At 41.2% G+C, this 143,692-nt stretch overlaps 2 protein-coding genes and 1 long non-coding RNA gene across 3 annotated transcripts; 2 read left to right on the top strand and 1 right to left on the bottom strand.

Annotated features, from left to right (window-relative positions):
* The first annotated feature begins 7,318 nt into the window (after nucleotides 1–7,318).
* Nucleotides 7,319–13,938, top strand: cited4a (Cbp/p300-interacting transactivator, with Glu/Asp-rich carboxy-terminal domain, 4a). Its single transcript, XM_008421293.3, is given in 3 exon segments — nucleotides 7,319–7,509; nucleotides 7,512–7,530; nucleotides 10,206–13,938. Coding segments are annotated over 3 exon segments (870 nt in total). The 5' UTR covers nucleotides 7,319–7,367; the 3' UTR covers nucleotides 10,915–13,938.
* A 48,776-nt stretch (nucleotides 13,939–62,714) lies between these two features.
* LOC103471968 (uncharacterized) lies at nucleotides 62,715–74,647 on the top strand. Its single transcript, XR_534773.2, has 2 exons — nucleotides 62,715–65,699; nucleotides 73,716–74,647. It is a non-coding gene; the product is annotated as an uncharacterized LOC103471968 (long non-coding RNA).
* An 8,249-nt stretch (nucleotides 74,648–82,896) lies between these two features.
* On the bottom strand, nucleotides 82,897–128,749 carry foxo6b (forkhead box O6 b). Its single transcript, XM_008421292.3, has 2 exons — nucleotides 127,545–128,749; nucleotides 82,897–87,192 (listed from the first exon to the last, which is right to left on the bottom strand). Exons 1-2 carry the CDS (start codon nucleotides 128,046–128,048, stop codon nucleotides 85,465–85,467), a joined length of 2,232 nt encoding a protein of 743 aa, XP_008419514.2. The 5' UTR covers nucleotides 128,049–128,749; the 3' UTR covers nucleotides 82,897–85,464.
* Between the last annotated feature and the right edge of the window lie 14,943 nt (nucleotides 128,750–143,692).

Here is a 143,692-nt window from a genome sequence, read left to right as displayed (position 1 = left end):
CAGCGGACGTCATCTGAAAGAGTGAACTCTGTTCCATCAGCTTCCTGTTGCAGCTCTGTTTGCTTGCACAGTGTTAGTCAGTTGTGTGAATCACCTATAGGTTCTTTGTGTTTGTCTGCTGCTACAGAGGCAGGATCTAATAAAAGAACAGAGATCAGGCCTGATCCTAGCTGAGGCAGGTCTTAAAGAAGGTCTAGAGACCGCAGAGTGTCGGCCAAATGGAGCTACTGAAGCAAAACACAGCACACACCCAGACACCCAGGAATCTCTGCGTATCGCCCCCTTCCCCCCTGTACAAACACAAATGCCAGCGGAGATGCAGCACTTTAAGAACATGAGCGTGAACAGATGTGGTTGCACCAATTCAGGCGCAGTCTCATAAAACGACATATGCTCTTGTTTCTCCTACCTGGAGCAGCAGGTGGTGTGGTGGTTTCCCCTCCCCGCTCACAGAGCCAAGGAAAGCAGAGACCCCTTCTGTTGTCAGACACACGGGAAGATGAACGGTGTGGTCAGAAAGATATTTAGCTCTAATGCGTCCAGGCCATAAGTGATATAAGGTGAATGATATTATCTAAAAAGAAAAGCTGTTTTTTCCCCCTAGGTGTCACTTTGGAGAGAGAGTAGAAACAACAGCACAGATGCAGGAGTCAAATATGTCCTTTAGTGGTGTCTAGTACTGACTGACTGAAGGGTGTTTCACATTGTTTGAAATGTTTTCACTACTAAAGCCTTATTCACACATAACTGGGCCTTTATCAATGCAAATATCTCCACCAAATCATTCAAAATAAATATTTTACATGGATTCTGTTTCAGAAAAGGTTTCATCCATATGAACCCGCCACTGAGAGTTCTTTTACACATGCCAGTCCCATAGGGGGCAGTGCAGCGCAGAGCTAAAACCTATGTCAGATGGCTTCAAAGCAGCGACTTCCTGGTGGGAATTAAACGTTTAAATCAGGAGATTCATTTAAACTTGGAAATAAATCTTTTCTCTTTTCTGGTCCGTCTTCTTGGAACCAGTTGCAGGAATACGGGAAGCAGAAGCTGCTGCTACTACTAGATGTTTCTAAGGCTGTTCCTACTGATTCTGGGGGAAAAAAATCATCTGTAAACGTTTTAATTGAGCAATCTTTTAAATAATTTATTTATGACGGTGTTTGCGTTTTCTTTTTTTGCTGTGAATGTTCTGTAATCTGTGTGTGCTGCTGCCAGTCTTGGCCAGCATTCTTTTGCAAAAGAGAATTTTAATCTCAATGGAATTTTCCTGGTGAAATAAAAGTTAAATAAATAAAATAAAATATTTGCGTGGAGAGACTATGTCGGTCTAATTCCTACAGCGTATTAGAATATAAAGTTAATAAAACACCAGTCGATTGGGAATCGGGTCGCAGCAAGTATGTAGATATATTGGCACATTATTTGTCACAAACTGCAGTGGATGAAACCCTGAAACTCAGTTTTCCCATGTACACACACAAACACAAGTAGTTTAATTAAATCTCCAGTTTTGTCTGAGTTTTTTAAACTTAAAAAGTTTTCCTCACCGAAACCCGGCTGCAGGACAGCCATAGTCAACTTTACATGTTCATGGTTATTTATTTTATGCAACAAGATTGTAAAAACATGTGTTTCTGTGCTCTGATCATATAAACAGACCATCTTAGTCATCATAAATTTTCAAAGCATATTTGTAATAACTGTGGCACATCTATGGTTCAGTGGCTCCGGTGGCAGTTTTCTATGCTCAGTGTAACACTGAAGCACAAGTTTTATTGTATCTGAGAGGCAATTCATTCACATGACCTTTCTACAAATTGGGTTGATGGGGCTCCCTGTTCATGTTTTCTCCCGGAAGAGAACGAGTCAGGGGTCGCTCTGATAGTAGTCAGTTTGAAAATGTATAATTATGCTATTTAATTAAGCAGAGTGAAAACACACACAAAGGAAAGATTGAATCATAAGACACATTGGACGGTGTGTGTGTTGGACAGTAAGCAGAGCTGTGCTGCTGCTGTAATGTTTGGAGAACTGAATCAAGGAATCAATGAAAGTCTATGAGTATTAATTCATTACAAAACCGATTTACTTTCAACACTGTGCAGTCTGAAGGTAATGTCCGGTAATGACATCATTTGATTCAGGGAAAGAATTAAAACCTACAGCTTGAGAACTGACTGTGGAACAGCATTTATATTTTCTTTAAATGGTGACGGAAAAATCTGAAGGCCATCCGTCATTTTTGATGGACGACAATTTACACCCCTGATCACTTCCAACTTTATGAACAGAGTACAAAAAATGCTGAAATAAGAAGTACTGAATCTGGAAGAGATGTTGGAGTGCAGAAATAGGCCACATTCCTGTGCAGTAGTGCAGGTGTGTGCATGTCAACAGGAATACATGCCAGACCTCCTGCAGAGGGCTGGAGGATTGGGGGGAATAGCTTTCTCAGAAAGGGGAGGTGGGCTAAAAAAACAAACAAAAAAAAAAAACAGAAAAAAAACAGTGGTTGGTGTGAAATGGTTCTGAAAAAGAGAGGAGATGAAGATAATTGTAACCCCAGCTGGTAGTTTTGGTAGGAAGAAGAACAGAATCAGGAAGCCAGGTTCCTGACTGTTAGGGAGCATTTCTCTGTTCATCCAGTCTGAGTAACTCAACGCAGAGCAAGGTCATCAAAGTTAACTACAACTAACGACATGATGAAATTGAGAAGACATTTCTAACAGAAATAAATAAAACTGATAATTAATGGGGAAAAACTATGGCTAAGAACATGTTCCATTGGTTCAGAACTCCTTATGTGGAACCAACAACTCCAGCACTGTTTTATGACTTGGGCAATCTGAGGAGCATCAGCTGTGAAATGAAAGATCATTTCAGGTAAACCTAATGTTATTATGAAGGCCTTCTGCAGGAAGCAATGATAGAAAGGTTTTTCAGTGAGTGTGAGAGATGACAGAATTCCAAGAGTGAATTTTATTCCTAATTCAGCCAGAGAGAGAACGGTTCAATTTCATCTCCAGATTTCATTCAAAAAACATAGAATTGTGTGACCAGGGAATCCATGTCCCTGAGATTTCTGTTGCTGATGAATCAGGTTGTAATGTTGGTATTGAGCCTCAGGTTTGTGCCGGACATTAGGCCAAAACACTGTCCTTCAGTTCCATCTACCACCAGCTTTTCACAGAGGAACATTTTCTGTTTTGAGCAAAATATAAGTTACCATTAAACTTTGTGCAATGGATTTCTTTTTCACCTTGGCTCTTTCTGCTCCTTCTGAAATATTCACAGAGTGTTTAAGAAATGACCTCAAAATACACCCACAGCTGTGCCTCCATTTAACATAGATATTTAAAACCAGATTTCAGAAGCTCACAAAGCAATTGTGTCAGTATGTGGGTTTTCCCAGTTTGCTGAAGGGATATTACATCTGTGTTTATTGTGATTCCATCTTTCATATTTAAGCTTAAACCAAGCAAAAGTGTCCAGTCCAAGAACTCTCTAAACGTAGACTTAAAATAAAAAATTCAAAAGGTTTCTTCCAAAAAAGGCAGAATGTAAAACATTCAGAAAAAAGTAAAACTAGCATTAAAATTTCATTGAATTCTTTGTTTTTATTTGTGGTGTTGCAGCAATAATGTCAGTATAGTTTGCATTTTTTTATTGTGGGTGACAAATAGAGAGAGCTATGAAGAAATATTGATGTACAGGTATTTACTCTGTACTGATTGATGCAGCATAATATTTTAGTCCAATGTGTAAATGGAGCTGTTCAGAATGTGCTCTGAGATCTTCACAGAGCATGTTACAGTTTGTCGCCACAAGAAAAATGTCAGCTGTGCAGCAGGAATCATAATTACCAAGCAGAACTGTACAGAGAGGCTGCAGCGCTGACACAATGTCATCAAGGCTGACGAGGAACGGAGTTTAGATTGGATTTTTTAAAAATCTGATCCAACAATAACTAAAACCTGGATAACAACTGTCCAAAGCCCCCCGATTTATTTACATGTAACAAGCACCATGAAAACGATCCTGTCAGTCAGGAAACAAACGGCCAGGTAAGTGAAATGTCACGAGTCGGAGATAAGTTACTGTCACACAATTTCTTTGTTATGCTTCTAGATCTCAAAAACCGATCTAGTAAAACCAATTCCAGATATAAACAAAACGTTGACTTTTGAAATAAATACCAAATTTTGTATTTACGCTCAGTATAAAAATAAATGGTTTCAATTGTATCTGGGAAAGATTAGATATTAATCGGTCATAACCTCTTGACAGAATTTTCCTTGAAACAATCTTCAGATGTAAATCTCTCTGTGTAAGAGCTTTTTAAATCAGACAGATGAGAAAACGTTTGTCCCATTTTCAGAGGGAAGCGCTGCAATCTCTTGGTGAATCGGTTCCTGTGGTGAAAGTGGAAGTGAACAGTTTGGGCTTTGTAAATGGTGCAAAAAAACCCCCCAAAAAACATACAAGGCAAATAATGAATACCTCCAGAAGATTTAGATTTAAAATGCAATAATCAGTGAAAACACCTTCATTGCCATCCCAGCAACCCTTTCCTTTTGCTTAGCAGCTTCTCCATGTGTCCTCTGGTATGATTCATCTCTGAGCTCAAAGCCATTGAGGCTGGAAGGCCTCTTTACCATTACCCTAATCTTTAGCTCCCTCCATAGATTCGTTATTAGATTCGACTCATATTCAAACATTAATATCCAGTCATTAGTATCCTTTTCCAGTCAGATGTTGGTCAGTTCAAAGTTTTAGTGGAAACCCAAACTTGTCAAATATATAGAAAAATGACTATCATAACCGAACATGTATATATGTTAGCTATGACATCGTTTTTAATCAGTTAGATTTAAAACATATACAGTCAGTCAATAGCCATAAACACATCATTGATATGCTTTAGACCTACATTAAGCCTACAAACCAGCCTGGTGATGTCCAGAAAACCAAAAACTACCTTTCCTTCTACATGTACAATCTAACCTGATGTGAAACAATATGAGCAGATAAGTGTTGTATTCTAACAGCTAGAGTATCTCTGCTGTGATAAATCTTCTGTTTGCAGCTCAATGATAAACCGTCATTCTGCCTCCATGTAATGCCACAAGGTCAAGTTCGCTGTACTTGTGTGCTTGAAGAGGAAACATAAAAATGTCCACAGCGCTCCGATGTAAAGATACAAACAAATGTTTATTCCACAGTTTTTAAAGATGTCTTTACAAGAGCAATAAAGTTCTTGGCTACCTCCACAAAACAAACTACGGTTTGTTTTGTGGCTCTGTCTCCCTTTTGCAGCGCCTTTTCCTCAGCTATCTCCCTAGTTCTTACACGGCCCACCTCATTTGCATAAACTTACCACGTGACCAATTAAACTACAAAACATACTTCTAATACCAATTATTCACAGTAAAACATGAAATTAGTTACATGCAATATTAATAATTCTACCTAAAATTTCAACAAAAACACTTATTAAATTTCTAATTAAACAAATAAGTTTTAACAGTAACTGGATGCCTTCTACACAAACTTGGCCTCCACACTCCAGAAGCTCTGTGCTCCACCGACGGACGCTGTGTGGTTAGCGCTCTGCTATGTACGTCCAGAGAGGAGCACAGAAAGAGACGGAGCATTCCAAACACACTAGAGGTGATATGATAAAAGCATATCTCCATCATGTAAACGCTGCTCCACCTCACTACAGCCTGTGGGCTTTATCTCAAGGGAATTGCAATCTAATTATTTGTATTCTATTGTTTAATTCAAGCGTTTCTTTATCTTCTCTTTGAAGCTGAATTATGGAACTTTTATAAAAACTATGTTTTTTACATGCTTTTTAATATATACCATTAGTTGTAATGGTATAATACAGTCTGCCATCTGTAAAAATGCACCAGTCCTGGTCAGAAACAACCAATCAGAGCCAGGAGGAGAGACTTAGCGCTGTCTATTATGCTGGTGTATGCAGTGTTCTATGTGCTAATGGTGGAGAAATATCTTACCATTTCAGGTAATGATGGCGGCTTAACAGCCATGCTAACTAGAGTTAAACTAGCAGAGAGCAAGAGGGAGAGTACCAGCAGAGGATACACAAGGATGATTGACGGTGCTAACACCCTCCTGGATCTGAATGTTTTTTTCTGACCAAGTGGTGTATTTCTGCTGAAGGCAGTAGGACCATAGAGAGGACACAAAAGAGCTCTTTTTTTTTTTTTTTTTTTTACAGATTATCTGTTTCACATTATTCTGTCACAACATGGTGACAGTTTCAAAGGGGCATTATTATGTATTTTCCAGCCACGTAGAATCATTTTATGGCAGAAACAACTATGTTACCTTCAGTTGTTATTAAAACGCTATATCAAACATGACTTAGACAAAATTTGACTTAATCATTTAACACCTTGACATTGGGCCTCTGTCTCTTTAAAAACTCCTGCTCTTTCTAAAACTCCGCCTTCAGAAAGTCATCACAACTTCCCTCCTCCGTTAACCCTTTAACAGTTTTTACCAGTGTTGTATTGAGAAGTAGCTCAGATACAGAAAGATGTTTCACAGTTTTCATGGTTTTTAGAGGCAATCAAGTTCCCACAGCGCAAATGTATCACCCCAGGTTCATCTAATGACTCCACAATCCCAAAAATGTACCTTTAGATTGAAAGCAGCTCTTATGATTGATTTTGTATGAATGAGAACTTGCATGTGTAAAATATATCTGTCTTCAGGTGAATATAGTGAAAAATCACAACTTGCAATTAGGTGTTTGCTAATTGCTGCTGGCTAGTCTGAAGGAGCTGAGTGGAGGAACGGAAGAGGGGGCTGCTCTGTGAGGTGGAAGCTTGAAAACTGCAGCAATGAGGAGGAGCTGCATCTCAAAGGCGGGGCTATGTCCACCCGGCTGAAGAGTTGCCATGGAGATTTCTCAAACATTCATGAAAGAATCAAGGCAACACTCTGTGTGTTTTTGAGGGAAGAAGATTACAACATAACGTAAAGCTCAAAACAGTCGATTTTACATAATACTGCCCCTTTAACAAATATGTAAAAACATGTCTAAGAGTTACAAACTGCAGCTTTATACATCAGAGTCCTGTCATTGTGTTAAACTAGTCCTCATGCAGAAGCAGAAAGCCTTGAGTCAGCAGTGAGGATCATCTGTAATCACACTGCTTCAGCCTGCTGCAGGCTGGACGCTGCGGACGTGCAGCTCTGAGCTGCTCCTGGATCAGCGGAGGTGAAGGTTTCTTTGCACAGTGATTAAGGGGGAGGACCAATGGCAACAAAGGAGACGGAGAGGACGGTGGCTCCTCCTCTCTCTCTCTCTCTCTCTCTGAGCTTTCTGCATGTATATAATCCCTGAGTTGACCCAGAAAACAAACTCTTCTTTAGATCGAGAAGCCGCACAGTTTGAATCCGCCGCAGGGCTGCATGTATCCGGAGCATCAGCTGAAGGGACGAGCCGGGACTTAACGAACTTCTCCGAACGATTTCACTTTACGCCATCGGGTAGGTGATCGCTTCTGTTCGTCCTTATCAAAAAGAAAAAAGGGCAGAGTCAGGCAGCATTTTCTCTTTGTCCGGACACACATAGTGAGTCTCTGCGTTATAGAAAGCAGCCGGATCGTTAGCAGGTAGATCTGCTGTGACACGAGAGGTGACAGAGTGCGGAGGGATCGCTGGTTGTTGGAAACAGCAGCGTTGATCAGGATCGTCATCTGATGCCGCTGCTGCTGCTGCTGTTAAAGTGGCTTCATGGATGCCGAGCAGAGCAGTGTGTGCGTGTGTGTGACTCCAGGATTCACAGTCTCTAAACGACAATAAACACACACTGGGGATCATTCACAGCACATCGGCCATGTGAGGAAATGTGGGGCTGCGTGTGTTTGTGTGTATGAACAGGATGTGTTGTTGTTGCTGTGGTAATCGAACTTCAAGCAAGAACATCAGAGATGACAGTGAAGGCAGAGGCAGTGTGTTGTGTTTTGTAATGAAGAGAGAAAGTGTGTGTGTGTGTGTGTGTGTGTGTGTGTGTGTGTGTGTGTGTGTGTGTGTGTGTGTGTGTGTGTGTGTGTGTGTGTGTGTATTTCAGTCCTCCAACCTGCAGTGTTTCTTCCCCCCACCCGTCATGTCCAACAGTGGCAGTGGTAATTCTTGAATGGTGTAATTTTTGAGGTTTTGTAATGCTCCCTGTGTTTCTGGTGAAGTTCCTCTGCCATATTTCACCCACAAGCTTCACTGTAACTGTAACAGAGCAGGATGTAAAAGTTTATACTTGTGAAGTGGAACAAAAATTATGCATATTTTCTTTTTCTGTTTTGTGTACAGTAAAACTTCTGTACACAAGTTTTACTTGTGTACAGAAGTTTACTTGTGTACTATTTTACTTGTTTACTTGTGTACTATTCTGTTTACTTGTGTACTATTCTGCCCCTCCTGAGTCCGCACTGTGCAGCACCACCTTTTGGCCGCAGATACAACTGCAAGTCTTTCGTGTTTCTAAGTTGGTTTTCCGTTTTGCATACAAAAAAAAGTGCGTATAAATATTACAACGGAATGAAAATCCAAATAACACTGGGAGCAATGTAGTTTACATGCCAGGCCTGCAGGAGGCAGTGAACATTTTGAGCTTTCTAATTTAGCGGAGTATTTTCATGACCTTTTGCTTTTCACTAATGCCGTAAATGTTTCACAATGAGCAGATTTTGCTTCAACACACTAAATGAAATGAAGAGGTGCAGCAGAACAGAGGAAACACAGATTTTCTCAGTTCTGCTGCACCTCATTATTGTTGTTGTGCCAAATCAAAACTAGATGTGCAATAAACTGACATGACTTGCATCATCCAAATGTTTTTGGTTTTCATTTAGGTGGATATGAATAACATTAAGGCCCCGCACACACAGAAACTAGCATGGCATATTGTAAACGACTGAGGAAAAAAATCTGCATTCACATAAAATGTAGCTCTGCTGGACCAATTGCTGTAACACTGCAAGAGAACAACACAAAATACAACAGTCAAAGCCATGTTTGTTATTTGTGAGTGTAAGGAAGACACGGCTGCCATGGAAACATGAAACCAGCATTTATCCAATCTGGAACCCAGCTTCAAAAATGATCATTTGTGGGATCCCAGGGAGCTAAGTCCATGTAGATGCACAGACACAAAACGTTAGCAGATACACCAAAAATCGTCTCCAGGCCCGAGTTCAAAAAGTTTTACTCTGGAGTCCGTTGTTAAACCTTTGTGTTTTTGTTCAGTCAAAAATGTTCTTACCAAGTAAACGAGAGACCAAAACGTTGTTGCTATGTAAACAGAAGGCCTGAATGCTGTTACCATGTAAACGAGAGGCCAAAACACATGAAAACATTGGCATTTTACTGTCCTGGTGTTGTCCCGTAAGAGGCCTGAAACCTCAATTAGATTGGATTCTAACATCAGCTGTGGACTCTTAACGTAGAGCCCTGATAAGATTAGCTCTGTACTTTGACTGGGCCATTGTCACCCACAGGTATGGATGATGGTTCTAACTGTGGTAGGAGATCATACCACAATTGGTTCAATCCTCGCTCCATCCGTCTCTGTTGTTGTGTCCTTTAGCAAGACACTTGGGGGTCAGAGGGTCCAGTGGCATCGGGGCAAGGCAGTCCCGGTGCCACTGGGCTGCCCTGGGCTGCTGTCCGGTAGCTTGCCACCATCAGTGTGTGAATGTGTGTTTGAATGGGTGAATCACTGAATGTAGTTTGAAGCGCTACATTGGGGTCCTCTGGACTTGATCAACTCTGACCACCTTCACCATCCACACACCAATGTGTGGATGGTGTGTTCAGAGTGCAGTGGTAGCTTTCACCACACAACATTTTGCATGCTGACCAAAGAATACCAGTATCTGGCCTCAAGTGACCAGGCCACCTTCTTCTACTGCTCTCTTTCATGGGTGGTGACAAACTACAAACAGAACTTCTTCCATAAAAACCAGGAGACATGAATTCTTTATCAATAAGTTGCATAAGTTGTTTACCGATCAATAATAAATCTGTAGAAGCGCTGTATTCCAACACAGGTTGTTTTCTTACTCAAAAATGATCTTTTTAAGTCGTTTTTTGCCATACTTTATATAATCTTGCTGACATCATTGGAGGAATAATTATGGCTATGTGTTTCCACGTCATTTTTTCAGGGAAGACTTAGCAACCATGGCTGAACACATGATGATGCCCATGTCTCACGGTTTCCGGATGGGCATGAATGGACCAGCGCAGCACAACGGCCAGCCGAGCCTGCGTGGGCTGCCCAACGGCCAGGTGTTGCACTACGGCAGGAACCCCCAGAATACCACAGAGGGGGTCATGAGACAGAGACCGAATATTATGGGACCGGGAGGCATGGGCGGCCCTGTGAATGGAGCTCCAATGACCAACCATCACCATCAGATGATGCATGGGAACATGATGTATAACGGCCAGGGCCAGCAGCAGCACCACCACCACCACATGCACCCCCAGCAGCAGCAGCAGGGTGGACACCCGCCGCAGTATCTCCCTGGCAACCTCACGTCACAGCAGCTCATGGCGAGCATGCACCTACAGAAACTCAACACTCAGTATCACGGACACCCCCTGGGGTCAGCCAATGGTCACCACCTGCCCAACGGGGCGCAGTACCGGATGGGGCCCACCCAGTTGTCCGGCATGCAGCACATCAGCGCGCCTTTCGGGGTGAACGGAACGGACATGGACCTGATCGATGAGGAAGTTCTGACCTCGCTGGTGTTGGAGTTGGGCTTGGATCGCATTCAGGAGCTGCCTGAGCTCTTCTTGGGACAGAACGAGTTTGACTTCCTATCAGACTTTGTGTGCAAACAGCAGTCGAGCACAGTGAGCTGTTAAGGAGAGGAGAGTGGTTTGTTCCACCTGGACACCCAAAGAGCGACTGAGTTGCCACAGTAGCACAGCAAAAGCAGACAATCTCCCTGTTCTGTTTGGGTGTTTCTATGCTTATGTACATGACAGCGATGAGTGCGCCTTCAAACTGACCTGCCTGCTAAGCGAATGGAGAATTGTAATGAGTAAAAAACAGGGAAAGTGCCAGGTTTCTGTTTCCTTTAGGTACAAGCCAGGAAGATCTGTCGCTTTTGGATAAATTGAGGCATCCAGATGTTGCAGGTTCTGCCTGTAACATCTGGCCTTCAGCACATGTGCCTACAGTACCAAAGCTTTGGGTTAGATTTCACAAACGCAGTAGGGAACGATGACCTGATGATTCTGATTCTGTGGCATTTGTAAATGTGTCTTAGCTCTGATTACACCATCGACTGGATCAAACATCTTACAGTTTATCACAAGCTAAAAGTCTTCTGGGATCATTTATGCAGGAATGAAGGGAGTTTGGAATGTTTTTATGTGGATTTTGAAGGCTGGTTCTTCAAAAAGTAAAAAAATAAATAAATCTACGCATATAAAGTAAAGTGAGTAAGGTGAGGTTTGCCAAATTTCTAAGTGGTTATTATGGGGTTATGTTGAATTGTTTGAGTAATCATCTTTAATCTGTTGGGAGTAATGTATAGGTTGAATGATTCTTCGGCCATGACCTTTCACCCCAGCCAGTCAGAAACTCCCAAAAATCACATTTTTATTCTGATCAATTAATGCAACATGTTTCTGCTGCCAGGCTTATCTCTGAACACTGTTCCACGTTGGAGTTGTTACTGACAACATGTTGAAAATGTCTGAGGTTCTTTCAGGCTGTAAAACCTCCAACAGATAACAGGAAGGCTGAATTTAGTAACCAAAGGTTTCTGTCTTTTATTCTTATAACTTTCAACATGGAACACACTGGATTAGGAAATGTTTGTAGCCTTTAGCTTTCTCTGAAACTGCGGTTGTAGTATCGCTAGCCGCGCTAATTTAGTCATTCTTTTTAAGCACTAAAGCTAATTTCAAATGTCAACTTGTAATCATTTTGTAAATTAAAATAGTAAAAGACTGTTTTACACTGACTGAATGCTCTCTCATACACACACACAGTGTGACATCATCGCTGCCATTCCAACAAATAATGTTTGTGGCACCGGAAAGGCTAGAAGGAAATATTTAGGATGATGTTCGTTTGACATTTTATATTGTTGTTCTTGAAGAGAAATGGGAATTGATTAAAATGAATATTAGCAGAATACAGCAGAGATGGGAAATTGGTTGCAAAAATGTGATCGGTGCATTTTCAGATTAAAGGTGTTTTCTCACCTGATGGTCCAGTAGACTCGGTTTGATTGGGGAGCGGCAAAATTTGTTCCATATTCAGCTTTCACACTGCACTGTGTGAAACGAACCAAACACTTTGAAAAACCTGTTGCCCTCCTCACCTGTGGTGGCTCTGCATCAAGAGTCACTGAAGGAAACGACACAAAAACCTCTGAAGAAGACATGACTTCCTTGTTCATGAAATGTAAACAGTAATGGAGAAGCGTGGATTTTTATTTTTTATTTTTTGGCTACAGGGACGAGTCATTTCTCCTGCTAGAATTAGACTAGCATGTTTATTTTGGTTGAATTTACCCAGAATACCCTGTGCTGTGGTCCACTTCCTGCTTTTGTAGGGATCTCATGCACATTCAAACTGAATCAGAGTTCACTTCCACTGAACCCAGACCTAAGTTTGTAGGTGGACCAGTAATCGCTTTTTTGGTCCTAATCAAAGTTCAATTAGCATTCACACCTCCCCAAACAAACCAGATTTTCTAGACAAACGGACTGGAGTTGGATGAAAGTGGACTGAACAGGACTTGTGGGAATGAAGCCTAGATGTATCAAATTTACTTCAATTATTGTCTAGAAATGTCACTGCTACAAGTCAAATGCATTTGGCCCAGTACGTATGTAAGAATAAATGTATAAAAACCAACAAAAACAGAAATTCATATTGTATTTCTATACAGATTTGCAAAACAGAAAAACGATTGATCACAGACTGTGCGTCTGTGTATTTTTAGAGCTTAGTTGTTTTTTTCCCTGTGTCTGTGTGTACATCAGTGCATTTAAATCCCATCAAACGACGTCCACATCCACACACCCATCGCCTGTACCATCAGGCTCGCTCGCAGCACTTAGCTTAATCATTGTTAAAAGCTGCCTCTACCTGTAGAGCCGACGTGCTGGAGCTCTAGTCATGTCTTATAGCTTCGCTTCCTCAGCTGCTGTTCCTGCTGATCGGAGTTAAACTACACGTTTGTCACGCTTGTCTTAATTGAGCTGGTTGTGGATGTTCTCTGATGACTCAGTCATTGGAAAACCAACACACTCTGTGGTGCTTTTTTTTCTTTACTTTTCTCGACATGTGAAAACCTCCCGCTTTTGCAGGATCAGTGTCAGAGGTCAACTTGCGGGTGACGCTGATGTGGAGACGGGCACGAAGTATGCAGTCTGCAGCAGAACCACCTCACTGTCACAATGATTCTGGCCTAAACCCAACGGTGGCCTGATTACTGTATTGTATCTTTGTACTGTAGGCTAGAGGTAAAGCTGATCTGAACACATTTAAGGTACTTTGGCAGAAAACTCTAAATCAGTGGCTGATATTTGATGTGCTGACAAGAGATTATACCTTTTGTTTTCTTACAGTGTGTAGATACAGTAGAGCGGTGGTTTAGGGGGCGTGGTCTAAAGCTTTCACATGTACTGCATGTCTTACGGATGCTATCACCTTTCAATCGAGCTACTGAGAATGTACAGACCGCCGCTTTGTGGGAACCTGTCTAAAGATGGTAGATTAACGTGAGATTGTACTTCCTGTTCCTACCCAACACCCCTCTCTCCTCCGTTTCTCACCCCTCCCCACTTCCCTGACCTTTTTAATGTTATTGATTCTATTTTAAGAAAATGTATTTATTTTCAAATAAAATATTTATTTAAAAACCATTTCTTCCGTTGTTTCTTTGTCATGTACGTTGCTGCTGACGGCCCAGAAGATCGAGGATGGAAGAACAAAACGCATCAAGATAAGACACACGTTTTAGGAAACGCATGCGGAGGTTTCACCTCTGTCTGAGTTGTTTGCTTTTAAATAAGCCCCGCCCTAAATGCCGTAAGTAAACATGGGAGTAAAGTTCAAACCTCACAACGTGAGCCAGCACTGGAAACAGAGGAGTGTTTTCTTTTAGTTTCACATCAGCTGACGTCCCAAACACTGGAGCCCAGTGAAAGTTAAGAAGTGTTTTGGAAAAAGATTTCTCAAGCGCTAACTGATCATATCACCTGACTGGGTCATTTAAAATGATAACAGCAGAAAAACAAAAACATTATGTGCACATATATTCATATATATACAGTAAAATTAACAACATAGTCATACAAATAAATAACAGTTAGAAAATACCAAATTCAGGCAGTAGTAACACTTCCTGGAGATATTTTTTTTTCAATATAAAACTTATGAAAACTAATATTTACATTATTAACGTACAGTTCCTGTATAAAATATTCACCCCTGGATGTTTTACTCTTTTAAATGCTTTTGCAAATCAATCATGATCAATAAAAACATGTATAAAAAACCAAATCTGTGATGTCAAAGTGAAGCTGTCAGGTTTTGTGGGTGGGGGATATCAGCCGTGAACAGGTCTGGGCTTTGACTGGGCCAATCCAGAACCTCCCTCTTGTTTTCAGACCGTCTCTGTGTATCTTTAGCTGGAAGCTTCAGTTTGTCGTCCTGCTGGATGATAAATGTTCTCTGAAGCTGAAGCTCTCTGGAAGATGGAAACTAAATGTCCTCCAGGATTTCCTGATTTTCTCATCTCCACTCTGCCGTGACGTTTTGACCGGTGAACAGATCTAAAGACACATCACTGGTACTTATGAGGTCATACTTTGTGGAAATTCAGGGCAAATATTGCAGAAGAAATTTGTTAAAAACCTGAATTTAACATTATATCTGTATTTAAAAACATGAATTAGTTTGTTTCAACTTTTATCCTGATATTAAGATCCATTGTGGAAAGTCCAAAGAGCCACTTGTGTCTCTGGAGCCGCAGGTTGCAGACCCCAGACCCAGCTGTTCACATGAGAGGAAGCTGAAGAATTTGGTCAGAGTCCTTCTTTGTGGTCAAAACTCTCCCTCAGTATGATACCGAAGGATCATTCAAACGAATGATCCTTCGTTTGAATGAAGGACCGTAAATTAATATAACGTTTATGCTCAAGCTGAGTGTAAGTAAGCTTCTCACTGACAGTGTATTCACATATGTGGGAACTACAAAGTTAATTATGTTTAAAGATACATTTAAGGGTATTAAAAAAAAACAAAGTTTACCAATGCAGTCTTAAGTTAAGATCCTAATGATCGACCTTCTGTTTCAGTGAATATCTTCAGTGTGCCTGGTGGTCTGCTCTTGGAATGACTGTTGTTGCCTGAGAGCATCCATGTAATAAAACTTTAAGTGAGCAGACCGTCTGTAAGGACACATTAAACCAGATTATCATGTCTAACAATCAAACCCAGTTCAGTTTCATGACAGATCGTTTAACACAGAGCCAGTCAGAAAAGTTATTACTTTAAATCAGAATACACAACCTTGCTGTATAAATAATGATACAAATAATGAGAATAATAAAACAAGAGATAATCATCTAAAGGATGGTGATTAAAGATGGGCAGACCATGATCCACCCTGTTTCCAAAACCCTGGTATCACAGGAGCCGTTGTCCCTCCTCTCACCCTGCAGCAGAGTGACGCATGCCAACGTTCACTCTGCTAATGTCTCATTTTTACTCCAATTCTTCAACTACGTCTCGCCTTGTGCCAAAGCAAGTCTCGTCACTTTTAGCTCTTATTCACTACATGACTCACCTCAGTAATGCTCTTCACATTTGAAAGCATAATAAAACCAAAGATGCTCAGTGATCTGAGGTATTTAGACACAGGTACTGACTGCAGATGTGAAATCATGGGGAAACGCCCCAGTTTTGAATCAAATGAACTATTTGTTGGGACTTTTTGATGGAACTGAACAATGTCTGAGCAGAGGCACACTAGTATTGTTTGAAAAGTGTGTGTTCAGGTGAGTCAGATGAAGTCATAATTACAGGTTTGGATGTGTGTGAAACCTGCCTTCTTCTAAATGGGCCTGAAGCAAACAGAAAAACAGCTGAAAGTGGAACTTTCACAGCTGCTGTGAACCCACAAAAAGAGTAACCGTAAGAAATGAACTGGATGGACGTGATCTGACACACAGATTCAATTTACAAGAAAGCTGGAAAATGGACAGCAGGGCATTTTACTGGGTTACGTTCTTATCAAAGTGCCCTGTGTTCAATGCGCAGACTGAGCGTGAAATACGTTTCAGCAGGATTTCCAGATATAAAAGGATCTTCCACACGTTAAACCACAATTTCTAATCAGAAATCTTGAAGCTGTGTGTTTTCTTTGAAATGTTTAGAGCAAATTGTGTTTTTGTAATGGTAAAAAATTGAATGTTTCAAGTGAAATACTTTGAAAAGGAATACAGGAACACCCCAAGTCTCAGTTGTTGACCCGCTTATTTCTTAGTATACAGAAATAATTAAAGATATATTTGTTCTATTGGATGTTTTCTGGTTTATGCTAAATGATGGATTATGCTACATAGAGGGTGTTGTTTAAAATTAATTAATACCTTACAGATGTCCAAAGTTTTCTTGTTACTAAATTTAAATGTTTCAGCTCATAAATAAATTTTAATATCACATGTGGTGATATTAACATGTATTAAAATGTATTTTAATACATTTTAATATGTATTAAAATACATATTAAAATATATTTTAATGTGTATTAATATGTGGCTGTTTTGAGAGAAAACAGCCACATTAACAACTTGTTAATGTTTACAATAACTTCTGATGAATCTGTTAAGTTGCAGTGGGGGTATTCTGATCTGAACAACTTTTTTTGCACAACTATTTCAAATTCAGGATGGAGGAATGTGTGATTGTGAACATGAACATGAAGTCTGTTTAAGGTCACACCATCAGCATCTCAACCAGATTTAAATTTGTATCATAAAAGGAAAAACCAAACATCTTCCACTGCAACCACTGAACCTCAGAGGAACAGATGTCTGTGAGGAGCTGAGTGTGTTGGTGTTCATTAGAACCATAAACCGGACTGCTCTCATAACACAAAGCACTCTGCAAACAAAGGCAGCGCAGGCTGCAGCTGCTCAGGAGGCCAAGGCGACTCCTGCTGCTGACTGATGACCACCAATGCAGGACATGAAACATGAAGCAAGGACACTGTGATCTACAACTACCTATTGAAGACAGATGTCTGATTTAAAACCACAAAGAATGTTGATTTTCCAAAGTCCACTTAGAAGCAAATCATTAGAAAAAATAAACTGAGTAAGAGCTGTCTCTGTCCGGTGGCATGATTTGAAACCAGACTGATGTTTTCAATGAATTCCTCTTTAGTCCATCTGGTTTCCATCTTGTGTCTGAGGTAACACTTGTCCCGAATAAAGGCAAATGCTACTGTTGGGTTATTTATCCCAACAATATAGATTCGTATTCTTTAGTGGACGATTCAATGCGTCCATGTTTAATGTCAGCTGGTAATTGCTGGCCTCGTTGTCCTGCAGAGCAGAAGCTCAGTTTGTTCAGTCAATCTTGAACTTCGGAGCCACTTTCACACACACTCAGAGTTTAACATGTCAATATTTGATGTGGTGTGGCTTCTGCAGCCCGACCTTTGAGATGAGAGCTGAGAGAAGATGGAATGATTATTGTTACAGATCATGTTCAGGCTAAATTATTTTTCATTTCACTAAACCTATTCTGATAAATATAGAAACCTGAAGCCCCATCTTGAGGATTTTTTCTTTAAATAATTTTCTTTAAATAATCCCAGAGTGTTCTGTCAGTTTGTGTGGGAGGTGATGTGATGTCATCGTTCAACTTAAACATTTTCACAATCAAAACAAGTTTAATGTAAACAGTTCCTAGCAATGACACATTGTTAAAGAGCTGTTGAACAAAGATTGAACCTTTGTCTCTCAAAATCTTCTGGATGTATTAGAAATGTAATCCAGTTTGGTCGTATTTAAGTGTTTATATTTGTGGTTTGTATTACATGTACTTATCACAGCAAGTCATTAAAGACTTTTAATGATAAATTTAGAAAACTCTTGTAAACAGCTGGTATGATGGTGAGCAGCAGGTGGTGGCAGCATGATGCTGCTGGTCGGTTTTATTTTCACTCTTGCAAAAGTTTGTCAAAATAATAATGTTTCAACTTCACTTCAAATCAACTCTTTCATTCTGACCAAGACAATTTATTTAACTGAATATAAATAGGTGCATATTTTAGACATGCTGTACTGTTAGACCAGGGGTGGATAATCCTGGTCCTCCAGGGCCGGTGTCCTGCAACTCTTAAATGTCTCTCTGGTCCAAAACACTTGAATTCAACAGCTGAATCACCTCCTAAGTGCAGTCAGGTTCTCCAGAGTCCTGCTGATGACCTCATTATTTGACTCAGGTGTGTTGAAGTTGAGACACGTCTAAAAGTTGCAGGAGGCCGGCCCTCCAGGCCTGGAGTTGCCCACCCCTGTGTTAGATCCTATTGTTTATCAAAGATCACCTCCAATGCAGACAGTTTTCATTTGAATAAACCTCTGATGTTACTTGCTGTATTTATTCAACCTTTGAAAAAAAATGTTTTGACATAAATCATTAAAAGCCCCAAATTATTTGGAAAGTCCATCTTGTTCTGACTGTGTCTAAACATTTCACCAGAACTCTGCATTACTCTACATTACTCATCACTAACATTAAGATTTCCCAACAGTGATAACGACACATTAGCAAGTTGTCTCTAAATATTTCTTTATGGCCATGACCAAATACATTTCAAACATCTTATATGGTCGTTACAGCAAACAGGTCAAATATAACCATTCTATAAGAGCGTTATATATGACCGTTAAGCAGGTATTAAACACCCTATTCATTTTCTATTTTTAAAAATATATTTTTTATTGGTCTGATGTAATATCCTATTTTTAAATATCTTGTTTTATAACTGTAATAGAAAATCATAATTAATAGACAAAGGCTTTTATTCCATCTACAATTAATCTGTACAATGTGTTTCATTTCATGACAAAGTTCCTGAATTAAATTGAATGAGTCCACATGTGCAAATATCAGCATCCTGTACAGAAAAATGCACTTTGTTTTTTTAAAAAGTCTTTATTCTTTATGTTAAAACCTAAAAATAGGGAAAATTTTGTTTTTTGTCAATAATTCCAGATTTTCAATAGATATTTAGTAAAAAATAAGAGGGTGTCATTTCTTTCAAAAGGCTCTAAACCTGTTTGTTATTCACCTGGACTGAGGGCAAAAGCTTCTCTTTGAATTGTAAAAATTGCAGAGCTCTGGTCCAGATCCCATGTTATCAACATGCTTTCAGAACAATGTGTAAGTTGTACATTTAACTGCAGAAACACATTTTTAACTCCACAATCAAAACCCCACAATTCTCCAGTCATGAAGCTGAACTTCAGTTTAGTGGGCAACTATCTTCCAACTACAGGTGAGCTCTGCTAAACAAGCAAAGACAACAGAAGCTCTGGGCTGACCGTCCTGTGTGCTTCATTTTATCTGCTCAGCTCACTGAGCAGACTTTGGACCAGGCCATCCTCTTGGTTTCGTTGTTTCGTTGCTGTCCAGACGTCAGCAGCTTCCCCTCTCTCTCCTCACCCCTCCACCCGTTCCTAAGTGCGTCAGCGCTCCTTCCTCTCACCCCCACCCGTCTCTTCTCTTTATCCCAGCCTTCTCCCTGTAACACCTCAGCCCGGCTCCCGCAGCTCGCCGTGTCCTTGAGGACTCTAACTACAGGCTCCCCTCCCCCACATGCTCTCTCTCTCTCTCTCTCTCTCTCTCTCTCTCTCTCTCTCTCTCTCTCTCTCTCTCTCTCTTCACTCTCCTCTGTTTTTACATCTTAGCTACTAACAGCTGCTGGTTACCTTCTTACATAAAACACCTAAATAGCAGAGCTTCCGGTGGAAAATTTGAATACAATTTCTCACATTGTAGGTCATTATCTTTTCTTACAACAGAGATCAGTAACTTCATTTGTAAATTTATTAAACATGATTCTTGTACTTAAATTGTTTTATTATTTATTTATTTATTTATTTATTTATTTATTTATTTATTTATTTATTTATTTATTTATTTTTATTTATTTTTTATTTATTTGTTAGATTTTAAGGTACACTGACCAGACCACAGAGTTCCAGCAAAATGGAACTATTCTTCCAGCAATTAGTCTGTGTTTTCTAAACCGTAACACAACGTCACACTGTGGATCGAAATACCGATCCAGGTACTCTGATCAGTCCCTTTCTGTCTTTTGAGCGTAATGAGATTTTAAAGATCATCTGAAGGTCAGTGGACAACAGATTCAGCCTTTCAGCTCCTTATTGACCGCTTTGTTCAGGACTGTGTCAATTCCACCCTGTGTTTTTACTGACATGGACACATTAGGGACAATGAACAAGGTGATGTTATGTGTTTTCCAGGCACATTTTATAGAACTATGTTACCTTTAGATGCCATAAAAATGCTGAACATAAAATGCTTGACTGAAGAGAATCTTTGCAATTTGATGTCCATCATTTGGATTCTGTCAGCTTGTAATGTGATGAAGCAGAGAGGTGGGCTAAGACCCTTCCCCTGGCCCTGATTGGTTGTTTCTGACTGAGTTTTGTATTTCTCAATTTTAGAATATGGTTAAAATTTTTATTTTTTTAATAAAAGTTACATAGTGCAGCTTTAAGATCAGACTATGGAAATAAAGAGGTTCTGCTTTTTGTTTATTTGAAGCTTTGGAAAGCTTTTTAGCATTTTTTTCCCCTTTGTAGAACGGAAAAAAAATCTTCATTCAACAACCTGGAGAGCAAAAGTTCCTCAAACACCCCAGAGTCTTGATTTCACTAAATGATTCAGGTTCTCTTCCCAGAGTTCTTTGTGCAAAGAACGACTCTTCTACTGACATGTTTAAAAAGATTAAAAAAAACAACAACAAAAAAAAAACAAGTGATGTGAAGCAGTCACTTCCTGTTCCCTCAGACAAGATTGCCTGATTGTCTCCTGAGCTCTGCTTTGTAAACAGACGATGTGCTGCAGAGCAGGGGGAAAATCAGAATTAAAGGGGGGAAAAACGGCTGGGAAAAAAAGAGCTTCCCTGGGAGAATGACAGGCTAAAAATACATCCTGTGTGCCTCTCTGAGGTCACTCTGTCATTTTGATTTGATTGGAACACGGCCGTCACAGCCATCTTCCTCCTGAGCCTCGCTAACAAGCCTGGCCTCGCTCTGGCAGAGACTGCTCCAGCATCGTCCATATCTCAAGCACTTATTATCCTCTTAGCTCCATCCTGCTTCCCTCACTTAGACAATCTACATGTCATTTGGAAACCAGAGAACAACTCAACAAGAGGAGGGGTTTTTGTCAGAATTGAACACTTTATTTTGCCATTTTAAAAAAAATGGGAAAAAAAATCTTTTTTCCTCAGTTTGCTCTCAGCAACGAGGAGCAAAACTGAAACTTTCAAACTTCCCCTCTGCCGGTGACTGTTTGGCCTCTGATGCTGATCAGCTGGAGGTCAGAGTCCCTCCACAGCTTTATGGAAACCATCATCTTGTAAATATGTGACAAGTTTGCTTAGCTGAGTCATTATTACTGGAGGACGTCCCTAACAAGCTGAGTAAACATTAACCTCCAAATCTTCAGAGAGAAAAGGAACAAAAAGCAAACTGTTTAGAATGTTTAAATGGATGACATCGGCCAGTGGCTCATGAGCAACATGGTGGGGGACATCAGTGGGACCCATATGGTCACTACGTTGCACTGCAGCCCTGTGAGTCAGACACACATGGAACATGGAACGTTTACACTACCAGTCTACAGAACCGAGTACAGATTTTATTTATTTATTACTTTTAAATCATTTTCCCGGGTAAAACGTCCTGCAGAAAGTGTTCACATCATTTGAAATTTTATGTCAACAAGGTTGTTACTTTGGAGGGAAATACAGATGAGAAGGACAGCATGGAAACAAAAGAGAATAGAGCCACAGATATGACTATGATGTTAAATAGAGAAAAATATTACAAGGAATGGAAATTAATGTTTTCTACTAGAATAAGAATGTGACAACATCTGCAGTTAATCTCATATTAATTATGTTAAGTACTGTTGCTTCCTTATTACGTGCTCAATAGTTTCTCTCTCTCTCTGTGCACTCATAATAGTCCCACGAAACCTGACATGTGAGTTGGTAAAACTTGCAGAAACCCTGGTGTAAAGCACAATGGTGGTGGAGTCATGCTGTGCTTTTCCTTAGCAGAGAGTGAGAGGAACTAAATGTTGAGCCAGTTAAACAGATCTTTTAAAAGTTAAAAGGTGCAGAACCTGAGACTGGGCTGAGCAGGACAACTCTGAATAACACAACACTTTATAAGAAAGAATATCTTATGCTCTACTTTGTGTTCAGTCTATCACATCAAATCTGAATCAAAACATTTAAGTTTGAGGACGTTCAGTTTCTAAGTTAGTCATTAAATCCAAGGGAAAATGAACTGTAACCGTCCTCTTTATTTTCAGCACAGAAACTTACAGACGGTCTCTTCTGTTATAAAAGACTCTTTCAGCAAGTCTGTCATTAATTAACCTTGTACAGGTAGCAACTGTGAGGAAGATCTTTTACAGTCAGTGTTATTTATCATCAATCTTTCAGCATTTAACATTAACACTGTCTTGTATGAACAAGGACAAAAATATGTTTCACACTTTCTGCCATTGAATGACTTGGTGAAGCTAATAAACCCCACTTTAATAAATGTTGACTGACACACACACACGCACACACACACACACACATCACACACGCATACGCATACGCACACATATTTGTGACGACTCCTCTCTGACGACACCGGCATGAGAACAACAAAACACAACGTGACTGTGTGTGTGTGGGCAAGAGGGGAGGGAGGCGAAGTTTCTGCATGGTAAGAAAAATTAGTCAGCCTCCCCCGTCAGCCCGGCAGGCTGACTGACACCAAGTCACAGCTGCTGCTGCACACGGCTGGGCTTCAGCTCAGCCAGCCACACTACGGAGCACCAGGCAACATAAAGAGCAGAAACAATAATAACCCCTCACAGATGTTTGTCACATGGCTGGATAGCTGCTAAAATGACACCAAGCTCACCAACCTCTGAGGTTATTTAATATATAATCCAAACAGGCTCATTAGCTGCATTTCCATGACAAATGTGCACAAATCCTTGTCTATATTCTGCTCATCTGTCGTGTTTCCTTTAAATAAGGAGAAATTAAAATCACACGTGTATAAGCTTGTTCATGTCATAAGTCCTTAAAAGTCATAACAGCAATTAATGTAAACAGTTACATGAGATATATTTATAATTCATCACGCTCATCAACTATCAGCCAATCAGACGAGACTTTGGCTTTTTGTTCAGGTGCAACAACCATCTGATACTGGGGAGCAGCAACGTATGCAGCGTTTTGGGGAAATTATTGTTTTTGATTTTACAGAGTTATAGATTCAACATGTTGGAATGACACAAAACTTTTTATGATCTGTGTTTCTGTGAGAGCTCTGCTGGAGCCAGCTGGACAGTGTCTGAAAAAAACTAACAAATCATCATTCTCCTACCACTTCTTGTTGTCTTCTACATTGTTTCCCCCAGTAGTAACATCCAGGTGTTGATCACTTGACTCGTGTCTTGCATTTTTGCAAAATACATCTATTTCAACGCCTCTGAAAAACCACCTCACTATCGTGCAAAAACTTTTTATTGAAAGTTTCCGAAATTGAAGTGTTTACATAAAGCAAATGAATTTACATAATTTTACTTTGAGCAATTTTATAGTTAATGAAAAAGCAGTTTGTAATGCGTGATAACCACACAGTCTCCCGTATCATCTTCTCCAACATAAAAGTTGACCTTTTGTCCACTAACGCTACGGCTTGTTTAGGATTCCCCTGGACTGAACATATTTTCCTAAATAAACAAATAAGTAAAATGTTACATGACTTTTTTAGGACTTCTTTACAATGGTTGTTTTGTATGAATGTGGGATTTATTAGTACTTATTGTGTTTTGTTACCATGTGTGTGTCTTTAACATGGAGTCTGTCTGTCTGTCTGTCTGTCTGTCTGTCTGTCTATCTATCTATCTATCTATCTATCTATCTATCTATCTATCTATCTATCTATCTATCTATCTATCTATCTATCTATCTATCTATCTATCTATCTATCTATCTATCTATCTATCTATCTATCTATCTATCTATCTATCTATCTATCTATCTATCTATAATGCATTAAGGTTTGGATGTATCTGAAGGATTTGACCCCTGCCCTACATCTGGAGCCTTCCTGTGTGTTGTAGATAAACTGACCCTGGAAGCTGAGTCCGGAGCACATTCATGGTCAGACAGCAGAAATCTGTCAGCCTCCTGGCAACGTGAGAGGACACCTGAAGGTAAAGCAAGCAGCCCTCCCCAACCCGACCCGTCTAACCCCTTCCCCTCTTTATCACCCCCCTACCCCCTCCCTCTGCCTCAGAACGGAGCTTTAATAAACCAATGAGTCGGCCCAGCTTACACCTAGAGGCTAGACACTGTGCTGAAACGCTGTTGCCCCCTGCTGACTGTGGTGTGGCACAGCAACCAGCGCCATCTACAGTTGAAACCAGAAATTTACATACGCCCAACAAAAAGAGTTTTTTTTTCTCCCTGTCTGAAGTTATCCATCCATCCATTTTCTTGCACCCTTTTTCCCTCAGTGGGGTCAGGAGGGGTGCTGGTGCCCATCTCCAGCTAACGTTCCGGGCAGGAGGCGGGGTACACCCTGGACAGGTCGCCAGTCTGTCGCAGGGCAACACAGAAACACACAGGACACACAACCATGAACACACACACTCACACCTAGGGGCAATTTGGAGAGGCCAATTAACCTGACAGTCATGTTTTTGGACTGTGGGAGGAAACCGGAGTACCCGGAGAAAACCCACGCACACACAGGGAGAACATGCAAACTCCATGCAGAAAGACCCCAGGCCGGGAATCGAACCCAGAACCTTCTTGCTGCAAGGCAACAGCTCTACCAACTGCGCCACTGTGCAGCTCTGTCTGAAGTTAAATCAAACATTAATTTGCTAAATACCATAATAATGAAAGAAAAAATATGTCAGTTATTTATTAATGTGTGAGCAAAGAATGATTACTGTCTCTTTAAACAATGAGGAAAAGTCCAGATGATGACATGTTGGAAACTTCTGGTAGTTTAACCAAGACCACCCGTGGATGTATTTATATATTTATTAGGAGCTTGTTGCTCCAACACCTGAATGAGATGCTGATATCTCCTCTGATTGGCTGATAGATGATGAGTGCTAGACCTATAACTGAATTATGAATATATCTGATATAACTCTTCAGATCCTTACCTGCCATGAATTTTATGATTTATAAAGTTAACGAGCTTATTCATGTGTGATTTTCATTTAATTTCTTATTTAATGGAAATACAGCAATACAGAAATTATGTTTTTTTTTTTTACATTAGTAGAATATCGACAAAGATTTATGCACATTTGTAATGGAAAGTCAGCTAGTGTTCATTCAGCCCACCCGGTCTGATCGCCCCCTGCTCCACCTGTACTCTCCTCGTCTTTGGCTCCACTCCACCTTCTCACCAGATTAGATTTGCCTGTAGAGTTTCAGCATTTCTCTCCTGCTTTTATTGTTTTACCTACTTGTGTTTTTGGATTTACTCTTTATTGACTTCCCTACTCACTGCTCAGCTGATCTCCAGACATCGACCCATGCCTGGATCTCTTGGTACTGGTGAGTGATGTCCAAATGAAGCGTCCAACCACTGTTTCGTCCAAAGGTTCATTCCTCCATGCTTCACATTTTGCTCACTAGTGACATTTGCTGTGACAGCGTTGTCACTCAAATAAACTATTAGAACACAGCAGTCATTGTATGCAATATTGTCCTGATAAAGTTTTTGTCCAGTAACAGTAGGGTCTATTAAACCCTATTTAACTGTGTCGTTCCTTCAGTTGTGGTTCTGCTTTTTCTCTATATAGAAGCTTATATATATATATATATATAGATAGATAGATAGATAGATAGATAGATAGATAGATAGATAGATAGATAGATAGATAGATAGATAGATAGATAGATAGATAGATAGATAGATAGATAGATAGATAGATAGATAGATAGATAGATAGATAGATAGATAGATAGATAGATAGATAGATAGATAGATAGATAGATAAAAAAAAATAGATAGATAGATAGATAGATAGATAGATAGATAGATAGATAGATAGATAGATAGATAGATAGATAGATAGATAGATAGATAGATAGATAGATAGATAGATAGATAGATAGATAGATAGATAGATAGATAGATAGATAGATAGATAGATAGATAGATAGATAGATAGATAGATAGATAGATAGATAGATAGATAGATAGATAGATAGATATATGGACCAATGTAGAATAAACATGATTTTGGAGTTGGGGTGTTTTCATTAAATAAAATCAGGCAATAAGTCATTAAAAACATGTTGAGCCATCATCATCCAACTACTTTCTGTCATCTTCATCTTTTCCAGCAGTAGTAACAACCAATTGTTGAACATGTGACTTGTGTGAGGGGAAAAAACTATTTCCATTGCAGTTTTGTGAAATACACTAATAACCACCTCATCCTAGCCCAATTTTTAATCATAAACATGTTTTTTTGTTTGTTTGTTTGTTTTAATTACTGTGTTTCCATTCAGCAATTTTATATTTCTAAGTTCAATTTGCAGAATTATGTAACCAGTGGTGGTGCAGCTACTGGCCTTCCAGGTTCCAGCTGATTTCAGCTGATATCTGATTATCAGGGTTTTGCTGAAACTTGTTCTGACTGAAGGGGAGTTTTCCTCTCCACTGTCCAACAAAATGACACAACATGTGTTGGTACTACAGAAATAAACTGATCTGAATTATGTGCTCCGACGGCTTACTTTAAACTGTGATAATATAACAATTTAGCAGCAGCAATAATAATGATTGTTGCATTTTAAAGGCATATGATGTCTTTTTGTACCAGAGTCACGTTACTATGTTACCTCCAGTTGTTAAAAAAATTATGCACATATCAAATATGACTTAAAAGAAATTGGGAGGCGCTTTGTGAGAACAAGCGTTTAGCCATCCCGACTGGTTGCCATGGGAGACTTAAGGATTTCTCAAACATGCATGAAAGACTCAAGGCAAAACTCCATAAACAAGGGAATGTCAAGAAAGATTTATATCTTTTTTGTTTAGCTGTGAATCTAAAAATATATTTATTTTACATAACACTGACCCTTTAAATAAAACCAGCTAGATTAAAAAAAGTATATATATATATATATATATATATATATATATATATATATATATATATATATATATATATATATATATATATATATATATTTCTGTTACTGTAACATCATTGTTTAATTTCTCTTTTGGCTTAGAGATGTTCTGATCAATATTTGGTTGAGGGAGAAAAGCAAACCCAGCCATCATGAAAACCTCTTGACGTGTTTGTGTCGGTAAGCCAAGTGGAAAGGTTGTAAAATATTGTAATAATAATAATAATAATTTTGTGAACAAATGTTGTTTGTTCACAAAAGCAGTTCAGCTTAATTCACTGACAGTCATTTCTTTCTCTGCCATTTCCTGACTGAATTACTGAATGAACTCAAACAGTTTCTCACAAACAGACCAGATGTGTGCAAAGAGCCTCCAGCTTCAACATTCTAATCAATATGTTGCCTCAATTAGCAATGGAATGCGTCATAAAAAGGTATGAGCACTCATAAAAATGTGTGACTAACATCATCAGGCCGTTGCAGACAGAATGTCAGTGCTGGAGAAGGTGTGATATGACCACTTGGGGTCGCTGTTGTCCTGATTAAGAAGTTGCGTGCTCTCGGCGATGTCCTCAGTGTGAGGTCAACACAGCCAGCCCTTTCGCTGACCTCTTCAGAGACAGCCCATATGTTGCTTAGCAAAGCGTGACTCCCATTGACAACACTGAAGACATGATGCATCTGTAAAGCACAGCATGGATATATGACACGATAAGATCAGAGAGTTTGTCCAGTTAACAGCAATATTTCTTACAAGTCATCTCAAAAAGTGAAAAGATCATTTGATATATTCATTACACACAGAATGAAATATTTCATTTCATTTTATTTAATTTTTTTTGCCATTTTAATGATTATGGTTTACATGTAAAGAAAACCCCAAAATTCAGTGTCTCATATTAGAATATCACATTAGACCAAATCAAAAACAGATGTTTTAGGCACAAATGTCGGGCTTCTGAAAAGTATGTACAAATCTATGCACTCAATGCTTTTCAGCAATTACTGCATCAGTGCAGTGTGGCATGGAGGAGGTTCCGATAAGATTCTGATGAGATTCTGGAAGCCCAGATTCTTCTGACTGCTGCCTTCAGGTCATCTGCCTTGGTGGGTCTGATGTCTCTCATGTTCCTCTTGACATAGATGTTCTATGGGAGTAAAGGTCAGGGGAGTCTGCTGGCCAATCAGGAACAGGAACTGGTCACTGAAGCAGCTGTTGGTACCTTTGGCAGTGTGGGCCGGTACCAGGTTCTGCTGGGGAATCAAACCAGCATCGGCATCCAGTTTGTTAACAGAGGGAAGAAGGAAGAACTCTAGAACTTCCTGGTAGACTGGACTTCAAAAAACCTAGTGGACCAGAACCAGCAGATGACATGGAGACCTAATCCATCACTGATGGAATCGTCACTCTGAACTCCAAGCGACGTGAATTCTGGTTCTCTCCACTCTTCCTCCTCCAGATCTTCAGAACTTTCATTTTCATGAAATGTAGAATTTACTTTCATCTGAAAACAGGAATATTTAGCTCTGAGTAACAGTCCAGTTGCGTTTCTCCTTATCCCAGATGTGGCATCTCTGATGACGTCTCTGGTTCAGCAGTGACCTGACAGAGAACGCAGCATTTGTAGTCCATGTCAGATATTTATTTATATGTCTGGAATCGATTTTGCTTGACAATCCTCTCAAGGCTCTGGTCCTCTCTCTTACTGGTGCAGCTTTTTCTACCACCGTTCTTTCTTCCACTCAGTTTTCTGTTGATATGCTTGGATACACAACTCTGTGACCAAGGAGGTTCTTCAGTAATGACCTTTAGAGGCTCACACTCCTTGTATAACCGGCGTACAAATACACATGCGATCCAAGGAGGATTGCATTCGATCCTCCTTGGATCTTCCAGAAGACATGTTGTCCAGAAGACATGTCGTCCAAAAGACATGTCGTCCAAAAGACATGTCTGTCTGACGGAGATGGAGCTTCAAGAGTTAATGGAAACCTTTGCAGGTGTTTGGAGTAAATGAGCTGATTAGGGAATGGCACTGGAAGATTTTCTAGATGACCTTTTTCACAGTTTTCTAATTTTCTGAGACTGAATTTTGAGACAACTTACCCGTTAAAAGGGAAAACCTAAATATAAGAGATTGAGATTTGAAACATATTTTCTATAAGTAAAATCAAAGCTGACCTCTCCAAATTCCAAGTATTCTTTGTTGCAAAAATGAGCTTTGTTCAAATTTCTTGGCAATCAAGCAATTTGATTTAATTCTGATTGTTAGGGTCAAGATTTGATTCAAGCGATTTCATTTCAGAAATAATTTTTTTTATTTCAGTGGTCCAGAGATGCTGATTAAATTATGTGACTAAACAGAGAAAACAAATAGAACATTTATATAAAATAATTATATAAAAGGTCCGATGTTTCAAATTCCATCAGTTTTTATTTAAATAAGTTTGTGCATAAAGTTCTGTTACTTAAATGAAAGATTTGCTGCCTGACTTCTTAAATAAAAAAATAGCAAACTATATGCAATGGGGCAGACAGTCTTCTATGATGGCTGAGTGGATGTTTTATGCGATACATGTTGCAATACTTGCAAATATGAAAGGCAAACTTCTGCCCTCAGGGAGGCGTTTCAGGGCAGTGAAGTCAAAAACAAACAGGTTAAAAAAAAACCAAGAGCTGTTGTTACCCTGAACAGTTAATTCATCTAAAACCTGATCATCATTTATTTATTTATCCTTAACATCCTTGTTGTTCTGTGTTTCTACTACATTTTTATACTTATTAAGATATACTTATTATTTTTTTTACTCAATTGTTTGAGTTGCTATTATTTTAAATTCTGTTGTGCTTTCTTCATGCTCAGTGACAATACAAGGAATTCTGATTCAAAGATGTTCAACTTAAACTTTTTTTTAACATTTAATTTTTGGGCATTTTGAATCAATTCGGAATTCCCAGAACTAGAAATTATGATTCTTTATAGAATCAATTTTTTCCTGCACCTCAAAGACTTTTTCTCCAGGTCTTTGGACAAGAGGCGAGCTCTAACTTTGACAGGTCAGCGGTCCATCACCGGGCAACAGAGACACACAGGGCACACAACCATACACACATTCATACATAAGGGCAATTCACCGTAACCATCAGTTATTGGACCATGCAGGGTCATGTTCTTAGACTTTGGGAGGAACCCATGGAGAACATACAAATACAGAAAGACCCCAGATTTATACCCTGGACCTTGTTGCTGCAAGGCCACAGAGCTACCAGCCATAGCACCAAGCAGCCCAGATGGAAGGAAGCACTGTTCAAAAAATGACATCCCACTCTCTCCTCTTGTCTTCTGAAGCCTTTAGATTGGTGAGTTAGCTGACTTAGCCCACCATGAGGAAGATGAGTATCCGAGTCTCTCCAGCATCCCTGGATGCTTTTGAAAGTCATAGATGGTTTATATAAATGTTTGTGCCAGGAGAGTTTGTGTGAACAGTGGTGCATTCGATCAAAGCCAAGTTACAAAAATTCAGAGGTGGACGACCAGGCGCTATGGCAGCCCAGTTCAACATGTCAACTATGAACCCATCTTAAAGTTTCTCCCATCATTTCATTTTTCTTTTAAGTTTCTACAAATATTACTCCCACTCCCGTTTTTAATCATCTCACTCCATCTCCTGCCTCATGCTTCCATCGCATTCTGCTGAAAAACCTGGAGGACTGCCAACAGTCTTACTGTGGCACTGTGTGAATGTGGCAAGTGCATTTTAGTCATGCGTGAGAAAGTGTGTATGTGCAGGTGCCAAATGAGTCGCGCTGGTGTGTGTTTAGTGATTCTGAAGGCACGCCGGTTTCATTCTGCCGTTTCTTTGCAAACGTAAATTTAATTGACGACCGAAGGTTGAAATCACAGAGAACAGCGTGTGTGTGTGTGTGTGTGTGTGTGTGTGTGTGTGTGTGCGTGTGTGTGTGTGTGTGTGTGTGTGTGTGTGTGTGTGTGTGTGTGTGTGTGTGTGTGTGTGTGCGTGTGTGCGTGCGTGCGTGCGTGCGTGTGTGTGTGTGGCCTTGTTTATGAGGCATAGCAAGGATCATTTTCCTAACACATATTACACTGTAGGGACCAACTGCTCCTTGTGAGGACTCAAGCTTGCTGGGGAAATGCTGTATAGAAAGTCCCTATAAAGACAGAGAAGCAAATGTGTGTATGTATTTGTATGTACAGCATTGAGAGGACGACTTTCCCCACTTTTACCCACAAAAGTGAAAACTTTATCAATATGAGAACTGTTCCCTGGTTCTCACATTTTGCAATTCTACTGCTCTACTAGTTAAACGTTTTAGAGTTATGTTGTGAATAAAGTTGTGGTTAAGGTTAAGGTTAGGAATAGACTAGTAATGTTTAAGGTTGGGAAAAATGTCTAGGTTAAGCATAAATGCAGTTATTAAACTCAATGGAAGTCAATTCAATGTCCTCAGTAGGATAGAAGTACCAGGATGTGTGTGTGGGTGTCTGTGTGCGTGTCTGGACAAATGGATGAATGGGCGCCCAGGTTCTCTGCTTTATAGGGGTGTTGTCAGTCTGTGTGTGAATAAGTGAGAGTAAATGTGTTGAAAAGAGAAAGAATATGAGGAATAGAAGCAGTGGAGGGTGTTGTCTTACAAGCGACAACAGCACATAGCAGAAAAAGGCATTTTCAACCAATTTATTAATCCTTTAAGGCAATGTTCCCTTTTCAGAAATGCAAATTGAATCAATCTGAGTCTGACTTTTAAGACTTTCAAGTGGGATTTAATTAGAAGCTGAGGCGCACAGTTTTAATGAGAGAGGGGGTGGAGAGAAGGAGAGGCAGAGAAGGAGAGAAAGGGGAAGAATGGAGGGAGGGATGGGAGAACGTGTTTTAATGCGATTCCTACAAGAAGGGTGAAGGACACACACATCCAGCGCTGACGGGTTTTCTTCACAGAAGATGTTCCGTCCTTCCATCTGTCCATCTGTCCTTGGTGTCCTTCACCTTTCACTCAGCTGTTTATGCCCAGGGAAGGTTGGAGCGGAGGGTCTGCTTTGAGACTCTAAACAACACCCAGTGCACACACACACACACGCACAAACACACACACACCGCCAAAAGCCGTACAATCATCACACTTCCACTTCCGGAATACTGATGCTATCTCCCCGTCTGAATCCTTTGTCTTTTGGTGTTGCTGTTATTTGCTCTGATATCTTTCTCTCTTTTTTTTTTCCTCCTCTCTCACTGAGATTTCTTACCCTCCCTATCATCTTCCCATCATTTTCCAGGCCTTAAGCTGACTGAGCCTCCCAAAGCCGTCAGGTCTGATTGTCTGATCCTGAAGCGTCGGGTCCACAGGCTCAAAGGAAAAATCTGAATTCCCCTCAGCCTCCCGTTTGATTCTCTTTCATTCAGCTCTCCTCTGCCTCCCACTTTTTCTCTCTTCCCACCTCTATTGTCACACTGTATCTCGCCTTCTCCAAACACAGTCACACGTACTCCTGTAGTGATATTAGTGGCCTTCCCTGCACCTGCCAATCTCACTCCATTCCTGGTTTTTAGGTTTTTAAACATGTCATGACGCATACTTGTGTGTTTGGTTCATCAGATCAGTTCATTCTGTTGAGTTAAGGTTCTTCTTTCTCATTTTTAGTGTTTTTTCCCTTGGTTTATAAATCATTTAGCTGTTTGGTTCCTCTGTGTTTTTATCTCTTTAAAAGTCACCTTCACTCAGGTCTCTACTCAGTATTCTCCCTCGCTTCTGTTCTGCATTCCCTGGTTTCCATGTCACTAAGCAATCCTTCACCAGAGAAAGGTTTAGAGCCTCCAGAGCCACTTGGCTCCTTGGTTTTGTCGTCCAGTGCTCTTGTCCTCCTCGTCTGGGTCTCTTCAGGTCTCCTTCATAGAGTCTTCCTGTGTTTTGAATTATTAAATTCCACCCTGCTCCTCCTCATGTCTGTCCTGTGTTTAGGTTTACCTCAACCCCACATTTTGACAATATGAAGTGTTAGCTTCAAATGTACATGTTTTATGCTCATTAGTTGTGTGGAAGCCCTGGTGTGTAGGTTTTGGTAAGATGTACGTCTGGAAGGTCTGAGGCTAATTCAAAAAACAACATCCGGCCCAATTATTCCTTTCTGCTTCTATCCAGTTATAGTGCTTCTCTTATCAAAGATTAGGTCATAGGGTCATTGAAGATTTCATAATTTCACTGTAGAATTTTAGAGATAGATCCAGAGTAGCTCATAATGCCAACCTAGGATATGCTTCTGTTTAATTTTCAAGAATTTATATTCCCCAACTCATGCGAGGTAACAAACCCTCGTTAGATGATTAGATGATATTTCATAATTTTACTGTGCAGTTTTGTAGACAGACCCAGGTATCACAACTATTATTCTAGATTGTGCCAATAACCATCTGTAGCATGGTCATCAACACATCCAGGCCTACAGGCTAATGACTCTCAATTTTTCTTCATTTCATTTTGTTGGCTTTTTTGTTCCTACCGTACTGCTCCTTTACCATAATGCACTACGTTAGCACTAATGTTGCTGCCTTGCTCGGGTATTTCCAGAAGTGCTACTTTTGTAGTAAAGAAAACAAGTGTGTTGTAGGCAAATTATGTCATTATTAGCTATCCTTTTTAACTTTTGTTTGCTTTCAGATGCGAACAGATTCAACTTATTTTGATGGCAGACGACAACAGGGTGTGTTGCCTGGTGAGGGGAAGGTTTTGGATGCCTTTGAGCTGCGGGACTCAACAATGACTCAACTTCAGCCTCGACTGTATGTATATATAGTTGTTTTATATATATATATATATATATATATATATATATATATATATATATATATATATATATATATATATATATATAGGGTGAATAAATTATATATATAATTTATTCACCCTAAAGAATGTGTTTGTAACAGAGGTAAATTGATGGGCCTTCAAGACACAAAGTCCATCAGTGTTACGTTTCCTATGTTTGAGTCATCAGTGGCCAGTGTTAAAGCCAGAGTGGTTGATGCTCTTGGACAGAATGAGTCGCTCCTCGTAGACCGTCACCACAATCAAATTGTAGACTTTGAAGAAACAAGTGGTAACAACACTGTATTTTTCAAAAGTTTAATGCTGCAAACTGATTTGACCTTAATTCTCCATAAAACAACATAGATTCTCCTTCTAGGACAACGCATAATGGTTTCAGTCGATAAGGGCTCACTGGACCACCGAGTGTATTGGACCATGTAGAGGGGGTTGTTCTTACACCAAATGTAATGTTTGTTCAGTTGTTGATTTTATGTTATTTTCTTTATAACTTTGTGATTTTAAGTTTTTATTATGTAAAGCTCCTTGAACCGCCTTGCTGCTGCAATGTGCTATACAAATAAACTTTATTGATTGATTAATCGATCGATCAAGAAAAGTTAAAACTTCTGCTAAAGCAGCTGCATCCACTGATAAATACATTTTAACACATAAGCTCAGTTTTGGACATTTCAGAGATCATAATGCTGCTAATGAAGGCAGCATGTCTTCTATGTCTTTATGAAGGTCAGAGGTCAGGAAATACAGAAGTCAGAGAGTTTACAACTTTTGTCATAAGAGAAGGTGAAGTTTCAGAAAGACCAGGAGTTTTTAAAGAGACAGTGGCCCAATTTCAAGGTGTTACATTTCTTTTAAGTCATATTTAATATATTCAGCCTTATAGCAACTGAAGGTAACATGTTTGCTATAAAATGGCTCCATTTTATGGAAAATACATAATATTGCTATCCTAGTAGAACTGTAAACATGGAACTGTATGTTATTGATAATTTTAGAATTATATTTGCTTGATACATGCACCAAAAATGTGATCCCATCAAAGATTTTAATCTAAAAAAAAAAAAAAAAGCTTTAGAAGGCATTGCTCCAGGACCAAGATGTTTATTAGGTGGTTGGTGGGGATTTGTGCTTGGCTCAGGGGGTGGAGTGTGAGGTGTCAGTGTGGTAGATGAGCTGGTAATGTGTGAGCCACAGGGTGATGGAATGTGTGAGGTACAACCCATCCCCGTCATTAATAACCCAGACAGTCCTGCTAGCACCTCAGAGGCCCCGCTCTCACACAGAGCCCTTAGAGGAACCACCAGGGGCCCCGAACTGGACTGGGACCTGGCCACATGCATAGCCACACTTTGGCAAAAATACTGATCAATCAGTCAATCAAGTTTGTTTGTATCGCACATTTCAGCAACAGATTAGTTCAAAGTGCTTTACATCATAAAAACATGATGTCACAAAACATCATACAGTCACCAATCACAGAACAGACTTGACATTTTGCTAAATTTCATCACCAAAAATCATCAATACACATCAAATATGTTGGTCAATATTCCACTCTGTACAGGTGGGTTCTCAGCCTTCATTCAGAGGAACTCAGTGTTCCAACTGTTTTGCAGTTTTCTGGAAGTTTGTTTCAGATTAAAGGAACATAAAAACTGAATGCTGCATCTCTTCTGTATGTATATGTACTACATATGTATACACTCTAGATAACATATTTAATAGATGTATCAGCATCAACAGCAACTAAATCAAATCTTTGGTTCAAGTTGTATTGTAAATCAAATGTTAAATCTGTTTTTGTTTGTTTGTTTGTTTTCCTGTTGATTCTCCTGCCCTGGTTCGGTCTGATGGACCTGTGTGTTCTGGTTGATGGGCAGCCTGCCTGCCACTGTTTGGGCCTCGGCCATGCTGAACATGTCATCTGGACAACAACATTTGCCCTCTTGGTCCCCTGCAGCGTCTGGGAGCTCTGCAGGGTCTTAAGCCCGAGTCTCGTTTGCATGCGTGGCGTTGGCTCGATCTCGCCATCACCCAAGGTCACCAGAGACTGAAGGTGGTCCGAGTGGGGCCGCTGCGAGCCACCAGAGGAGGGCCCGTGGTATCGGACGAGCTGGCCCGCTTCTATTAGCATTCACAGCCTCCCTGTGTATCGCTAAATTTTTCAGTAACCTCCAGCTGCTTGATGTTGGAGCAAATCACCAGAGGTTTGCCGTGTGCCAATCCCCCCTTCCAGACCCCCGCCCTCCTTCTCCTCCCCCTCTGGAGTGCCGTCTTATCCAGGCCTCTTCACTTATTCATGTGTTTATTTATTATTTCATCGGCCGCGTCTGAGCCGAAGAGAGGAGGCATCTAGTTGTGAGAACAGTCATTAATTCATTAAAGCCTCTCTGCCTATTTTCCTCTCTCCCCTCCAATCCATCTCTCGCTTTATCTCCCCCTCTCCGTCTGAGAGGAGGCACAAACCACCGGCTTTCATTCCTCTGCTGCCCTCCTCTCTCTCTCTTTCTCTCTATCTCTCTCTCCCAACCTTCACACCCGTCTCCTTCTTCCTTCCTTTTGTGTTTGCCATCAACCCGTTTCTTCCACTGTTTTCATTCACCCTTCACCTTTTGATACGTGTGAAGAATTAGCAATGTTCAGACGATAACTCTGGAGAAGAAGGAGCTGTCGAACCACATTTTTAAAAAGTCGGGCTTTGGTCCAATTGTTGATCTGTGGGAGCGAGAAATCCTCCTTCCCCTTTTCCCTGGGATTTATTTGTTTTTCTTTGCAATCTCTTACCTTTTCTTTCTAAACAAAGAATCTCACATCCCAGATGCCTAAATCATGGAAGTTTGATCAGAGCTGAATGTTTTCAGGATTTTGGGTCCATAGAGAATTTGGTTCAGTAAAAATTTAACCGTTAAGAATTTGAACAAATTGTATATGTGAAAATATCTGATCGATAAAAAAAAGAGTTTTTTTTCTACCAGGTTTGCAGATTTTATTTTTGTTTTGGGTCAGGACATGCAAATTAGAAAATTTGACTACATATTGATGATTCAAACTGTATTTACTGCTAAATATATTTAATTTCAATAACTTTTGCAATGCAGAAAGTTGCAGAGTTCTATGGAAGTGTAGAAATAAAGTTTCAAAGTTTAGTTACTTTGTTAGAAGAGTACAAAAAAAAAAAGGTGTGAAGTGATGTGGCATAACTGTCCTCAGTCCATCTGTCCAGAACAGATGTAGATCAGATTTATGTGTTGCTGAACAGAATGAACAGAACGTGCAGCTGCAGCGGACAGACACTGGATGTGCTCACAATCATTTGAATGGGATTATAGATTTATAGAAATAAAAGGTTAAAGATGCCTGAGAAAGTGAAGACAGGACACACGTAAGAGTGTTTAAAACCTCTGTTACATGTAACAGCTGCAACTGTAAACTGAACAAATTAAAAATGGTGTTTGCTGAAAGTAAAACTTAAAATGATACCGTTTGATAAGCATCACGAGTCACATGATCAGCAACCAGATGTTGCTGCTGGTGCAAACCACGAAGAAGACGACAGGTTGGAGGCTGATGGTGCAACATGTTTTTAAGTCATTGGTGCATCATGGTGGCTGTTTCTCATCCCATCCAAACATTTCTAGACATTAATCAGCTGATTTCAATTCTCAGCTGTTTTATGACATTAGCTGCATTTTCATGGACCTTATAATTGTGTAATTTGACATTTTGAAAATAAATTTACCTTAAAAAAAATAAATAAATAAACTCATTTTTCAATAAAGTTTTGGTGTTAGGTTTATTTGGGGACGTATTAAAATTGGTTTGTTTTGCAAAACTGCAATGGAAACACTTTTTCCGCATCACGAGTCACATGATCAACAAGCAGATGTTGCTGCTGGTGCAAACCATGAAGAAGACGACAGGTTGGAGGCTGATGGTGCAACATGTTTTTAAGTGACGCATTGTATGAACAAACTCATTCACGTGTGATTTTAATTACATTTCTTATTCAATGGAAACACTGAAATCGTAAAATTGTGTTTTTTTGACATTAGTGAAATACTGACAACATTCTGTGGACATTTGTAACAGAAACACACCTGGTGACAAGCACTGGTGCACTGAGTGCTGCTTTTATTTTCCATATGGAACAGCTCACACACTTAGTTGCGAGTTGTGTTGTTTGAAGGTAATGTTTGCTTCAGTTTGATATTTTAAATGTGTTGTCACGGTTACAGACTAATAAAAACAAAACGTCCCTTTGAGCTACAGGGCCACTATTCAGGCCTGTGTGATAACCATTTTAAAAATGAAGAGTTTGAGTTGAAAGCTCAATAAAGACTGAATTAAAAGAGAAATCTACATGAGCCACAGGAAAGACGCAGTCTGCTGGTTTTGCTCAGGCACAAACTTGATGTGTTGTTAGATAACTGGATATTAACTCTGAAGCCGTTTGTACAATTGGAATGAATTGACTTTATATTTTTATACATAGTTTCCTTTTTGCAAAGGGCCTTGAGGCAACATTTCTTGTGAACTGGAGGCATATGAATAAACTCAAGTGAAACTGAATTAAGTCCTCGGTCATCTTTGATCCCGATCTCAGCCCCGGCTCCCTCGGGCCCTCGGGCATGGATGGCCCCTGGTTCCCAGTCTTCCAGCCGCGATGCTGACAGACGGGATGGAAGGCTCGGGGCGCCACCGAGGACCAGACACGTCCATGATTTACGGGCAGTGCTGCCGGGGTTGCCGGGCGACGTCTCGCTGCGGTCCCCGGCCACTATAATCGCAGCTCCATGTTCGGCTCCAAGCAGTCTGCTCCATCTCAGATCAAATCCTTCCCTCCCCTCCCCTGCCGACCTCAGCTGTGCGGCGCTCTCTCCTCCTCCAGCCGCTCACCACTGAGACATTGTGCAATGGGGATCGTAACAATAGAAGCTGTGTGATGACGGCTACTTGTTTGAGGTAAAGACATGTAGATGCACATGCAAGCACATAGAGAAGCATACATTCATGCTTCCATGTGCACAGACACCCAGACATGCATGGAAAAGACGGAACAAAGACCAACAACAGCACAATGATGTTGTGTTGTTGGCGCTTCGCTGCGGTGTGGATTTACTGGCTTCTATAGCTGCTGATCCGTCCCCCTTATAGAAGAAGAGCATTGTGCTGGCTGTCTGGAGCAGCAGCTCCAGCTCTCTGTCTGGGCCTCAGCACCTCCACCTCTCCTCTATAATCTGTGGAGAACTCTGAGAGAGACGTGGAGCCTCGCTGGCTGGCTCTGCTCATTCCTGAGTGCTGGCTGAGAGCGAGGTCATCTGTCCAGAGGAGCGCGTCTCCAGGGAAGCAGAGGCCGAGGGACGCAAAGGAGCTATTTGTGGAGCGAGACGGGATGAGGAGATCCGTCTGCCCTCTTCTTGTAGTGCCCCATTGATCTCTCAAAATCACGTCTGTCTATAGCATCTCTCGCAGTACACGTTATTTCTCCTCATGTGATGATTTGCAATTCATTTTCAGCCTGACCTTCAAATGAATTCACTACAAAGTCAAGATATTTCAAATTCAACTCAAAGATACTTTATTGATCCCAAAGATAAATTAAAGGGGCATCATTATGTCCAGGCATCGGTGTCATTTTATTGCATGATTAAGTAACTATGCTAACATCAGTTATAAAAATTCTGTCAAATATGACTTGAAAGGAATTTGACTTTATTAAATGCCTTGGAATTGAGGAAGTCATCAAAACATCATACCAAAGAATAAAACAACATTATAACATGATGCAACAGTCGAATTTACATGATTAAATGTTGTAACTTGATTAGTTAAAGAGTTACTGTAGGTGGTGATAGATGTGGGCAGAATAGATCTTCGGTAGCAGTGTGTATTGCACCAAATTTGAAGAAGCCTCTGATTGAAGACAGTTTTTTAGACAGACAGAGCAGATCAGAATCAGAACAGAATTAGCAGATCTGCAATTCTAACAGGTGTATGCTAATTGCTCCTGGCTGGTCTGAAGGAGCAGAGTTGGAGGAGGGGGACATCAGAAACTTGAAAACTGCAGCTCCGAGGAGGAGCTGTGTCTCAAAGGCGGGGCTAAGTCCACCCAGGCATTTTGCACAGCTAAATTTTTGCCATGGAGATTAAAATATTTCTCAAACATTCATGAAAGAAACAAGGCAACACTATGATTTTGATGAGGGAATAACAATATAGCTCAAAAACGTTGACTTTACATGATACTGCCCCTTTAAGACATCATAGATTTGACTCTGCCGATATTCCCTGAATCAGATACCCACTGGTAGCTGACATGCACGTTTACACAAACGTTTTGGGGTTATTAGTAAAAACCAGAGGGGCAAATGGAATTAGAAGCTGCCATGAAGAAAACTGCAAAAGTAAAGAAAGAAAGACATGAAGAGAGGATTCATGTCAGTCGGTTTGAAACTGACCTTGTATGTGCGAGGCTGTGAGAAAAAGGCTGAGGATTTACAGTGTTGATAGACTCTTTGTCACCAGAGTCTGTCATTGTGTTTCTAAGGACAGAAATCAGAAGACCCACATTTTTCTGCATTTTTTATAAAGTTCTACTGAAACCTCTAACTCGCCCCTTCGCCCAGTACCTCACCATCAATCATCATTTATTTTTTGCTCACACATTGTTAAAGTGTTGGAAGCTCAAAGTGTAGAGTTAATGACTTACACATGTCCCTATTAAGAATGTGGCACATAGCAGGGAACTTTCCCACTTGTGCATAATTGATATTAATCCCTGCTCTTTGGAGTTGCTCTGGAGAACAAATGAAGGAGACTTGTACACTATGGCACAGTCCACTGCCCTGTAAGAAACAAAGCCTTATATAGATAGACTTGCATAACTAACTTTAAAACACACCAGACAAAACGCAAGGCAAGTTTATATATATATATATATATATATATATATATATATATATATATATATATATATATATATATATATATATATATATATATATATATATATATGTACACATACAGAAACTTGTATATATACAAGTTTCTGTATATATACATAACACACACATATATATATGTGTGTGTTATGTTCATAAAGGATGTCTCAATGAATTTCCCGAGATGGAATTTAAATCAGTTTGAAATTATGACAATAAGCTACAGAATTAAAAGGAGCAATACATTTTAATAGTTTATGGAAGTGTTATAATGATGCTGATGTGTAATGTTGTGTAATCAGATCACCCAGTTTGCTTGTTTAACTAGTTTAGACCTTTTTATTTGCTTTGACCCGTTTAAAGAAACTGAGGTCCATTCAGTTTTTATGACCACCACCTCTGAGCAGAGGATGCTTCTCGCAAACATTGAAAACTTTTTCTTATTGGAAATGCTCCAATAGAAACATATGGACCAGTCAAACCTCTGATTTATGATAACAATGACTATAAAGGGTTTTATATGAGAGAAAGAGAATTTTAAAGTTGATTCTGGATTTCACAGGGAGCCAGCGAAGGGAAGTCAAACTCCTTCCACCTCTTCTATCAAAAATCCAGCTCTACCACCAGATCTACCATCATAATGCTGAATGAATTCATGTTGCAGATACAGAACCATGGAAAAACAGAGGGAGCGTAGAAGTGCAACTCTATTGTCGCTAAAGATCTGATGGCTGTAGAAAGTTAAGAGAAGTTTCCTCTGACATGGGTGTGAGTTGATAACGACCAGATTTTTCTGTTTTTATTAGCTCACTGTTTCCGTCAGACTTGGAGTTTTTCATCATTCCATTCTGTTTCATGGTCTGGCCTTGAAGATAGATGCACTGCTGGGAGCCCTGCTGTTTCTCACCATGCTGATTGGACTCATGCAACGAAACCATGGCTGCTCAGTGGCCCACTGGCATCCAAGAATTATGTCTCCAAACTCAAACACGCACATTAAACCACCCACACTTGCTTCTTTACCCCGCTGACAAGCAGAAAAGTATCCAAATGAGGGACACGGAGGAAGCCATTCAAATCCGCGTGTTGGTGTGGATCTGAGAGAGCGTATGTCCGGGGCGATTGTTAAATATAAAACGCGTGTTTGTGTGCAAGTCAGCGACGCAACGCTTAATTTATTTATTTTCAGATTTGACCATAACATTTTTAGGGGAGGTTTGGAAATTTGATCAGTGATGTAACGAGAGGTAAACCCACCTAATTAGCCTAGCAACATTTTCTGGCTGATGTAAATGTTAATTATGTATACTCTGTGTTGAACATGTGAGGGAGTACAACACTGATGTAAGTTTCATGAAATATATATATTTTTTAAATGGGAAATAAATAAAGGAAGGAATTAGAGGAGGATTGGAAGCATCTCTGTTATGGAATATATTATACTGCTGAAAGAAGTACAGTACAGAAGCTAAACCTCATGATGTTGCACAGCTTTATCTTGCCTTCCTTGGTAATAAGACTGCTTGATATTATTATTTTGCTTTTTTAGTTTTTAACTTAGACAATTTTTGTTCATCTGCAGTAACTACCAACCTTTTAAAGGGACAGTATGTTGTGTTTTCCAGCCTCGTACGGTCAATTTATTGGACAATGAATTAATTATGTTACATTCAGTTGTTATAAAAATGCTGTATATGTAAAATAAGATTTAAAAGAAACTTGACTTCCTAATTTAATGCCTTCAAATTGGGCCTCTGTCTCTTTAAAAACTCCTTGTTCTTTCTGAAACTCTGCTTTCAGGAAGTCATAGCAACATGTATCCTCTATTAACCCTTTAACAACATTTTTACTACTGAGAAGTAGCTCCTATATTGAGCTCCGCAGATTTACAGTCCCACCAGGTGTTTGCTAATTGCTGCTGACTAGTCTGAAGGAGCTGAGTGGAAGAGTCAGGGGAGGGCTGTTCTGTTAGAAAATGCAGCTTGGAGGAGGGCCTAAGCTCACCCAGGCGTTTGAACAGCTAGGCGTCTGAATTGCCATGGAGATTAAAGGATTTCTCAAATATGCAAGAAAGAATCGAGGCAAACTCCAGGTTTGTTTTTGTTTTGGGAAAAATATTAAAACATGATGGAAAACTAAAAAAAAATTGATTTTACAGAATACTGGCCCTCTAAATAAATGCTACTTTTTCTGCAAAAACTCTGAAGGATCAGGTCTCCCTGAGTGGAAGAAAAGAATCCTGCTTGGCTCTGCTTCTCCTAAAGTCCACATTCATCTCCTCTGTAAAGATGAGCTCCCTGTTTCCACAGAACGCTACAAAACTGCTGCAGCTCTTTTAACACTGCTTCTTTCCTTGCTGTGTGGGGTGGCTTGTAAAGATATTTATTCTTCTTGAACTCGTTAACATTTTGTCACATTCCACTGTAATAATTGGATTTCTTTATTTTATTCAGTTTTATTTGGCCTTTATTTGAGAAAGGTCAGATAGGAGAGTGGGTGATGGGAGCAGAGGAAGACATGCGCCAAAGGTCATCAGGCCGGGATTTGAACTTGTGATGGCCACGTCCAGGACCATCCATCCATCCTCCATATGTGGGTTGTACTTCACCGCTTTGCCACCACAGCACACATTAATGTTGGATTTTATTTGGGTTTTAGACAGTAAACCAAAGCAAAGTGGCACATGGTAATAAAGAAGGGTGTTTGATTGCAAATTGAATAAAAAAAGTAGAGTATCAGTGACCATCTTAACCTAAATCCATCTCTAATAATGGGTGACTTTTTTATTTTGTTAATTAAAATGAAAGGTTCACACTGGTTCTTTGTTCTATTGAGCTTCACAGCTCCAATCTGTAGATAAAGTATGCATTAGTTAGCGGCAGACTTTCCACCCACCACCCACTCCCACTTGCAGTGTTTTCATTTTGCCACCTTTTTGTCTATAAGTATCTTGGCTCCCATGTCTGTGTGCTTCACCAAGGCTAGAGGCTGGAAGGCCAATCAGAGCTTACAACCCAGCTAATCTGCAGTTAACCTTTCAGCTCCTGGGAGATGCTGCTTCCACATCGTCTGCACATGACTGTTGCTGGATTTTGGGCCGCAGCCAGGATGCCCCCTTTTTGCACTCTGGTTCACCCGCCAAACGCTGGCTCTATTCTGAGTCACAAAGACATTTGTATGCCAGTCATGTTCCAAAGGGGGCCACTGGCACTTTAAAAGTGTGGGAAAGGGGGCATTCCTCCAGTGAAGCGGCTCGTTTTCACACATTCCTCAGAAGGGCACATTGAGCTCATTATCACAGCTAACTACAATAGAGCTTTGTGCAGGATGCAAAGTTTGGAAAGGTGCCACATATCCTTGGGTGCATGCAAAGATGCACATGTGTGCATCTTTTTATGGTCTACTATATAAACTGAAACTTAATGGACAAATGTATTATTATTATTATTATTATTATTATTATTATTATTATTATTGTTGTTGTTGTTGTTGTTGTTGTTGTTGGAAATGGCTAACAAAATAAATCAGCCTGCTAAAAGGCCTGACTTTGATTTATCAAACACTCAAAAACATTTTATGAATGTCATTATTAGCTGAATAAACACACCTTTACAAACCTTACAGTCTTTAACTGTGTGAGATTTATTGTTTGATAAAAATTAAATCAACTTGGGTAAATATCTATTTCATTAAGTGTAGTTTTGATTCATGAAGATGTTTTGAATTATGTAGATGCATCATAAAATGTTCTTTTTTTTCACAGTCGGACTGCAGTTGGTTCTCCTGACATCTTTTGTTCTCTCTGTGCTGCCGTCAGCCATCTTGTAGAACGTCGCAGCAGCAGCTGATCTCTAGCTGAGAGGAAGCGGTTAGATCAGCTCATCAGGAAGGCCAGCTCTGGGCTGGGATGACCTTTGACCCATGGCAGGTGATTGCACACAAAAGAACTCTTATTAAAATAGCATCACTGTTGGACAATGCATGAGGCTGGAGAGCGACAGACAGGAGCGTTACCATAGATCCTTCCTCCTCTATAATCATCACTGCTCCCAACACTGATTACAGTAAGAGTTTACATTCCAGCTAATATTTACACAATGTTTTTTTTTATTCTTGCAGTTGTCTCTTGCCGCTTTCTTTGCACAAATATACACATATTGTACATGATTTAAATGTAAATAGCCTTACTCAGTTGGGATTCCTTGGGATCTGAATATGTGATTTTTTTTTTTTACAGCTGTACAGTATGATTTCATCTATATTGTAAATTTGCCCTTACTGTGCAGTTTCTTAGGTTGCATTCACACAGAGGAGGGTAGAGTAGCCAAAAATGATACCTCAAAATAGCTTTACTCAAGTAAAAGTAGAAAATATCCATCCAAGAACCTACTCACGTAAGAGTAAAAGCGTATTTGGTAAAAAGTCAAGTATTGAGTCAGGTTCGTTTAGGGTGACAATGTTAAACTTCAGCATGCTGCATGAAAACAGGCATGTGGAACAACATGCTGGGCTGGTTTCTGGGTAGTGTGTGTGTGTGTGTGTGTGTGTGTGTGTGTGTGTGTGTGTGTGTGTGTGTGTGTGTGTGTGTGTGTGTGTGTGTGTGTGTGTGCGTGTGTGTGTGTGTGTGTGTGTGTGTGCGTGTGTGCGTGTGTGTGCGTGTGTGTGTGTGTGTGTATGGGTGTGTGGGGGTGGACATGACAAAGCCAGAACACACGGCAATCTGACTATTGGAATCTTTAACCACAGTGTAAAAATACTTCTCTAACAGTCACTTCTGTGAAAAAATTAGGTGCCTGCCCACAGGAACTTGCTATTTCATGTGATTCATCCACTGGTCATCTCCCTCATCACAGCCCGGCCCATATCCAGGCTCCTGATACTGCAGCCTCCCTTCCGCAAGCAGCTCCAGGAGGCCAGTCCATGACTTCCATGTCTGGACAAATACATTCCTTTCCAGCCACCAGACTCTCCACCCTGTGGGCAGAAGGCCTCAACCCATCCTGGGTTTTCCTCTCTTGTTCTGCTAACTCTACTGAATGAGGCCGAAAGGTGCAGCAGATCTGCCGTGACTCACATAAACAGCTGGTAGGGACACAAGGCATTCGTGTGGCAGACCACCAGAGTAACTGTGAAGTGGTTGTAAGAAAAGAAATGAATGAAAGCTCTGTAGTTGTAACTACAGGGTGTGGGACAGATAGTCCCAAACTGGTAGAGATACTCATTCTTTGTAAAACAGCTCAAGCTCAGTTGGGATTGGATGGAGATAATCTGTGAACCTTAGTTTTCAAGTTTTGTAACAAATTCTTAGTTTAATTTAGGTCTAGACTTTGACTGGACCACTCTAGAACTTTCATCTGAATAATGTGTCTCTGGCAGGATGTTCAGGGTGAACCTTATCATTAAAGACAGGAGGTCATAAATTAACATGCAGGAAGGTGGAGGACAGTATCACTTGAATTACTCTGAGAAAGGGAACTTTCTCACATCTGACATGGTGCAAAAACTGAATACAACATAAAATGTTTTAAATCACTAACATTTAATTTGTAAGACATTTTTCTTAACATGCTTTGACTGAATTTTATTTTGTTTTAGAATTAATTTAGTCAATGATGAATGTATTTGAAATTGTGTTTCTGACTATATTAGAAACAAATGAAAATGTTTTGTTTAGTATTATATTTGGGTTTATGGTGAAAGTCTTAATTCTTATTTGAATATTAGGTTAGAAACAGGAATTGTACTCCATTATTTTCTGTTGATATTATCTATTGTTTTTGTTTGAAATCAGGACTAAACCTTGGAGATGCTGAGTGCAGAAGAACAAAATTGGGTTTTTGGAGAACTTTTCATTGAATTAAAATACAGTATTAAAGGTTTGTTCCTGGCAGAGCGGGAGAGAAACCAGAATTTCACAGCTACCTGTGAGGTTCCTGCATTTGTTTCTCTTGGCCCAGATGGCTGTAGAGCCGCAGGAGGCCGGATAGTGTTAAGAAAATACATTTAAAATAAATTTGTTTTAAAATTTAACATGACTTGATTGAAATAGCCTAATATAGTTTTAAAATGTATAACTTATTCTGGCCTATTGATCTTTATTTTACCTGTAGTTAAAGTAGATAGTTTGTCAGGATCTCTGATCTGCCCTTTGTCTGGGAAACAATCAGTAGGAAGTTCCAGATTTTCACACCGATTTGTGAAAGCCATAAACCACCATGAATTTGGAGAGTCTGCTTCTACCTTATTTAACAAAAGGTGCTTGATCTTGTGAACAAATCGCAGGGATTTTCTAAATTAAAAAAAACGGCCAGAGATGTCTTCCAGTTGGTCATGTAGAGATACGCCTTATTTGAATACATTAAAGAGGAAAACACGCCTACAGGTATAAAAGTTTGTGCACAAGGGAAATAATTTAGAAAAAGCTGATTTTAGTTCTGCACCAGCTCTTTCTGTGAGGACATCCTTGATATTTCTGTCTTCTTGTCTCAGGTAACAATGTTTATCTGTGTTTCTCCAGTTTCCTGTTCTATCTTATACTTTCTTCTGATTGGATTAAATTCTGTGACGTCAACACGCATTGTTGTGTTTCTGTGTCCACACGAGAGAACCCGGAATCAACAGGAAGAGGCGGAGCCAGATTTTTTGCTAAATTTTAGTCACACAAATAATTCTTCCTTAACATTGGCAAAACTTAACAGTGGAAGCTACTGAATCTGCTTTCTTGTCCAACATGATCTCCATTACAATCACAAACCTTGAGTTCTTTTTTTAAATATTTTTTAACTCCATTAATCCAAGAGACACCGTTTCTACGCAGGCTTCCCATAAATGCTGCAACACTTTGTTGAAATGCTTTGCTGAGAGTCTCGGCTCTGAGTTGGTCTCTGTCTCGGCCTGCATTGGAGCAGCCTGTACTCTCTGATTGCTCTGCGGTTTTTCAATCAGCTTGAGCTTTTGTCTTTTTCAGTTTTAAAGGAAACCATTTTTTATTTGAGACCTTCTAGTTCCCAGCGTGACATCCTCCCCTCACATCTTTTCAAAGAGATTCTTCACATCCCCGGCTTTAGCATTTTACACATGTTAAACACTTCCTTGTTATCTGGCTGCCTACCAGCTGCATTCAAGCATGCTGTGGTGCAGCCGATCATCAAAAAGAAGAATCTTGATCTTAATGTTCCTTCTAACTACAGGCCTATTTCCAAATTACCCTTTCTGTCCAAGATTTTTGGAAAGGCCTGTTTTTAATCAGCAGCAGACCTTTTTTAAATGCTCATGGTGTTGGTGAAGAATTTCAGTCTGGTTTTAAATCTCACCATAGCACAAAGACGGGGCTTTCAAGAGGTTTTAATGGTCTCCTCTGAACTGTTGGCTCAGGCCGCTCGGTTGTTGTAGTTCTTTTCAACCTAACCGCTGCTTTTGATGCCATCCATCAAGATTGGAGCTCACTGCTGGTTTCTATGGCTCAGTCTCATCGTGCTTCAAAATCTTATCTGACTGTCAGGTCTTCTTCCTCATTGTATCATTGTACTTGTCATTGTAGAGAACCTAGAGGGTTGCATTTTGGGTCCTATTTTGTTTTCTTCATTCTGCCGTTGGTTTATTTCCATTGCTTTGCAGTAAGGAGCAGTGTTCAGCATTTTCCAGTCACACAGTACAATCAACTGTGTTACATTCAGTTGTTATAAAAATGCTGTGAACTTTACTTAAAAAAATTTGACATTGCAGTTTGACACCTTGAAATGGGCTCCTGTCTCTTTAAGAAGTCCCTACTCTTTCCGACACTTTGCCTTCAGCACATCATCACTACAGTGTTCCTCCATGGTGCCGTTTACAATATTTCTTAGGAGCGTTGCAAAGAGAAATAATTGCTATGACAAGCTCAGCAGAGACAGAATTCCACCAGGTGTTTGCTAATGGCTGCTGCCGCTAGTCTGGAGGAGCAGGGGAGGGGACTGCGACTGCAAGGAGGAGCTTTGTGGAAGAAGACGGAGCTTTGCGGTTGCCATGGGAGATTCAAGGAGTCCTCAAACATGCATGAAAGAATCAAAGCCACACTCCACATATGCTTTAGATGAAGGAATATTGTTATAGAATGATGTAAAGCTAAAAAAAAGTCAATGTTACATAATGCCATATTTAAGGACATCCTAGCCTCCCCATCTGTTCACCCGACAGCAGCATAAAGACAAATAAAGTGGAAAACAGTTTTTACCATGAGCTGTTGGTGTGTAGCTCCATTAGCATTGCTAAGTGACGTGTCTCCTCTTCTGTTTAGTCATGTTTATTGATTGTTTGATTGCAAAAGCAATAAGCAGAGTTGCACTGTTCATATAGCTGTACTGCTAAAAACACTGTGCAGTGACAATACATCTAATCTAAAAGGATAACACTATTCATAGGATTATTCTACGATGCTGCCTTTTTTTTCTTTTTGGTTTTGTTTGCTCCTGTGAACGGTAGCCATCAGCAAAGAATTGCAGAAACTTCAGAGGAAAGTGAGACTGAAAGGAGATAAAGAGAGTGAACAGGCCTTTGAGTAACAGCTCATCTCTTATTTGGCATCACTTCAAGTGTAGCCCGTTTACCACGTCTAGACGAGACAGCTTTCAAAAGCCAGGGTAGGCTACTCATATTTTTTTTAACCGTAGTATATAAAAAAGATATTTTATTGGAACAGTAGATGACAGACATCTCTTTTAGTTTTCCGACCGCAAACACTTTGCTTTTCTTCGGCGCTGCAGATGAGTTTGTCAGATGCCTCTGTCCACCTCACTGTCTCCGTCTAACCCCCGCTCCTTTCTCCTTCAGGCAGTTTGAAGCTGGAAAAGTGTCACACAATCTCACTGCGTTTGATAAATCCATGGGATGTTTCTCTTCCAGGGCCAGGATTTCAAGAGGAAGGGTGCTTTCTTTTTACTGCCTCATCGTCACTGCGCTGAAACACTTTCTGGAAAATGTACAGGAGCTGAAAGCTTCTTACACGGCTCTGAGAGAAAAGGAGAATGTTTTCCATTTCTGGCGGGTTTGGGAAACTACAGCAGGTGACTCTGTTCAGAAAGGTCCAAATGTTCCAATGAAAACAGTCCAACACAGAACCAGGCAAGTTTTATCTCTCCATAAAACACATTCATTCAATAATGTTATTTTGTATAGATGGATAGATAGATGATGTGAAGTGTTTGCTAGTATAAACTGTAAAACATATTCTGGTAGAACATTTGTTCTCTCATCCTTCTCTTGGTTTTAGATAACGTGCAGCTTTGTTTTTTTTGTCCCTGTTTTATCCTCTTTTTGTGACATGTCCTACATGTCCTGTGTGATTGGCCAGGAGTTTGAAGAGGAAACAGTGATTAACCCTTGTGTTTAGAAATGGAGTCCAACCGACCCCACACACGTAAAACTTGTATTATTCGCCACAGTCCTCTATGTTTGCCTCAGTCCTCGCGCGCACAAGGGTTAAATTGAGTTGTAGTGGGAGGTTTGTTGAGGACTTGCCAGAAGTCTAGGATTGAGTTGATTGTGAAGAATAAAATTAATTCTTGCCACCAAGTGTAAAAGAACAAGTTTCTCTGTTCTTGTACAGCATTTACTGGTCTTTAGTGTTCTTTACTTTTTTAATGTGTGATAAAATGCATGTCAGACTCACTAAAAACAGTTAAATAACCTTCATACCCTCTTAACAATAAAATCTACCTTTCAGGAAACCGTGAAGCTGTAGGAAATTAGAGGTCCATCATTGCCTTCCTATAAATTTGACATGGTAGATCACCAGCTTGATCACCACTTAACTGCAACTGATTTTGTGATATGACAAACATAAAAAAATTAGGCCAAACTGAGAAAGGAGCTCAAACATAGCAGCAAGTGAATAAAATCATCAGAAAAAGAAAAGAATCAGGCTGTTTTAAAAGTTGGTCAGAAACAGTGGAGGGACCTTTAGGACGTTGAGAAAATAAACCAGTTTAACTACTTAACTTAAGCAACTGTGGTGAGAGTTCCTTCACAACAACGTGACAAACTGAGTCATACAAAAAAAAAAAAATCAGCTACTGCGAGTCGTTGCTACATAAAACACTGTAATCGTATTTTGGTGAGGCCTGGCCCAAGTGTAGGCAGGAAAATGGAGCACTGATATAGTATAAATGCTATTCATTCATGACGGGACTTAAAATTTTGAAAATCAAATGAAATAAAAAGGACTGTATGGCAAACAAAGTGAAATCAGCAGAGCAACTGAACCACGGACAAACCAGCACAGTAGACTTCAAGAGAGGAAGGTGGAGTCTGGTGAGCAGGTGAGGAAACCAACAGGAAACTGACTGGGAGAACTGATGAGTGAAAATGTAAACCAGGTGTGACTGACAGCAGTTCTGAAGAACTTAAGACATAAACTTAGGAAAGACGCAGGAAACTAAACAGGATCCAACTAAACCGAAGGAACACAAGAAATCCAAACCAAGTACACAAAGATTAAATCGCAAGAGCAAGAAACCTGAATATCAAACATGCTTAATAACACACAAGAAAAAATAATCAAGATTCAAACCAGGTGAGAACCAAAACCCAAAGACACAGAGTTCATGGCAGACATGGATGATCCTGGGATTGGAAGAGAATGATCGTACATTACTACTGACATCAAATGTCAAGAGGAAATTCTACAGATTTAGAACCGCCATCCGAACAAATAATTCACAGCTGACTAAATGACCATTGCAATTCCAACAACAAATATTCTTCCAGAGGGTTCTTTTCAACCAGATGCCATTTGGATAAAGTATGTCTCCAAGCCACAGGGGTTCCTCCACTGCCTCATCAGGAGTCTGGGATCCTCTAATGATGGGGTGTGACTTTGGCTTCAGAGGATTTTCTGAAATGGGTGCCATCTCTCTGTGGTGTTCCACAGAGAAGCTGATGGTGGGAAGAGAGGGGGGACGTGTCTCCAGTCGGAACCCGCCATTGGCTGACAAAGTAGGATGAGAAAGAGAAGAAGGAAACTGGGAGGTGAAGTGAAGACGGTAACTGCATAGGAATGGCTCATTCTCTCTACTGCCCAGCAGCTCTGGCAAATCACCAACGTTATGGTGCTAATTGATTCTCTCTGTGCCATTAGTCTCTCAGACAAAGACGCGCCAATGAGGGGGTTGCTGTTGTTCAGGGGCTGGCATGTTGCCCAGCCCCACAGTATCACCATTTCAACACACAGATACATGCAGACTGCACTCTTCTCACAGGTGCGCACACGTTTCATTGTTCATACAAATGCAAAGTGGAATTCGTAAAACGTCAGCCATCAAGGTCTTTTGAGACACGAACATTGCTCAGTTTCAGACCATCCAAACGTGGACGACGTCGAGCACAAACACACTTAGCGGAGAGGTCTGCTCAGACAAATCAGAGGAATACAAATGTTGGCTGATCAGGATTGATATTCTCCATTTATACGTGACGTTATTCTGGCTGTGCTGTATTACCGAGGCTGTGTTTGCAGACACACACACACACACACACACACTCACTTGCACACTTGAATATGAAAAGAGAATCCCCAGACAAAGAGTGGGGCATGTCTTTATCTCATTAAAGTTAACGAGAGGCTGCTGTGTTCAGCCTGCAGACCAGCGGTAATGTGATCCCGAGGCCTGCGATGTGGGCATCGGGCCCCAGAGCCATCACTGAGAACGCCACCGCCATCCGAACACTCATCACCAGACTGACGGCTGCTGCTGCAATCATCACAGCCATGATGCTAATTCAGAGGCCGTTACTGAAGCGTTCCCCATCGGCTTGTCACCGATTCCTCCTTGCTGCCGACACATGAATCCAAAATACTATACCATCACCATGGCAATTGTCTTTTGTCATCCTCTGTGCTGGTGTTTCCTGTCGCCATGGCCACTGTAACCATCGCTTCTCCAAACAGAATGAGAGATGGGAGATGAGCAGGTGCAACCAAACAAACGCACACGCACAAAATCCGCTGCATGTCAATTAGCCAAATGAAAGATAAGCTGTTGCCTACATTGACTTCTCAAAGTAAGTTATGAGCCAATTAAAGAACATATAGCAGACGATCTGAGATCACTCGGATCAGCATGCCTGGAGGTGCTTCAAGCGGCTGCTTAGCTTCTCCTCATCTCTTGCTGAATTGAGCTCTCAGTGTCTGCAACAGGAGGGCTGAAGAGTGATGGCATCCTTCTGTCATTCCAGCAGAGTCAAAGTAGCCCTGGCTGACTTCATCCCTCCTGCTTCTCCAGGCCTGCTAAGACTTGGTTGCTCATTTAGAGACTGTAATTAATTGGAGCCCATGCTGCACCCCCAACCCCACCAGACCTCCCCACCCCCTTCTATTTTTGTTTGGCTGTTGACCGACGTGTGGTCCTCTCATGCACGCATCTTCAGGTCGACGAGGCTCCCTAATTAAGACTCCAGAGGACGGCTAATTGCTGTTCCGTGCCTCTCGGCGGAGCAAGGGAGCCTTCTCCCGGCGCTGGCTGGAAAGAGCGCCCGCACATCGAATTAAAAGAGGGGGGCAGAGGGGGCGCTTATAAAAGTTTGCGGTAAAACTATTAAACACCAAGCAACTTTTCCTTGTGAGGAGCTGCCACTTCATTTAATGGGCCTCATTAAAAGTATACATCACAGAGATCCAAACCACTTGTTTCAACTTCACACGACAATGGGATAATGGTTCCTCCTCCATGCTGTCAAACACTGGACCTAAATGTAGAGCAGACCTATTGCTTCTGCGGAACATGAGGGATTGCAGCATTCTTAAAGGGAAGGATCCATATCATTTGTCTTTCTGACAAGGGGCAGAGAGGAAGGAACAGATGGAACTGAGCAACACTGTGTTGTTTATGAGAGCAGGTAAACGGAAACGTCTTTAGCTGATCGAAAATGGATTCAACATCCAGCTGAAATATTGGTTTAGTGGCATTCATTAAAAGTTTGAATGAGATATCCTTTCATCACACAAGATAAAGCGCATATGTTGTTGTTTATTGGGTGACTCGATCTGAATTACTGTCATCCGGTTACTGATGGCATGTATCAATAAGCCTGTAGGTACATCAGTTGATTATATTTACACAGCCTCTTCAATAAAGTAGAAAGTTAAAAGGCATTTGAAAATATCTATTGAGAGGTTACCTCAATAGTAACTTTAAGACGCAGCATGTTTGAGTCAGTGCTCAGGCATTCATCTTGTCATGTTGTTCAGCATTCCACAGTCAAGTTTAATTATATACAATATTTTCAGCCACAGGGCAGTTCAAAGTGCTTCACATCATAAAGATATCATGCAGAAATTAGTTATGAAACAAGCAATGAACATTGCATTTTGTCAAATGTCATCAAAATCATCAAGAATATTCATCATTAAATATACATAAAATATATTAATCAATGCTCCACTTGGTAACTCTAAACAACTGGGTTTTCTGTCTACATTTAAAGGAACTCTGTGTTTCAACTGTTTTGCAGTTTTATATAAGTTTGTTCCAGATTTGTGGTGCATAGGAGCTGAATGCTGCTTCTCCCTTTTTGGTTCTGGTTCTTCTCTGCATCAAGAATGTCATTTAGTGTAGAGCAGATCTTTAATGTATTTTAGTGCCAAGCCGTTCAGTGACTTTAAAAAGTCTATAGGGTGTTACCATTTACCCAGAAAGATTAGGTTTTTTTTTTTATTAATAACTGTAATTTAAGGTATTTAAGGCTCTCAAATAAATTTGACACAACACATTATAGCATCATGTATGTTTTGTTACATCACAGAACAAGGTAACGAAATGCATGTTTATCAGAATCAACATCTATCCACACTATGTCTTTCACCTCTACAAGATAGATGATAGAAATATTGGATCTAGGAGGAAAACCCAGAAATCCTTCTCCCAAGTGATGCACTCTGTATGGAGTTCTGGATTTGATCTGGCTCATGCAAAGTAAACGTCTAATGGAGGTACTGTGGAGGCGTCCTCATCATGCCCCGTATTCACAAAACCCTATGACTAAAAGTGTTTGTAGGAGAATTCTGGACTTCTTAGATTTCCTGTTTCCAGATCTTAGCTTGTACTGCTTTGCTCTCCTCACCAGCCATTAATGGCTGTTGCAGTATTATAAAAGTTTTGCCTGGTCTTTAAAGACACACATGCATATATTATATCAACACCAACTGAGCTGAAGCCCCCTCTGCAGTTTGTGGTATTTCTCTGGGTTTCCCACAGTCCAGCAACAGGTGCAGGTTGTAAACTGTCTGAGTTCTGCTGTGAATGCTTGCTTGTGCAGAGGTAGGTACAGAAAAATAGTTGACTTAAAAAATATGATAATGAAGCCTTTAAATGTTCTTCTAAAATCACCTGTGAAACATAAAACATATACTTATATAAAAGTACTACATTTGTAAAGTCACTGCTGCAGATCAATGTCATACATTATTAGTGTCAGAATGAATTATCACCTGAAATGAATTTTCTTTTATATCTCATTAACATCACGTTTTTCCTCATTCAGATTAATGGCTAATTCTTTGAAAAAAACTTCATGAGATCACTTTTCCGACTGTTGCTCTTTGCCTTTCAAATGACCTCCACAGAGTGTGTTCATGCAACCTCCAGAAAGATGTTAGTTTGTCAGGAAGCTATAGTTTCTGCCGAGGAAATGCAGTAACTTAAGCAATATAATTAAGGCATGAGCACCACAAAGACTACAACCGCAGTAGCCACTTCTGTAGATACCCTTGAAACATTCCTTCACTTCAAACAAAACTTCTTCTTCTCAGTAGGAAAAAAATGACTCCGAAAGAAGAAAGAGATGGTAAGAGGAAAAAAACAAAAACAAATCAGGAAGAAGTTGGAAATGAGTGCAATTCATGCATAACTTCAAACAGTCTATCTTCAAAGTTGCATAACATTAAAACCCAAGCCCATTCTGAATTCTCAACATCAAATAGCAGGCAGCATCGAGGGGACACTGCTGAGCCGTGGCCCCACTCAGAGGCGCAGCGTGCACCCACCCTCCTCTTCATCCTCCTGCTTTGTCGTCCTTTCCTCTCCTCCTCGGGGTATTTGTTGTGGCAGAGCAACGGAGCAATATGGGTAAAAGGAGGGCCAGGTGGTAACACACATAATGACCCAAGAGCAAGTCAACCGAACACTGAAGTTCTTTGAATCTTTTTCAAACAATGATAATACATTTTTCAATATGTTTATGGAGAGCCTCTAAAGCAGAGACGGTATGGGAGGCTTTTTTGTCATCTTTATATACACTTCATCTACATGCTGACCTAGAGTTCAAATGAGTTGAAGGTCACGGTATGCAAACGTTCCGTTGACGATCAGCCTTGGCTGCAGGTGTGCAGAGCCGCTAAGCAGACCTGGAGGGGATCTTACCTGCTGGGAGGAAATGAACCGAGAGAAACACACAGGGAGGGAGAGAAAGGTGGAGAAGAGGGGGAAAGGCACCTGGAGCACACAGATGCTAACAGTAGCTCCAGTTCCATTACAAATGTGCTCAAATCTTTGTCTATATTCTGCTAAAAAAGCAGAATTTCACAATTGTGATATTTCCATTAAGTTAAAAACACACATGAATAAGCTAGTTCACGTCATAAGTCATAAAAATCATGACAGCAACAGTTACATGAGATATGTTCATAAATCAGCCATGGTGTTAGCGGCCATCATCTATCAGCCAATTAGAGGAATTGTCAGCATCTTTTTCAGGTGCTGGAGCAACAAGCCCCACCTACTTGGAAGCAGCGTTTTGGGTAAATTGCAGTTGGTGATTTTACAAAAGAGTTATGAATTCAATACGTTGGAATGACACACATGAACATTTTTTATGAACTGTGTTGCTGTTAGAGTTGCAGTTTTGTGAAATACATCTATTTTGATATGGCTTTAAAGACATGTGCAAAAACTTTTTACTGGAAAAACTTTAATCTTATCTAAAGTGCCGTGTTGCCATTAAGCAAATTTATTTTCACAATTTCAATTTTGGCAATTTTATGGTTAAAGGAAACGTGGCTTGTGTGTCGGGATTGCTGCAAAGCCACTGCTATGAGCCTTAGATTGATTAGATTGAATTACAGTGGTGGGAAGTAACGAAGTACAAGTACTTTGTTACTGTACTTAAGTACAATTTTCGTGTATCAGTACTTTACTTAAGTAGATTAAATAATGGATACTTTCTACTTTTACTCCACTACATTTTACAGTAAGTATCTGTACTTTCTACTTCACTACATTTCTACAAAACTGTCGCGTTACTGTTACATCCAAGTCGCGTTGCTCTTTCTTTCCGTTAAAATGTGAAGTTCAGGGACTTAAGGTGGCGCCGTAAAATCCGAGCAATAACGTGACTTAGTGTCTGTTGTCACCCATCGCCTCCACCTTTACTCGCACGCGAAGCTCCAGACATGCGCAGTGGTTTCCTCTGACCGAGTCTAATCGTCAGTAATATAATGGCGCTGCATAAATTAGTATGGCGACAAAATCAGGAGCGCTTCGCTTTCACAGACTTTGGGGACTTCGTCCAACTTTTAGCGTCACTTGGAAGGAAAGCTTAAAGAAAAGTAAGATCTGTGGACGTGATGCTAGCAAAGCTAGCTGTACTGACGTAGACACACATGTTGCATCTGCGATGAAAAAAAGTTGTCATTCATGCCCTGAATTATTGTGTGGAGGTGTTAACTGAGGTGTTGCAAATATGGGACAACGCTGGTACATTCAGGAACGATCCGATTCTTCTGGACGGATCTTTACTGATTGCATTTATTTAAGCTCTAAGTATTAATAACTAGTTTTTTATGGGAATGTGGATCTTTCAGATCAATTTGAGAAGCAATTTTGATAAGTAAAAGTTAATTTTTTTGTGTCACATAGCGCGGGGTGCTGGTCTTGACTTGGTCTTGGGTCGGTGACCTTGACTACAACTCTGCTACTGGCTCCTTGGTTGCCTGTCCTCTCCCACCCACTTTCTTTCCATCCCCTTTCTGTTGGATTTCTTTAAAAAATAAAAGCCACTAGTAGCAAAAAAAAAGTGAAGTTCAAATTATGTTAGGACAGGAGACAAGATGTTTCCATCCCTGAAAGTATGATGCATAGAATCACATAGTAAGTAATCACATACTGTAAACATAATAAAAACATGCTTTATCTGTGGCATTGTTCATTAAAATGGCACATTTCTAATGTATTAAAATTAAATACGATCGGGACACTTAATGATATTAGCGATTAGGTAATTCATTCAGCAAGCACTTTTACTTTTAATACTTAAGTATTTTTAAAAGCCAGTACTTTTTTACTTTTACTTAAGTACAAATGCTAATGTGGTAGTTTTACTTTTACTTGAGTACATTTTTGTCTGTGTATTTGTACTTTTACTTAAGTACATTTTTGAGTACTTTCTCCACCACTGGTTAAAATAAACTTGAGGGTTATTCTCACCTCAAGTAAATTAGCACACGGGAGACGCAGTCTGTTACTCCAATTTCTCTCAGCTTATGAGAAACTGCAGAGCAACTGGCAGCTCAGAGTTCCCATGCACCACATACCGGTGAAACACTGTTACTGCACCCATCATCTTTAACCCCTGTTAACAAGTAAATTATTATTATTATTATGATTATTATCATCATAACCCCATAAACATTAAAATGCTCCTTTTTTTACTTTTTTTTCACACACCAGTGGGCATCACAAGAGGTTTGTTTGACTCATAGACCGGCCCAGGTCATGTTGTGGTTCCACTGACATTTGCTCTATGCCTGTTAGGAGATGGAACCCAAATAACAAATAAAAATGGGTGGGTGGTAAGTGGAGGGGCCAATGGTTCCCTGGCCCCTCCTGTTAAGCTGCGCAAATCACTGCCAGTTCAGACTTGCGGGAATAATGCAGTTAGTGGCCACAGATTTTTTTTTTTTCACTGCGTGCTATTTTTACCCTTAGCAACAGTTGCCATGCTGCTGACAATGATGTCATCAGCATGATGTCAAATGATGTATGTGTCATGAGGCCCTAATGAGGATTACTTTATGATGTCATAGAGTCCATGACATCACCAATTGATCAGTTAATTCTCTGATCAGTTACCACAAATCCGTTAACAAGTCAGTCAACTCGAGATTCATTTGGACGTTTTAGCTCAGCACAATAAAGATGAACGACGAAAGCCCACAGAGAGAAATGGATGTGAAACCTAAGGTTTCTTTTTGGACTAAAGTGAAAAAGACATTGTCCAGCAAAGTCCATCCTGGTCAAAGAAGCCCAGATTACAAAAAGAGAAACTTTCTCAGTGAACTTTTGTGGGAAGTGATTGAAAAGGCTGCAGATGGACCAACTCTGCATCTTGTCCGACAAGTCTTTGAGGAACAACATAGCAAAATTTTGATCTTGCTTTTGAGAAAAACTGGAGATATAAATGTGAACGTACTCTCGGAGGTTTCAGAAGAGCTTGGTGAAAGGATTTTCCAGAGTCTTGCGAGAGATGCATTCCACTTTGCCAGTGGACTGCATTTAATCGCACTCCTTGAGCACCCAGAAGGACACCAAGTCATCGTGGAAAAATTCAAAAAGCACCTGGAGAATCCTGTTCCTCCAAAGAAAATGTTAGCGTCTACCAAAAGAAAGATCCGAAAGACTTTTTTTCCAACTGAAGACTTGTACGCAGATGAAAACTGCCTGAGTGAAGATTATACTCAGGGAACCATGGACCCTGAACAATTTTTGAGGGACGCAAACAGGATGGGATTCAGACATGGAACAGAAGAAGAAAGGAGAGTTATGGTTCAAAATATTCTTTGGAGATTGATTTACAAGTCCAGTTACAGATCTAGCTATGGGCATTACAAAAGGAAGGACACCGAACCGGTCCAGAGAAAGCTTGCTCCAAAAATATGGAAAGAAGTCAAGGATATAGATTTTGTCTTTTATGACAAAATGGAAAAAAAAGCCTGCAGAGACATCCTGCAACTTCTCTGGGGCAATGAAGACGCAGTTAGAGAACTGCTCTTCAAAATGATCAAAAGCAACAACCCGATAGTGATTTACAAGGTTGTGGAATGCTTTAAAAGAACCCTTGCACGACCACGAAAAATCAATCTCAAAGACACCTTTCTTCAAAAGGCATGGGGCCTCATCAAAAAGGCTGCGGGTTGTGGAGACAATCCAGACGAAGAAGAGAGGCAAGAGCCCACCAAGAGTGGCTCAAATGTTGTGTTTAGTCCACACTTAGCTGGGCCTCTAAATTTGGTCAACTCAGAGGTTGGTACTGACTTGGAGGAGTCAGGGCCGAACTCAGAGTCAGGGCCCGCCTCAGATTTAGGACCCATCTCCGAGTCAGATCCCGTCTCCGAGTCAGGACAGACCTCTGAGACGGGACCCGTCTCAGAGTCAGGACCCGTCCCCGAGTCAGGACCCGTCTCCGAGTCAGGATCCGCCTCAGCGTTAGGACCTGCCTCAGCGTTAGGACCCGTCTCAGCGTCAGGACCCGCCTCAGAGTCAGGACCCGTCCCCGAGTCAGGACCCGTCCCCGAGTCAGGATCTGCCTCAGCGTCAGGACCCGCCTCAGAGTCAGGACCAGCCTCAGTGTCAGGACCCGCCTCAGAGTCAGGGCCTGTCACCGAGTCAGGACAGAACTCTGAGACGGGACAGAACTCTGAGACTGGACCTGCCTCTGAGATGGGACCTGCCTCTGAGATGGGACCTGCCTCTGAGATGGGACCCGTCCCCGAGTCAGGACCCGTCTCTGAGTCAGGACTCGCCTCAGAGTCAGGACCCGCCTCAGCGTCAGGACCGACCTCTGAGACGGGACCGGCCTCTGAGACGGGACCGGCCTCTGAGACGGGACCTGCCTCAGAGTCGGGACCTGCCTCAGAGTTATGACCTGTCTCTGAGTCAGGACCTGTCTCCGACTCACGACAGAAATCTGAGTCCTCATGCCTTATCTCACCAACGTAGTGACACCTTGTCAGAAGTGTCAAAACTGTACCTCATCAGAACTTCGCAACTTACCAGAGCAGATGATTATGGCCTTAAAGATTGCTTGCAAGTTTTCAATCTGAGAATACCGGAAACCTTTAGTCATCCGTTGTTACAGTGAGAGCAAGACGGATAGATTGACCCGAAGAATCAGAATTGGAGGCCGAGGGAACGATGGCCCACTGGGAGGCTAGAAGGGGTTCGAAGAAGGAGTGAAGGTGGGGGGCTGACGTATCGTTAGAGAGGTGGGGGGTGGGGGAAGCGAAGGATTGAACGAAGGAGAGACATTGAGGGGGGGCTAGTGTACCATGAGAGGAACACTAGCCCCCCCTCAATGTAGAGGTAGATGTGACGGGTCAAAGAGGGTGGGGCCAGTCTAGCATACCGTTGAGTGCTGGGGGGGCGGATGGATGGCAAATTGCAAGAAGGGGGAGGAGGTTTGGCTGTAGAAGGAGGGGGCGAAGGAGAGACATTGGGGGGGTTAGTGTACCATGAGAGGTACACTAGTCCCCCCTCAATGTAGAGGTAGATGTGAGGGGTCGAAGAGGGTGGGGCCAGTCTAGCGAACCATTAAGTGCTGGGGGGGCAGACAGACGGCGAATTGCAAGAAAGGAGAGGAGGTCTGGCTGTATGTAGAAAGGGGGGCGAAGGAGAGACATTCGGGGGGCTAGTGTACCATGAGAGGTACACTAGTCCCCCCTCAATGTAGAGGTAGATGTGAGGGGTCAAAGAGGGTGGGGCCGGTCTAGCGTACCATTGAGTGCTGGGGGGGGGGCGGCCGGACAGCGTATTGCAAGAAGGGGGAGGAGGTCTGGCTGTAGAAGGAGGGGGCGAAGGAGAGACATTCGGGGGGCTAGTGTACCATGAGAGGTACACTAGCCTCCCCTCCATGTAGAGGTATATGTGAGGGGTCCAAGAGGGTGGGGCCGGTCTAGCGTACCATTGAGTGCTGGGTGGGGGGGGCGGCCGGACGGCGAATTGCAAGAAGGGGGAGGAGGTCTGGCTGTATGTAGAAAGAGGGGGGCAAAGGAGAGACATTCGGGGGGCTAGTGTACCGTGAGATGTACACTAGTCCCCCCTCAATGTAGAGGTAGATGTGAGGGGTCAAAGAGGGTGGGGCCGGTCTAGCGTACCATTGAGTGCTGGGGGGGGGCGGCCGGACAGCGAATTGCAAGAAGGGGGAGGAGGTCTGGCTGTAGAAGGAGGGGGCGAAGGAGAGACATTCGGGGGGCTAGTGTACCATGAGAGGTACACTAGCCTCCCCTCAATGTAGAGGTAAATGTGAGGGGTCAAAGAGGGTGGGGCCGGTCTAGCGTACCGTTGAGTGCTGGGTGGGGGGGGCGGCCGGACAGCGAATTGCAAGAAGGGGGAGGAGGTCTGGCTGTAGAAGGAGGGGGGTGAAGGAGAGAATTAATCCCCCCATCCACCTATAAATGCTATTTCATTTATATAATTAGGGCTATTGTAAACAAAAAATTTAGCAATCGCGTAATCTATCGATTATTCTTACGATTAATCGAGTAATCATATAAAAAAAACTGACAAAATCACATATTGGTAAATCTAGCATAACAGCAGTGTTACTATCGGATATCAATATCAGTCCCATTTTTCATTTTTGAGCTTCCCTAACAGATACTTTTTTGTTGTTTAGAAAACTAACCTGTAATAATAACTCGTTTTCTAAGTTAATCTGAGAAAATGTCATACAAAAATCTAAAATTAATTTCAATTTAATAAAAAGAGGCAGGCTCACAAATACGCTTATTAAAAATATCTGTGATCCAGCTTTTAGTTTATGTAGTCAGTCAGTAGATGAACTCTGACGTTGCCCCATACATGTCAAGCTTTGAGTTTGAGAATATGGGAAATGTCACCTGAAGTGGTGGTGGGCCATAATTTAACAGTTTGTTTATGTTAAATTATGGGGGAAAAAACTGTTAAATTATGGAAAAATTCTGCTGAAATTCCATAAAAAACACTGAAAATATCATGGCAGAGAATTACCAGGACATTTTCTGTATTTTTTATTTTTATTTATTTTTTCAGAATTTCCATCAAAAATTTTTCCATATTTTAACAGTTTTTATGTCAAATTTACCAATATTTTGTTAACCCAAAACTGAAATTCTCTTTTTACTCTGTCTTTTGTGATGCATTCACAAACTTTTTTAAAAAATCTTGGACATTTCCAAATACTTTTGTCCTCCAAACCATTGAAGTCTGTATTCTATACCATATGTTAATTATAGTGTAAAATATATTAAAGTTAATGTATTTAATATATTCTTAACATAATTTTGAAACAAAATTAAATTCTAAGTCCACAGGAAATGTAGTTGTAGAACACAAAACACTTAGTTTGAAAGTAGCTCATGCAAAGTGATGTAAAAATGAAACCATTCTACAATCAATTTGCAGACTTTATTTTGCAATTTTAAGACCATAAATTGACGTCATCTAGTCTTTATAACTAACCTTTACTATTATACATTAAGAGCTAAACATATTCTTGAGCTTGCTAATGTTTATCTTCTGTACATCACAACTAATTTATTGCATTTTACTATACAAATTTTCAACGTATAAATTAAATGTAAGCCATTTTGACTCTAGTCTTTGAAGTCAAATAAACAGTTTTGTTAAGTTATTACTATAAGATGAAACATAAAAAATTGCTTTTGAACATGAAAATCATAGTTGTAAACAGGATCAACATACTTCAAAATAAATGCCGAAAGTCTACCATTATTTTTATGAAATACAGGTATAAATATTTTGTTAAAATCAAATGCTACATAAACCCAGCCGGTAACACTTTATTTGAAGGCAGGTGAATAAGACTGACATGACACCGTCATAAACATCTGTCATGGACATGAATATGTCTTCATAAATATTTATGACTGTTGTCATAAAGCGTCATTCAGTAAATCATGACACTTTTAATACAAAGTTGATATTATTGAAAATGTCTTTGTTTTGACAACTTGACATTAATCTAGACAAAATGATTAATGATTGATTAATAGTATTCAGCAGGTTGTTTTCTAATGTATTAAAATTAAATATGATCGGGACACTTAATGATATTAGCGATTAGGTAATCCATTCAGCAAGCACTTTTACTTTTAATACTTAAGTATTTTTAAAAGCCAGTACTTTTTTACTTTTACTTAAGTACAAATGCTAATGTGGTAGTTTTACTTTTACTTGAGTACATTTTTGTCTGTGTATTTGTACTTTTACTTAAGTACATTTTTTGAGTACTTTCTCCACCACTGCTGTATTACTTGTTTTGAAATATATTGAATCTGTAAATGTGAGTTTGTTTTGCATTGATTTGACTCAACAGGATATGACTTAGATGTGTTTGTATGGCAAAGTGACTTGAAATAACATTGGTTGTGAGTTGATGACATATTAATAATCTCTCTCTTCATTGGTCCATCGTCTCCCACGTATGTGAGATGCGGTCAGGGTGGTAACAGGTCCCAGACGTTCCTCCCCAGCTCATTCAGGGGAATCCCGTGGCATTCCAGGCCAGGAGGGACTTAAAGCTCTGGGTCTGCAGCAGAGCGTCCTCACAGTGGGACGTGCCTTGAATGTCTCCAAATCAGACTTCATCCTGGTAACATCTGATAAACATCAAGGATGCAAATCTTAAAAATCAATCCTGAAATTAACAGCAGGCCAGTGGAAGGAGACCAGCACTGGAGCGACACTGCTTCTTCCTGTTAGCGCTCACTGTAGCTTTCTGACCTAGCTACAGATGATAAAGGGGATCTGACTTCCTTATGGGTTGGCGCTTGTAAAGTTGCCCAGTGAAAAATTAGAAGCAATAATTAGGTTTATTTAGCCAGTCATAGAGAAAAATATGTGGATGTTCATTTTTCAAAGTCATATTTTTGCCATAATATTCCTACATTTATAAATGCCAGAGTTTTCCAATTCAAAAATTCAGTTGAGAAGCTAAATATTTAGTTTCCAACTAAGTGTTTAAATCTCCAAATTAGATTTTTATTTTTCTAACTAAATATTTAATTTTCAAACTAAACATTTAATTTCCAAACAAGTCCAGGCTAAATATTTAGCTAAGACGCAAATTTACTTGCCGATAAGTGGAAGTGGAATATCAAAATAAAAGCTGGGTTATGTTGACTTCTATATAAATAAATATTTAGTTAAATATTTAGTTCTGAAAATAATACAAAATGGTGAAAATATGACTTTGAAAAATGAAAGTTTCTTCTATATGATAAACAAAATAAACCAAATTTTTGCTGTTTATTCTAAACTGTGTAACTTTACAAACGGCGCCTCATCTTTTTGACAAGAAACAGGACTTTGCAACAGGACGTAATATTGGCAACTGAAATGATCTACTATACTCAGTGAGGTTTGTAAACTTGAACCATAAATGCTGTTAATAATAAAGGTGGGTAAACCACTCTAAAATATTGATCATACTGATTATAAGTATCAGATAGACAATCAATATTTTAATTTCAGATTCTGTCTTAGAATTACTTTATTGTATTGTAGGTTCTTAACTCTACCATAGGAAACGTTGCTTTGATTTGCTCTTAAATTACTATTTTGATTTGTACTTTTTGAAATTCAGAAAATAATGCGCACAAATTTGCTATATAATGTAATATGTTGCTAAAGTATTTTGCAGACACCTATGAACTTTATTTAAATTATGTTCTATATTTTGACAAAACAGTCCAAAGAAAACATCATAAAAACATCTAAATGTCAGAAGTGTGATAATGTATTGTATTTAGATAACAAATATTGGTATCAGAGATTCTGGCCCTATATTCACGTTGTATTAGCTTGATACCAAAACATGCAGCATGGCACACCTCTGGTGGATAATCCCAGTTATCTGATATGCTATCAATGGGGAGATAACTTTTTTTATGCTGCTTTGTTTTAGTAAAATGAAATAATCTGCTCTTACATGGAAAATGTGTCTGAACTCAACATCGTTGGACAGTAACAGGAAACAGATCGTTATCATCAGCTGCAAAGTGTCCTTCCACACAGAACAAAAGTAATGTTGACAGATAAAGGAAAAAAAATATGGCTACCTTTAACTTGGCTTTTCCCCTTCGTTGTCACTTTCAAACACTCGTGACAAATTCTGCAAATATCCTAATAAACATGCACAAAATCCCGCCCACGAGATTAAACCGATAAAGCTCTTCAGAAGCACACCTTTCCACCCACATATGTTGACACATGTTCACGAACAACTGGTAATGTTCCATCAAAGCTTATGGCGACCATTAAAAACGCAGAGACACGCGCTCATAGTTAACACCCACACACTCTTGAATGGCAGTGTGCCTTTCCATCACTGGAATTGCTGCTGATAATCATGTACCTTACTCAATTACACTTGGCTAATTGTTGAGATGCCACATCACCATAGTGAGGGACATGAAGGCGAGTCGCACACCCTCTGTAAAGCAGGCTAGTCCTCTGATATTCCTCTGATTAAACAGTTCTGCATAAAGTTATCAGGTGAAGGAAGGTATATAAATCAGCGGCAGAGATTGTTGATTCCGTCTTTTCCATTCATAGAGCCACACAAACATTTACCCAGCACCAACACATACTTTGCCTGAAGGATTTTAATTTGAGATGCAGACTCCAGTGTCACAGTGAATGATATTAAAAGTTGCATCATGAATAAATCAGGAGACACAGGACTCACTTCAACAATGTGACAGATAAGAGGAGCAGCGCACAGGAGGAGATGGAGGGAAATGGAAGAGAGAGGAAGAGGCTCAGGATGATGGAGGAAATGCCAATAAATAAAGACACTTGCATTCTAACAACACAGCCAGCAGGACTGGCTTTACCCAACAAGGCTGTATTTGCTTTACTGATAAACCTACAACACTCCGTCATCTGTCATCCCATCACATAAAAGGAATGTTTTCTGTGTTGAGAAATACTGGACATGTTCATAATTACACCTTCAGTTCATCGCAATCACTCACTCGGAACATTGACAAAAAAAATTGACAATTTGTCAATTTGTCATGTAGTTACGGAACAGCACAGGGAGGGACGTCTTAGCAGGAGAGTACTACCAGCAGGAATTTTTAGGAGGCTGTCAAGAAAGCAAATAAAGGGAAACGCGGATGATTAAGTGATGTTTTGACTAAAGTGCAGCAAACATGGAAGACCTTGAAGGCTCCACTGCACACCGGCAGCTTCATGTTGGTGTTTGTTCTTAGCTTTACCTGCATCAGAACTCCACAGCTCAAAGCAAAGACACCAAAGCTACCATCTACTTTTTGCTAATGTTCACCACAGAAGCAAAACAATATGACCAGTAGATGAGTTTTCATTGCAAACAAACAAACAAAGCTTTGTCTATATTCTGCTAATGTTGCTAAACATTCTGCTAAACACAATTTTGCAAATGCGACATCTCTATTAATCTCTGGCAAGCAGAAACATTAAATACATTTGACCAAATTGGACCAAACTGTGACTGGTTTAGAAGATCTCTGTTCTTGATGGATTTTCTAGTCCACAGAGGTCAGGATCTCAAAGTCAAGGTATCTTTAATATTCCCAGGGCGACATTTGTATTGCAGCCAGCAGAAAAAACATTCACAGTATAAACATAAAATCATAGCTACTGACAGGCAAACACAACACAAACACAGGTTGAGTAGCCATTGTTACGGCAATGGCTACTGGGGATCCAAATAAACAAACAAACTGAACAAGAAGTATGCAAAACAAATTCTTAAAAATGTTTGTTTTTGCAGCTTTTTGAAGCCACTCTGTTTTCTTGAAGGTAAAAGAGAAAACTCTGTGAATAGGGGACGGTTAGGTCCAGCTAAAATTACCCGAGCTTTCTTGTAGTAGTTTTCTTCTGATAAAACTACTGTCCATGTTAAAATGTCTTAATTTACAGTAAAATGGTGGACATCGGTGATCTTTCTTGCATGCAGTGTCCGAATGTCTATTGTAAATTGTGACACCTAGATATTTGTATTCTTCCATTTCAACTGTTTGATCATTAATGTAAACATGGAAGACAGAATTTTTATATTTCCTAAATATCAATAGTTAACTCTAAAGCATCTTAGAATTACCAAAGAAGCTAACATCTACTGTCTTCCGTATGCCCGCCTTTTGGAGTACAGTCAATCAAAGGCAATAGATGTCACTCTCGGATTGACTGTTTAGCATATGGCAGCCAATAGCATATCAAGTAGCACTACACCTAGAAACTTTAACTTCCCAAACATCATTCCCTCTGCACAATTTTAATGTGCTCTACCAAAAAACAATCCCAAACAGGCAAACTTTCCTGAAGTACGTTGTGTATGTTTTTTATGTTTCACAGAAAAAAATGTGAACAGATAAATCTAGAAAACTGAACCAAAAATTACTTCTTCTACAACATCAGGAACCAAAATGGAGGTAGTGTAAAGACGTCCCTGTGCATCAGATGACGACTTGCCTGATGCAGTTAGGAAAATACTTCATGGACACCATAAACATTTCTGCTGAGCATCAACTGAAAGTCCTGCAGTCAAAGTGGAAGACACTGAGCTTTGTAGCTTTCTTTGGACATTCCAATTGTCTCAAGCAGAAAACAGTGTGTTTCAGCTGAGGCCTTGAAATAGGCCAATTAGGTGTGCCTCCAATTAACCTAAATGTGTTTCTTATCCTATCAAAGTTCCAAAAGTCATGACGCTGTTCTCTGGGCATTCTGTTTTTGTTAAAAGAAGCAGTAATCAGTCTGTTTGTGAATTTCTGATATGGAAAACATCAATAAATAAATCTGTGACATAAATCTTTCTGTCTTCATTTTGGTGATGTTAACTGAGCTAAAGACAGGAGAAGTTTGGTTTGATTATACCTGAAACAGTGAGATAAAATGTGTCTGTGTTTTATTCTGAGTATGTAAACGTCTGGTTTCAACTTTTTGTCCAACTTCGTAAAGATAACTTCTGACAGTAACTTTAAGGCTGTGAACCACTTTTATAGTATTAGAATACAACCCAGTAACCATAACCCAGTTTCAGAGAACAATAATGTTTTGTGACAGCAATCTTGACCACACTGCTGTAGGATTTATGACCCCAGAAGGAATTCTAGATTTTCAATAAAGGGTCTGAATATCCACCTCTGTGACACACCCACCAAAGACAACTCATGGAGGGTCAGAAGACAAATGCAGCGAATGAAAGCCAGGATTAGAAGTGCAGGTGGGAGGCTGCACAGCGTGTGTGGCTCTTAGCAGCCAAGAGGAAGGTCTTCCATGTCAACTGGTGTCTGATGTGTGCATATGTGGGCATGAATATGCATTTGTATATGTGCATCTGCGTTGCAGTTACCTCAAAGGGGGAGCCGGTGGTGCTGTTGGCAGGTTAATCCAGCCCCGCGGCTAAGCATCAAACTTTCAGATCAGACGATCAATAATTCAGACTGCAGCTTGTCAAGATCTATCACAGAACACAGGCTGAGGAGGAAGGCTGCAGCACGGCAACAGGCGCCAAGGTGATTTACAGCTTCATACAATTTGTACACATACAAAGAAAATATCAGACTACCTTCATAACTGTTTGCAAAAACATCACCCTGAACCCCAGATGGGGATATGGAACCATAAACAGCCAGGAGACACACATATGCACAGATGTATGGAAACACAAGAAGATGTGCCTCTACCGCATTTCATGAAGACGACTTCAGTAAAAGTGTTTTAAAGAATCTGACGGGAAGTCTCAAACTCTTTTGTTTCCCAAAACTCCAAATCTAAAGTCGTTCCTAGCAACAGACATACTGCTGTGCTTAAGAACCACCGGCTAGTCCTTGAAGCGTTCACCACCATATTAATGGATCCGTGGCTCGGCTCGAAATCCTCTGCAAATCACAGGAACATGGCAACAAACATGTCTGTTTAGTCTGCAATGTGGGGGAGTGAGCTGGTAGGGGGTAAGAGAAATTGAGGGATATTTCTGTGTGTGGGTGTATAATGGCTATCAGAGGTGACTTTCAGTGGGATCAACTCAAAACACACAAGCACACAAACAGCCCCCACCTCCAGCACCCCGACGCAGTCACAGACACAGCGCATTAGCTCATAACTACAGCCAGTGATCGCGCAGCAACAGCCGAATAACTGATCACCTGAAAGTGCTGACACTCAATCTAAGTGAGACCCGGCAGGCTCTCTAACCTGGACTTTTGTGTGTGAACTGAAAGCTTTACAGTGACCACTGCAATCTGCATAAGTAAACTAAAATGGTAGAACAACCAATCAGCTTTAGAAGTGTCCTGGCAGGTTCACTATGCAGGATGTCTGCATGGACTTCTTAATGCTTCTTCATGCTTGTGTAGCAGTGGAGGAGGATCTGCTGTGAAGGCCACTAAACCTTAAGGATGACTGATTGGCTTTTAGCTGGAGTAGAAACATGACGGAGGTTTCTGAGGTCTGTGTCAGAAAACATTTCACTCTCCACTGCAGACTTATAGCAGATATGTATCATCTTACTGCAAACTCTGAGGGCACATGTTTCCTCTAGAAGGTGAGGTGTAGTGAGGTGTAGCAGCAGTTATGCACCACAGAAGTTTGACTTCTGCTGCATGTCCTCCTGTCTTCTATACCTTCTCCCCTCCCATCATTCTCCTACTACTTCCTGTCATCATCTTCTTGTTTCCACCAGTAGTAACATCTGGCTGTTGATTGCGTGATGTAAAAAAAGTGTTTCCAATGCAGTTTTGCGAGATACATCTATTTTGATACGACTAAAAAAACCGCCTCATCCTACTGCAAAATCTTTTTATCGAAAAGCACGAGTTTCTTTTTAATTGGCTTCTCTCCATTAAACAAATTCATGTCTGTCATTTCAATTTGCTCAATTTTTTGGTTAATGGAAACGCAGCTAGTGATGTCTCCAATCCAGTCTGCTGTTCATGTGAAAATAGAGAACCTTACACACCTTCACCAATGTGGGAGAGAACAATCAGCTTTTCATTTTCAGAAGGAACACAGCTTTCCCCTGTCCTGCCAAGATTAGAAGGGATCTTTCAGAGGATGTGTGTGGAGCCATGCAGCATCAGTGTGATGCTTAGTGCTAGACTGAATGGCAGGTAGATTGCATCTATCAAAAAGGAATCATTCCCCCCCAGGACCCCTCCCCCCTCCGACTCTCTTCTCTCAATTCTTCGTAAAGGAGGGTAATTCTCTGCAATACGGTGTCAGCCGCCGCCATCATGTCTGAGTGTTACCATCAAGCTCTGGCCAGCATGAAACAGAAGAGATGATGCTGGACTGCGTGATAGACATCTCATTCCACTTTCCTATGCTGTTGAGTGCTGCAGGTTGGGAGGGGCTGAGGGTCAGACACCTGGACACAACTTCAGTGACTCAGACAACTGCTCAGCTCCACACACACAGAGGCAGGAGCTTCACTCCTCTTTTCACCTTAATTAATTTCCTGATGGGTCACTCTTCCCCTCTCCCTGCAGATTCAGTCTGTCTGCTCCTATTTGTTCTGTGGATAGGGCTTTAAAAAAATTCTGGAATGAAATCATTGCATATTGTTGCCCACTTAATAAAAAAGGTCTGTGAAAAGTGCAAGCAGCACAACAAATAAAACCTCCAGTAGTAGTGACCTCATTGAGGCTCCTCTGTGTTCGAACAGGAACAAGAGTAAAATATCATCGATGAATGTGACCCTGCAGACTTAGAAATGAAAGAGAAAAAAAACGCAAAAAGACTCAACAACACAGTCAACACAGACATGAGAGTCAATTGATTTGCATAGATAAGTCAATATCAAAACCTAAAGTTCTCTAATCATTTTAATCAGATAAATGTGTGGATGTGCCATAACTTTCTCCAGCTGAACAGAAACAAAACTGAAGTTATTATCTTTGGACCTAAAGAGAAACAATCTAGAGTCAAAACTCCACTTCAATTTTAAAGAGAGAAACTCATCACTACACCCAGACTGAAATCTGGGTGTAGTGATGAACTCTGACCTGAACCTTCAGAGACACATAAAGATGGTTACAAAGTCAGCCTTCTATCACCTGAAGATCCATGATGTGTTTATCTTTAGTAGCACTGATTACTGCAACAGTGTCTTTACAGGTCTGACTAAAAAATCAATCCTCAAGCTGCAGCTGATCCAGAACGCTGCTGCTCTCAGGTCTTCTGGTTCTGGTTCTGGTTCTGCTCTGCATCAGAATCAGAACCAAACATGGACAAGCAGCTTTCAGCTTTTACGCACCACAAATCTGGAACAAACTTCGATAAATCTGAAAAAAAGCCAGAACACCGAGTTCCTTTAAATCAGGAAGGAAGGAAGGAAGGAAGGAAGGAAGGAAGGAAGGAAGGAAGGAAGGAAGGAAGGAAGGAAGGAAGGAAGGAAGGAAGGAAGGAAGGAAGGAAGGAAGGAAGGAAGGAAGGAAGGAAGGAAGGAAGGAAGGAAGGAAGGAAGGAAGGAAGGAAGGAAGGTTTATTTATAAAGTGCTTTTCACAGACATAAAATCACAAAGCGCTGTACAATAGAAAACTTTAAAACCATACAAAACATAAAACCAACATAAGAAACACAATAAAATCAAGAGATAAAAGCCTGGGAAAATAAAAATGTTTTAGTCTCTTTTTAAAAACCTCCACAGTCAGCAAAACAGAGCTGCAAGGGCCAGCTGTTCCACAGCCTTGGGGCCACTAACTGAAAGGCCCGGGCCCCTTTAGGTTTTAACTGTGTTCGTGGAATAACCAGGAATGTCAGACTTTGAGAATGAAGACCACGAGCAGCAGAATATTTAGTTACAACCTGGCAAAGATAATCAGGAGCCTGGCCATGTAATGTTCTAAATGTCAGCACAAGAACTTTGAAACAAATTCTAAAATCAACTGGGAGCCAGGTCAACTCTAGAGACCATTTTTCTAATCTTAGAAATGTTTCTTAAATGAAAGAAACAAGAACGGGAAACAGCCTTAATGTGTGAGTGGAAGCCTAAATGATGAATCAAATGTGACCTCTAGATTTTTTACTAGCAGGCAGAAGGATGCATTAGTCCAGCTGATATCTTGATGAAAGTGACTGGGAGCAATAATCAGAGTTTCTGTCTTACTGGTGTTTAGAACCAGAAAGTTACTGGTTCTAAACTCCAGTTTAGAGTTGCTTTTGCTTTTGAACCATAATAACTGAGTATTTATCGATGTATTTGATATCAAACACTGGCATTTGATAAAATATAATGTTTATTGGTTTTCTCAATTCTCGACTGTATAGTGTCTTTAGTGACTTTGTATTTTTGTGTTTTAATGATTTAAAGCACTTTGAACTTTGTTGCTGAAATGTGCTTTCCTAATAGACGTGACTGATTTTAGATTTTTTATTTCCTTGCAGCTTTTCTGAACCACTCTTGTTCTTCTGTGGTTTTCCCGTTGCCACACACTTCTGTCCAACTCCGTTCAGCTCAAATGACAAAATCTAAAAACTCAAAGAAAGATGAAGGTGCGGGCCGAGGAACGCTGAAAGATTTATTTTGATTGTCCTACAGGAAAATTAACTAATGGGTCATGGTGGTGGGCAGAAATTATTTATAATATCCTGTTCTGGTTGAGTTGTGACAGCCTCAGGCCGGCCCGTAAATGCACGCCACCCAGATAGCCGGTCCAGCTCTGCTTCTTCCAGTGTGACAAACTCCCATCTGTTACACTGCATTTGATTAGACTGCAAAATCCAACGCATTTTTAGTTCCTATCAGCTGCTTTACTGTTATTAATTAGTCAGGAGAGTGAAGTCTCCCTTCTGTTTGCCAGTCGTCTGTCTATTAAGTTTGGCGGACCAACAAGCTGCCTCTCTCTACAGCTGGACCGCCGGTCCTGGCCCGGAGCGCTTTGAGCCCTGCCTGTGGCTCCACTTTAATCACTGAGATCATAACGGGTTACTTTGCTGCTGAAGGGGTCTGGCCTGAGACCCCCGTCCTCCATGGCCTGGGTCTGACCTCGCCTGGCGTCTGCCGGACTGTTAGCCTAACATGACCTCACCTCTCTGTCTCAGACTCAACAGTGGACTCATTCTTTGCCTTCGTCCCTTAGCCTTGCAGCAGACCCGGGCCCTGGCTGACCTGTATGGCCTGGGGATGTGCTGTGGGTTGAGGCCCCGTCTGAAAAGGCCCCGACTCTGGAGCAGAAACAGGTTGTGCTGGAGAACAGCTGCTGGATGCACCAGGACATTTCTGAAGCATCTGGGATCCCTCCAATCATTCCCGCCTGTTCATGTTATACCTCAGTGGTTCCTAACAGTGTCTACAAATAAAGTAAGGAGTTACACTCTTTTGTATGTTGCTGTTTTTATGAAATTAATAGAACCATAAAATATTTTTTATGGTTACATAAGTGTCGTATTCATCCCTTTTCTGTACTCTTTTGGCCTCTCTCGGGGTGAGGTTGCTGCTGTCTGTCCTGTTGTACAACAAGATGTTTGGTTAAATAAATTGAGTTGAAAGGTTTAATGAAGCAAGATATTTGAAGAAGAGGACGATGACGAGGAGTGATCTGTGGAGCTCTGCTGTTGGAGTCGTAGCAGGAGCAGACTCAGTGTGTGTGGGGAGGAGGGGGGCTCAAACTTCTCAGGTAACTAGAAGTAAGATGAGAATAGGTACCAGGAATGTTGATCCAGGTATTATGGATGAAGCTGCGGCATGCTTGGGATGATTCAAAGAGTTCTGGCTGCAGTGTTTGGGGAACTGGAATCATATGGTCAGGTTTCTGGATTTACTGAAGAGGAGAGACTCCCTAGGTGAGGTGATGGATGCTGGTCTGGAATGAAGGCAGAGAGAGATTGGTTCATCAGTTCTGAGAAAAGAGTCAGTGTGAAAGAGATTAAGAGGAAGAGAGATTTCTAACTGGTTGGTTTTCCATCTGCAGAGAGTGAAAGAGACAGCAGGATGGAGACAAATGAAAGACGTTGCTGAATGGAGGGATTGGACCTGGATGAGGGTTAACAGAAACATGGATTCACGAATAATCGATTCATCCTGGTTCATTGATTCAGCCCTAAACTGACTATAAGAAATCATTGTTAAAGCAGATCAACTACACACACATTTCCATACATTTTGTGTTCAGTGTATTTCCATCTGCTTCCAACATTTGTGTATTTCTGTGAAGTTAAAGGAAAAACCTCCTTTTGCACACATTACAAAAGCATGGCTGGAGAAAAAGACGGCAGAGCCAGAACTCTGCTCTGAGGTCGGTTAAATAAGACATTTTTAGAAAATGAATGTATGATGACCCCCTGGAGCCCTCTGCAAGCTTAGAGCTGTGCCTTTAAAGACGGGGACAACTTAACACCTCAAGCCCTTTGTTCTGTTTTGTCCTCAATGCCAAAACATCTTTTGAACACTGAAGTACGAAAATAAAGAAAGACAGAAAGAAAGAAACAGCAATTCACGAAGAGGTGGATGTTTACAGCTCCCTCCTTTTTATCCAATTTAATGCAGGCCTGGAAGAAATTACGGAAGCTATACGTTTGATTGTTAAGCTAAAGTTCAAACAGCAAAAGAAACACAATCTAGCAGATAGTTTTTTCAATCTGTTGCAGTGTCAATAAAGACCCCAGGGCAACATGTTTCAGTTTGAATCATGTGGAACTGAGCAAACATGAGCTGCACTCACCTACAAACAACTAAAGTTGATTTAAGTTCCCGTTTTGGCAGATCAAAGAATCTTTCTCCTCGTAGTGATGGGCAAATAAAATAAAGATCATCCACTGATTAGATTTCAATCACATCCGGAGGAAGATTCAGAGGCAAGAACCAGTTTCTGCACAATGAGGTAGAAACGCATACAGTTAAAAAATTAAAAATGTAAAAAAAACACATGGAAATAAAGATTTTTGGTACAAAAAACTAGAATAAAACAATAAATAAAAAATAAATAAACGAGTAAAAGTAAAATTCATATTATGTCATTTGTTGGAACTAAACTGAAAAAGTAAAGGTCAATTAAATTATAAGAATGGAGGAAAATTTCTCCTTTCTGTAATTAATTCATGCATTTTAAACAAACTTATTCATTTAAGGGACCGTTTATATATTTCTGCTTTTATTATGTCAGTTTCGGTTCCATCTACTGATTGTACAGACGCACTGTGACATCCCTCCACTGCTCCTTACAGCTTTACATCCTGTCTTCAGCCTGTTTCCCTGCTGAACTCAGGTCGGAGCAGAAAGCTTCTCATCGAGCCTCGCTTTTGTTTCTTTTGTCCTTTTCTCTCTCTGACCGTCGCCCAGTGGTGAGAAAAGCAAGTGCTTTTGTTTTTTTGTTTTTTTTCCTATATCGTTCTTTCCCCACCGAAGTAACAAATCAACGGCTGTATGAATTAGCATTCAGCATCAAATCTCACACAGAGTACTGAGCTCAGGCCGCTTATTGTTGAGGGGATAATTGCTGCCTCGCCTTGCGGAGGTTTGAAGTTGCTGACTGACACAACGACATTGATACATACACATACATGAACGGCAATTACTATCAAACACATAAAGACACATAAAGAATGAGTGACACTGATAATTAACACACATGCGGCACATGCACTCGGCTTTCTTGTGCGTCTGAAAGGAGCCGCAGTCAGAATCATCCATCTCCATCATGTCAACACACGGCGCTGTCAGACTCGCTAATTACTCTTTAAGATAATCAGCCTGTGTGGCTGGAGATGCAGCTCCTCGTCTTTGGCTCCCGTATTCTGGAGGAAGGAGAGTTTTAATCGGAGGCGAGATCAGAGCTACTGGGAGCAGGAGAAGGAGGGATGGGAGGCGGATGGAAATGAGAAGGAATTTGGGCATCTTAACAAACTCTTAATTACGTTTCCTATCCTCTGCTGGTGGCGGCCGTAAATGGCGGTCCCCGGGGAGCCTCTGATCCACTTTCTGATCTGCACAATTCACAGCCGAGCTGCTGATCAAAAAGATGGAGCGGCCTAGATGCTTCAAACACATGGGAATTTTTTTTTTTTTTTTTCCAGCGTGGGACTCGAAGCTTGTCATTGAGCGGAAGTTTGAATTGTCAAAATTCACGCTTAAAAAGGAAAAAAAAACCAAGCTTTCTTTAAAGACGGTGGGGAAAAAGAAAAAAAAAGAATTCACAGAGAGACTGCGGGTCTTCAAATGCTCCATGAATTGATAATGAGCATCCAAGCAACGTGCTGAAGGCGTTTGTCCCACATATGAGGCGGAATTCATCGGAGATGACCTCCACCCACATCCTTGCTGTTCTAATATGGCAGGCGAAGCTTTGATGTTTGTCACCAGTTGAATCCCCGGGGAGGTTCAGCTGTAATAAACAGCAGCAGCAGCAGCAGCAGCAGCAGCAGCAGCAGCAGCAGCAGCAGCAGCAGCAGCAGCAGCAGCAGCAGCAGCAGCAGCAGCAGCAGCAGCAGCAGCAGCAGGAAGTCAGCAGCTCTCTGAGCGGCCTGGACACAGACGGACACTGGCTTCGCTTCTACTGATGTTGGAAAAAACACAACTTCCCAATTGCAACGTTTCCATTAAATAAGAAGTTAATCATACATGACTAAGACTGTTCATGTAATATGTCATTAAAATTTTGGAGAGCAGGATGTTGTGATGGAGCAGGGATTAAGCACAGCTTACATAAAGAGGCTTTAGTCCGGCCGTCGGTGGTTCGATTCCCGGCCTGGTGACATGTCTTCCCTCTCTCTCATTACCCTACTTTCCTGTAAAATAAAGACAACTAGAGTAAAACAAGCAACCAACGGTTGTAAACATTTAGATTAGATGACATCAGTCAATCGGCGCAACAAGCCGCAGCTCCTCCAGGTGAGTCTCTGGTGGCGCAGCAGCACCTTGAATGAAATAAATCGTCATCTTCCTACCAGTTCCTGTCTTCTTCCTCATCATTTCCGCCAGTAGTAACATCCGATTGTTGATCACATGACTTGTGTGATGTGAATAAAGAGTTTCCATTACGGTTTTGTGAAATACATGTTTCAATACTGCCAAAAATACACTTTATTTCAGGGTGAAGGAGCGTCGCTCCTACCGACCTACGTCTTCGCATCCACCTGAATAATGTGTAGTTGCGCCACTGCTTCCCACCCATATGCTGTTTTTAAATATCATGAAGCAACATAAGATTCTGAATTCTATTAGTTGTACTGGATTTTATTTAGGAGTATCGGAGAAAAGAGACTTAATTTAAAATCCTGATACGCCCTGGACAAATCGCCAGTCTACTGCAGAGTCACATACCTTTATTTTCAAATAAAATTGAAAACCATCTACAGATATTATTAAAAATTAATACCAGACCATTACCAGACAATTATTTTTCAATTATAGGAGTTTGTTTCAGACAGAAAATAAAACACACAGATATGAAGATAATAAAAAAAAAAATTAAATGAGGATCTGTTTTGAAAATACAAATATTTTTTTCTGTTTTATTTCTATTTTATTAAAGGAGTTTGAATTGTTATGGACTTAAACTAATCATTTTTCATCACAATTAAGCACTACTTTGTGTTCATCTAAAATAAATAAAAAAAACTCTAATAATATCCAGAAAAGGTTTCGGGCTGTCACGTGACAGAACTCTGACTTTAATTGTAAAAAATGTTCTTGATTATTTTGTAATATACTAACCAATATTAAGTGGACAGGTGGAGTGTTGATATTATTATTTTTATGATTATTATCATACAAAACCGTTCTTCTGGTAATTTCTGCAGTTTATGCAGACATCACACGGCACAAAGCTCACATATCAGCCGACATCACAAACCTTCTCATCCTGTGAAATATGCGTCCGTCTCTGAACTAGCGCAGGAACATGAGAGATTAGGGAGGAAAAGTGCATTAATATACCCTGGTTGTAAATATATACAAGGAGGGAGAAAGGCTGAGAGGAAAGGGTGGGGGGGGGGAGGGGTGCAGGTTTTTAAGTTGCTGTCACCCGCCTGTCACCGTGTCTGTCAGAACAAATCCATCAAGCCTCTGACATGTCAGGCTTCCTATTTGCATGAAGTACAGCAGCAGCCGTCCTTATTATGCATTCTGTCTCACACTAACTTACCTCTCCCTTGCAGATCAACTAACTAGCATATTTTAAAGAATGGCATACGCTGGAGATGATGGAGAGCTGTTTCTGCCTCCTTTAGTGTGTGTGTGGAGGAGGGGGGGTGCCATGTGCTGCCGTCCTCTAGTGGACTAACTATGGAGGATTTTTCTTTACTGTCTCTAGGTTCACTCTCAGGAACAGCAGTGGGGCACAAAAGGACACAATCGTGTGTGTGTGTGTGTGTGTGTGTGTGTGTGTGTGTGTGTGTGTGTGTGTGTGTGTGTGTGTGTGTGTGTGTGTGTGTGTGTGTGTGTGTGTGTGTGTGTGTGTGTGTGTGTGTGTGTGTGTTGCCTTGTATTTGATGCAGAATGAGGACAAATGTTGTTGGGTCAGGGATTAGATTTAGAACTCAGTGTGAACTGAGTTCAGGTCAGGTTTAGGGTAAAGGTCTGTGTTAGGCTATAGAAATGAATGAAAAATTAATAGAAGTCAATGCAAAGTCCATGTGAAGGCAGTAACAGACCTACTATGTGTGTGTGCGTGTGTGTGTACAGTATGGCGGTGCAGATGCAGATGTAGTCATTCCCCCAGTGAGGAGGCCTCCACTGGGACAGGCACAGCTGTGGCGCAGTATCGGGTTGCTAACGAGGCTTAAAACACAGGCGATGGACTGGAAACACACACCAAACATCAGCATACACACACACACACACACACACGCACACACACGCACACACACACACACACACACACACACACACACACACACACACACACACGCACGCACACGCACACACGAACATGCAAAAAGAAGTGAGAATACACCAAATAAAATTTTGGTATGAGTCAATATAGCCAGCTGTATCAATTCACATTGGTATAGTTGCCTGTTTTTCTTAAAGTCTTTGTAATGCCACTTTGGTGATTTGCATGATTATATATTTTTTGTTTTAAATGTATTTTCTATCACTTTTACTGACATATGAGGAGGACCAGCTGTTATGACCAAAAGCAGCAGAACTGTGACTGAAATAACTCGAATCTGACAAAACTAATAGTAAATACATAAATGAAAAGGAAGTATTTATTTTGATTTCTTAGTCAGCATAATCATTTTAAAAAGAAACGGATCAAACAGACCTTGTACCTGTAGACTTGACTTAATATTTTGTTGCTCAACCGTTTAAGACAAACACTGCAATAAAAATAATAATAATAATTCTGTAACTGTCAATGATATTTCTGCTCCTGTCCACAGGTATTTTTGGCCCAAACCTCATGTGTAAGTTGCTCCATTTGCCTCCAGATTCTTCTCTTCATTCCTGTCACTCTGTTCATTTCAGTCCATGTTTCCTTGCTTGTAAGTTTATATATTTTTATCGAATATTCAAACTTTCCTTTCTCCAACTCCGCCTACATTTTGGGCTCAACCGCTACACTTACACGACATTTCCAATATAATTTTGGATCTTTTTTTTTGAACATGCTTAGTTCAAATTTTGGATTAAATTTTATTTGTTTAGTTTTGCTTTTGGAAGGACATTAACTCCTTGGGTTTTATATATCAGAATATACTAAAATGATCTTATTTGTTCACCGGTGAACAGAAATACACAACGGATTTCACTCTGTCATATTTTACTTAGTAATAGCAAAGCCAACAGTGTCTCCCACTGTGATTTAAAAAATTAGTAGCAAGATTATTTCGATTACAGGTATTATGTATGTTCATTTTATTGAGATGTGCAGATATTTCATCGTGTCTTTTCATATATAGTATATGTTCTGTACCATAATTGTGTCACTCCAGTTCAGCTTTTCAACCAGTCTGAGCTCAGTCTGGAATTTTCCAAACCAGTTTTTCTTTTCTCTTGTAAAGTTCTTGTTGTAGATTTGTTGCTGTGTTTGGGATCGTGGGGTTGTTGACAGACGGCCTCACTTTTGACTGCTGTTTACTTTGGTAATCAGAGGTAACGTGATCAGCTAAACGGCGGTAGGTTTCTCAGATCCTGTGACTGCACAGCAACTCCAAGTAATCATCATGCTTCACTGTTAATTATGGACATTGTTTCAGAATTTGTGGATTCTGGTAAAACATTGTTCAACTGCTGTCTTGTTTTCAGAGAGAAGCGTCTTGGTTTCACCATCCTTTGAAAGAAAGACATTTTTCTATTTGTACAGTCAAATTTTTTCATTTCTGGTTGTGAGATGCAGAGGCATTTTTTTTCTGATAATTTCACTGGTTTCAAAGTGAATTTTACTCCCCAGAATATCCTATTTGTGAATGTTGTTTTTCAATATAAAATGATAAACTCAAAGTTATTTAGAAACATTAGGGCCTCCTAGATTGACGGGGCAGTGAGAACACACGGTGCCCAAACTCCTGATTTATAGAAGAGGGCAAACTGGTAGAGGGATCAGCGAAAGATGGGCACAGAGAGCTGATGGAGAAAAAAATTAGCAAAAGTTTTCTTATTGTGGATGCAATAATATTATAGATAGATAAATAAATAAGTAAATAAATAAATAATGACAGCAGGTGGGTAAAGACACTCAGGTGTTTCCATAGTTACTAAAGGACTTGCAAAGCACCAGACCGGAGCGTCCACTGAACGGCAGATGGTTGCGTTTCTTTCTGATGAACCAAATATTCACCATCTACACTATAAGGAATAAGTCACTGCTGTGAATTGTGTTGATTTAATATGCAAAGACAAATTTGTAGACTTTAAATAGAAGAAACACAACATCGAGTTTAGTTTAACCCTCCTGTTGTCCTCATTTTCTGTGTGTAGGGAAAACACATACAAATCTCGGTCATTTTGACCCGAGGACAACGGAAGTTCAGATATAAGACAACAATAAGCTGCTAGAAGCCCTTTCTTTCCTTTATTAAAGATGGGTGGGTTGAATTCTAATTTAACTCACCATTGTAAGAATCTATCCAAATACAGTTAGAATTTTTAAAAACTCTGTTCTTTTTCAAATTCAAGGTCTTCCAAATCAGAGAACAAAAAAAAGCAAAGTCCTGAAATGATTTCAATATTGCATTAAATGTACAGAAAAACACACTGTCGTTTTTAAAAATAACTCTTATCAAAATATAAGTGAAACCCAAATGGAAAAGCAGAGTGTAAACAATATGTCCATCCATGCTTGTTACAGAATCTGATGATACTGTAGTACTGAAACATTTCATAGTTATTTTATTTAGTGCAACTCAGTCCACTTCAGTTATATATTTACAGAACGTGATACCTTGAACCTGAGTAGATTCGGTAAAGTTCAGGTTAAGTTGACTTGTTTTTATTCCCTAAAACACAGATTTTGTTCAGCTGGCTGTTAGCTATTTCTAGACTTTTCTGCGAACTCACTGAGACATGACTTCATCTCCGGGTAAGGAAACCGTTACTAACGACAACGTTACCTAACCTCACTTGAAGGAATCCAAACTGACCGTGAACGGTGTCTGGGTGAATAACTGAGACATGAGAGGAATCTGTATTTATTTTTGTTTTATTTGACGGTCACCAGATGAGCAGATACACAATTTTAGAAAAAGAAAAAAAACATATTTGCAAAAACAAACAAAAAAAATAGAATACAATTTTGTAAATATAGATTATGTACAGGATGAAATGCAGTCAAACTGAAATGCATTCTGTGTCTGTCAACAAGAAGACAAAGCAGTGAGGGGTCTTTCCTTAGACCCAGCTTCACAAACAATAAATAGAAACTGTATATATAATGTATGCTGCACTCAGCCAAGCATGGAAAACACCAGGGCAGGAAACTTCTCAACAATTTCCCCCTTAATCAGTTCTTGTACGTTACTTCTACACACACTCACACACGCACACACACTCACACCCATGAGAAGCTTGACACACAGGTGCACACAGGCAGGAGTACAAATACAGCTGGGTTACAACAATGGGCCATTTTAACACACACAAAAAGAAGTAGTAGAAGAGAAGAAAAGAAAAGAAAAGAAAAGAAAAGAAAAGAAAAGAAAAGAAAAGAAAAGAAAAGAAAAGAAAAGAAAAGAAAAGAAAAGAAAAGAAAAGAAAAGAAAAGAAAAGAAAAGAAAAGAAAAGAAAAGTGTATGGAAATACCAGTCATTGTCCTTGATCAGAAGGGAGAAGTAGCTGCCTAGTCGAAGCTCAATGGAGCCGGCTGAGCAGCACTTGACATTTGGCCTGATTGTAATAGGCAGTTTTGTAGATAGAAAACCTCTTAAAGCTAAACAGATCTGGTCTAACGCTGTTCACTTTTTCCTCCCTGTTTTGTGTCTCACTGTCTATCTACCGTTCCCTTCTCCCATGGTGTTGTTCTCTCTGTCCTCAGAAGGTCGGAAACCCAAAAGCCCCCACACCACCTCGGTCCCTTCTCAAGCTGCAAACAACGTAAATGAAATGCTGAAGAGCGCTCCAATCCACACTACATCGGACAGACAACTGCACAATCATTGAACGAGCACGAGAAAAGACAACATCAACATAAAGACGTGGCCTGGATGGGGTGGGGACGATCATACGGAAGATGGCTGAAAGACATGAAGGACACTGGAGACAGACACTTTACCTCGTGGCCCGGCACCACTTCTTTAAAAAAACCACCTTCCTTGTGCTTGGCAGGGGGAAGAATTATGACTTTGTGCCAATGAGCGACTACATGCACTTGCATAAATCATCCATCTTGTTTGGCGGTTAATTACTCTTGTTTACCCTCTGAGTAACCTCGGGATGGGGTGGTGTGATACGAGGGAGTCTGGATACAGAAGATAGCACAAAATAGTAATCGGCTGATGCTGCTCATCAGCGAGGAATTCTCTGGAGTAGAAACACATAGAGGGCTTTAACCTGGCTGTTACTGACTGAGACGAGGGCAGCTTCACCAGCATCCCGGTTGACTCATGGCCGCTTGTTAAGCTGTTCTGGAGTGGGCCAGTGAATGTACCAAGCTGAGGAAACCCAGCTCTGACCAATCATGTAGCTCCTCAGGATGTACAGCAGGCTCTGATCATTGCTTATTTCATTGTACAAAAGCTACATAAATCTGCAAAATGGAGAGAAAGAGGCACAGAGGGAATATTTGCATTTCTCTTATCATATCATCTCCTCTCCATAACCCCCCCTTCCACCTCCTCTAACGCCACCCCCCTTTTCCAATCCCTACCCCCATTTAGTGTTGAGTGACTTTTATCATCGCTTTCACCAAAACACATTAAGCCCGTGTGTCCGGAGCTGAAGAGGGAGGGGAGGAGGTTGAAAAAACAGAGGAGCACATTAGATTAGCAATCATGATGCATCAATCTGGCATTACTTTGGAGATTAAAGAAAGGACGTTGCATTTCAATGGAGTGGCGCTGATGGCTGTGTGATGGATGATTGTCCTCCACTCCGGAACAGAGCAGGAACCACCACTGTTCACCAGGGAGAGGACCAATCCCCCTCTCTCTGCTTCACCTCCCTTCCCTTATGCCTCAGTCTTTCAAAAAATATCAGCCTTATTCTTAAACCTGGCAGCCACAACACTCCACCCCCTGCCCTTTACCTTCCAATCTATGAGCACCTCGGCACTGAGGAAATGTATGCAGCTGTTTGATCATGTTCTTATGTCAGGAACAACAAATTCTTTGTAGGTGGAGATAATACTAAGTGGATTGCATACATTAAAAGTGAACATACAACATGACTTTGTCTGGTATTTGAGTTACTGCATCTGTATGAAAAGATGGCTGTAAAGTGCTTGAGAGCCAAGGACAAAGAGGATGATTAAAGAGAGAGAGAGAAAAAAAACTGCAGGGCATAAACTGGGAGAGGGGCAGATTTTACCACTGGGCTCATTGGAAGCAAGTTCAACATGGAGACAGAAAGCTTCATAAACACGGAGAAGGAGGGAGAAAAAAATACCGTATGAGAGTCCCCAGGAAATAAAATGACAATATGCCTGGAAAAAAAACAAAAAAAACTGAATCATAGCTAATCAGTCCAAGGATACAGTCGACCCAGAGCCCTGCCCAGTGGGTGACTTTTATGGTCTATTCAAACCCCTCAGATCCAAGTTCACCCAGGCACCCAACTCTGGTGACTATGAGCTGGTGGAGGACAAGAAAAAGCCCCTAAAGTCATGCCCATCCCCATGCCCACCCCATGGGAAAGAGAACCATCAAAGTTGAAGTCCACATTATCTGTGTCCATGAAATCACTAAGCAGGATCGGGTCCACATCACAGTCTAGACTGTTGGGGGCATTTTCCATTTCCAATTGGGCAGCCATTCTGTTGTGTGAGCTGTGCACTTGTCCCTGATATGCTGAATTCCCTGGTTGGTGATTGTGGTTGTTGTGATAATAGGCTTGCCAAGATTCAGCCATGGCCTGATGGTGAGCTCTGGGGTAGGACTGGTGTCGGGGATGAGGGGCAGAAGCAAGACGACAGGGGTCCTGAGGAACATCCAGGATGCCTGCAGGGTTTGAGGGCAGAGAAGGAGATGTTGGGAGGTGGGGGCGTGGCCCATAGTGGTTAGAGTTCTTAAGACTGTAGGGCTGCAGGATGTCAGTGATCACCCGAGGAGACAGAGCCTGATGGTGAGGCCCACTATGCATAGGGTTATGAGGGTTTGGGGATGTGTGGTTGTGCAGGTGACTTTGACTAGAATGAGGGTTGGGGTCGTGGTTGGAATTCACTTTGCTTCTGTGACTGTGCTCATGACTCTGACCATACTCATGGGCAATATGGGGCTTGTGACTGTGGCTGTAGTCAAGGCTGGCTTGGTGTTTATGACCCTGATTGTGGTTTTGATGGTGAGCTGTGTTCTGGTCATGGACTGAGCCGTGGCCGTTACGTAGACTGGGATTGAGAGCATGCTCTTGGCTGTTGCTATGGTTTTGATTGTGACTGGGATTCTGATTGTGGTTGTGCTGGCTGTGAACACTAGTCCCCTGTGTCAACAGTGCATGCGTTTCACGTCCCTGACCCAGCACAATGTCTTTGTTGCAGTAAGGACCTCCCGTAAGAAGACTTTGCAAAGCATTGTTCTCTGAATAGCCCCTTATTGGGTGCTGAAAGTTAACTGGCTTGTTCTCCTGAATGGTCTCCATTGGAGTGTGGTGCCGCAACATACACATGGAAGACTGCCCATAAATTGGTCCACAATAGGATCCTTCCGGTTTTGGCACAGGCACAAAAGGATAACCATTGCACTTGATTTGCTGTTGCTGGGAGTAGCTCCTCTCATCTAGACTAATAGCTCCAGTCAGGTCAGTCAGCTGAGGCAGTTCCACGTTGGGGCAGTGGCTCCCAGTGCCCAATGCCGGTGAGCGGGTGCTTGTTGGACTAGGGTATATCCGAGGGGAAGCTGAACAAGATAGACCACCCTCCTCAGGTTCATCAGCTTCCGCTTCTGCAAGGATTGGGGAGAGGCAGCCACTCAGCGTGGAGGCAGAAGATGAGGTGCGGGAATGCAGGTCTGTCCAAGTGTCATACTCTTCACCGCTGATCATGACGCCTCCTTTCCCCGCTGGACTGCCATGCTCTGGGGAGCTCTGCATGGTTGGACCAGCTCCCTGAACTTGTCCCCGTCCCAGGCCTATGGTCCCTGCTCTTTTTCGACTCGTGCGTCCTTTTGTCTTCAAGTAGCGTGTCCCGTTCTCTATAGATGACGCGCGTCGTCTGGGTCCCTTACCCATCTTCCCTCCTTCTGGGTTTAGCATCCACCATGAGCTCTTTCCCGTCCCTTCATTTTGCACTCGGATGAAACGACTGTGCAGTGACAGGTTGTGTCTGATTGAATTCTGCAATGAGAGAAAAAAATAGAAAGATAGTGAGACCAAGGAAATAAGGAACAGAAGGTGAGATAAATAGGATTTCCTAAGGAAACATTTATAGCTAAATAATCAGTTCTTGAGAGCACAAAGTCATTTCAATTATGGCTAAGCTATCACGCCTTCGTGGCAAGTGAGACAAAAGATGGATACAGAAAAACCAGGAGATAGTGGGGAGAGCAGAGAGGGCAGCGAGTGTGAAGGACCAATCGATACCTCCCTTGACCAACCTCTCCTCTCTACACACGCTCACTGAGTCATAATATGGACATGGGTGCAGCCTCCACATCAAACTATCACCAAGGTTACAGAAATGAATCACATGAGGCAACCCAATCACAGACAGCCCATATCGATTGCGAGGCTTCCAAATATGAAAGCCTCAGATCCAGCCAAAGCTGAGGAGGGAGGGATGAAGAGAGGGGGTGTGATTTGGCACGAGAGGTTGCGGACGAGCACCAGAATGAAAGGAAGAAACAGAAACACACAGGGTTAGAAGAAGAAAGATAGGAAGCAAACAGGGTAAGTGACATGCTCATTTAACCTCCTTTTTAAAATCTTGGCACAATTACCACGACCTTAAGCAACTACAGCAGACGGCATTTTGATGATGAAGGCTCTCTGTGAGGCGGGATGGAGATGGTGGCTGTGGGTGAGCGTGGAGCGTGTTGGGAGGCTGAAGAATAGGCCTCTTTAAAACCATGTTTAAGAGTCTGAATGATGGCTGTAAAGCTAATCCCTGGCTCTGCAGTGGCATTTGAAGGCAATGCCAACCTGGAGCGAGTTGATGAGATCTAAGCTCGCCTAAAGGAGAGCTTACTAGGCTTACAGATCATCTGTGTTGGCCAAGTTAGTTTAAATGCTGCTTGTTCATCCAGATTTTTCCCTCTTGTGTCATTATTCACACTCTCTCCAGTTTCCTCCCCTACTCCCCCATTGCCTTTCCTCTCTTTGCTTTCCCAACTCTTTTTGCTTTTCCTTTCTCCTTTGGGATGCTTTGGCAAGACCAAACTTTTTAAGCCCAGCCTGAGTGTGCAATCACACCTTTTTCTTTTTCCTCTCTGGAGATATCTATCTATTCTGCCTTGTTTATTACCTGCACATAACTCACAATCTCTGTCTGCAGATATCTTGAGCTATTCTCTATCTTCATTCACTCTCTGCCTCCTGTCCAATTTTCCTGCTCTCAGGCCCATTCATCTCCCTCTCGGTGTCCCAGCCTCTTTTGATCACAACATTGCTCATTCTCTCCCTCTCTTACCAGATCCGCGCTCTCAGAAACCTCCCTGCAGCCTTGAAGACAGAGCAAATATGAAAAACAAACAGCAGGAGATGCAAATCTGTGTTCAACGGGAGAAAGACCTTCTAACGGTCGCGAGATCCTTGTTAGAATGTTAGAAAAGCCAAACTGTTTGAAACACCAGGGGATTTGAATAAAAATCCAGTGGACTCTGCTCGTCGATGGGACACTTCAACAGGAAAGTAATTCAAAGTCTGACCAAGCAATGAAGAGAGAAAGCTTGGCCAACCTGGTGAAATGTTAGAGCAGTTAGTTAGAAGAAGGCTAAGTGGCTTCCTACTGGGACAGTTCAAAGCACTGCCAACAAGAAAACCATCAAACCACACGGCTGCAATGTGGACAGGCAGCTTAAAGAGAGAATTTTACGTTGTTTTCGTTGAATCTTATAGAAAGCACAGCATAGAGAACAGCAGGTAATTGGTTTGTCGGCGAATGTTTACAGAAAGAATCTAGCTCTAAGTGGGTTTCATATCACCGCTGTCCTGCCTACTACAATTTTCATTCATGTAGAAAAGCAGCCATCCCCGTAGTGTGACTTCTAACAGGTAATTTCATCCCATCCTCCACTCAAATCACACGGCTCTGACTAGACTCTCTTCACAGACGTGGAAATTGGATTTTGAGATTCGCATTTATGTTACCCCTTCTAAACCCCCTCACACCCACAAACACACACACACGCACACACACAGACACACACACACACACACACAAACTCTTTCAAATATTGTGTGCACAAAACTGCACATGCTCCGTTCCAAAACACACTCAGACTCCATCACGGCTGAACTGAACAGTGTCGGAGTGCGGAAGAGGCCGCCGGTGAAGGCGACCTGCATCAGGTGATCTGAGAGCGGAGCCCTGACAGGCGACGGCTCTGGCTGTGGGTGTAGTCATGGCAACAGAGTAAACCAAAGCAGGGAGTAGAGTGAGGAAGAGGGGAGGTGATGATGGGAAGGGAATAAACAGGGGGAGGAGGAGGCAACTGATGCTGTTTGATGCTGCAGGCAACTCCAAACAGCCTTTTATCTGAGTCTGTCAGATTCCTGCTTCCAATCCACCAGGGAGGCTCAATCACCAGCAGTCCCAACGCCTCACTACCTGTACCAAGCTGTGATTAGCTGCTGTGTGTGTGTGTGTGTGTGTGTGTGTGTGTGTGTGTGTGTGTGTGTGTGTGTGTGTGTGTGTGTGTGTGTGTGTGTGTGTGTGTGGAAGGGGGTGGGGGGTGCGTGCGTGCGTGCATGGATGCGTGCGTGTGGATGTGTGTGTGTATGTGTGTGTGTGTGTGTGTGTGTGTGTGGAAGGAGAAACTACTACAGGAGTCTGCTCCTCTGTCTCCTCTTCTTATATTGAACAGCACTCTGTACACATGGCAGCTTATTCTCTTCATATTTAAAGTGAGGTTTTTGAATCATTCAGATTAATCATAAAGCTCTGGTTCTCTTGTGATTGTCAGAACCAGAGAGCAACAAAGAGTCAATAATTCAGTAAACTGGATAAATTTACAAAACATCCATATTCATGTAGGGAAACTGATCGAGATGAATCAGTTTAACACGTCAAATGAAACAAATCATAAGGATGAAGGTGAATATGGAGCATGTCAAACTAAGTTAAACCTTTCAGAATGGAGTTGATAAAAACAGATCGAGGTTTTATTTATGCTATGTATGCCTCTTGAGTAACTAATAAAGTTTCATGTTTGTAACAAAGTTTCCAGATTAGACTTTATTAAATACTCTAAATGTTAATTATCGGATTTGTGCCACAGCTTGTCTAGTCATGTTTGTTTTTGTTAGATATGAAAAGTTGTTGCCAGTTTTTTAAATCTCTTTTTCCTCTCTTTTAATCCAGTTTTAAATTGAGATTATTAAATGGAAAGTGCTTAATAACTCAACTTTAGTGCTAACCATGACGCAACGCAGGATGAATCAATCAGACAACAAAATTGGAGTGGTGTCAGATTTTAGTGGTTGGAGGATTTTTCTTGTTACCATTTGACTCATGGGTTGTTTACCCAGAATGCCCTGTGGCATAGTCCACTTCCTGCTGTTGGAGTGGTCTTTGGGTCGCTTGGCATTCATGCATGACTTCAAACTGCAGTCATGTAATGAATGTATGAATTCAATTACGAATTCCCACCTTCCCAAACGAGCCGGACCTTCTAGGCCACAGGTGTCAAACTCCAGTCCTGGAGGGCCACTGTCCTGCAACTTTTAGATGTGCCTCTGCTTCATCACACCTGTTCCATTCAGGTGTGATGAAGCAGAGACACATCTAAAAGTTGCAGGACAGTGGCCCTCCTGCTAATTAGGTCATTAGAATGACTCTGGAGAACGTACTGTATCTACACAATAAGGAGGGGTAACACTTTATTTGAAGGGGTGTGAATAAGGGTAATCATTACTGTTTAAACTTTAGCTTTAATAACAAAGTTACCTAATTTTTAAAGTGCAATCAGTAATACTTTTATAACAAATTTATATCAGTAATGATTTCTTGGTTAATGTCAAGTTGTCATAACAAAGATATTTTGAATAATGTCAACTTTGTATAAAAGTGTCACGATTTACCGAATAACGCTTTCTGGTAACAGTCATAAATATTCATGAAGGCTTATTCATGTTCCTGACAGGTGTTATATCATGTTTATGAAAGTGTCATGAAAGTCTTATTCACACCCCTTCAAATAAATTTTTACCTAAGGAGGTAATTAAGCCATTTGATTCCAGTGTTTTTTTACCTGTGGCACATCTAAAACCTGCAGGACAACGGTCCTTGTGGACTGGAGTTTGACTCCCCTCTTCTAGGCAAATCAAACAAAGTTTGATTAAAGTGGACTGAATGGGGCTGGTGGCTGTGCACCCATTATCTGCCACCAAGAGGTTAGATACCGCATCTAATCTGTCATGTTATATTAGAAGTTAATTCCCCAAACATAAGAACTAAGATAAATGAAAGCAGAGTGTGACACAAAGACTTTACAAAATGATACAAATGAAATAACATGAAATTACAGCACTGTCATAATTTTCTATTTCCACAACTCATGAATATATGTGACTACAGCAAAAAGCTCTCTGATATGCTATTGTGTGAAAGTACATGAATCTGGAATGGTTTGTTATGAGTACGAGTTATTGTCAGAAAATGGAGGCCATCCTGGTAACCGACCAGGAACCTGGACAGATCTAACTGTTCGATCATTATGAACCCACTGTTCATTAAAATAAAACTATATCATCAATCCTTCATCTGATATTCATCAGATAAAAGTTACATTTTCTGTCCTCGTCCATCAAAGCCACTTGGGTTCTTCGTGTTCAGGATCACATGATGCATCAGCTCAGTGGATGTTGTTGTGTTGAGGAAGTTCACTGGCCACTTTTATAATAATGAGGTGACTGATTGTCACCTGTTTCTATGGAGATCCACTGGATGCTCATCCATCCATCCATTTTCTAACACCCTTGTCCCTCAGTGGGGTTGGGAGGGTTGCTGGTGCCTATCTTCAGCTAGCGTTCCGGGCGAGAGGCGGGATCATCCTGGACAGGTCGCCAGTCTGTCGCAGACTGGATGCTCACAGCTTCCCAATTCACACATACTGTACCATCAAGCAGTTGTACAAACATGTTCATCTGATGTAGCGTCTTTACAGCTTATGTGGGTGTGGCTTTATATTATGGTGCATGACACTCCAATCAATCAATCAATCAATCAATCAATCAATCAATCAATCAATCAATCAATCAATCAATCAATCAATTAGATGTCGTCAAGGAAGTATTAAGCATATCAGTTGGTTTATGAGATTAGATGAATCATTGTTTGTGTGCTTCCAGCCACAGGGGAACCAAACTTAAATTTCTTTCTCTTTGATCACCTGCTGGTCTGTGGAAACGCTTGAAATGATATGTACTTGTTTTCTGTTATATTTGATGTGGGAATTATAATATTTTTTTTTTTTTTAAACTGGTTGAGAATTAACAAATCTGTCTTTAACTGATGACACTTGGCCATATACAGTTGAGGTCCTGCAGGTCTTGGATGTGTTCCCACTGATTCAGATGATTGCGTTTCCTCCATAGCATGAGTCCAGATTCTCGGAATCCTGGAAATGGCCCATTCCTTTCAGACAGGTGAACAGTAGCAGGGAGTCATCTGAAACATGCAGGACATCGGCCCCAGAGGACAAGTGACTAACTGGACTCCTCTAATGACAGCTGATTTTTTATTTTTTTATGTTTTTAAGTCTAAAGAAACAATTTCTATCTTACAAATTTACATGTAGAATAAAAATAAATAAAAGACCACAAAAAAGCTGAGTGTACTGTATAATTAGTGTCTTAGCTTTCCTATGCAAAAAACACTGCAGACGATCTGTCACATGTTCACTTGTGCTCCGTAATAAAGCAGCGTACGTTCAGGTGGTTGAGCTGGACTCAGACTCTGAGTTGACATTCTGTTGCCCACATCATGTATCTGGGACCTTGACTGGATGCCACCTCTCCAGCGGTCAGACTCCTTCAGCAGGCAGCTGAATGCCCACATCCTCCATCTCAGACAAGCAATCACAGGCAAATTTTCTAGATTATTATTATTTTCAGCCCCTTGTCCCTTTTTATTCTGGGTAACCCAGCTAACGCTAATTGTATCTATCGCAAATTATCTAGCTTGTGTCGCATAGCAACAAGGATGATGTAAGCAATACAGCCCTTTTCCTCTTGCAAGTAATTCTTTCAATGGAGGTTTGTGTGTGAGTGGAGAGAGACATCAGTGGACAGAAGAGTTCTTCAACATTCCTACATGTGTTTGTGGACAGGCAACTGTTCCAGTACAGATGAGTAAGGCTGATGATGTGTTTACCACAGATAACTTTCCAAGTAGACACCGGACTCATTTTTATGAAGCACAAACATTGCAGAACACGGCCCAGAGCGGGAAGTTCATAGAGGAGCACAAGAGGTTCCTGTTACACCCACGTGTTCTCCAGGCGGGTCACCATCCTGTGGGCTCACAGCAGGAATCTGGGTTCTGTTTTCAAGCTATCCCATATAACAGCAGTCTGCAACCACAAATGGTTCTCCAGACGTTCCACAATGGTTCTTAATAACTTGGTGAAAAATGTGCAGAACCAACACATTTTTTAACGTGGTTAAAATGTAGATATAGCAAATGCAGATTTTTGGGGGGATGGAATAAATCCTGGCTTAAATGATACAAATTTTCCACAGCATGATACATGACTTTTTATAGGTATATGTTTAAATAAAATGAACATTGTTCTTTTATTCTATGAACTACTGACAACATGTCTCTAAAATTCTAAGCTATTATTTAGTGTTTATTTGCAGAAAATGAGTAATGGTCAAAATCACAAAAAAGATGCAGTCCATTCAGACCTCAAATGATGCAAATAAAACAAGTTGATATTCATTTAGAAACAACAATATTAATGTTTTAACTCACAAAGAGTTCAGAAATCAATATGTGGTTGAGTAACTGTTTCTTTTAAAAATGACCATAAATGTTCTGTTGTATATTGCAGCTTTTTTTTTAATTGATCACATTCAGTCAAGTGTATTTGTCTTGCAGCAGTGTTTGTGTTTTGTGTTTTCCAGAAGGTGCAGTGAAGCTCTTCATGTAAAACAAAGTGCTGTATAAATTGAAGTGAGTCAAAGCATTGATATCACACATGCAAACAAATACCAGCATACGTATTTCACACACACATACACACATCATCAACACCACCCCCCCACCCCCCAAACTGGCAATCATACTTAATCCCTCTCCAGCCTGAGTAATCCCCGACAATCCAAGGCTAATCCTGGTTAATGCTGGGCACTCCTCAGCTGGGTTTCACCCTGAAACCACGGCGACAGGGTGGGGATTGGTCGGATCATGGCGTCCGAGGGTGGGCGTGTTCGCTGATGGACGTAATTGGTCGGGCAGTTATCGGGAGTCAAGAAAAACAAGCACAGGCTTTGACCGTCTTCAAGCTTCAGCCGGATTGACCCCAAGCTATTTGTCACACACCCTGCTCTCTCTGTTGTCACGGCGCTGGTGACAAAACATGTTTTTCACCCAGACAGTTGTTGTCCCGTTCACACTAACACAAGATTGTGTTGAGATCTCGAAGGAGCAGAGACGGGAGGGCACTGCAGAACATTCCTACTGATTTACAAATGAATATAAAAATTCTAATAAACTAGACAAAACGTGAAGAGGTTCAAGTTTCAGCCTGTCTTTCTCCTGAGAAGTCATTAGCCCTTATTCAATCAGCTGCGCCTTCTGAAGCTCCTGGTTCAATTCCTCTTAGTGGCTATTGATCCTGATTTCAAATGCAGAACTGAAGGCACCTTGATCCAGCTGCTGCTTAATCTGTCTCTTCGGAGACGGAGACTGCTTCACCAGACAGGCTGCGGTACGCCACCACTTCTACAGCCCTGCTTTGAACTTCAGTAGCTGCGTTTCCATTACAAATGTGCTCAAAAGTCATTACCAATGTTCTGCTAATTTTGAAGAAACTATTTTGCAGCCACTGTGTTTCCATTAAATTAGAGACACAATTAAAATCACACGAGAATGACTTTGTTCAGATGAAAAACGTGCCTACTACTTCCTGTCTTCTTCTTCGTGGTTTGCACAAGTGGCAACATTCGGGTTGTTGATCATGTGAGTCATGTGTCACATGTGATGCATAAAAACTGTTTCCATAGAAGTTTTGCAAAACATTTTCAATAAGGTCATAAACCCAGGTGCACCTCATCCTAGCGTTAAATGTTTTTATTGAAGTTTATTGAGTGATTTAGGCCTTGTGCGTTTCCTGGCCTTTTTCTGCGAATCACTGACACTTACAGTGGATTATTAGTTGTTTATTATTTTTGTTTTTAATAATAAAGTCATGATTTTATGAGAACTCCACACCAAACTTTAAATGAGGAAAACAGAGCGTCTTGTGAAATTATAGTTGGTATTGGTTTTACAAATAAAGAAGAAATGTTCATCTTTTAACACATCAACATAAAGTTATTCAGCTGCAGGACTTTAAAGCGATTGTTTAAGCAAATGTCCATCAGGAAACAAGAACTACAGACTTACTGAGCAGGTCACGTCTGATGTTAACAACTGTCAAAGCTTTTTTTTTTCTCATTAAATCAACTTTATTTTCATAATTCTATGACTGTTTTCTGGCAAACATTGTAACATTTTTCTGCCAATAGTCTAAAAGTCTAAAAAGAAGACAATAAAACACAAAGTAGAATTTAAAACTAATAGTACAAAGTAAGCTTATCTTTAATTTTGATTTAGAAACATCCGCAGAACATGCCTGATGTTGGTTGTTCCACATCATCTATTCATCTATTGTGCTTTCTACTTCATATTTTAAGGATTTTCTTTCTACTTCTTAACTCATCCCACAACAAGTTCAAACTTTTTTTGTTTTGAACTTCCACGTAGCTTCTGATTAGATGTGGCTCAGCACAATCCGACTGCGTGTTGTCAGGATCGTTCTGCTCTGCCTTGTTGAGAAGTAGCGGGACGAGGCGAAGCCCTTTTCTTCCTCTTGCTCAACCATTATTTATTAATCCATTTCACACAGCCAGGAGTCATTATGCACGGTCCTGTCAATGGGTATCTCTCTATGCCGCGCATTTATTTGATAATAAGCAGGAGTGGGGAAGAAGATAAAAGCGCTGACTGCGTTCATTGTGGAGCGCTTTCTGCAGGCGGGGAGACTTAAATGAGAGCATCCAGCCTCTGTGTGGGAATGGCTCTCGTCTGCAAAGCCTGTCTGGAGGCAATCGATGGAAATTAGTCAACGTTAAAGATTCACTTCCTGTGACTGATGTCACGGCTAGTGCTTGTCTCTTTGAAGAGAAAGGAAGAAGTGGGAGGCTGAGGGATTAATGGGGTTGAGGAAGGTGAGAGCATAGGGAGTTTGGGTGGGGGCTGTAAGCTGGGAAAAAGGATTTCATTCTTATGGTGGATTGCAGGGAAATAATAGCCTAAAACATCCAGAGGAGTACGAGTGTAGATCAGAACTTCAGAGGGACACAGTAACTTAGGTTTGTATGAGGACAGCTCATACAGTCAGTCTGAAGAAACGTGCTGCAGCTGCTGTCCACTCACACAGACATTACTCACCATTCACTGAGCAGAGCAATGACAGACCTCACAAATCAAGAAAAATCAAATATTGTACAAATTAAATTCTGAAAGTGTGGTGTGCATGTATGTTTAGACCATCCGAGTTGCAAGGTTGTAGTAGTTTTGGGTTTTTCATTGTAGTTTACTTTTATTTCTCTGTGAAGTTTTGTTTATGTAATTGGCTTAGTTTTAGTTAGTTTTTAGAATCCTGGCCGGGAGCCTTTCTGTATGTTCTGCTACCTGCATTGATTATGACTGTTTAATAATTATCAGATATTTCAGTATCCATGTTGACAAGGCTGGAGACACATGGGCAAAAAGCTGTGTGATATACTTCAACATGCTAAACAGTGGAGAACACACACTGGACCTGGTTATCAGTAATGGTGTGAATGTTTCCAGTGTCTCAGTAACTGACGTCATTAACAATGCTCAAGCTTTATTTGCAACAGCTGACAGGATCACAAACCGTAAAGTGTCTTTATATCCTCAACTGCAATCTAACGACGCCTGCAATGAATTTGCCAACTTCTTTGCAAAGAAAATGTAAAAAATTTGAGCGTTTATCTAAATCCAATATCAATGCTACACTCAAATATAACAAATGCAAAAAAATGACTAAATTTCAGCTACTTAATTATAAAAGCTTAGAAGAAATTATAAATCAATTAAGCTGAAGTTTCGGCTGTCTGGATATTATATCCACAACTTTGCTTAAAGTCCTGCCTGTCATTGCACCTGATCTGATTGAAATAATAAACTCGTCACTCTCATCAGGTTTTCTCCCAGGCTTTAAAAACAGCAGTTATCAAATCACTGATAAAAATCAACAATCTGGACAAATCACTGCTGCAGGACTACTGGCCGATCTCAAACCTCCCATTCATCAGCAAAATTATTGAAAAAGCTGTTTTAATAGTTAAGTATCTTCATAACTATAACCAACCGCTTTGACGTCTCTCAGTCTGGTTTCCATGGTAACCATAGTACTGTGACTACCGTAGTCAAAATGTTCAATGACTTCCATTTTAACACAGACTATGGAAGAACCACAGTTCTGGTTCTGTTGGATCTCAGTGTTGATCATGACATCTTACTGAATCGACTGGAGTGTTGGGCCAGACGCTCCAGCCCAAACATATTGCAGATGATACACAGCTCTACATTATGATGTCATCAGGTGACTCTGAACCATCCAATCACTGAACAGATGATTAGAACAGATAAATGTGTGGACTGCCATAACTTTCTCCAGATGAACAAAAACAAAACTGAAGTTATTATCTTTGGACCTAAAGAGGAAGGATGGAGCAGCTTCAGTTTTACAGATAGAAACTAGAGATTAGACTCAAATCTGGGTGTAGTGATGGACTCTGACCTGAACCTTCAGAGACACATAAAGACGGTTACAAAGTCGGCCTTCTATCACCTAAAGAACATCTCCCGGATTAGAGGACTTATGTCTCAGCGAGATCTAGAGAAACTCATCCATGATGTGTTTATCGTTAGTTGCATTGATTACTGCAACAGTGTCTCTACAGGTCTGACTAAAAGAATCAATCCTCCAGCTGCAGCTGATCCAGAACGCTGCTGCTGGCGTTCTGACTAAAACCAGGAAGATAAAGAACATCACCCAGTTTTGAAGTCCTTACCTGAGAGGATAAACTTTAAAATACTGTTGTTAGATTTGAATCACTGAACAGCTTAAAACCACAATGTATTAATTGCTGTTGAAGGATCAACCTTCCAGAACTCTTGGGTCTTGAAGGGTGTGAATACTTTAGTAAAGCTTGATAAAAAGAAAAGACAGCACAGTTATCAGGTCCTTTAGAACCAAGCATTTCCCCTTGAACTTGCTGGTCTGGTAGAGCTCAGATCTCTGCACTGTGTTTATGATACAAGCAGAACTTTCTCCAGTTCACCTGCAAGGAGCTGTGACAACCGGATCAGAGCCGGAATCTCCAACAGCCTACTAAAAACGGCAGCAGTTACCTTCTCCTCAAAGAACAGCCGAGGGACTACAGCCAGCCCCGAGGCGACAGAAGGCCTTTCATTCCCCCGAACTCCCTGTGGAGCCGTGGACCGGGCAGGGTGAGGGGCTGCAGGCTGGGAAACAAGCTACTCAGGGAGCAAAAAGACAAGTGAGGAGAGGAAGAAAGAAAAGCTCTGTCTGGGGTTAACCTGAGAAAAGGTAGCTGAGAAAAGAGCCTGAGGGACCAGGGATGGACGGCAAGCCCAATTCCCAGTGAAGACGGCTCTAATTGGAGCTGCGGGCCGGCTGAGGCGGGCTACCCCACCCGCGTGCGGGCCGAGTCGGAGCCAGAGAGCCGGAGAGCCCGGGGGCAGGAGGAGAGGGCAGATAAAAATAGAGCGGGGAGATTAACGAGCATCTGAAAGCGGGACAGGAGATTGGAAAATCCTTGCTGCGTGTCCAGGGGCTCCAGCCGGTTCTGGAGGCCCGATGGACCCACGGCGGACACTTGCACAACTTCCTTCATCTGCATGAATGACGCCACAAAATGAAAGAACTCTGGAAGTTCTGATCAGTGTTTAACAAGGTTTATATTTTTAAATAAAAGCCATCGTCTTCATTTGTACTATGATCTAAATATGATTAATTCAACTTAATCATATAAATAAATGGATAGAAAATTTGATCTGTCTAAGTTATTGTAAACTGAGTCCAAAATATAAAATATGATATAAATGTGTCACTGAATGGTAGCAATGTTCCAAAATAGACACATCTGTTCAGTGAGATCTGCATTTGGAGGTTTCTTGGTCAGACCTGCAAGTTTGACCAAAAAACTTAATTGACACAATCATTATGACACAATCATTTATTTTTGGCTCTGCTGAACTTTTACATATATTCATTTTTCATCACTCTCTCCCATTCTGCTCTTAAAATGTACCAGCCGTACATGTGATAAACATGTAATATTAGAAAAGTTTTAGACCAGAGTTTTGCTTGGTTTATCCCTACACTAGGTCAGAGTGATGGCTATGAACAGACTTATAGCTCACGCAACATATTACTTAACTAGCTTGTGCTTATAGACATTAGTTGATCCGAGAACAAGAAAAGCGTAAAGTTCTTCAGCCTGGAGTTCAAATACTAAATGTAGTTATCAATCTATCTAACAGTAAAGGCATCATATATAACTATGATTACTAATTTAAGAGAGAAAATATGGACATAAACAGTGAGCTAGCATGGTAAAAACCATCTGCTTGTTCTACGCTTTGCTTCGTCCAGAGAGTCTGGGCTGCTATTGAGAAACAATTACTTCCTGGAGGCATGGCCTCAGTTGGAGATTTAAGATTTAGCCAATCGCTGACGTTTGACCATGACATATGTAATACTCAAGTTTGATACTAAGAAGCTTACCAGAAATTGATCTGTAAACAACCAGTGCCGATCTGAACAAGGCGACTGTTAACATTAAGTCAATATTTAGAAGGGTGGCCAACACAAACTGAATGCCTCTGTTCACTTCCTCCGCTGCCATCACTAAAACTACAAGCAGACTATAATTCTAAAACAGAGCAGAAAATCAACATCATCATTCACAACTTCTCTTTCTGTTTCCTGATTGGCCCATGTTGAAAGTCTAGAGAAATCCTCTGTGATGGGAGAAAACCCAGACGGAGCATTGAGGAGAGATGAGTATCCAATGAAATTGCGTGGGATGGTGATGACCAGGCTAACAGTGATTTTTTTTTTTAGATGAAAATACATTTACTCATGTGTCTAAATGGTTCGTAGATATCTAGGATAAATTTGGAAGATGTCCGATTCAGAAGTGAAGTTTAGAATCAGTTTTAGAGTTTATTACAGATTGAATAGAGCAAATAAAATAAGATGAGTGACAGCATCCAGTCTCCAACATGCAACTTTTCCATTTTCTTGACTAAAATATCAAAAATGTCAAGAAACATGTGTGATGGTGCAGGACTTTTTCACACACCTTAGACTATTAGTTTTGTTGTTATTACTATACTTCAAATGAAATTAATGTAATTAATGTACGCTTGGTGACATCCTGACACCAAGGCTGACCAACCCCATTTCAACATCTGTAGGCAGTTCTGCTTGAAAGTGATGATTTCTGCTGTACAGTTGACATTTTTCTTATGGCAGCAAATTTCTATGTATTTTCCCACATGGATACTATTACTGAAATACAAATACAAAAATTATCTTATTAGATTACAATGCTAGATATTGACTGAATGAGATTATTTTGTCTCCATCCCCTGACTGATACTTTTCAAGAATCTTTTCTCTGATTTCCTTGGAGTGTTCTTTAGCCTTGTGAGGGATTTACCTCCTCCCTAACAGATCAAAAAATCTAACAAGCCTTCATGCTGTAAAGGCAGCAAGGAATCCTGACTAAATGTCTTTGTCAAAACACCCACATTTTGTTGATCTTTATTGATTTTGTAAAAGCAATAAAAAGGGTCAAACATTCAAGGAGGTCAACATTTTTATAAGTGCAGCATGTTGTATGAAATCCCCTTATTAACTGACCATCATATGTTTTGATAAATGTATCATCCTGATTTGTTTCTCAGTCTGCATGTTTTAACCTGAGTGTAAAGGTCACAGCTGAGGAGGCTGGTTCTGCACCCTGATCTCCATGGCGATGCATCCTGCTGCTCTTTGAATCTCATCATCCTCCTGTTCCGCGCTGCTCCAGCAAACAGGATCACCACCCCACGACATTTATTACTACCCAGTGAGAAACAGACCTGATTTCACCAACAAAGTTATACATAGACTTCATCTAGACATGAGTCAGTGATAATCTGTTCATAGCTATGATTTCATTATATATATGTAGACATAGGAAAACATTTCTCTAAGCTTAGAACTAATGTAAAAAATTCATAAGGTTTCCCAAAAAAGTCTGTAAATAAGAAAATGTCAGAAAACTGAAACATAGAGACATTTGATTATTTACTGTTATAAATGAATACTTATGCTATTAGCATATAATTTCTTCCTTTTTCTCTTGGTAGTATTATCAATGTTTTTTTATTATTATATGTGTGCTCTGAATCTCATCAGAGACAAAGTTCCGTTTGGTGCCACAATAAGATGGCAGTTTAACACCAGGACTCTTGATTTCTGAGCAAAACTGTTCCAGAGGAAGATCAGAGATTAACCCAGATATAAAAAAAATAATAATACAAATGTTGTCACAACAATATCAGTAACCTGGTCTTGAACTAGTTAATATCAGCTGAAACTGGTCACCATTTCAACTTCTAATAAACATATCAGACGACACAACAAGCATCCACTGTAGAGCCACACGTCTGAGAAACATAGATATGTTGACATATTATTAACTAAGAAATGCACACTGGGTTTCCCCCAACCACAAGCCCTACCAGCTCAACCTTTTCTTTTAATTTACTGATTAATAAAATAAGCATTCAATGACTTATTTCATTACAATTTCTTTACTTTTTTATATAAAATATCTGAAGGTTCAGTAAATAAAATATTTTGTCAGTTATTTTTAACTGAAGGTCACTTTTCTCCAAGTGCAACAAAGCCATTATTGTTTCAAATTCACACAAATTGTCATTATAAATAGTGATTTCAATATTGACTAAATGAATCCTAATTATAATTGTTCCCCCGCTGCACCAGGTGGCAGCAGCACCATAATAAGCTGCTAACATTTTGCAGTTTGGAACATTCTGGAAACGTCTTCACACCAGCTGTGTGTGTTTTTGCCACACACACTGAATGGTGCCAGTGTGTTCCTATTGGTCAGGTGATCTGCCTATTCCTGTGTTTACAATGACCAATCACAGACAGTCCCGTGGAAAACAATCTGTCCCACAATCATTTTGCTTACATAAAGAGATATTTGTCTGGAAAGAGTGAGAGATAACCTGAGACTCACACCAGTTAACCTCCATGTAGACCAGCTGGACCTGTAGACCGGGTTGCAGAGTGCAGGCACAGCTAGCAGCACCGATGCCCTGCAGCAAGAACATCCAGGGTTCCTGTCCCAGCCTGGCGTCTTTCTGCCCAGTCTGTCCAACTTGCCTTTGGGTGTCAGTGTGTCTACATGGTTGTTTGCCCTACGCTTCTCGTTGTTGTTGTTTTTATACGAACCTGATCATTAATTCATGTATCTTTTCTTAATCCATAATTACTTCACTTCATAAGATTCTGTACAGTGGATTACAATGTAGATTTCTACCAGTAATGTCAGAAGATCCCAGTCCTCCAGTTCTCACTAGCTGTAGCTTGCTCACATTCTTCTTGTAACCATTGCAGATATCCAGGTTTGAACGCCTTCAGGACGTTTTTATGTTTTCTTTCTGACATAGAAACATGCTCATAGGGCTGGGAAATAAATCAATAACAATATGCATTGTGATAGACACATGATCAATATCAATAGAATATACATCCGGTAGAATATTCAATAATTTCATTGAAGTCTGATCCAGAACTTCACAGCATTCTGGGGGATGTAGGCAGAGGAGAGACTGTAGACACTAGAGCTCTCGTGGTTGGTAAGCTCAACATTGTTGGTGGCATCAACTAACACTCTTTGGTAACCTAGCAACAACCTGTTGAGTAACTTGCACAGCAGCAGTTTTGTGTTTCTCAATCAGGACAGACGCAGTGACTGTAAAACAAAACAAACCTGACGTACTCTACCTTCCATGTTATTACTCAGATTTTGTGCCATGACGCCACATTTCCAACAAAACCTCACGAGTGCTAAAAATCCACTTTATTATAGTAACAGGAGTAAATGGGTCTGTTGCCTCCACCTTCGACTGATAAAAGGAGCTGCCTCCTCAGCTGTGGTTTTCCCCCACCCTGGCCCTCCGGGGGTTTTCACACACCAGGTGTGGCACCGTGACACCTCTGGGAGCCAAATGAGAAGCCAATAAACAGGCCTGATCACACCTGCTATCAGGTCTCAGGAGAGCCCCTCCTACCTCAGCAGTCAGCTGTCACATCCGCAGTGCTCACCGGGGGGCCTGCCGGGGGCCTGCTCTCACCAGGGTCCGCACAGCAACGCCAACAACTGGAAGGATCCACGGTGAAAACCCAATCACTGCTGGAACAAGATCACCCGACTGGCTCTCTGGAAATGTTTTTATTTTATTTTATTTTATTTTATTTTATTTTATTTTATTTTATTTTATTTATTTATTTATTTATTTATTTATTTATTTATTTATTTATTTCAAATTTTGCCAAACTTTATGCAAACTGCTGAAAGTTAGTGACCTTTTTATATTTTAATGTGCCAATTGCACATTTGTTATCTGTAATTTTAATACAATAGTCTCACAATATAATTTTGGGTTTTTAACCCAATTTTCTGTGTTTAAATTTATTATAAATGTCAAGTTTTAGTGTTGTATTTTTTTAATTTACTAATTATTATATATGAAGTAATGTAAAACAAACACCTTTTTCTGTTATTTGTGTCCAAAAAATGTATTTGTAAAGTACGCAAAAAAACATTAATAAAACCAAGCATTCAATACACCAAAAAAATATATATTAACAAATTAAAAGAACCCATGTGTTTTGTGTGGTAAGAATTGAAGTTAACACATATTCATGAAAACATTTTAGAAAATGGATTGATACATTATTTGAAAAGGTTTTCAGACTTTAAAAAAGAGAACTTGTTTCATGTTTGATGGTTTAAATTCAGGCAGGTTTAGAAAACTGGGAGAATAGAGTAAAAACCATATTTTCATACAAAATATGTCAACTTTTTTTTTTGTTGTTGTTGCTATAACGTCTCCAAACAGAGCACTGCAGCTCTTCCCTGTGGAAACGGTGGAGAACATAACATGTACCTCAGTTTCAGAATCCAGTTTTTTTCAGCAATAAGTGATCCTGGAAAGGCACTTCATTGTGACCATGGTTATTTCAGACTTATCACTGAATATTCATAATTAAATTAAGGTACTGTTGAATATTCATTGCTTGGGCACCTTTGCTCCTTAGCTGCTTCATGAAGACAGTATGAAAGTACCTCAGGATTTAATGCTCTCACAGTAAACATCATGCTGAGAGTCTGATTAAATATATTTGTTGCATTTCTTTCCTTCTGGAAAAGTATGCAAATTAAACTGCTTTGTTTGTGAAGAGGAACAGTTGTGGAGCACTAAATATGTTGCTTACAGTTCAGCATTTCCAAATGCTTCATTTTTTTAACAGAATAGACTGGAATAAAACAGAATATACTTTATTGTCCCTCAGTTGGAAACATAGGATTATACGTCTATAGGGATATTGGCACTAACAGACGTTCAGGTTGTGTTAATTAGCAACACATCTGTTCATGGTGATCATTATGGGATTCACAGAATGAGCATCTATACTCTGAGAGGCCAAAGACAGGAAGCCCCCTAAATGACAGGAGCAGTTTGGGGAAACACTGGCCTCCCAATTAATAAGACATACTTAGTGCTACCAACTAGTTTGCATTACAGCACAAAATGGGAACTTTGTATACCTAAAGTTATTGAAAGAAGATCTAACACTTTTGCTTATTTTGCTACATTACAGACTTGAGACTGAAGGAAGAGATTCACCCTCCAAAAGAACAATAACTCTAAACATACTGTACCACTAGAACTGGAATGGCTTAGATCAAATCATGTTAATGTATTAGGACTGAGATTCTGTAGCAAGATCTGGATATTGAAAATGCTCTTGATTCTGGCTGAGCTGAGATGATCCACCAGAGGCCTGCGAGAGTTCTGTCAGTATGCTAGCTGTTCCTAGCACTGCTATCTTCTGGACAGAGAACTCAAAGGTTGTTCCTGGAATCTGCGGGAGCAGATGTTATTGATGTGAACCTAGTTTTGGGGGTTACTACTGCCACTACTTCCGGCGCCCACATACTTCATGCGAAGGGTTGAAATCAGCTCTCATTGGCGTGGATTCATCGACAGGTGTTCTGTGCCGTTGTATGAAAACGAACGGTCCACAATCACCTGACTGCAAATCCACTGTTCTGCATCAGATGAAGCATGTGTGAGCCTTAAGCCACTGACTCTCCTTTGCCTCTTTATTTTCTATTCCAGTTCTTGGTATTCCTATAACTACTACATTATTTTCTGCTTTGTCCATCCCCACAATGCCTGTTCAGTTACCCTTAGTCAGTTTATCAGTCTGGATCTGGAAGTCCCACAAGATCCTGTCACCTCTAGCCTCTACCTGGCACAGATCTTCCAGTACACTCTTCCCACCACCTGGTGTCGTTCCATGTCCACTTCACCTGTCAGCATCTTACGCCCAGCTGATATGTGCCAGAGTGTTTCTGTGGCATCTATGCACAGGTTGCATCTCGGATCCTCTCTGGTATGGTAGACTATAGTCTCTATTGATCATGTGTCGAGTGGCTGTACATGTGCTGCCACTCGTAGTGCCTTCGTACTGTCCTGCAGTCCAGCCCACTCTGGCCAATGATATTATTTCTTGACATCAGTCAAGTCTTCCATCTGTCAGCTGCAGGTACATAGCATGGGATAAGCATCACTTTGCATTCAACCATTATTTACACAGAAGTAGACCATCATCGTCAACATCCTCATCATCAAATGAGGCAAAAAATGCTATTGATGTGAACCAAAATCTATTGGGGTTTTTCTAACTATGGCTGCTGCGTTACTGAATACTTCGACTTTCTTTTCTTCAGCACTTTGGCTTGCATCTTAAAGGAATTTGAAACATGACAGAACAGTTTAGTGGGTCAGAACCAGTAACCTTTTAGAACCTCAACTTCTGTAACCATTGAGCGTTGATGACCAAACATGATTAGACTTATCAATACTAATAATCTAATCCTGGCATGAAAGAATAAATAGGCCAGAGACGATCAGCACCAGACGGCAACAGTTGTGAAATAAGTTGAGATGCACAAAGAGTTGATCAGAACAAAGATGGTTGAAACACTTTAAACCCCAGCAGCGTGGACAGCACGAGCAAACCAGCAAAACTGCCAGAGCATGTCATCAAATCAATGAAACAAACAACGACTACCACAGTTTCAAAGAGTGTGGAGTGTGTCGTCTTTTAACCACCATGTCTTGATGCAGGCATTCGGCTCCTCGGCTCTAAAATGAACTGAAACATCAAACATGTGACTGTAATTAACCTGAAACCATGTGTTTTAAAGTACACATGCTTTTGTGATGTATCCCTGTGTAGAGAAAGGATCAGGATGTTCTGGTTCTGATTGGTTTTATTCCGGAATACGGTCACGTATTAACATGACAAACATTCAGGACTAGAACATGTTTGTGCACTCGAATGTGATCGTTAGCAAAAGTTTGGAGTCTGATTTATAAGTTGACTTCACCACACATTGACAGCATGCTTAGCCATCACACATCTCCAGCTTCCTCAGCATGGCATGCTGGGACGGCTCATTACTACAATGCCAAGCAACTAGTTGCTAAGGAGACCTGAGGGAGAGGGAGGGTTGTAGTTGCTATGGCAGCAACTCTGCATCCTTCCAACTGTCTTTCCCCATGAGACCTGACCATCGTAGACGGAGGGAATGCGAGACAGGGAGGAGAAGAGGAGGCAGAATAGAAGGAGAGAAAGGCTACAAGGCGTTACGGTGGTGAGGATGCTGAGGGAGGGCAACCTGTAAAGATGCCGCCGAGGTAGCCAGCTAGCGGGAAAACCGCAGACACTCACAATACTGCAGAGGGAGAATTGATGGGGCGAAACAGAGAAGAGTGGGACCTTGAGAAATGACCCCCATCTTTCTTTTAAATCTATCCAGGTGCATGCAGCAGGCTTCCTACAGCTAACAATAAAAGCTGCTGGGCAAACTGTATCACATCCAACCGACACCCAAACCCTGAGAGACTAACTCATGTCCCATTCTACACAACCACGCATGGCCAAAAGTTAACTGCCTGCTTCCCGGGTCTTACTACACACTCGAATGACCTTTGGAGGAGTGACCCGGAAGCCCATCCATCATACGAAGAAATCTGCTTTGTGAGAGTTAGCAGTAATGAACAGAGAGAGAGCAGGAGGGAGCGCATCGGTGAGGGATGAACACAGAGAGATTAAACTGATTGGGACGCGAAGAAGAAGGGCGAGGAAGAGGTCGAACAAAGCGAGAGAGGGGAGAAGGAGTCCTCAGTCTAAAATTTAAATGAGCCTTATTTGCTTTCAAGGACGTGGAGTTGTTTCCATGCTGCTTTTCTGTCTCTGTGTCACAGCCCCCGCCCACAGCTCGTCTCCCTTCCATAACTCTTTTCTTTTTTCTGTTTCCCTTTTTCTGCCGATGAATCTATTGAACCTTACTAAATTATTCTTTTCATTAACTCAGAGCTGTCCAAGATCAGAGCTACACCAACTCTCACTATTCACAGCCCTTTATCCAGACTGGACTTCATTCACTAGGCTGTGTGAATGAACATTCACTCAGCTGATATCATTGTTTTTGGACAAAGCTTCAAACTCAGGGTGCTTACAGCTGATCCCTGAGATGACCTCCACTGATCATAAATCACTACATGGTCCTGCTGTCAGTGTTTGCTTCCCTGTCCTGTCAGGCTGCTCCATGTCTTTTTCCTGACAGATTCTCCATTACTGAGGATCCAATTTATTTTATTTATTTATTTATTTATTTATTTATTTATTTAATCTAATTAGCAGTTGACAAAGAAAATCAGAACAAGAAATAATTCAAAAAGGCTTTGGGTGTAGGCCTGCCATTGGCTTCAAAACAATCACTTCAACTCAAATTCTAAGCATTTATTATTTTAAAATGTTGCTCTGCAGTTTCAAAATGTCTTAACGGGCAACACACATCGATTGAAGAAGACCTAGTCTCTGTGATGGACTGGTGACTTGTCCAAGGTATATCGCACCTGTCATTCAATGACTGTTGGAGATAGACAACAGGTCCCCCCATCACACTGCAAGGAGAAATAGACGATGGATGGATGGACAGATGGATGGTATTGGTATCCATATCTGAAGTCCAGTAATCTATTTGGCTTCACTTCAGCGACCAGTGGGGTGATGCGAAACCTCACAGGTCTCCAAACGTACATTCTCTTTAACATTGCCTTTAACTCACTCTCTTTCTGAATGAGTCTCTCTCTCTCTGTCTCACTCGGAGTGAGTGTCTCTCACTCTCTGTCGTTTTGTCAGTGTAAGAGAATGTGGTATCTGTCTCTTTGTCACAGATGCAGGAACTCATCACCCTTGTGTAATTCTCTTCTTTTTCTTCCCTTTGCTCTCTCACACACACGCACACACACCCTCTCTCACATAGAGAGAGGTTTATTGACTTATTCATGCATGGGTTTGTTTTGGGGGCAGAACTCCTGTCTGCCAGTCTGACAGACACCCTGTGAACCCTTGAGACCCCCCCACCCATCTTTGTCTGCACACGCATACACACGCACACACACATCACCCATCCTCCACCTTCTGACCTCCTGAGTCCCTCCTAGCCTCTGCATGGCACACAGGATCCTCTTTGAGCAGCAGGAGTGGAAACAGGGTTTTCCTCCGATCATCTTCTCCTTTGTTGCTCCTCTTTTCCTTCTCCTTCTCTTTCCCTCCTGTTCTTTCTGACTCCAATAGGAAGATGGGGAAGGTATGCCCACATTTCCCAGAACAAAGACAGCCCAATTAAGTCAGTCTGAGTTAGGGTCTGTGTGACAGAGAGGGATCGGAAGCGGGGAAGCTGAGGAGAAAAAGCAGTGGCAGAGGAGCAAACTGAGGAGAGGGGAAGAGAACGGCATCGCAACAAACAGGGAGGAGAGAGGGTGAGAAAGAAGAGGAGGAAGAGGGGGAAAACAGACGAGCGCAAGTCACTTTGTAGCGGAAGCGGGTTGACTTCGTTTTTAGCTCCTCAATGGGAGACTATGAAATATTAATAACTGCTCCAGCCATATACTTCAGAGGCCTATGGTAAAACTTAAAGTCTAATGAGACGCCGCTCATGAATTGCAAATTGGAATGCTGGAATGTGTGTGTGGTTTTTTTTCCCTGCAGTGTTTGAATACATGCGTGTTTGCATGTGCATGCATGCGTGTGTGTGTGTGTGCGTGTGTGTGTGTGCGCGTGTGTGTGTGTGTGTGTGTGTGTGTGTGTGTGTGTGTGTGTGTGTGTGCGTGGGTGTGTGTGTGTGTGTGTGTGTGTGTGTGTGTGTGTGTGTGTGTGTGTGTGTGTGTGTGTGTGTGTGTGTGTGTGGGTGCGTGCTCGTGTGTGTGTATGCGTGTGTGAGTGTGAGTGAATGTGGGAGCGGGTCAGGCTGATAATGAAGAGGTGGAGTAAAGCAGTGCTTTTCTCAATGAAAAACTTCATTAGAAGTTTCTGCACTGTTCTGAACGTTTCAACGTCCCGTTCTATTGTTATTGTCAATCAACTGTAAAAGGAAAGACACTGAAGATATTGAAATGCTGCGATATTCCTCCTGAGAGGTCTGACATCAGATTCATCGCGAGGAAACAAAACAATATTAAGTTAGGAGAAAAAAGTCTGCATCCAGGCTGTTCCCGCTGCAGCCTCTCTGGGCAGCAGAAACAAATTGGCACAAAATGTTTTAATGATGTTTACTTAAATTGCACCGCAAATCTTCCCGACTTTTAAGAAAGATTCTGTATTTATTACTCTAAAATATACTTTTTAATGGAACTTCTCTTTCATTGGTCACTATTTTTTTATTTGTAAAAATATTTGTAAGATTCTTTCCTCCAAGAATTTGGCATGCTGGGGTGAGTGAACCCTCAACTCTGCAGGATGAGCATGTGCACTGCACAAGATTAAGAAAGGTTCATATACTGCTCAAAAAAATAAAGGGAACACTTTAACATTTAAGTGAACACTGAAGTGTTCCCTTTATTTTTTTGAGCAGTATATATTCATACTGTCGATATATATGAACTGTGAGGGAGACAGTCCACAGCCTGACAGACATATCAGAGAAACCTGCAGTGTAGTCCGAGTATTTAGTCTTTACTAAATTTTATACCGAGATCAGATAATTACTGTGGTGTAACCTTTAAGACGTTAAATGTAAGTAAAATAATAATAATAAATTCACCATATTAGTCATAATAATTCTGGCATGGCTTAGCTGTTAAATATTTAACAGTTTACTAGCAGCTGCTGCTGCTTTACGATAATAAAAAAAAGCTCACAGTCATTGATGTATATTATCAAGAATAACAAATAATGCAAAAATAATAAATAAGCAGAGGATCAGCCACAGTAATTAAATGTGCAGATAAAAGCCGACTCCCCGGAGCCTTTGATTCGTCTGGACCTCGGTCCTGCTGGTCTCCAGCCCAGCACCTGGCCACGTCTCCCGGTTTAAGCTGCCAGAGCCGGCAGGTCTTCCTGGACCTTGTGTAACCCGCCTGATTGAGCGTAAAGGCTGGGTCAAGCCATCAGATGAAAGACTGTGAGCTGCACACAGGGTGGGACCAGGGGGGGCCCAGAGGGTTGCCCTGCATCACACTGTTGCTTACTGACCTCATTTCTCACCGAACTCCACCAGCACAGCAGTACTGTAAAATATTATTATTATTATTATTATTATTATTATTATTACAGAACCCCTTTATGATACAATAGGTGATACATGCAATGTACTGTACACTGGTATACAATGGATTGATTGCAGCATTGATTTGTCTACAGAAGCATGTTACCCTGAACTACTTTTGATCACATTTCCATATGCATGCTTGTTTATTATTAGTAAGGGCCAATTAGCAATTAGGAGAAGACTCAGCAGGAGAATACTCAGTAAGTGCTCGAGTGTGCACTAATGAAAGAAGAGAAAGTTGTTATTTTATTGAGAAAGTAGGCCAAGTCCTCAAGCTGCAGTCTGAAGGTGATGCTGAGCACATGAAGTGGCAGCCGTTTGCCCATGGGCACTATGGAAGGGCTTTCTGCCACATCCCAGGTATTCGATGTGTGTGTAAATAGATTTGATGATGGTGGAAATTTTTCCAAGAAACGGCGGTGGGGCAGGAAAACCTTCCAACAATGAATCAGTGCTGAGATGTAGAAGGCACTGCAGCTATGGACGAAAACTGAGTTTGCAGCATGAAGTTTTATATTTTAATTAAGAAAAATGTTTTCATGTTCAATATTCATTTTACCCGGTGTACATAAACTTCAGTAAGCATCAGTGACATATGAAGAATCTGCCATGCACCACGTCCATCTACAAGCCTCTCAGTTCCTGAACAGCGAGTCCAAAATGAAATTTCTAGAAAAGGAACAAAGGTATTTCTATATAACTGCTGTTAAATAGTAAATGTGAATTTACTCATCTTAATAGGAATCAGTGTAGAAAAACTCATCTGATTGTTAATATAATGATTCTGACATAAAAATTGTTTTACACTGGTAAGATTAAGGTTCCTCCAAGAGGATTGTACATAAAACTGCTCACTGTTCAGCATTTTACTCACATGCCATAAAACAATTATGTTTCTTTTTCCACACACTCAGAGTAAAAATGTGCTGGACTGATGAAGCTGCAAACTCTCCAGGTTTATTTTGGCACCACTCACAGCAGTTCTTTTTCTGAACCTTAGGGGGCGCAGCTGAGAAAATAACACCGGGATGAATGGAGAAAAACGACAAAGTTCGAGGCTTTCTAGGGTCTGACTAGTCTGTGTCTGTTGTCAAGGTAAAGTCTGGTTCATAACCTGTTCACTTCAACAGTGTTAATGTATGTTATCATTGCGGGGCCACAATGTAAGGGGCCGCTCTATTACTATCAACTTAGAGTAGCCAAGTAGTTCTTCAGTTGTCTTGTTCTATTGAGAAAGAACATTGGACCAATAAAGACTTCTTGGTGGACTAGGTGACTAGCTTATGAAAGGACCGAAGAAGTCTCAATAACTTTGACGTTCTTTCTTTTCATAATATGAAATACGCTTGAGAGAAAAAAAATAGTGTGAAAGTGACAGACATTCTAGAAATGGCTTCTAAATGCTACAACTTTGCAACGGCTTAGCCTGTCAAGAAACGGCTAAGCCTTCAAATTCTTTAGTTAGCCTATCGGGGCTAACTAAAGAAATGTATTGAGTCTAGACTGCATTTGATCATCTCTAATTTAAAATCTTACATACTGATCAATCTGCTCTACACTGAGCAGAAATTCTTTATAACACATCCTGAGATTTGTTTCATTTTTATTCAACAAAAAAGGAGCATTTTTGATGCTCCATTCGGATCACCTTCGACTTAGACAGGAACAAAAAGCCTGGTAAATTGACTAATTTAGCCAGCACTGCAATATTATCATCTTTCTAAAGCAATGGCCCATGTAATTTTTTGCCAAAAGATGATTTAGACATTAAAAAATGTAGGCCATTATTTTAGAAAGATGATGATATGCAACACATATTACTGGTACTAAAAATGCCGCTTATGATTTGAGAAATTGAAAAAATAAAACCCTCAACTTTAGCAAAACGGGAACAAAGAAAAACAAGCGGGAAAAACTGAACACATAAACAATCTGTTTCAAGTCAGAGGAAACCTAAACCTAAAACCCAAATGAACCCTTCCCAACAGATCCAGTTAAACTTTATCTCAGCCACTAAGAGTATTTATGGACTGGAACCAAACTGCTAACCCTTGGTAAGCTTGGCTTTCCGACGGAAACCTTATGACTCCATAAACTGAGAGCCAGATGAAATTCTCCCTCTTGTACGTACATGTGAACTCAGGGACTACTAAACCAGTGGGGCTTACTGATTATACATACAGGTGTGTAAACTCTTCATCTTTGATATTCTTCTGATTTAAAATCAGTCAGTCAAAATTAACATGCAGATATTCCTCTTTGTACTGTTTACAGTGATATAAAAAATATTGAGTCAAGTCATAAATGTCATCAGCATGTTTTCCATCCCATAAAACTTTAAGAGAGCTCATTAAGAAGAACCCGAATATTTACAGGCCTAATGGACACTTTCTCTAAAAGCAAGCCAATAAAAAAAGTATTTTTTGCGACGCTGCGGAACTTTTGACAGAATGCGCCTCTTTCCACTCACCACTAATTCAAACGCTGTCATTAGCATAACAATGCATGGACGGTGAGTCAGCTGCCGAACAGTCACGCTATGCGACGGAAGGAGGGGCGCTCTCTGAGGGGAACGTACATGTGTGGTCTGTTTGTGTGTTTGTCATCTGCTCTGCATATATATGTCTGCTGACATGTGACTGAACAAATGGGTGTGATTAGTTAACGTAGAGCTAGCTCACCGCGAGCGCTTATGCAAGCTGGCGCTCGCGCTACATGTGTGTCACACATGCATAGTAAGTACGCAGCACGGTGATGGAGGAGAGTTCATTACTTTCTCTCTGTATGTGTGTGGTTGTGGAAGGCTGTGTGGGGAGGGGGGATTTCCACTTGAGTGGGGCTGTCAGTGGGTATCAGTCAGCCAAGCAGCGACAGGCGGAGCAGATCATTAGTAGAGACGAAGAGGGGAAGGAGAGAAAAGGGGAGAAAGCGGAGGGAAAAGTCTTAGCGTCGCGTCTTTCATATCCATCTTCGGAGAATTACACGAGCAAACCTGCGCGCCGTTCAGTCACGCAACCGCCGCTCTGCCATGGTGTCCTCCCTCCGGCCTCCCATCAGCCTCAGTACGGCAGCCCCAACGGACATCACATCTGTCAGTAAACGCCGCGATGAGGCTGCGTGTCATTAACACGTTGTTTCAGACTGTTTTCTTAATCCTAGTAATTGTGTGTCTGTGCGCGCGCGCGTGTGTGTGTGTATTTTATTTAGATCTCAACTGACGCACCTGATGCCATTTTGAATAATCCTAATTCAGCTAAGCCATTTGTAGAAAGTTAGATGTCCATTCAGGCCCGATCGAAACTTTCCCACTTTCACGGTGCTTCTACTGGAATTGCGAGAAATAAATCACCGGAAAACCAACTCAGACCTCAGATCCTAAAGTTAGAAAATAATATTTTAGCCTAGTAGCTACTTACACTAAAGTAAAATATTTTCTAAAACTGTCACCATGTTGTGATGGTTTGTTATGAGACAGACAGTATGAGCTGATCGATCTCCTCCACCTTCTCCCTGAGCTATTAATGATGTCTGAAGAAATGAACTGCACCCGACCAAAAACAACCAATCAGAGCCAGGAGGAGGGTCTTGGCGCTGTCAGCCAATCTCATGCAGTCGCTACTAAATGTGCTAATGATAGAGAAACAATTTACAGTTACAGTAAAACCATTCATCTGCCATCGTGCCGGCCATGCTAGCTAGCATAGCAGAGAGCAAGAGAGGATTAAAAGGGGTGATTGACAGCATTAAGACCCTCCTCCTGGCTCTGATTGGTTGTTAGTTGACACTGGAAGAAGCAGAGAATCTTGTTTTGTTTTTTTCAGATTATCTGTCATAATATACTGTTACCACATAGGGACAGTTTTAACAAATAGGTAAAATAATTGTACATATATACATATATAAACGTTATGTACTTCTGCCTTAAGAGTTTGCTTTGCTATGACATGAGGTCAGTTAGTGGTACCAAGCTGGCAGCTTCAAAACCAACAGGATTTTCTACCAGACTTCCAAAGAAGTTTGAACAAGATACCAGAAATAAGGACTGGCTTAATCTGGTTGACGCTACACCTTCTCCACCTGCTGCTGCAGCCTAGTTTGCTGAAATGAGGCTGTCTGCCATTGAAAAACACAGATTTTCATGGCGTGTAAACTAGAGCTCTCCTAGTAAAGGTCTTCTGTTGAATCCCGTCATTAAAACTGACTGTGAGGCCTTCTTCGTCTTTTATGGTCCTCAGAGCAGCTGCTGATGTTTTAAAGGCTAATTTAAAACTGAACATTTCAACCAACCTGGCTTTTACGTCCACTGCAGTGCATCTGCTTTATATTAGTCACATTTTATTTCCTTTATCTGTTCATCATATGCTACTCAAGTTTGTTTTGTTGGGTGCATCTTTTATTTGATCTCAGTGTTATTATTAGTTCATAAAACATGTCATTCCAATGTGTTGAATCCATAACTCCTCTGTAAAATCACCAATGACAATTTACCCAAAACGCCGCATATGTAGCCACTCCCAAGTAGGCGGGGCTTGTTGCTCCAACGCCTGAATAAGATGCCGACATTTCCGCTGATTGGCTGATGGATGATGAGCCAATCAGCTCATATATATATGATGTAACTGTTTACATGGTTTTAATGACTTATTACTTTAAGAAGTTTATTCACATGTGATTTTAATTTTACTTCTTATCTAATGGAAACACCACAATTGTGAAATTGTGTTTTGTTTTGTTATTTCCGACATTAGCAAAATATCGACAAAGATTTGTGCACATTTGTAATGGAAACACAGCTAATGACTGAGGTTAAAGCTGTTTCCTTTTAATAACAAAGTTTCACGTAGCTTCTCGCCTATCTCCACACATTCATGGATTTTCACCTGAAGGTCTCTAGACTCATGGAGCTCACTTAGGATCAACAAAGACAAACGTGTTCAGATGTGGTGCGCTTTCAGAGCCACTGAACTTAACTTTATTTCAGCCCAAATGCTGACATTTAGCTTCCTGTTACAAGGTGAGGTTAACGTTTTTCTACACTTAAGTCACATTGTTAAATGACTTTGTTATGGGGTGTTTTATTTGAAGTGATGGGAATTAGAAAAATTTGGAACAATGTCAAGTTTGATGTGGTGACAGTAAAATGTGTAAGTTGCATGAATAGAATGCCAATATCCTGAGATGAAGACAGAATAACAGGCTGGGAACACATGCCTAAAGCCTGTGTCTTTTATTCACATGTTGAGGATTAAAAAAGTAGCACTATGTTCTCTTGTACTCAGAAAATAACAACCCACCACAAAGTGACACCTCTGGTGTACATGTGGAGGGCTATAAAAGTTGTTTGACGATTAGTCTAAACATGTTTGACTATGCTAATTAGGTGAAACAGCACATTGAGTTATCCTCAGGACATATAACTGAAATTATCTAGCAGTGCAGACAAATAAAAAGTCACTCTGGGCATGTTCGCACACTGACATTGCTGTCTCATATATCTGAAAGGGACACCATGGAAAATTGCTATTCTTTTCTGCCCCGTCTGAAAAAAAAGGCCCTTTGGAAATCCTCAACTCTCCTCCAGAGCTTCACTGCTTTTCATTCTGTTCCTCCGTCGCTGGCCATCAGAGGCCATAGCTCATCTTTTAGTGCTGCGTCTTTCAGTGACCACCTCCCGCTCAACAACACCGTTAAACAGGCAGATTAATGCAGCTATTAAAAGCTCACATTGACTGGGGTGGCCAGTATATATGACTGTCGGCATCACGGATTTGATGAAGTCAGACTTTCAGGGAGCTAATAAATCAGTTATGGAGACACGGTCTACTTCACAAAGTGGAGGATGATGAAGGAGGAAGATAATACTGGAAGCCAGTATATGTCTGACTGGTTTAACATTTAGCCACTAGAGTATCAACTGTCACTGATTTTATAAAATATGCCTTACTAACATATATACTATTTGGTATATATGTTTTCTATTATGATCAAGCAACAATTTGTATGTGCTAAAAAACATACATGTGTTTCCATAGTTACATTTTAGTAATAAAACATTTAATCAAATACTGCATATATGATGTATTGTCTTTGTTATTTGACAAAAGAACAATTAATAATTGTACTGTATCAACTAAACTTAGACAAAATAATACAGTCCAGGTTTGGGCATTTTACATATGAGAAACCTGTGGAAGTGAATCCAAAAGGTTTGACCTAAGTTATACATATTAAAAGACAATTATCTCTGATACTGACCAAATGCATGCAAACTTTTCAATTCAAGGAAAGTTACAAAAATAAAACCTCTAAAAAATAAAAATAAAAGTTCTCGCTAAGTTTTCTGGCATTTAAGAAATAGAAATAATTTTGGTAAATCTAAGTGGGTGAAAACAGGGAAAGTTTGATCAGATTTAACTGATGAGAAAAAAATATGTATGTCCTTTAATTCTGTGTAAGTAAATATCTGGTTTCAACTGTATAACAGTTTGCATGCTTGTTTCAATTAGTTCAATTTAAAGTTCAGAAACTATTTATTTTCAGAGAAAACTAAACATTCCCATAACTCCCATAATCCAAGTATCTTTAAAACCCCTTAACCTGCAGCAGAACACCTGCGTGCTGTTTTTCCATTGTATTTTCCAGGACGGAGGGTTGAAAGGCAGGTCTGATGCAGCACCAACCCCTACGCTAACAAGCTCAGGGCAGCACTACCACCTGGATCAAGACAAGATTTGAAGTGATTTTTGTCTGTTTTCTTAATTAATTACATTTATTTCACTTTGGGTTACATCAAAGATCTCCAAATCTGTACTAAGAAAGAAATAAAGAAACACAATTATTCTGTACTGTAGAAAATATCATGTAAGACTGACCAGCACTGTACTTGTTGCTGCTGTATGTGATGCAAACCCTCAGAAGCACCTGCTGGTCCAAGTTCTGCATCAAGCAGATTTTAACTAGCGTTAGCTGGAGAAAGCTACAAGGCAAATACACATTTCTTTGCTAAATTCGCATTTGGCTAATCAACAGCTAAAGTCCTCCCTGGATTAGGACAGTCTCCTTAAGGTGATAAAACTATTTCTTTTTCATTTTTGGTGATGTGTCAGAAAAAATCTATCTAATCTTTTCTTCACTGCTGTTAAATTAACTTTTACACAATTATACTGTTTATATCAGAGGCTAACATAGGAGAGACTGTCACAGATGTAGACAAACACTGCACCAGCTTGTCTGAATGCACAGGTCTACCAGAATTCTTTTACATTTTTATGGCACAGCTGTCATGAGAGATAGAATATAATAAACCAAGCCATACATATATAATGGTGACCAAACATACCATAGGCTGCATGCTAAAATAGGGCACTGTGGCAACGGTTGAAGTATCATCCAGATAAAATATCTATTTTCTCTCCCTGAAGCAGAGCTACAATATTCAAAGTATATCTAAATCAAATAAATTCCTCAAGGCCAAGTCTCTTTTGGAATTGAGTGCAAATCCTGCAGGAGAGGAGGCTTTTTAATCTGCAGCCTTCAGATTTAAATTTCTTTAGGTGAGTTTTGAAGCCGGTGGAGCCATGGCACTGAGACAGAGGATGAAAGGACAGAGTTCACATCGCCGTGGATCGGCCTGGGGGTGGGGTGGAGGTGGAGGTGGGCTACAGGGAGAGTCCGGGGTTCATACGAGGTCGTCGTCAGAGCAGCAACCGCGTCACGCGATCACAATGCTAAACGCCATGCCCTCAATCCTGACCTATTTTCATCAAATTGACACAGAATTCAACAGAGAGTTTGTCTTACACTACTGCCATCACACACACACACACACACACATTTTATCTGATCTTTACATACCATAATATAAATCTCTTTAGCTATGATTTAAAGCAATGAGTGGTGTTTGATTAATCGTCCCTAAAATGATAAGGTTGTAATTCATTTCTACTCGACATGAAAGGCTTTTATTGTAATTTGTATGAATATGTGGTGGTCTGATGAATATTCATTGGAGAGAATACTCTTTAGTGACAATATACCCTCTGGGCTCGGCTTGACATTGTTAAGAGACGTCCTCACAGTGTAGCCGGTGTTTTAACAGACGTTTGACAAAGGAAGCAGGCAAATAACTCTGGTTAAAACAGTAAATGATCCCACTCTTCACACGCTAATGGTTTCTACTTTCAAGTGGCTTTTATCAACCACAGTTAAAGTGCAGAAGCAGCCTTCTTTAATGAAAATGGATTCAACTGTCAGCAAGTGAATGTGACTTGACTGATGCTGAGCATCACCTCTGCATGACTGAGTCACACTGAGAACAATACACACTCCACAGCTCCACCGCACTTCACCGGAAGCCCAACGTGCCGTGGCGTGTTTGCAGGACGTTTGTGTTCACACACACGGCTTAGGTCACCTGGTAACAGCCCTCCTTCATCACGCCACAACGCATACAGGTAACAAAACGGTCACACAGAGCTATACCTTACTGCAGACAGAAATTGCAAAACAACTTTGCAATTTCCATCCAGACATTTTTAGTAAAGATGCAATATTAATATCTGTATCAGCCCCGATATTGAAAAATATTCTAGATCGGGTGTCGGTGACAATGTCCAATCCATAAGAGCTGATCTATTCAGTCTAATTATGTTCTTTGTGCTCCGAGCAACATCATGTTTTATTTATTCTGCATTATATTTAGAATTTTTAATGGACTTTCTGAACCATTTGAAAGGTTTGTTGCTGTTTACATGTTTGACCAAAGTAGTCAACCTATTGTTTTAATGAGTTTCATTTTCTTTATTATTATACATTGGTTGTTTTACTCCTAATTTCACCGATTTAACAATTAAAGTTACTGTTTTTACATGTTTGACCAAGCTCGTGAAGGTATTGATTTGATTAACTCAAATCAATCACAATTGATTGGAGTTAATCAAATCAATTGGTGATTCAGTACATTTATGTCTGTGTTTAAAAAAAAGAAACATTTAAAGTTAATTCAGTTGTTTTTCTGTATCAGATCAATATCCACCCATGTTAAGTCTCAGATATCAGTATCAGAAGTTATAAAAGGGAATCGGTGCATCTCTAGTATTTAGCCACTTGACAATCTTTCACATAATTGTTGCTGCATCTGATAGACGCTCCTCATAGTATTCATGTTGAAACACCAGACAGTGGAAGCAGATTAGTTGAAGCCAAATATCAAAATTGCTTTCTCCATTAAACACAGCAACAAACCTCCGACCAATCACAAGAGACTTCTCGTAGACTTCTGTGCGAAGTAGTTCGACCTGGGCCTGGTGTCGAGAAGGGGAGGTGGATGAGATTTTTGTCAATGAGAGACGATTTCGAAGCTTTGGTGGAGTGTCGTAGAGTGTTGAAGGTGACTAATTGTACTGCAACAAGGTCCCCATTAGTGCAGTCTAGTCAAAGTCCACATCTAAATCCAAATCTGCGTTGGGACTTAAAAACTCACAGATGTTCTCCATCCACTCTGACCAAGGTTGAGCTGTTTTACAAGCAAAGATGGACAAAATATTCCATCTGTAAATGTTCAAAGCTGGTGGAGACATGAACAAAAACACCTGAACATGAAATCTATTGAACATTTTTCCTTCAGTTATGAGCTGTGTTGTGATGATGTATCTTATCAATGTTAACAAAATGAACCAGAGTTTGTGGGTGGAACATGATGAACGTCTTCAAAACTCTGGTCACATTTCAGCTCCTCTCTGGTTTCTCCTCATTTGGGCCTGAAAGGCCCCAATCCCAGACGGCCAGCGCCGCTCTGCAGCAGCATTAATCACCAGGCGGCTGTCGTCTGACTGATTACCCACAATCAATCTCAGTTTGCTGAATCCCGTGAAAGGAGGAAACCCTCATAAAGATCTAATTAAAAATGTAAGTGACTCATAATCGGAGCACATGCCTGACCTCTGAATCAATACTCTTTGAAAGCTCCGAGATCATCTCCAAACGTCCATTTACGTGAACCTGGCCGGACCAGAGGCAGAGGGTCCACTGTGGGGCTAGCGGGGCCAAAGCGGAGCGGTGTGTGATCTTTGCTGAATGTTCGCAGCAGACTGGAGAAGGAGAGACTCAGAGCTTCTGAGAGGCAAATCCTGCCTGCAATTAAGGTGGAATCAGAGGGAGATCTGCGCTGCCTTAATAATGAGCCTCAACTGAATTATTAACCAGAGCCGTGCCCGGTGGACTCTGACTCCCATCAGGCTTCAGCTACACAACAACAAGCCAACACATGCATACGCACAGCACATTTTCACATCTGTGCAAAACATCCGTCAGGGTGCGCTCGTTCTACAAACTTAATCCTGTCTGCACCGACAGTCAGGACAACGCTCTCAGTCAAAACGCTCCTCACAAAACATTGTGAAGCTTCAGAAAGCCCAAAATAAACACACCACAAGAGCACGATGATTTATTCAAACCATGGTGTTTCATAATGAGCACAATATGTGGAAAGTTGGGGTAGGGGGAGTGAATACTTTATGAAGCAGCTCAGTCGTCGACAGCATGATTGCGTTCCAGAGGGATCCGGCTGGGTTTTGATGCCACCTTGCGCTGATGGAGGGGGAACGTGAGGATGAGTGACTGCAGAGGAACTCCCCCTGTGCTGCTTCACTTTTCAGCTGTCAGTCTCAAACCGGGAAATCAAACAAATATTTGGCGTGCAGCGTTTCTGTGGACTCGGTTTTCTTCAAATCAGACATTGAAGAAGTGTGAAAAACACTGTGATTTCCCGAAGCCGCTGAAAGCCACCGCTGTGTCACTAAGAGGATGGCGGTAACTACTGGTTACCGCTTTTAAAGAGACAGGCAGGTGGCAGCTATTTATCAGCATTACCTTCAAAGAATGCAAATTTTCCTTTAAGCTTGAGGAGAAGGGTTTCTAAAGCAAATAAATAAAAATAAATACATTAAAAAAATCTGACAATATGATTGGGATTGTTACTTTTGCTACTTTATCTATTGTTTTCTTCTTATTGACAGCATCAATAAATATCAGTGAGTTTGACTAACATTAAATGCAGTTACTCTGATATAGATCAGGCTTTTTTTTAGAAGGTGACGTCCTGAAGAAGTCTGTTTGAATGGGAATGTTTTTCAAGAACATGTAGTCAGAGTCAAACAGTTACATGAAAAATATAATAAGTAGTTTTATCATGATTTTTATCGTTATCACTATACTACCACAGTATATCAAGTATAAGATTCTATGTCCGTATCGTCCCAGTCCTGCTGGAATGAATCAAATGTGGTTGGCAAGAACAACAAAAATCGTTTCTAATTTAATGGCATTAATCGGCATTAAACTAAAATAAATAAATGAAATTTGGCCTTAGTGCTTTCTTCTTGATGGGTTTGGCCCTCATGGTCTGAAGTCTAGATGTTGGGTTTCATATTGAGGTGCCTGGCTCAAAGGCTTCTTGTTTACGGACCATCATGTGCCGGTCCGGTCATGCTTCACTGACACTGAGGAAACAAGCATTGTATTTTTAGTTTGGGTCTTTTGACTTGAGCCAAACACCAGAATATTTTTTTTCTCCTACCTCCCCGAAATTCTGTTAGACAACACAGAAAGAACGCGATCTGTTCTGACATTTTACAAGCCGCCACCAGGCACGATTCCCGAGATCCGACTGCTTCGTGTCTGGATTCGGTTTTCTCTCTGGAATTTCCGTCTGTGGAGTGTTTCTCAGCGCTTTGTTCCAGCTGATTTATTCCAGCTGATTGAAGTGTGAGGTCTGATGGTGAGAATATTATGTTCTCTTCCAACCACGGGATGACTCACTTCATGCCACGAACATCCCGCCTCCATTGACGGTCCGTCCCTTGTTTACATCCCAGGCTGCAGCTATGTCAGTTCAGAAACTTCTCTGTCATCTAACCGGGCAACCAGTTCTCTCTTTGACTTGCTTCCCATTTCATTTTCAGGACTGATCGGATGGGTTTTAGTCAAGTCTCGCGTTTAACAACTAACCCTGCTCGCCTTCCAAATTCTTTTCCTTGTCTCCACCTACAATAAAGCCAGCGCCAAACCCGCCAACTCAAGAGCTGCCTTCCCTTCTGCTGCCTCTTTGTGATAATAACAATAACTGTGTAGCAGTTCAGAGGGCTCTGTGTTGACGCGCTGCCAGGCCGGCTGGCACAGGGAACCCTCCAAGCTTGTTCCACCATCTCCAACCAATTCCCCTCTGTCTGGGCTGGCGCTGGAGCATCACAGGCGCTCAGGCTGCTATCAATGTGCTCAGCAGCAGGGGCCACCGCCACCACTCACACACCCGCTCTTAGCTTTTCTCTCTCTCTCTCTTCCTCTCTTACTCTCCCACTCAATTTGGAATCCAATTGAAAAAAAAGAAAGGTTTAGTTGGCAGAACAAATAATACCTTTTTTTCCATGGTGTTGCGTTGTCTCTTTTTTTTCCTGCTTGTCTCTGCCTCCCTCAGTGTTCAATGCATCTCGTTTTCCTTCTCTGCTTCCAGCATTCTCACTGTAACAAGGTGATGGCCACGAGTATGAGTGCTGACTTTTTGCATGCAGGGCAAGGAGATGCATTGGGAGAAGTTTGGCAGCTTTTTCCCAGTAAAGATTTCAATTTTTCAAGGGCTGCAACTAAATGTTGTTTTTTAGTAATTGGGTCATTCTGACGATTAGTCAATTAATCAGATAAAAGATTAATTTTACCCACATTTTATCCACTGGCACATTCTGCAGATTTTTCATCTAACCACTTGAGCTTTTTTTGTACAATATTAGGAATACATAAAACAATGCAAATAAACAAATAAATTATTTTTTTTTTGAATAGTAAAATAGACATTTTGTTACATAAAATGCAATAACAGTATTCCTTTAGTGTAGCAAAGAGTGCATCCAAAAATTCAACCCAACCAAACAACCAGATAAACAGTGCAATCAAGTTCAGCTCAGTAGTTACATGCATTGAGTCTCTGACTTGCTCCACAATTCAGTTTATTTAACATCAAGTCAGTCGTGCTCATTGACTTCAGTTTTCCATACTTTAAATATTCTCTCTTTAAATTGGTTAAAAAAAAAAAAAGATAACTGCTGATATCAATTTTTCTCACACTTTTAGTAGTTTTGCATTTTGTTTTTAGCATAGAAATATTTTTGCTCCACAACGTAAAGCTCGGCTGCACAGTGGCGCAGTTGGTAGAGCTGTTGCCTTGCAGCAAGAAGGTTCTGGGTTCGATTCCCGGCCCCAGTCTTTCTGCATGGAGTTTGCATGTTCTCCCTGTGCATGCGTGGGTTTTCTCCGGGTACTCTGGTTTCCTCCCACAGTCCAAAAACAGGTTAATTGGCCTCTCCAAATTGTGTGTGCGTGTGTGTGTGTGTGTGTGTGTGTGTGTGTGTGTGTGTGTGTGCGCAATGTTGTTTGTCTCTGTGTTGCCCTGCGACAGACTGGTGACCTGTCCAAGGTGACCCCGCCTCTCGCCCAGTACGCTAGCTGGAGATAGGCACCAGTAGCCCTCCTGACCCCACTAAGGGACAAGGGTGTAAAGAAAATGGATGGATGAACATCCAGCTCACAAGACAAGATGAACTTTGATTTACTGTGAGAAGAAGCTCCATATTGTCCATCCAGGTCTGCCCTGATTGGTTCAAACACAAAGCATGTTTCTATGACAATATTTGATCATCATGTGTTTGCGTTTGTGTGCGTGTGTGTGTACTTGTTTGCACCACTCAGCCAGCCACACACACAGCCACTTAAAATGAACCAAACGGAGAGAGAGAGAGTGTGTGTGTGTAAGAGAGAGAGTTCTTACCCCCCGCCCCCGCCACCACCATCATGACTGTGACCACCTACAGGAGTGAACTCACTTCATCTGACCAAACAAAGCCTCCCACCTCAGCTACAACAACAAACACTTGACTGCAATTACTGAGACCCACTCAGAGAATCTATACATAGTCAGGACCAAACTCACTCCACTCCAGCACACGGTCCAGCTCCGTTCTTATTCTGACGATGTGTGGCTACTTATTCCGCTTAAAGGAATAAATCAACTGTCGCTGAGGACAAAAAGTGTGCTAATGTGTGAATCCAAAGCTGCAGCGCTGCAGCCTGACGCCTCCACAGGAAGTGGACACCTGGAGAGAGAGCAGGACCAGATGACCTGGACTATGACCTCTACCAAAGGCTGGGTCAAAGGCTAACATAGTCTGATTGCATCATCCATCCATCCATCCATCCATCATAACCCAGTGTTCCGGTCCACACTGTGTGTGTTCCTTCACTCTCTTGTACTTGTTTGTTTTTGCAGCTGTTATTGTTGTTAAAGTCTGTCATATAAGAGTGTTTTTGTGTTGTGTTGTTTTGTCCCAAGAAGAGTCACAGACACACACACCAATCAGCTTCCTCTCCTGAACAGCCAATCAGAACATCCCCAGCCCCACAGAGTTAAACTCCTGCTTTAAATCCATTGTTTAGGATAGAGATAATTTTCATCTGACTGTTGTTCAACTGAACCCCCAAAACGCTCAATAGTAAACGTGTTCCCAGACTAAAATGGAAATCTAGTTCCTCCAGTGAAGTCTGAGTCTGCCATGATATCTTCTTCCAGTGGAAGAATCTGGAAAAACTCTGAAAGGAACCATCCAGCTCTGATACTTGAACCTCTTCAGCCGCATCCTTTCAGCATGCAGGTCCTACTACCAGCCTCCTCAATATGAACTCATTACCTTATAGGTCATAGGTCAACCTGAGGAAGCTCAGTCCAGCTGCTTGGGTCCTTGATCTCAGTGGATGTATGGATCTGACCATAAATGAGGGTTGGAATCATTATTTCTTTCTTCACTACAAAGCACCAAAGCAGCGCCTGCTTTACTGCAGATGAACTCCCAACCTGTCTCTCCATGCCCTGCACCATCAGGGTTCACCATTTGGTGGCTGACCTCTGACCCAGAAGGAGCAACCCAGCTTTGTTCTAGGTGTGAACCTTGAAATGAAATCATTTCGCTCTTTAAGTCACAACTCATCTCTGATGAGTGAAGGTGAGGTTTGGGAGGTAGACCGACCCGTCAACCGAGAGTTTCATCATTCAACCCAGTTTCTCCATCACCACAGTTGAATATAGTGATGTTGTTCTTACTGCAGATAAAGTCCTAAATCTGTCCGTCTTCTGCTCCATTCCACCTTTACGCCAGACCAGGACAGCTTGATGTAGAGTCTGATTCCAAATCCCAGAGTATCTCTTGTATATCTCAGTTGAACATCAACATAAAGCAAAGACGTGTCCAACTCCAGTAAATACTCTTTTTTTTACTTCTAGATGGCAGCAGGGGACATTTACTATAAATAAATAAATAAATAAAGCATCTAACTTTTCAAAGTTTACTTTTACTTTCCCCAGTTACTGGCCCCTTCACAAACCAGACTTCCCAGTTCTTTTTAGCCCATGTGATATCAGGACACTGAGTAATACTCATCATCTTGCTTTGAAGTGCAAAAAGCCCAGAGGGAGAACTTTGGAAAACAAAAATAAAGATGAGAATGAAGACAAGTTGCAGTTTGTGCCTTGAAAACAAGACTGCTAATCCCAACACCGAATGGCGGGTGAGTCTAAGCAGATTAGAGCGACCAATCAGTTAGATTAACCTCATATTAATTTGAATGTAAGAGATAATCCGAGGTTACATCTGTTTACTATAACAACCGGCGTCATCAGCTCTTGTTATTGTGCTTTCAAACCACTTGGCTTACGCCATGCTTTTCCAACAGCCTGTGCGTAATTTGACGGCGCAACAGATCGACAAAAGGGTCTGGTGGAGACTATTGGGAGGAGAGGAGGGGGGGCGGGAGGCTGAGCATTAAGCCCTAAACTGGTGTGCAGTTTAAGGTTGAGAAGCCCGAGGCACTCGCTGTCCCCGGCGTGACCCGACAGCAGGCCGGATCGATGCGCCACCGCGCGCCTCTCCAGCAGCAAAGGAAAGTATGGGAATCTTTCTCCTTGCGGTGGCTCCTATAAGCACAGGATGCGAACTCTCAACATACGAACCCAGTGAACCCTGAAACGGGCGCGCTCACGCCCATTTCCACACACCGTGTCATGTGGAGAGACAGCGAGACACGCTACAGACATAAATCACTGGAGCCAGGGGTCAATTATGTGGCTCTAAAATATGCACAAAGGGAGTGCTGCTGCAGACGCAGGCTCACTAAATATAGTCAGCGTCCCCATGTGGTGTCAGGAGGTTTGTTTTCACGTGGCCTACCTTCCATCCAGCCGAGCTGTTGCTGTCGCCTTTATCTTTAAAATAAGGAACAAAGCGAACCATCCAGTCGTAGATCTGGGACAGGGTGAGCCTCTTCTCCGGTGCGCTCTCGATGGCGCGGGTGATGAGGTCCGCATAAGACAGGTTTCCCCACGCGTTCCTGCGTGACGACTTGGCTTTGCGCAGCTGGCCGGCCACGTCGAGGGCAGCTCCGGACATGCAAGCGGGAGCGGCCACGACCGGAGCCGGGGCGCCGGCCGGGTGCTTGATCTCCGCCGGCGCGCCGCCTTTCCTGTCGGCCCGGCACGCCGGCACGTCGTAGCGCTCCGCTTTTACTGTCGCTAGAGCCAGACCCCCGCGGCTCGCCTCCTCTGCCCCGGGGAAGCCCTCGGGACACGGCGGGAGCGGCCAGGTGCACGACCGCGACCGAGCATGCGGCTCGAAGTCCGAATCGATATCAACCTGATGCGCGTCCATGCCGCTGGTCTCCATCATCATCAGCATGATGATCCCCGCCGCCGGACCCGGCAAGGTCACTTTAACGCGAGGCTTTCCGCTTTTGCGCCTCTTTTTGAGGGTCAGAGTGTCCAAACGCGCTCCCTGGAGAGGGCAGATTATGGTGTGTCACACACAGAGAGGATGAAGCGTGGAAAGCAGCCGGCCGCGGTGTGGGATGTTCTCATTCCCCTCAGTGCAACAATGTGGCATCACATCAGGACAGATAAAGGTGTATCCGGCGCATCAGGAGCAAAATCCGCCTCTGTTCCATCCCAGCTGGCCCGTCCAGGACCAGGCGGCGGTCAGACATCCGCGCGGAGCAACAGTTGATCTCCTGATCAAACTCTCCCAGATGAACTGACTCTCCGAGATTCTGGCCCTGCCTTCCCGCAGGTTGCCTGTCTTCAGCTGAAACTCACTATTACTCTCTCAGAAACAGAAGCGCGCTCTCATGAATCATTTATGTTGAGCCGAGGATTTTCCAGACGAGGGAAAGAAAAAAAAACAAAACAAAAAAACCAAGAAAAACCCAGAGAGCTCCTCGTGGATTTGATTTGGAGCATCCTCTGTCTCCGCATCACTCGGCGTGCGGAGAGACTTCTACCTTTGTCTGCAGCTTTTCCTGCACATGTCACATGGGGAGCGTCTCTCTGCCTGCTGCTCCGCTTTATACCGCCCGCCTGTGCGTCTCTGAAGGCTTCAAGCCACTTAACTGTAGCGTGGAATAAAGTGGAATAAGTGCTGTTTCCATATAATTGGACGCCGCCTGGATCAAGTCACTCCCTCCAGAACAGGTTTCCAGGCTGGGAGGAGGGACCGGCTCTTTGTGCATGCTTCCATGTGTGTGTGTGTGTGTGTGTGTGTGTGTGTGTGTGTGTGTGTGTGTGTGTGTGTGTGTGTGTGTGTGTGTGTGTGTGTGTGTACGTGCGTGCGTGCGTGTCTGCGTGCGTGTGGTGGAGCTGATATTCCCAGTCCCATTTCCAAAGGCATTCATTTACATACTACAGCCGGATTCAAACACAGACGTTCAGGTTGTCATCTTTTCTTTTTCTCTCTGTCCCAACGTGACAATCACTCTGTGTTAGAATTCAGTTCTTTTCTCTCATTAAAGATAAACCAGACTTAAATTTCCAGCTTTGTTTTTTGGTTTTAATAACTGGTCATCAAATCAATTAGCACGGACTTCTTCAAAGTAGCTTATAGCTTCAGATGGTTTAAAGGCAATTTTTTTATAAGGAAGTCCAGTTGTTTTCTCATCTTCAATTGTGAAGATGTTTTCTCATTTGGTTCCTCTTTGGTTCCTTTTTGACATGATGGTTTAGAATGTCTTACTTTGGTTGTTTTTTGACATCATAGTTTAGTGTGTGGTCTTAGTAAGCCAAAGGATAAAACGCATGTGTTGTTTATTTGTTTATTAATGCTTTCATCAGCTCTAAATATTTCTATTCAGTTCATTTGTACTCTTTCAATTGTGGACTATAGAGACACATTTGTGTGAGAAAATTACTGAAATTCCACTTGTTTGAAAATTTGTTCTGGCAAATGCGAGTGCAGGTAAAACATGGCTCATGATTCCACATTTACTACCTGTTGCCATTTTATGTACATAAACCATTTTCTATGAGTTAGAGTTTTTGTACTAGGGCTTTTTTTGTTGTTTTTTCCTGTGGAGACAAACAGTCGCAGGTTGAAGCTGGCCATAGAAGAAATCCCAACTCTAGCATAAAACTATCACCATAGCCATCACAAGTGGACTCCTGTTTTTAATTTCCGTGCCGTGCATGCTATGCCAGTCTCACTCATGCTTACCATCTCAGTGCAGATGGTAACGATGATGAACCACCACAACCTGCAGCTGCAGCAGATCACTGCATGCTTAAAACACTTGGTGGTAGAGCTGGTGATCCAGATAGTCCTCCATGGATCCGTCTGGGCTTCCATTCCTAACCTTGGGAACCTTTCATGTCTGATTAGTACATTACTGAATGTTATGTACTACCCACGTACCAGAACACCCTTTAAAACTCAGTACAGATTATCCATGGTCCCACTGTGTTCCTTACATGGTTGCAAATTCAATGCAAATTCACTCATCATTCACAAATTTCTTGCAGACTTGCAATTTTCACCAGTCATCGCAACTTTTACATGCATCTGACGAGTCGCCTTAATGTTTCCTGTATTTTCTTCTTTTCTGACCCAATCACTGCAACTCAACTGTATTTTGACCAATCCCCTTAGGCCACTTATCATTTAACTTCCTGTCTCATTACATCTTTTGAATCACTGTACATGAATTCATGTGCAATGATAAATGGTAACATTTGTTTTTTTTGTTTGTTTGTTTTTTTTAACAATGTTGAGATGTTCAGTAGGATTTGCTTCTACAGTATAAACAGTTCATGTTAACTCGAATGACCAACATTCTCCTTTTGCGCTTTGACCTCTCAGGACATGATTTGATATGTACTAAGGTGCTATTTCATGAAGGTGCTTAAAAATGTTTGTTCTTCAAATATTAACTATGTTAGAATCCTTATTTTTTTTAAAGGTTATGTGCAGCAATGTAAACTTTTTTTGTAAGACAATGTTATGGCAAAAATAAAGCTTAAAAACAAATAATTCTTCTGCAACGTTTGGAAAAAGGTGCCAGAAAATCAGTGAGTTTAGGCAGCAGAAAAACATCGACATGTCCTGGAGGGACTGGTAGGTGAATGAGTTTAAAGTCAAATTTCCTCCACTGACATTCTAAGCTGGCTGTCTAAGTAAGGATCTAGCTTTTATATATATATATATATTCCATATATATATATATAGCTATATTCCAAATATAGCTAAATCATTGAAGATTTACAGACATTAAGGATTGCCGAATCAGTTCATTCACAGTTTAAGCCAGTTGATGTTTGACAGAAATTGGGTCACTTTTGTACAAGACACCTAAATCATGAACCCTCCTCCACCATGCTTGACAGTGAGCAGTGAACCATAGCACCCGCGGGTTATGGACAAATATCATCCCTTAGGATCCTGACAAGCTATTATCATTTTTATTTCCAACATGTACCATACTAACCTGCATCTCTACTCAAGTTTTACAGAAATGTGTTGCATTGTTTAACCAGGTGTGTATTGACTTAGAATCTGTCTGCGTGATTTTTGTAAAGTGCCTTAAGACGACGGGTTGTGAATTGGAGTGACAAAAATGAACTGAACCGTCTGAGCTGTTTTATATACAGTTAAATGTAGAATTTCTGTCTGCTCCGAGAAGTTACCTGTTGACACAAACAGGTCTCTGTTCTTTAGGCCAGATTCAAACCAGTTAAGTATCAGAGAGTCTGTCACATCTTCACACTTTATGACCCGTCGGTTCACTATGACATTGTGTTAACCTGAAAGCTGTGCTTTTAGTGACTATCGATTAATCAATGAATTTGATCGGCAGTGCCTAGCAGCTACTTAGCCCCATGGTTCCCATTGGCCCAGTTTGGTCTTCAACATTTTTGACGTCTTAGCCAACACAGAGTGACGTTTTGTCAATCTTTACCAGATTGGAAACATTTCAGGGGCTGAAGGGTTTTATTCTTCTCAAAAGGAGCTCGCAGTTTGATCCTGACTTAACGTTTATTGGATGAGACTCATTCTTCTGTTCTCCAAATACAAATCATCAAACCATGTGATTTAATATGGTCGGGTCAAAGAAGTAAGCTCCCTCCGCTGTCTTTGTCACACCCCATTGCCTTTGGTGGCTCTGAGTCCATAAAGCAGGCTCCATCAATGGCTGCTCTGTGTTGTATCGCTCTCCGGAAAGCCCCAACGCAAGATAGAGCGCTCTCTGACAGCCGGTTGTCAGTGACAACCATAACCTCAAATGCACCTAAATGGAATGCTTTCACGAGGACTAAATGGGCCTATCAACAAGAAGAGAGAGGCGTGCGTGCGTGCGTGCGTGCGTGCATGTGTGTCTGTGTGAGGGAGAGACAGATCAGAAGAAAAGAGACAGAGATGCTGTAAATGGGAACAAACAGAGGGAAAATTGAAAACACATGGCCCTGCGGTTTTTCACAGAAGAGTTTTATGTGCTGCAGAGGAGTTGTAAGAGGAATGTGGTGTGACTCCTACAATATGGAATGAAAACAGTGATGCTGTGCCAGCAGGGTGGATATAGGGTGTTCAGCTGTGGCTTACAGCAAAGCCCTCGTCATCACGAGTAGGTGATGCACAGCCGCAGCCCAAACACGACCGATGTGAGTCACACAGACTCACACACACGCACACATAAACAAGGCCGGACACAAACAGGGACTTACGGAGAGGAGCAAACACGGGAGTGGAAGTGGCGGGAATACCGTGTCTGCTCGAGCAGGAATGTGTCCTTTTTTGTTCAAATTATTGAAGTTTTCACTCTGTGAACTATTTCATATTTTCTCATGATACAACTACAAACTGCAAAAGGTTTTATTGGGATTTTGTGTGACAAGCCTAGAAAGAGTGGAGATAAAAACAAATTTGAAGAAAAATGTTTAAAAAATGAATACATTTATTGAAAACATACATTGTGTCAGAGGTCTGCAATCTTTACAAACCAAAGAGCCGCTTCGCCCTCAGTCTAACTCAATAATAGCTGAAAATGTTACATAATCTTTTCTGAAAAGACAACTTAATTTTTTTTTAATTAACATGTTTAATAGAAGATTAGTTTGGTCATGTTTAAAAAAAAAGTAAGTGCTGCTAAAGGAGGCTCAACAACTTACCATTCCAGGAAAACTGTTAATCTAGTCGTCGTCGGCAATACTAATTAGCTCAAAGCAAGGGGTAAGGACTAAGCAGCAAGTACACAAGTGTGATTGACGGTTCTATGACCCTCCTCCTGGCTCTTACTGGCAAAAACATATTGTTTATAAAATTTACACACTTGCTATTTCAAGACAATAGAAATCCATTTCCACTCAGAAAGTTATCCACTGGAAGTTAGAACACTTGACTGCTCATATAATCCTCACACAACCACAAAAACTCCCATATGTCCACAGAGCTAGCAGACTCTGAAAAGATGTGCGTGGGTTTGTCGGACTAACATGACCTACTTTGCCGTTCAGAAACGGAGACTTGTTGTGACACAAACCGCGGCGTCTTGTTTTGACATCGTTTCCACACATCATGACACGGCAACTTGTTACAGGCACAACTCCTTCTGCTGCAGAGTTAGGCTAGCTTCTCCTGCCTGCAGCTTTCACCTTCCAGGTGATGCCTCGCTGGGTCAGGGCAGGAAAATGAAGTAAGTGGAGCTTCAGGATTAAATAAATAAAGTCAATAAATACAGTTTTCCTTAAATTTTAAAAATAGAATCTAAAATGGGGGAGGTGGGGGACATTGAGTCTGAGTGGACCATGTTCCGTACCTCCATTGCCGAGGCGGCCTATCGGAGCTGCGGCCGCAAGGTCGTTGGTGCCTGTCGCGGCGGCAACCCTCGAACCCGTTGGTGGACACCTTCGGTGAGGGATGCTGTCAAGCTGAAGAAGGAGTCCTACCGGGCCTTTTTGGCCTGTGGGACTCCAGAAGCAGCTGATAGGTACCGGCGGGCGAAACGGCATGCGGCTCGGGTTGTCGCTGAGGCAAAAACTCGGGCTTGGGAGGAGTTTGGAGAGGCCATGGAGACAGACTTCCGTACGGCTTCGAGGCGATTCTGGTCCACCATTCGGCGTCTCAGGAGGGGGAAGCAGTGCAGCACCAACACTGTTTATAGTGGGGATGGTGCGCTGCTGACCTCAACTCGGGACGTTGTGGGCCGGTGGGCGGAATACTTCGAAGACCTCCTCAATCCCACCAACATGCCTTCTGTTGAGGAAGCTGAGCCTGGGGACTCTGGGCTGGGCTCTCCAATCTCTGGGGACGAGGTCGCCGAGGTGGTCAAAAAGCTCCTCGGTGGCAGGGCCCCGGGGGTGGATGAGATCCGCCCGGAGTTCCTTAAGGCTCTGGATGTTGCGGGGTTGTGTTGGCTAACGCGACTCTGCAATATCGCATGGACATCGGGGGCAGTTCCCCTGGACTGGCAGACTGGGGTGGTGGTCCCCCTGTTTAAAAAGGGGGACCGGAGGGTGTGCTCCAATTACAGGGGGATCACACTCTTAAGCCTCCCTGGTAAGGTCTATTCAGGGGTCCTGGAGAGGAGGGTCCGTCGGATAGTCGAACCTCGGATTCAGGAAGAGCAGTGTGGTTTTCGTCCTGGTCGTGGAACACTGGACCAACTCTACACCCTCAGCAGGGTCCTGGAGGGTGCATGGGAGTTCACCCAACCAGTCTACATGTGTTTTGTGGACTTGGAGAAGGCGTTCGACCGTGTCCCTCGGGAGGCCCTTTTGGGGGGTACTCCGGGAGTATGGGGTACCGGGCCCTTTGATACGGGCTGTCAGGTCCCTGTATGACCGGTGTCAGAGTCTGGTCTGCATTGCCGGCAGTAAGTCGGGCTCGTTTCCGGTGAGAGTTGGACTCCGCCAAGGCTGCCCTTTGTCACCGATTCTGTTCATTACTTTTATGGACAGAATTTCTAGGCGCAGCCGAGGTGTTGAGGGGATCCGTTTTGGTGGCCTTAGGATCGCATCTCTGCTTTTTGTGGATGATGTGGTCCTGTTGGCTTCAGCGGAACGTGGTCTGCAGCTCTCACTGGAGCGGTTGGCGGCCGAGTGTGAAGCGGCCGGGATGAGGCTCAGTGCCTCCAAATCCGAGGCCATGGTCTTGAGCCGGAAAAGGGTAGAGTGCCTTCTCCGGGTCAGGGGGGTCGTCCTGCTTCAAGTGGAGGAGTTTAAGTATCTGGGGATCTTGTTCACGAATGAGGGAAGAAGGGAGCGGGAGGTCGACAGGCGGATTGGGGCAGCGTCTGCCGTGAAGCGGGCGCTGTACCGGTCCGTCGTGGTGAAGAGAGAGCTGAGTCAAAAAGCGAACGTCTCGATCTACGTTCCCACCTTCATCTATGGTCATGAGCTTTGGGTCATGACCGAAAGAACGAGATCACGGATACAAGCGGCTGAAATGGGTTTCCTCCGCAGGGTGGCTGGGCTCTCCCTTAGAGATAGGGTGAGAAGTTCGGTCATCCGGGAGGGACTCAGAGTAGAGCCGCTGCTCCTCCACGTCGAGAGGAGCCAGTTGAGGTGGCTCGGGCATCTGGTAAGGATGCCTCCTGGACGCCTCCCTGGTGAGGTGTTCCGGGCACGTCCCACCAGGAGGAGGCCTCGGGGAAGACCCAGGACACGCTGGAGGAACTATGTCTCTCGGCTGGCCTGGGAACGCCTTGGGATTCCTCCGGAGGAGCTGGAAGACGTGGCTGGGGAGAGGGAAGTCTGGGCCTCCCTTCTGAAGCTGCTGCCCCCGCGACCCGACCCCGGATAAGCGGAAGAAAATGGATGGATGGATGGATGGATGGATATATATAGTGATTCTTGAGAATAGGGAAAAGATTTGTTTTAATTTTCCCATAATTTTTTTTTGTTATTTCTCAACCTGATGTATGCAAATTTGACAAAAAATGTTTTGGAAATGCAAAGATGCCAAGGTACAGGCTCCCAGTTGCAACATTTTTTTTTAAATACATTTTTTTTTTAATTACATTTTTAATCAACCTGACCTAGAACGTTGTCATCACCATCTGAGAAAAATAAATAAAAAATATTTTTTAATGACCTTATTAGTGATATTTTCACTCATTTTGCAGAAAAATGCTTCTCAAAAAACAACTAAATATTATTTAAAACAAAAAACAACAAAAAGTCCATCTGACAGAGTTGACACTGCATGACGGAGTTGACACAGAACTGAAGGTGGTGACAAACTAATGAGTAAAAAGAAAAAACTTGATACATGTGAAGTAATGCAATTTATGTAAAATACATTAAAATGAATTAATTGCACATTTAAGTGAGATTTGATAACAATTTCACTGAAAGAGTCACAAAAACTCTGATGGAGTTGACATCTGACGGAGTTGACAAAAAGCCAAACTATCTCAATTTATATGATGTTATTCTGAAGGAGGCCATATTCTAGTTCATCAGGTCCATGAAATCTTTACAATATACCAAAATTAAGCTTTTATTTCACAAAATTTAATAAAAGTTTTGTAAATTGTCAGTTATGGTGTTGACACATCATGGTTGTGACAAAAAACTTAGGAATAAGAAGAAGAAAAAACTAAAGAATAACATGAGCTAACCAGAGCTAACTAGCCCTCTTAGCAAAGGAAGAGAAGGGAAGTGGTCATGGGGTCTTCAGAAGTTCTGGTGCCCCCCAATAATGCCTGATTTTTTTTTACATTATTTTCATTTCTGACGGTGTTGACAAAAACTAGGAACAAATTTCAATGGAGTTGAAAAATATCTAAAAATTATTTTTAATTCAATTTATTGATACTTTTATAATTATTTATATGACTACTTATACTTAATTGTCATATTATATAATTTTTGTCTTTCTTTAATTGTTTTAAACTATTATAATGTATTGAGTTCTGCTCCTGGACAAGGGCTTTTACAGGCATCATCCACCGACTACAATGTTTAAAATAAAAAATATTCAGGAAATACCTGGAAAATATACATTGTTGAGCTCACATGACCCAGGTTAGTTTAGTCAGATATTTGAAAAAATTATATTTTGTGTATATTTTATTCAAATTTTGTGCTTTATCCATAGGACCTGTTTTGTCCCTATTCTCAAGAATCACTGATACATATATATATATATTCAGTGACATGCGGTCAGGGGAGGCAGATGAGGCAGAGCCTCACCCGTCATCATGGAAAAATAATATAATCATTTATATAATGCCATTTTCACCCTGTGGTTTATACTATAAAGTATCTATTTTTTTACTTAGCTTAACCAATTCGGATTAGTTTTTTCTTAAAAATCGCTGGATTTTCCCATTTTCCCATTCATATGCTCAGAAACGAAGCCGGTGAGGCAGCAGCGAGTTGAGCCTCACCTGGGATTGCGCAACCTCTCGCTAACTGCACTGGCTGCCGTTCTATGACAGCTTGTTCGTCCTGTCCAGGCCCAGGCAGAGGCCACAAAAGGGGCAGGTGCTCAAAAAAAAAAAAAAAAAAGGGCACATCCAACTGTATTTTAGGACAGCTCTCAGCTTTCAGAGTTTAATAAACAATGATAAATTACAAAATTGTGAGATATACAATCAAAGCTAAGGAGAATCTCTACATAGAGCATAACTTCAGGCATATGTAAGATATTTTATTAGTAATTTCTTTCTGCAGGTCTATTTTGTTATAGGAAAGTATTGCAATACTCAAACCCGCAATTTAGCAAGATATGTAAATCAGAGCTGGACCACCAGACATATTTTGTCTTTACAAGGGCACAATGCAACCTTTTAGTGACTGTAATCTATAAAAAGAGCTTCCTGTTTGCTGCAGTGGAGATGAAGATGGTCCATTCAGGAGAGCAGAGCTGCATCAAACTTTAACGTGGAACCGCAGAAAAAAGAAAAAAAAAGCAAATATTTAATTGTTAATGCATGTCACCATGAGAAAAGCCTACTGAGTTTTGCTTAAAAAACTTTTTTAAACATTTAAATCACAAATTTTTGTCTCATGAAGGGAATTTTTTTTGCAAAACAAACTTATTTGTGCATGTCAGAAATCTTTTCTTAATATTCCAAGGTTTTGTTTGTGACTCAAAGTTTTGCTTGTGATTCTCACATGACGTCTTGAGCAGGGCCTAAAATCGCAACAAAAGATTTCTGATGTGTGCAAATAAATGTTTGTGCAAATAAATGTTTGTTTGGCAAATAACTTTTTATGTTCACCAGACAAAAATTTGTAATTTAATTAAAAAGTTTTTTAAACAAAACGATTTGCTTTTTTAAAAAGGAATCAATTCCAAAAGTTTTGATCACAATTTTATTTTACTTAACAGAGGTTAGTTGTTTTTTTTCATTGAATAATTGGGGGAAAAAAATTTTACTTCATACTCTGCGATCCAGAAACTAAACTAAAAGTCTGGGTTGAGTTTTTTTCCCCTTCATTAATGACACTTTTATTACATACATTATATCTATCATGGTGATTCAGGGTGAGTTATTTTTAATTCTAAATGAATATCCTTGTTGGACTTTTATTTAAGTGTTATTCTCCTTCAAGATACATTTACCTAACGCCAGAATAAATGCAATGTACATTATGCAGCAAAGGAAATAGGAAGATCCGACATATATCCATTATAGAGATACGTTTTGGAAGGGCGATGTGCCCTTATTGCATAAGCGATACTGAAGAATGACTGATATCATTAAAGATACAGGGAAGAAGCTTTTTAGTTATCTAGCTTTGCTAGCAAAATCGTTAGCTATCAGCTAGCTAATAGCACAACAACAACAGCCTAATGTCTGTATGATAAAAATACTGAATCGATAGATAAGAACAGTTTTTCCTCACCTGGTTGTCTCCTCCCGCTCAGTAGTTCTTCAGAGAAAGGCAGACGCAGAGGCCTGTCAGTGTCTGTTGTATTTCATTACCTCTCTGCTTAAACCACGACTCCGAGCTGAAGCAGAAACGATACTTCAACGTTTTCCGTCATCTGACAAGCAGCAAGTCTACTCCACTTTATTCACCAAAAACGTTTTATTTTCACCAAAAACTGTTCTGTTGAGCTCCAGTTAGCCGCCTTATCTCACTGCGCAAGAGGCAATTGCGTCATATGTCACGGGCAAAAGGTCAAAGGTAACAAGGTGACCAGAGGCTTATGTTGTACAAAAAAAAAAAGAAATAATAATAATTTTAGTACATGTTATGTGTCACAAGAGGACTTAGAAAATAATACAAAAAAATGAAAAAAAATAATAAAAAATAAAAATTGACCAAAAGGGCACTTGGGGGCAAGGAGCAAGTAGGGCAGGTGCTCAAGCACCCCTAGCCCAGATCACTTTGCTGTGGATCATAGTACGAAATTAATACCTACATTTATAAATTTCACTGAGTTAACACGGCTATGGATGACATGTAAAAGTTTAGTCATTTTGTCCCCCAGCGTTGTATGCCTGCGCGAAATTTCCGTACGTCCAATAACATGCATAGTGTATAAGTCATAAGTAAGTGCCTCACCAGCAATGAACCTCACCGCACATCACTGATATATATATATATATATATATATACACACACTGCTCAAAAAAATAAAGGGGACACTCAAATAACACATCCTAGATCTGAATGAATGAAATATTCTCATTGAATACTTTGTTCTGTACAAAGTTGAATGTGCTGACAACAAAATCACACAAAAATCATCAATGGAAATCAAATTTATTAACCAATGGAGGCCTGGATTTGGAGCCACACACAAAATTAAAGTAAAAAAACACACTACAGGCTGATCCAACTTTAATGTAATGTCCTTAAAACAAGTCAAAATGAGGCTCAGTATTGTGTGTGGCCTCCACGTACCTGTATGACCTCCCTACAACTCCTGGGCATGCTTCTGATGAGGTGGCGGATGGTCTCTGTAGGGATCTCCTCCCAGACCTGGACTAAAGCATCCGCCAACTCCTGGACAGTCTGTGGTGCAACGTGACGTTGGTGGATGGAGCGAGACATGATGTCCCAGATGTGTTCAATCGGATTCAGGTCTGGGGAACGGGCGGGCCAGTCCATAGCTTCAATGCCTTCATCTTGCAGGAACTGCTGACACACTCCAGCCATATGAGGTCTAGCATTGTCCTGCATTAGGAGGAACCCAGGGCCAACCGCAACAGCATATGGTCTCACAAGGGGTCTGAGGATTTCATCTCGGTACCTAATGGCAGTCAGGCTACCTCTGGTGAGCACATGGAGGGCTGTGCAGCCCTCCAAAGAAATGCCACCCCACACCATTACTGACCCACTGCCAAACCGGTCATGCTGAAGGATGTTGCAGGCAGCAGACCACTCTCCACGGCGTCTCCAGACTCTGTCACGTCTGTCACATGTGCTCAGTGTGAACCTGCTTTCATCTGTGAAGAGCACAAGGCGCCAGTGGTGAATTTGCCAATCCTGGTGTTCTCTGGTAAATGCCAAGCGTCCTGCACGGTGTTGGGCTGTGAGCACAACCCCCATCTGTGGACGTCGGGCCCTCATACCATCCTCATGGAGTCGGTTTCTAACCGTTTGTGCAGACACATGCACATTTGTGGCCTGCTAGAGGTCATTTTGCAGGGCTCTGGCAGTGCTCCTCCTGTTCCTTCTTGCACAAAGGCGGAGGTAGCGGTCCTGCTGCTGGGTTGTTGCCCTCCTACAGCCTCCTCCACGTCTCCTGGTGTACTGGCCTGTCTCCTGGTAGCGCCTCCAGCCTCTGGACATTACGCTGACAGACACAGCAAACCTTCTTGCCAACGCTCGCATTGATGTGCCATCCTAGATGAGCTGCACTACCTGAGCCACTTGTGTGGGTCGTAGAGTCCGTCTCATGCTACCACGAGTGTGAAAGCACCACCAACATTCAAAACTGACCAAAACATCAGCCAGACACCATAGGTACTGAGAAGTGGTCTGTGGTCCCCACCTGCAGAACCACTCCTTTATTGAGTGTGTCTTGCTAATTGCCAATAATTTCCATCTGTTGTCTATTCCATTTGCACAACAGCAGGGGAAATTGATTGTCAATCAGGGTTGCTTCCTAAGTGGACAGTTTGATTTCACAGAAGTTTGATTTACTTGGAGTTATATTATGTTGTTTAAGTGTTCCCTTTATTTTTTTGAGCAGTGTATATATATATATATATATATATATAAAAAATAAAAAATAAAAAAAAAATTCCCTTCTCACCCTCCGCGGGTGGTCTGTTTCATCCTCTGAGCTCGGGTCCTCTACCAGAGGCCTGGGAGCTTGAGGGTTCTGCGCAGTATCTTGGCTGTGCCTAGAACTGCACATTTCTGGACTGAGATGTCTGATGTTGTTCCTGGGATCTGTTTGAGCCACTGCTCCAGTTTGGGGGTGACTGCCCCGAGGGCCCCGATGACCACAGGCACCACTGTGGTCTTCACCTTCCAGGTCTTTTCCAGTTCCTCCCTGAGGCCCTGGTATTTCTCCAATTTCTCATGCTCCTTTTTCCTGATGTTGTGTATATATATATATATATATATATATATATATATATATATATATATATATATATATATATATATATATATATATATATGGACAGGATCACTCTTAAATCTCCCACATACTCCGGCATGCTGTGTGTATTCTGGGAACCATGCAGACTCCACACACAGTCTGCAGTCAGGATTTCATAGTCAAATGTACTGATTGCCTGCATTTTTCATGTCAAATTCCTTCATTTCACATAAGCCAAATGGATGCTAGCAAGTTAGAGATGAACTAGCTGGGATGCCTAGCCCTGATTTTCTCCACCAGGTCAGCCACTACACACCTGTTAGTGCGGAACAGAGTGGCAATCTGACTGATGGGTTGCGTTGACTGTCAACCTTATCAGCTCTGTCTCATCCAAACCAGTTTGATGTGAACACTGCTCCCTCTGCGTAGTTTCCAGTGCGACATTGAGTACCTGCAAACCTCTGCGGAGTGAAGTACACCTGAGTATGAGGGGACACTTAAAAAAAAACGGATCATTATGGAAGAAGAAAGGTTATTGTTGGTAAAAATCAGAAGAGCTCCGGTGTAAAGTTTGCAGTGAGCCACACAGGAGACACAGAAACATGTGAAAGACGGTGCTCTGGTCAGATCAGATTACATTCGAACTGAACAACACTATGTCCAGGTCACCTGGGCACAACATCCACACAAGGAAACACGGGACTGGAAGGATCATTCTATATGAATGCCTTTCTACTGGAGCAACATGGAAGCTGATCAAAGGTGATAAGAAGACAGATGAGTGGAAGGCTTATGGCAACTAGGCTTCAGTTTTGACTTCGTAAATGTTTAGCTTTTTACAAACTCAAACAATGACTGTATCTGCTTGCAGTAGAGACTCTCTACTTTGGATTAGGCTATAAACTAGTGCTGGAAAGTCACTTATCGAATACAAACTTTGTTTCGTGAGAAACCTTTTTTTCCTATCATTGTCCCTTCAGCCCTGCCAAGTATTTCCAACCAATTCACTTACATTAAAAAATAAATTGTTGATTCCCAGCAGAACTCAATGTCTGAGTGTGGAAGCTCTGGAAACAATCGGTCGGGCATATCAATCCCATACCGTGCTCATGGTCACCGAAGGAACGCGTCCTCCTGGGCCCTCCCGGCGTCAGTCAGACACAAAACGACCCAAATATTCTGGGATTATTCATTTATCTCAGGAAGACAAAAGGTTTGGATTTTGTTCACATTCTGGCAGTGCGTGTTAAGGCTCTTTAATACTGCAGTACACACACACACACACATTTTTAATTCCTTTAATAAGTAGAAACCACACCATTGTGTTGTTCCTGCCTTGCAGGCTTTAGATGAATACAAATACAGTTTCAGTAATATTTAAAGATTTCCCCTCCAGCGATGTTCAGTGGTAAAAGGGTTCAGCCAGACGCAGTGACAGATTTCTCTCCGCCACACCTGACATAAAGAGGTTTAGCTAGCACTACCTGACACCTACTGTTAATCCTATTTCAAGCTCCACTCTCAACCATGAAATCCACTCACAAGAGGGAAAATACACAGTGATGCAGTGCAGAGGTGGTACACAGATAATCTTTCCCCTGACACTTTTCTTCACTGCCTTCAAAGCAACAAAAGCTCTTACAATTAAAACAAGGGTGGGACTTCTCTCTGGAAAAGAGCTGTATATGGAGAGGTACAGCTTTTTGTGAGAGATTACGTTAAGAGGGATATAGAAAAGAAATAGAGGAATTGCATCGCACGGTTTCAGCAGGCCGCTCCAGACATATGGCAGACATTGGCTGTAACTAATGGAACGTTTCTTGCCAACACTTGATTTGACCCAGTCCTTTAAAACTTCCTGATGGTGGTTGCAGAGAGTTGATCCCACAAACTCTTCCAGGCCTTGTGGTCGGCTGACCCGGCACTGATCCCACGGTTCAGGCTGGAGGGAAGCGTCTGAGTCGTGCAGAGTGCTCAATGAGACAAACACAACCAACCGCCTGGAATTCACTACAGGTCTGAAGCCGTGGCTAGAGGATGAAGCTGAAATTATCTACCTTTTTTTTTCAAACATGATAGCAGTATAAAATAACAGACATGAACAAGGAATGCAAGAGACATATTTTTGTAACACAATAATCTTAACATGCTCGATAAGGAGTAGGAAGGAGTAAAAAATAAACTTATGAACTTCTTCCCCATAAACCCAAGCCATGTTTTCAAATGGTGATTCAATTATGATTACATTTTAAAAAAGAAAAATCTTGACATAGGTTAATTCATTTTCCTTTTTATGTTTGTTTGTTTTTTTTTGCAATATACTCACACATCCATACCTACACACACTGATATGCGTCAGCCTCAGTTTACATATGCGCCTTAGTGCTGTCTCTCACCCATATTTCTATATCTTTTGAAAATGTCCTCCTTATATGTCCTTTTGAATTGTATTAAATTTTGACTTTGTTTTAACTCCTCATTTAACTTGTTCCATATTTTTACACCATGATTTAAGATCCTAAAGCTCTGTCTTGTTCTGTGTATAAGGA

This window comes from Poecilia reticulata, chromosome 11 (assembly GCF_904066995.2).
Source record: "Poecilia reticulata chromosome 11, P_reticulata-male-v2, whole genome shotgun sequence".
In the NCBI taxonomy this organism is placed as follows: domain Eukaryota; kingdom Metazoa; phylum Chordata; class Actinopteri; order Cyprinodontiformes; family Poeciliidae; genus Poecilia; species Poecilia reticulata.
Note: the sequence above shows the minus strand (reverse complement) of the source record. Positions and strands in the feature narration are given on the sequence as shown.

What these genes read in the sequence shown, in the direction of transcription:
- foxo6b (XM_008421292.3), bottom strand. Translation starts at nt 128,048, where the DNA reads ATGCTGATGATGATGGAGACCAGCGGCATGGACGCGCATCAGGTTGAT. An exon ending in ACAGCTCGGCTGGATGGAAG is followed by an intron (nt 87,193 to 127,544) that starts GTAGGCCACGTG and finishes CTCTCATTGCAG; the next exon opens with AATTCAATCAGACACAACCT.